Source organism: Ranitomeya imitator, chromosome 5 (assembly GCF_032444005.1).
Source record: "Ranitomeya imitator isolate aRanImi1 chromosome 5, aRanImi1.pri, whole genome shotgun sequence".
Classification (NCBI taxonomy): domain Eukaryota; kingdom Metazoa; phylum Chordata; class Amphibia; order Anura; family Dendrobatidae; genus Ranitomeya; species Ranitomeya imitator.
Window position 1 is genome coordinate 162,435,661 of NC_091286.1, and position 144,179 is coordinate 162,579,839.

Consider the following 144,179-nt stretch of genomic DNA (forward strand, 5'->3'; position numbering starts at 1 on the left):
ATTTTCCTGAAGCCCCGTGCAGCAGAGCACTCCATCTGCGCACGCGTGGCCCCAGGAAGATGGCCGCCCCCACCGATGCAAGGGATTACAGCGCAGATCGCGCGCTGTGTCTTCACGTGGGCGCAGGGAAGTCGGAACTCTGGACATGCGCACACCACTACGCCACCAACGGAAAGCTGGGGAAGAAAAGAGCGCTGTGAACACGCCCACCTGACCAGACCAGCCTGATTGACAGACGAAAACGGCGACTTTGGTAATGTATTTCTCAGCATACATGGGGAATCAGGGTACACTACATACACTATAGTAACGCACAGCGCAGGCCCTATTTAACAGTATTTATAGCTCAATCTGAAAAAACGGGGTGACAGGTTCCCTTTAACCACAGTACTTCATGACTCGCGTGTGCTGCTGCAACATATTCTGCTTCTGTTGAAGATAGTGTCACAATTGACTGTTTCTTACTTGTCCAACTTATTGGTCCACCTGAAAGGAAAAAAATATGTCCACTGGTAGATCTTCTGTCAGTTGGATCTCCAGCCCAATCTGCATCAACATATCCTGTTAAAATGCAATCATCGCTTGTGGGTAATTTCAGCTTAACATTGCTAGTTCCTTTCAAATAACGTATTACTCTCTTCACGGTATTCCAATCAGCTTTATTTGGTTTTGATACCTTTCTACTCAGGATTCCTACTGCTGCTGCGATGTCTGGTCTTGTAACGGTTGCTAGATACAGTAGTTTTCCTATTGCTGTTCTGTATTCTTCATTATTTGGTAGCATATTTTTTTCACTGTTCATCTCTTTGAGATAATTAGTTTCCATTGGAGACTTTACTGTTTTTGCATCTTTTAATCCAAATTTTTCTGTTATGTCTTGAATCATGTGATTTGATTCAGTAGGAAACTTCCATCTTCTTCTCTTTCTACTTGTATTCCTAGATATTGTTTTACATTTCCCAAGTCTTTGATTTCGAAATGTTGCTTCAGGATTTTTAGAATGTTTTCGTTATCCCTTTCTTGTTCAAAACAAATCAAAATGTCGTCTCCATATATGAGTATGTAAATCTATCTATTAATCAGCCTTTTTGTGTATAAGCATGGATCAGCTTTGCTTCTTTGAAATTTTTCATTTGTAAGTACTTCCATGATTTTGTCATTCCACACTTTAGCTGCTTTGTTATGTTTGCTAATGACAGGTGTTATGAAGGCAATCCAGAAACACAGTGTGCTTAGCGATCAGAGCGCACACAGTGATCTGACAAATACCCAAAAATACAAGAACGAGCTCTGAGACGTGGAAACTCTGTAGACTGCACACCTGATCCTATCCTAAACACAACTAAAAGCGGCTGTGGATTGCGCCTAACAACTACCTAGGCAACTCGGCACAGCCTAAGAAACTAGCTAGCCTGAAGATAGAAAAATAGGCCTGACTTGCCCCAGAGAAATTCCCCAAAGGAAAAGGCAGCCCCCCACATATAATGACTGTGAGTAAGATGAAAAGACAAAACGAAGGGATGAAATAGATTCAGCAAAGTGGGGCCCGATATTCTAGGACAGAGCGAGGACAGTAAAGCGAACTTTGCAGTCTACAAAAAACCCTAAAGCAAAACCACGCAAAGGGGGCAAAAAAAAACCACCGTGCCGAACTAACGGCACGGCGGTACACCCTTTGCGTCTCAGAGCTTCCAGCAAAACAAAAGACAAGCTGAACAGAAAAAAAAGCAACAAAAAAGCAAAAAGCACTTAGCTATACAGAGCAGCAGGTCACAGGAACAATCAGGAGAAGCTCAGATCCAACACTGAAACATTGACAAGGAGCAAGGATAGCAGCATCAGGCGGAGTTAAGTAATGGAGCAGTTAACGAGCTCACCAGAACACCTGAGGAAGGAAGCTCAGAAGCTGCAGTACCACTTGTGACCACAGGAGTGAATTCAGCCACAGAATTCACAACAGTACCCCCCCCTTGAGGAGGGGTCACCGAACCCTCACCAGAGCCCCCAGGCCGACCAGGATGAGCCGCATGAAAGGCACGAACAAGATCGGAAGCATGAACATCAGAGGCAAAAACCCAGGAATTATCTTCCTGAGCATAACCCTTCCATTTAACCAGATACGGGAGTTTCCGTCTAGAAACACGAGAATCCAAAATCTTCTCCACAATATACTCCAATTCCCCCTCCACCAAAACCGGGGCAGGAGGCTCAACAGATGGAACCATAGGTGCCACGTATCTCCGCAACAACGACCTATGGAATACATTATGTATGGAAAAGGAGTCTGGGAGGGTCAAACGAAAAGACACAGGATTGAGAACCTCAGAAATCCTGTACGGACCAATAAAACGAGGTTTAAATTTAGGAGAGGAAACCTTCATAGGAATATGACGAGAAGATAACCAAACCAGATCCCCAACACGAAGTCGGGGACCCACACGGCGTCTGCGATTAGCGAAAAGTTGAGCTTTCTCCTGGGACAAGATCAAATTGTCCACTACCTGAGTCCAGATCTGCTGCAACCTATCCACCACAGAATCCACACCAGGACAGTCCGAAGACTCAACCTGTCCTGAAGAGAAACGAGGATGGAACCCAGAATTGCAAAAAAATGGAGAAACCAAGGTAGCCGAGCTGGCCCGATTATTAAGGGCGAACTCAGCCAACGGCAAAAAGGACACCCAATCATCCTGGTCTGCAGAAACAAAACATCTCAGATATGTTTCCAAGGTCTGATTGGTTCGTTCGGTCTGGCCATTAGTCTGAGGATGGAAAGCCGAGGAAAAGGATAGGTCAATGCCCATCCTACCACAAAAGGTTCGCCAAAACCTTGAAACAAACTGGGAACCTCTGTCAGAAACAATATTCTCAGGAATGCCATGCAACCGAACCACATGCTGAAAGAACAAAGGTACCAAATCAGAGGAGGAAGGCAATTTAGCCAAGGGCACCAGATGGACCATTTTAGAAAAGCGATCACAGACCACCCAAATGACTGACATCTTTTGAGAAACGGGAAGGTCAGAAATGAAATCCATCGGAATATGTGTCCAAGGCCTCTTTGGGACCGGCAAGGGCAAAAGCAACCCACTGGCACGAGAACAGCAGGGCTTAGCCCTAGCACAAATCCCACAGGACTGCACAAAAGTACGTACATCCCGTGACAGAGATGGCCACCAGAAGGATCTAGCCACTAACTCTCTGGTACCAAAGATTCCAGGATGACCAGCCAACACCGAACAATGAAGTTCAGAGATAAGTTTATTAGTCCACCTATCAGGGACAAACAGTTTCTCTGCTGGACAACGATCAGGTTTATTCGCCTGAAATTTTTGCAGCACCCGCCGCAAATCAGGGGAGATGGCAGACACAATGACTCCTTCCTTGAGGATACCCGCTGGCTCAGATAAACCCGGAGAGTCGGGCACAAAACTCCTAGACAGAGCATCCACCTTCACATTTTTAGAGCCCGGAAGGTACGAAATCACAAAGTCGAAGCGGGCAAAAAATAACGACCAACGGGCCTGTCTAGGATTCAAGCGCTTGGCAGACTCGAGATAAGTCAAGTTCTTATGATCAGTCAATACCACCACGCGATGCTTAGCTCCTTCAAGCCAATGACGCCACTCCTCGAATGCCCACTTCATGGCCAGCAACTCTCGATTGCCCACGTCATAATTACGCTCAGCGGGCGAAAACTTCCTGGAAAAGAAAGCACATGGTTTCATCACTGAGCAATCAGAACCTCTCTGTGACAAAACCGCCCCTGCTCCAATCTCAGAAGCATCAACCTCGACCTGGAACGGAAGAGAAACATCTGGCTGACACAACACAGGGGCAGAACAAAAACGACGCTTCAACTCCTGAAAAGCTTCCACAGCAGCAGAAGACCAATTAACCAAATCAGCACCCTTCTTGGTCAAATCGGTCAATGGTTTGGCAATGCTAGAAAAATTACAGATGAAGCGACGATAAAAATTAGCAAAGCCCAGGAACTTTTGCAGACTTTTCAGAGATGTCGGCTGAATCCAATCCTGGATGGCTTGGACCTTAACTGGATCCATCTCGATAGTAGAAGGGGTAAAGATGAACCCCAAAAATGAAACTTTCTGCACACCGAAGAGACACTTTGATCCCTTCACAAACAAAGAGTTAGCACGCAGGACCTGAAAAACCATTCTGACCTGCTTCACATGAGACTCCCAATCATCTGAGAAGATCAAAATGTCATCCAAGTAAACAATCAGGAATTTATCCAGATACTCACGGAAGATGTCATGCATAAAAGACTGAAACACAGATGGAGCATTGGCAAGTCCGAACGGCATCACTAGATACTCAAAATGACCCTCGGGCGTATTGAATGCAGTTTTCCATTCATCTCCTTGCCTGATTCTCACCAGATTATACGCACCACGAAGATCTATCTTAGTGAACCAACTAGCCCCCTTAATCCGAGCAAACAAGTCAGATAACAATGGCAAGGGATACTGAAATTTAACAGTGATCTTATTAAGAAGGCGGTAATCAATACACGGTCTCAGCGAACCATCCTTCTTGGCTACAAAGAAGAACCCTGCTCCCAGTGGTGATGACGATGGGCGAATATGTCCCTTCTCCAGGGATTCCTTCACATAACTGCGCGTAGCGGCGTGTTCGGGCACGGATAAATTAAATAATCGACCTTTAGGGAATTTACTACCAGGAATCAAATTGATAGCACAATCACAATCCCTATGCGGAGGTAGAGCATCGGACTTGGGCTCTTCAAATACATCCTGATAATCAGACAAGAACTCTGGGACCTCAGAAGGGGTGGATGACGAAATCGACAAAAATGGAACATCACCATGTACCCCCTGACAACCCCAGCTGGATACCGACATGGAATTCCAATCCAATACTGGATTATGGGTTTGTAGCCATGGCAACCCCAACACGACCACATCATGCAGATTATGCAACACCAGAAAGCGAATAACTTCCTGATGTGCAGGAGCCATGCACATGGTCAGCTGGGCCCAGTATTGAGGTTTATTCTTGGCCAAAGGTGTAGCATCAATTCCTCTCAATGGAATAGGACACCGCAAAGGCTCCAAGAAAAACCCACAACGTTTAGCATAATCCAAATCCATCAGATTCAGGGCAGCGCCCGAATCCACAAACGCCATGACAGAAAACGACGACAAAGAGCATATCAAGGTAATGGACAAAAGGAATTTGGACTGCACAGTACCAATGACGGCAGACCTAGCGGACCGCTTAGTGCGCTTAGGACAATCAGAAATAGCATGAGTGGAATCACCACAGTAGAAACACAGACCATTCAGACGTCTGTATTCCTGCCGTTCAACTCTAGTCATAGTCCTATCGCACTGCATAGGCTCAGGTTTAACCTCAGGCAATACCGCCAAATGGTGCACAGATTTACGCTCGCGCAAGCGTCGACCGATCTGAATGGCCAAAGACAAAGACTCATTCAAACCAGCAGGCATAGGAAATCCCACCATGACATCCTTAAGAGCCTCAGAGAGACCCTTTCTGAACAAAGCTGCCAGCGCAGATTCATTCCACTGAGTGAGTACTGACCATTTCCTAAATTTCTGACAATATACTTCTATATCATCCTGACCCTGGCACAAAGCCAGCAAATTTTTCTCAGCCTGATCCACTGAATTAGGCTCATCGTACAGCAATCCGAGCGCCAGGAAAAACGCATCGACACTACTCAATGCAGGGTCTCCTGGCACAAGAGAAAATGCCCAGTCTTGAGGGTCGCCGCGCAAAAAAGAAATAATAATCAAAACCTGTTGAATAGGATTACCAGAAGAATGAGGTTTCAAGGCCAGAAATAGCTTACAATTATTTTTGAAACTTAGAAACTTAGTTCTATCTCCAAAAAACAAATCAGGAATAGGAATTCTTGGTTCTAACATAGATTTCTGATCAATAGTATCTTGAATTTTTTGTACATTTATAACGAGATTATCCATTGAAGAGCACAGACCCTGAATATCCATGTCCACACCTGTGTCCAGAATCACCCAAATGTCTAGGGGAAAAAAAAAAGTGAACACAGAGCAGAAAAAAAAAAAAAAAAATGATGTCAGAACTTTTTCTTTCCCTCTATTGAGAATCATTAGTTTGGCTCCTTGTACTGTTATGTTTGCTAATGACAGGTGTTATGAAGGCAATCCAGAAACACAGTGTGCTTAGCGATCAGAGCGCACACAGTGATCTGACAAATACCCAAAAATACAAGAACGAGCTCTGAGACGTGGAAACTCTGTAGACTGCACACCTGATCCTATCCTAAACACAACTAAAAGCGGCTGTGGATTGCGCCTAACAACTACCTAGGCAACTCGGCACAGCCTAAGAAACTAGCTAGCCTGAAGATAGAAAAATAGGCCTGACTTGCCCCAGAGAAATTCCCCAAAGGAAAAGGCAGCCCCCCACATATAATGACTGTGAGTAAGATGAAAAGACAAAACGAAGGGATGAAATAGATTCAGCAAAGTGGGGCCCGATATTCTAGGACAGAGCGAGGACAGTAAAGCGAACTTTGCAGTCTACAAAAAACCCTAAAGCAAAACCACGCAAAGGGGGCAAAAAAAACCCACCGTGCCGAACTAACGGCACGGCGTACACCCTTTGCGTCTCAGAGCTTCCAGCAAAACAAAAGACAAGCTGGACAGAAAAAAAAGCAACAAAAAAGCAAAAAGCACTTAGCTATACAGAGCAGCAGGTCACAGGAACAATCAGGAGAAGCTCAGATCCAACACTGAAACATTGACAAGGAGCAAGGATAGCAGCATCAGGCGGAGTTAAGTAATGAAGCAGTTAACGAGCTCACCAGAACACCTGAGGAAGGAAGCTCAGAAGCTGCAGTACCACTTGTGACCACAGGAGTGAATTCAGCCACAGATTTCACAACACTGCTTGCTTTAAACCATATATGCTTTTCTGTAGTTTACAAACTTTGTTTGGATTTCTTTCATCTTTGAATCCTGGAGGTTGTTCCATATAAATGTCTTCTGTTAAATCTCCATTCAGAAAAGCTGTCTTTACATCCAGATGTCTCAGTTGCATCTGTTTCATTGCTGCAACTGTAAGTAAAGTTCTTATTGTAGTGTGTTTGACAACTGGAGCAAATGTCTCATCATAGTCTTCTCCAACAGGCAGTTTAGATATTTCTTCCCAAGAAGTAGGCTCATAGATTTTTCTTGTGCTTGTCTTGTATGAGAGACGTTTTGGTGGTTTTGCTTTGTTCTCTCTCATTGAACGTCTTGGTTCTGTGTCTGTTTGTAGTTGTGATTCTTCACTTTCAGTATTTTGTTCTTCATTAACTTCTACTTCTTTCTCAGCAGATATTTCTTCAGTTGTGTCATTATTGGTTTTCTCATTTTTTGTTTCAACTGAAATCATAATGTCTTCATTTAAATCTTCAATGAATGTCACACTGTTACTCACCGTAACTCTGTCTGTTTTGGGATCTAGGATTCTGTATCCTTTGCAATTTTCACTATATCCAACAAATATTCCTTCCATGGATCTGTTTTGAAGTTTGGAACGTTTTTCTGTTGGAATGAATATGAAAACTTTACATCCAAAAACTTTTAAATGATTGACACTTGGTTTCATACCTTGCCACAGTTCATATGGAGTTTTCGTCAGTTTTCTGGAAAAAAGTCTGTTCTGTAGATAAGTAGCTGTCATTGCTGCCTCACCCCAATATTTCTCTGGTAGTTTGGAATCAGTCAGCATACATCTTATCATCTCTGTTAGAGTTCTGTTTTTTCTTTCTGCTACTCCATTTTGTTCAGGTGTGTATGGAACAGTTTTCTGGTGTTCTATCCCATTTTGTCTTAAGTAGTCTTCTATTCTGTGACCTGTAAATTCACCTCCATTATCACTTCTGATGACAATTGGCTTCCTTTGAAATTTGTTACTTGATCTTGTTACATAGTCTACAAGTTTATCAAAAACTTCACTTTTGTTTTTAATTAAGTATGTGACTGTGTATCTTGAGTAATCGTCTATAAAAGTCAACATGTATCTATTGCCTCCTGATGTAGTCACTTTCATGGGTCCACATACGTCAGTATGCACCAAATCAAGTGGTCTTTCGCTTTTCATCTCACTTTCTTTTGGAATAGATATCCTTGTGGCTTTGGATTTTATACAACAATCACATCTTATGGTAATTGAGCAATCTGATATCTTTAAATCTTTTGTCAATTCTTTTCTCTGTAGTTCCCTTATACTGTCAGGGTGTCTATGTCCTAGACGTCTATGCCACATGTGAATACAGTTTTTGTGATCATGTGTACATACCTTCATCTGTTCCTTTGATGTGTCAAAATGATATAATTGTTCATCTGCCTTGACTTTGGTTATCACCTTGTTTCCTGCAATAATTGCACACTCATTGTCTTTGAATTTCACTGTAAGTCCTTTTGCTGTTAAACGTTTCACAGATAATAATCCGCCTTCCAATTTTGGAACATACAACACATCTTGTACAAGTATCTTTGAATCTTGCCCGAACTTGTTTGAACAATTTAGCATACCTTGTCCGATACCTTCTGCGGTTATTTTGCTTCCATCTGCAAGATAAATGGCTTCTTTCTTATCTAAATCAAGATCAGTAAAGAAATTCTTGTCACTTGTCATATGACTCGTTGCTCCTGAATCAATAAACCAACCAAGTGATGATTTCTTGTCTGTTACTTTAAATGTGCCATTCCAATTATTCTCACATGAATCGGAAATTGTGTTTTTTACTTTCTCTGTATGCTTATTATGTTGTAATTTTTGTTGTTCTGCTTTCCATATGGTACAGTCTTTCTTTAAATGACCTTTTTTCTTACATCTGAAGCATTCTCTTGTCTCTTTATTATAGGGTTTTTGGAATTCTGTAGCTTTAAGAGCGTTTTCACTGTCCTTTTCAGTAGAAGAATCATTTCTTTGTTCTTTTCTTCTCTGATATTCATCTATTAGTCTTGTTTTCACAAAATCTAATGTAATGTCAGTTTCTGGTCTCGTCTCAAGGGCATTTATCAAGGCTGTATACGAATCTGGTAAACTGCACAACAATATAGCTGCTACATGACTTTCTTTAACATCTTCACCAATAGATCTTAGCTGTGATATCACTTCCATCATTGAGAATATGTGCTTCTGCATATCGTCATTTGCACTCAATCTCATACAGTACAGCTTTCTTAATAAAAATAACTTATGATTCAAGCTAGGTCTTTCATACAGTTTTCTTAATGCTTCCCACATTCCCTTAGCTGTTTCTTCATTTCTTATATGTATTAATTGAGCATCATCCACTAATAAGCTAATGGTGGCTCTCGGTTTTATATCCTTCTTATCCCATGTCTGATTATCTTGATCTGGTCTTGCTGTAACAATTACTTCCCATTGATCATCCTTAGATAACAACATCTTTACTTTGAATTTCCATAACTGATAATTTTCACTATTCAGTTTAGCTACTGTAAATTTCAGTTCTGTGTTACTCATCATTAGTGTTGAGCATTCCGATACCGCAAGTATCGGGTATCGGCCGATATTTGCGGTATCGGAATTCCGATACTGAATTCCGATACTTCCCGCGTATCGGATACCGGAATCGGAAGTTCCCAGAATTCAAATTGAACGCAGCAGCCAATGAGGAATGAATGAAAGTGTGGGCACATCCTGTTTAGCATGGTGGGCATGTAAGTACTGGCAAGGCTTGGATTGGCTGCTGAAATGATGTCACTCTGCACTATAAAAAAGCGCTGCCGCCATTTTGCGCTCACTCTGCTGTGATTTCAGTTAGGGACAGGACGCTGTGTTCTAACTGAGGGCCAGTTGAGCTTGCTAATTGCTTTATTTTCCTTTCCAAAGGCTAATTTAGCAAAACGCTGTGTGTTCTTCACTGTTCACCTTGCTCTTGCCTTGCAGCGCTGTTTTAACAGCGTTCTGCAAGGTCTCTGTGTGTGTGTGTGTGTGCAGCTCACTCTGTAGTCTGTGTGCAGCCATATACCCGGTTGTATTCAGCTCAGGGGGTTTCACACTGCCTCACACAGTTGTTCTTTTTTGCTCTTAGTGCAGCCTGCTGCACATTTTTTCTCAAATTTCCTATTAGTGTTTTTCCACCAGTCTCCAGCTCTATTGTGGAAAAACACTACATAGGATAACCTAGAGGGGGGTTTTTGGGCCTTGCAGCGCCGTTTACGGCTGTCTGCACGGTCTCCGTGTGAGCCCAGCTCGCCCTGTAGTCTGTGTGCAGCCATAGCCGGTTGGATTCAGCTCAGGGTTCGTTACTGGCTCATACCTTGAGAAAAATTTTCCTTTTTTTCAAATAGTGCAGCCTGTTTAAAATTTGAAAAAAAAAATTCCTATTAGTGTCTTTCCACTCGTATCCAGCTAAATAGTGGAAAAACACTATATAGGATAACCTAGAGGAGGGTTTTTTGGCCTTGCAGCGCCGTTTACGGCTGTCTGCACGGTCTCCGTGTGAGCCCAGCTCGCCCTGTAGTCTGTGTGCAGCCATAGCCGGTTGGATTCAGCTCAGGGTTCGTTACTGGCTCATACCTTGCGAAAAATTTTCCTTTTTTTTCAAATAGTGCAGCCTGTTTAAAATTTGAAAAAAAAAATCCTATAAGTGTCTTTCCACTCGTATCCAGCTAAATAGTGGAAAAACACTATATAGGATAACCTAGAGGAGGGTTTTTTGGCCTTGCAGCGCCGTTTACGGCTGTCTGCACGGTCTCCGTGTGAGCCCAGCTCGCCCTGTAGTCTGTGTGCAGCCATAGCCGGTTGGATTCAGCTCAGGGTTCGTTACTGGCTCATACCTTGAGAAAAATTTTCCTTTTTTTGAAATAGTGCAGCCTGTTTAAAATTTGAAGAAAAAAAAATTCCTATTAGTGTCTTTCCACCAGTCTCCAGCTCAATTGTGGAAAAACACTACATAGGATAACCTAGAGGGTTTTTTTGGGGCCTTGCAGCGCCGTTTACGGCTGTCTGCACGGTCTCTGTGTGAGCGCAGCTCGCCCTGTAGTCTGTGTGCAGCCATAGCCGGTTGGATTCAGCTCAGGGTGCGTTACTGCCTCATACCTTGAAAAACAATTTCCTTTTTTTCAAATAGTGCAGCCAGTTTAAAATTTGAAAAAAAAAATTCTTATTAGTGTCTTTCCACTTGTATCCAGCTAAATAGTGGAAAAACACTATATAGGATAACCTAGAGGAGGGTTTTTTGGCCTTGCAGCGCCGTTTACGGCTGTCTGCACGGTCTCCGTGTGATTTAAACTAGCTCTGTAGCCCGATCTGCACCAAAAAAAAGGTTAAGTTCACCAAACACAACTTAACACTTGTGTAGGCCACATTTGAAAAATAATAAAGTTTAGTCCACAATTTACAACATTAGTGTTTCTTACACCTGTTAGGAGGAGCATTACAGGAATAAGCACACTAAGGCCTTAGTACTTTTCTGCTTATCTTTATCTGTCAACCAAGATGAAGAGGGCAGGGAGTAAGGCACGTGGGCGTGGGCGCGGAGCAGGGAGAGGAGCAGGGAGAGGACGTGGTGATTCTGTGCCTGCTGCGGGCGCCGGTGACTCGTCGTCACTCAGTTTCAGCAGGGAACAGTCCTTCATGCGCAGCTTTGTCGGAGAGCGCCGTGCACCGCTGCTGCGTGAAGACCAAATTGAACCCGTTGTCGGGTGGATGGCAGCTAATGCCTCGGCATCGACTTCAGTTAGTGCCACATCCTCTCAGGCACAGAGCACTGGAGAGCAGCCATCTGTCTCTTCACCACCTGCCAAATTGGCCAGGCAGTCAGAGAGCCCAGGACAGGAGCCGTCTCTACTTCTGTTCTCTGAATCTCTTGGCTTGGAAACAGGGGGCCAGCCAAGCAGCATTGGAGAAATGGAAGAAGAGGCAGTGTGCAGTGATGCCCAACACCTTTTTCTCTCTGACTCTGAAGAGGCAGGTGGGCCAGTGCCTCCGGTGACCACAGCGCAGTACGCATCTGATGATGAAACTCAGGTGCCGCTTTCTCGTGCGTACTGTGCTGCTGAGACTACCCAGGAGGAGCAGTTGGTGGCAGAGGGTAGTGGAGATGATGAGGTCCTTGACCCATCGTGGCGTGAGGAACAGGAAGGTGGTGGGAGCAGCTCAGAGGAAGAGCTTCCTCTTACGGGCCAAAGAGGGAGAGGGAGGGGGAAGACTGCGGAGCCTGTAGCCTCCACTTTGGCACCCGTTAGGAGCCTGTCTCTTTCCAAAGCCAAAAAGGGCGCTCCCAAGACTTGCAGTGCCTGGTCCTTTTTTGACACAGTTGCAGATGACATTTGTTTTGTCAAATGCAAGCTGTGTCATCATAAAGTAAAAAGAGGGAAAAATGTCAGCAACCTCAATACCACAAATATGTGGAAACATGTGCGGACCAGGCACGCGGTGGAGTTACAGAAACACACTGAAGATGTAGGCCAACCAACAGCGGCAGCTACCACCTCTTCAGCTCGTGTTGCCTCTTCCTCCAGCTCACGCACAGCTGGTTTGGCTTCCTCCCAGAGACCTTGTGTAATTCCACCCACAGCACCACCTTCCCAGTCATCCTCACACTCCCAGTCTACTCTACAGCCATCGGTAGTACAGGCATGGGAGAAAAGGCGGGCATTCTCGGCCAACCACCCCCGAGCACAGGCTCTGAATGCAGGCATTGCCAAACTGTTGTCCCTGGAAATGCTCTCGTTCAGGCTGGTGGAGACTGACAGCTTCCGTGACTTGATGGCATTGGCAGTCCCACAGTACAAGGTGCCCAGCCGCTTTTACTTCAGCAGGCAGGCTGTCCCTGCCCTGCACAGGCATGTTGAGGCAAACATAAAACATGCGCTACTGAACGCCGTCAGTAGCAAGGTCCACCTCACCACCGATGCGTGGACCAGTCAGCATGGACAGGGGCGATATGTTTCCCTCACTGCCCATTGGGTTAATGTTGTTGAGCCAGGTACAGATCGTGCGAGTGGCGCAGGACGTGTCCTGCCCACTCCAAGGATTGCAGGAATCCAGTCTGTACGCATCGACTCCTCCTCTTACACCAGTTCCTCTGATTCCTCTCTGCAGGATCCGTCACAGTCCACCCCCACATGGACCCGTGAACGTTTACCTATGACCGACATGAGCACAGCCGTGGCCAAACGTCAGCAGGCCGTCTTGAAACTAGTTTCATTGGGGCATCGAAGCCACACAGCGCAGGAGCTCTGGAATGCCATAAAGCAGGAGAGCGATGTGTGGTTACTGCCAGCGAATCTCCAGCCAGGCATGGTAGTGTGTGACAATGGCCGAAATCTGGTGGCAGCTTTGGCCCTTGGCAACCTCACTCACATCCCATGTCTGGCACATGTGCTCAATTTGGTTGTGCAGAGTTTTCTGAGGGACTATCCGGATCTTGATGCCCTGCTGCACAAGGTCCGCCTAGAGTGTGCTCACTTGCGGCGTTCCAGCTTGGCCAGATCCCGCATTGCTGCTCTGCAGCGCCGATTCCGCCTTCCGGAACACCGCATCATATGTGACCTACCTACCCGGTGGAATTCCACGTTACATATGTTGGAGCGGTTGTGTGAGCAGCAGCAAGCAGTTATGGAGTACCAGCTGCATCAGGCGCAAAGAAGTCGCAGTCAGCGCCGATCAGACTTCACAACCACAGAGTGGGCCACTATGAAGGACGTCTGCCAGGTTTTGCGTCCTTTTGATTATTCCACGCGGATGGCAAGTGCAGATGATGCACTAGTCAGCATGACTGTCCCCCTTATCTGCCTGCTTCAGCAAACTTTGCAAGGGTTAAGGGATGATGTGGTGGAAGAGGTGGAGGATGAGGAGTCACCTTTTCCATCAGCTTCTGGAGAGTCAGCGCCACGTGGTTCCTCACAAAGGGGTACGCAGGGGCCAATTTGTGAGGAGGATGAGGAGGAGTCAATGGAGGAGGAAGAGCTCCGTCCAGAGGAGGGAGCGACACAATTGTCCAGTGGTCAGTGTGTACAGCGAGGGTGGGGTGATGACGAGCGGGCAGAGATCATGTCTCAAGCAGGGGACAGCGTTTCTGGGCCAGTTGGCACTCTGCAGCACATGGTGGATTTCATGCTGCAGTGCCTGAGAAACGACCGCCGCATCGACCACATTCTCAACATGCCTGATTATTGGGTGTTCACCCTCCTCGATCCTCGCTACCGGGACAAGGTCCAAAACCTCATCCCTGCGTTGACCCGGGAGCGTAAATTGCGGGAGTACCACGACACACTGGTGAATTCCATCATCTTCTCCTGTCCAACTGAGAGGAGTGCTGCTAGTGCTTTACAAAGCAGCTCAGTGCGTCGAGGCAGTGGGGGAGGCTCTGCCCAAAGAGGGAGCAGAAGCAGTGCCTCTGCCCAAGGCAAGCCCAGTATGGCACAACTCTGGCACACTTTTGTGTGCCCGCCCCAAATGTCTACACCATCACCGGCGGCTCCAGTCAGCAGGAGGCAACGGTTCCGTCAGATGGTGACAGACTACATGGCTTGCCCTCTTACTGTACTCCCAGACGGCTCTTCCCCGTTCAAGTTTTGGGTCTCTAAGCTGGATACATGGCCAGAGCTAAGCCAGTATGCATTGGAGGTGCTGGCTTGCCCTGCGGCTAGTGTCTTATCGGAACGTGTCTTTAGTGCCGCAGGTGGTGTACTAACAGACCGTCGCATGCGACTATCCTCCGATAACGTTGACCGGCTTACTTTCCTGAAAATGAACCAGGCCTGGATCTCGCAGGAATTTGCCACTCCTCTGCCTGATTAAGTAATTGGGTGTCATCCAGGTCTCCTGCTGTGTTCATCTTTCTACCACCTGAACTGCTATTCCTGGGCTCCAACACCGCCAGTTGCGGCTCAGAAGTGCAGGCTGCACAGTAAAAACATACGACCCAGTGTTATTGGGTTTCAGTAACGTCAGCTGATCCCCAGCTGTGTAGCCGGCAATGTGTCCTGCGACCGCCACGCTGGCACAACAACCTAAATGTAAGGGAACCTGTCCCCCCCCCCCCGTCGTTTGTTACTGAAAGAGCCATCTTGTGCAGCAGTAATGCTGCACAAGGAAAAGGTAGCTCTTTTTTTTTAGCTCTTTGCACACGCAGAACTTAACACTTATAAAATGTGTTCACTGATACCGTTATACCGTCCCGGAGCTGGGACTTTCCTTCGTAATGTGACGCAGCACAGCCGTCATTCCTACCCCCTTGGTGCCATGCGCTGCCTCCTCAGCGTTGTTTTAAGCTGTCACGGAGCCTGCGCTGTTCTGTTATCCCTTGGGCATGCCCTATTTGCGCTGCCTGTCTTCTGACATAATTTGGTGTCAGGCTGGCTGCGCCTGTGCGGCCGCGGTGCCCGAGATCCCGCCTCGCAGTGTCTTCTGATTGAGTCACACTGCGGGCCTGGGATCCATGGGCATGCGCAGTGCATATCTTCCCCTCGGGCTCTCGCTCATTTCCCTCCGCCTTCTTTAGACTGTGCGCCGTCAGCTGATCCCTAGCATGCCACGGCCGTGACACCGCACAGTCTGAAGAAGAGGGAAGGAGGGGAGTGAGAGTCGAGGTTATGCACTGTGCATGCCCATGGTTCCAAGGCCCGCAGTGGGATTACGTTAGATGAGACTGCGAGGTGGGATCTGGAGCAGCGTGGACGCACAGGCACTGACAGCCTGACACCAAATTATGTCAGAAGACAGGCAGCGCTAATTGGGCATGGCCAAGGGCTAACAGAACAGCGCAGGCTCCGTGACAGCTTAAAACAACGCTGAGGAGGCAGCGCACGGCATCAAGGGGATAGGAATGACAGCTGTGCTGTGTCCCATTACGAAGGAAATTCGCACCTCCGGAACGGTTTAACGGTATAAAGGGACACATTTTTTGTGTTTACTTCGGGGTTTGCAAGGAGCATAATTAAAAGAGCAACCTTTTCCTTTTGCATCCTTAGTGCTGCACAACATGGCTCTTTCAGCTACAAACGTCTTGGGGGGGGGGGGTTAAAGGTTTCCTTTCAACTTGCTCCAATCAGGCTTCGGCCTACACTCTGTTCCTCTGCTCCTCCTGCTGTCCCTGGGCTCTAACACCGCCAGTTGGTGCCTGGAAGTGCTGTGTGCACAGTCAACAGTCGCTCCTCTGTTATTGGGGTTCAGTAACGTCAGCTGATCCCCAGCTGTGTGTGCGGCAATACCTCCAATCTGCTCCTCCTGCTGTCCCTGGGCTCTAACACCGCCAGTTGGTGCCTGGAAGTGCTGTGTGCACAGTCAACAGTCGCTCCTCTGTTATTGGGGTTCAGTAACGTCAGCTGATCCCCAGCTGTGTGTGCGGCAATACCTCCAATCTGCTCCTCCTGCTGTCCCTGGGCTCTAACACCGCCAGTTGGTGCCTGGAAGTGCTGTGTGCACAGTCAACAGTCGCTCCTCTGTTATTGGGGTTCAGTAACGTCAGCTGATCCCCAGCTGTGTATCCGGCAACGTGTCATGCGACCGCCACGCTGGCACAACTAAAATGTAAGGGGACCTGTCCCCCCCCCCCCCCTAGGCGTTTGTTACTGAAAGAGCCACCATGTGCAGCACTAATACTGCACAAGGGAAAGGTCGCTCTTGAAATTATGCTCCTTGCAAACGCTGAACTACACACTCATGTAATGTGTCCCCTCACACCGTCCAACCGTCCCGGAGGTGGGACTTTCCTTTGTAATGTGACGCAGCACAGCCGTCATTGCTACCCCCTTGGCACCGTGCGCTGCCTCCTTAGCGTTGTTTGATTCCGTCATGGACCCTGCGCTGTTATGTTATCCCTTGGCCATGCACAGTTTGCGCTGCCCGTCCTCTGACATCATTTGTTGTCGTCCTGGCTGCGCCTGTGCGTCCACGCTGCCCGAAATCACACCTTGCAGTGTCGTCTAATGTGATCCCACAGTGGGCCTGGTATCCATGGCCATGCGCAGTGCATATACTAGCCTCTCACTCCCCTTCTTCACGCTTCTTCAGACTAGGCGGCGTCAGCTGATCCCTAATAGCATGCCACGGCCGTGACGCCGCACAGTCTGCAGAAGCAGGAAGGAGGTGAGTGAGAGGCGATGATATGCACTGCGCATGCCCATGGATCCCTGGCCCGCAGTGGGACTACATTAGATGACACTGCAAGGTTGGATCTCGGGCAGCTTGGACGCACAGGCACTGCCAGCCTGACACCTACATGATGTCAGAAGACGCGCACCGCTAACTGTGCATGGCCAAGGGATAACATTACAGCGCGGGCTCCGTGACAGAACCAAACAACGTTGAGGAGGTGGCGCCCGGCACCAAGGGGGTTGGAATGACGGCTGTGGTGTGTCACATTACAAAGGAAAGTCCCACTTCCGGGATGGTTTGACGGTGTGAGGGGACACATTATATGAGTGTGTACTTCAGCGTTTGCAAGGAGCATAATTTTCGGAGCCACCATTTTCCATGTGCAGTATTACTGCTGTACAAGATGGCTCTTTCAGCAACAAATGCCTGGGGGGGGGGTTAAAGGTTCCCTTTCAACTTGCTCCACTGCAGGCTTCGGCCTACACTCTGCTCCTCTTTGATTCCCTGGGTTTCAACACTGTCAGTTGCCACCTGGAAGTGTTGTCTACACAGAAAAAACACTAGGTGATGTGTCAGTGGGGTTCAGCACCGCCAGCTGTTCCCCTGCTGTGTAGTCGGCAACGTGTCCAGCACAAGCCACGCTGGCACAACAGAACAAAAGCTGCCACCAGTGCAGGCTTCGGCCTACACTTTGCTCCTCTCCTCCTCCTGCTGACCCTGGGCTCAAACACCGCTAGTTTTTGCCCGGAAGTGCTAGCTGCACAGAGAAAAACACCAGCCAATGTGTTAGTGGGGTTCAGCAACGCCAGCTGTTCCCCTGCTGTGTAGCCGGCAACGTGACCTGCAAACGCCATGCAGGCACAGGAACTGAAATTAAAAGGGAACCTGGCCCCACCCCCCCAGGTGTTTCTATGTATAACAGCCACCTAGTACAGCAGTACTGCTGCATTTGTACAAGGTGGCTGACTTTTTCTCCTTGCCCACGTGGAACTCAACACGTACAAAATGTGTCTCATTGAGACCATTCCACTGTCCCTGAGGTGTGACTTTCCTTTGTAATGATACGCAGCACCCCCCTTGGTAGCGTTTCCCGTCTTTTGTCATCATGGTTAGCTGGCTGCGCCTGTGCATCCGCCCTGCTAGAAACAACGCCCCTCGTTGTCATATTTATTTTGTCAGCGAGGGTGTGGTTTATGGGCACGAGCAGTGCATATGTTCGCCTGTCTTAACTCATCTCCTTCCGCCTTCTTCAGACTGTGCGGCCTCCTGGCCGTGGTAGGCGATAAGGGATCAGCTGAGGCCGCCCAGTCTGGAGCAGGTGTAAGGACATGTGTAAGCGGCAAACCTATTTACTGCACAAGGCCACGAATCCCAGCCACGCAGTGTGATTTTTTGAAAACACACTGTGGGTCTGGGATTCATGTCCATCGCTAACCGCAACGGCCGACATGAAATGAGGTCAGAAGACAGGAAGCGCTCACAGCGCATGGCCAAGGGATCACAATAGCGCAGACTCCTGTACAGCAAATAACAACGCTCAGGAATCTGCGCCCAGTACCTAGGTGCAAATTTTGACACCTGTGCTGCGTCTCGTTAAAAAGACAAGTCACGCCTCCACAACTGTTTGACAGTATAATGGGCTAAATAGTGTACGTGTTTTAGTCAGCGTGTGCAAGGAGCAAAACAAATAGAGCAACCTTTTACTTGTGCAGCATTAATGCTGCACAAGGTGTGGCTCTTGTACCTTGCAACACCTGAGTGTGGTTAAAGGTAACCTTTGAAATTGGTTCAACTAGGCTTCGGCCTACACTCTGCTCCTCTACTCCTCCTGCTGACCCTGGGCTCAAACACCGCTAGTTTTTGCCCGGAAATGCTAGCTGCACAGAGAAAAACACCAGCCAATGTGTTAGTGGGGTTCAGCACCGCCAGCTGTTCCCCTGCTGTGTAGTCAGCAACGTGTCCAGCACAAGCCACGCTGGCACAACAGAACAAAAGCTGCCACCAGTGCAGGCTTCGGCCTACACTTTGCTCCTCTCCTCCTCCTGCTGACCCTGGGCTCAAACACCGCTAGTTTTTGCCCGGAAGTGCTAGCTGCACAGAGAAAAACACCAGCCAATGTGTTAGTGGGGTTCAGCAACGCCAGCTGTTCCCCTGCTGTGTAGCCGGCAACGTGACCTGCAAACGCCATGCAGGCACAGGAACTGAAATTAAAAGGGAACCTGGCCCCACCCCCCCAGGTGTTTCTATGTATATCAGCCACCTTGTACAGCAGTACTGCTGCATTTGTACAAGGTGGCTGACTTTTTCTCCTTGCCCACGTGGAACTCAACACGTACAAAATGTGTCTCATTAGAGACCATTACAATGTCCCTGAGGTGTGACTTTCCTTTGTAATGACACGCAGCACCACCCTTGTTAGCGCTGCCCGTCTTTTGACATCATTGGTTAGCTGGCTGCGCCTGTGCATCTCCCCTGCTCGAAACAACGCCCCTCGGTGTCTTATTTTTTTGGACAGCGAGGGTGTGATTGATGGGCATGTGCAGTGCATATGTTTGCCTGTGTTCACTCATCTCCTTCCGCCTTCTTCAGACTGGGTGTCCTCATGGCCGCGGCAGGCGATAAGGGATCAGATGAGGCCGCCCAGTCTGAAGCAGGTGTAAGGACATGTGTGAGCGGCAAACATATTTAGTGCACCAGGGCACGAATCCCAGCACCGCAGTGTGATTTTTTAAAAACACACTGTGGGTCTGGGATTCATGTCCATCGCTAACCGCAACGGCCAACATGAAATGAGGTCATAAGACAGGAAGCGCTCACAGCGCATGGCCAAAGGATCACAAGAGCGCAGACTCCTGTACAGCAACTAACAACGCTCAGGAAGCTGCGCCCATGCAAAAAGGTGTTGTTTTCGACACCTGTGCTGCTTTTCTTTAAAAAGACAAGTCACGCCTCCACTACTGATTAACAGTATAATGGGCTAAATAGTCTACGTGTTGCATTCAGCTTGTCCAAGTAGAAAAATTAATAGAGCAACCTTTTACTTGTGCAGCATTAATGCTGCAGAAGGAGTGGCTCTTGTACTTTGTAACACCTGAGGGGGGGTTAAAGGTAACCTTTGAAATTGGTTCAACTAGGCTTCGGCCTACACTCTGCTCCTCTCCTCCTCCTGCTGACCCTGGGCTCTAACAACGCTAGTTTTTGCCCGGAAATGCTAGCTGCACAGAGAAAAACACCAGCCAATGTGTTAGTGGGGTTCAGCACCGCCAGCTGTTCCCCCGCTGTGTAGCCGGCATCGTGTCCAGCACAAGCCACGCTGGCACAACCGACCAAAAGCTGCCACCAGTGCAGGCTTCGGCCTACACTTTGCTCCTCTCCTCCTCCTCCTGCTGACCCTGGGCTCAAACACCGCTAGTTTTTGCCCGGAAATGCTAGCTGCACAGAGAAAAACACCAGCCAATGTGTTAGTGGGGTTCAGCACCGCCAGCTGTTCCCCTGCTGTGCAGCTTGCAACGTGACCTGCAAACGCCACGCAGGCACATGAACTGAAATTGAAGGGAGCCTGGCCCCCACCCCCAGGTGTTTCTATGTATAACAGCCACCTTGTACAGCAGTACTGCTGCATTTGTACAAGGTGGCTGACTTTTTCTCCTTGCACACGTGGAACTCAACAAGTACAAAATGTGTCTCATTACAGACCATTCCACTGTCCCTGAGGTGTGACTTTCCTTTTTAATGACACGCAGCACCCCCATTGTTAGCGCTGCCCGTCTCCTGACATCATTGGTTGGCTGGCTGTGCCTGTGCGTCCCCCCTGCCCGACACAACGCCCCCCGTTGTCTCATATATTTTGACTGCGAGGGTGTGATTGATGGGCACGAGCAGTGCATATGTTCCCCTGTTTTCACTCCCCTCCTTCCGCCTTCTTCTGACTGTGCGGCCTCATGGCCGCGGCATGCGATAAGGGATCAGCTGAGGCCGCCCAGTCTGAAGCAGGTGTAAGGACATGTGTGAGCGGCGAACATATTTACTGCACAAGGCCACGAATCCCAGCACCGCAGTGTGACTTTAGGAAAAGCCACTGTGGGTCTGGGATTTATGGCCATCGTTAACCGCACCGGCCAACATGAAATGAGGTCATGAGACGGCCTGCACTAACAGGGTATTGCCAAGGGATAACACAAGAGCGCAGTTTCCTGTACTGCAAATAACAACGGTAAGGAATCTGCGCACAGCACCTAGGTGTAAATTTGTACACCTGTGCTGCGTCTCCTTAAAAAGACTAGTAGTCACGCCTCCACTACTGTTTGACAGTATAATGGGCTAAATAGTGTACGTGTTTAATTCAGCGTGTGCAAGGAGCAAAATTAAATAGAGCAACCTTTGACTTGTGCATCATTAATGCTGTTCAAGGTGTGGCTCTTGTACCTTGCAACACCTGAGGGGGGGGTTAAAGGTAACCTTTGAAATTGGTTCAACTAGGCATCGGCCAACACTCTGCTCCTCTACTCCTCCTGCTGACCCTGGGCTCAAACACCGCTAGTTTTTGCCCGGAAATGCTAGCTGCACAGAGAAAAACACCAGCCAATGTGTTAGTGGGGTTCAGCAACGCCAGCTGTTCCCCTGCTGTGTAGTCGGCAACGTGTCCAGCACAAGCCACGCTGGCACAACCGACCAAAAGCTGCCACCAGTGCTGGCTTCGGCCTACACTTTGCTCCTCTCCTCCTCCTGCTGACCCTGGGCTCAAACAACGCCAGTTTCTGCCCGGACATGCTAGCTGCACAGAGAAAAACACCAGCCAATGTGTTAGTGGGGTTCAGCACCGCCAGCTGTTCCCCCGCTGTGTAGCCGGCATCGTGTCCAGCACAAGCCACGCTGGCACAACCGACCAAAAGCTGCCACCAGTGCAGGCTTCGGCCTACACTTTGCTCCTCTCCTCCTCCTCCTGCTGACCCTGGGCTCTAACACCGCTAGTTTTTGCCCGGACATGCAATCTGCACAGAGAAAAACACCAGTCAATGTGTCAGTGGGGTTCAGCAACGCCAGCTGTTCCCCTGCTGTGTAGCTTGCAACGTGACCTGCAAACGCCACGCAGGCACATGAACTGAAATTGAAGGGAGCCTGCCCCCCACCCACAGGTGTTTCTATGTATAACAGCCACCTTGTACAGCAGTACTGCTGCATTTGTACAAGGTGGCTGACTTTTTCTCCTTGCACACGTGGAACTCAACAAGTACAAAATGTGTCTCATTAGAGACCATTACAATGTCCCTGAGGTGTGACTTTCCTTTTTAATGACACGCAGCACCCCCATTGTTAGCGCTGCCCGTCTCCTGACATCATTGGTTGGCTGGCTGTGCCTGTGCGTCCCCCCTGCCCGACACAACGCCCCCCGTTGTCTCATATATTTTGACTGCGAGGGTGTGATTGATGGGCACGAGCAGTGCATATGTTCCCCTGTTTTCACTCCCCTCCTTCCGCCTTCTTCTGACTGTGTGGCCTCATGGCCGCGGCATGCGATAAGGGATCAGCTGAGGCCGCCCAGTCTGAAGCAGGTGTAAGGACATGTGTGAGCGGCGAACATATTTACTGCACAAGGCCACGAATCACAGCACCGCAGTGTGACTTTAGGAAAAGCCACTGTGGGTCTGGGATTTATGGCCATCGTTAACCGCACCGGCCAACATGAAATGAGGTCATGAGACGGCCTGCACTAACAGGGTATTGCCAAGGGATAACACAAGAGCGCAGTTTCCTGTACTGCAAATAACAACGGTAAGGAATCTGCGCACAGCACCTAGGTGTAAATTTGTACACCTGTGCTGCGTCTCCTTAAAAAGACTAGTAGTCACGCCTCCACTACTGTTTGACAGTATAATGGGCTAAATAGTGTACGTGTTTAATTCAGCGTGTGCAAGGAGCAAAATTAAATAGAGCAACCTTTGACTTGTGCATCATTAATGCCGTTCAAGGTGTGGCTCTTGTACCTTGCAACACCTGAGGGGGGGTTAAAGGTAACCTTTGAAATTGGTTCAACTAGGCTTCGGCCTACACTCTGCTCCTCTACTCCTCCTGCTGACCCTGGGCTCAAACACCGCTAGTTTTTGCCCGGAAATGCTAGCTGCACAGAGAAAAACACCAGCCAATGTGTTAGTGGGGTTCAGCACCGCCAGCTGTTCCCCTGCTGTGTAGTCGGCAACGTGTCCAGCACAAGCCACGCTGGCACAACCGACCAAAAGCTGCCACCAGTGCAGGCTTCGGCCTACACTTTGCTCCTCTCCTCCTCCTCCTGCTGACCCTGGGCTCAAACAACGCCAGTTTCTGCCCGGACATGCTAGCTGCACAGAGAAAAACACCAGCCAATGTGTTAGTGGGGTTCAGCACCGCCAGCTGTTCCCCCGCTGTGTAGCCGGCATCGTGTCCAGCACAAGCCACGCTGGCACAACCGACCAAAAGCTGCCACCAGTGCAGGCTTCGGCCTACACTTTGCTCCTCTCCTCCTCCTCCTGCTGACCCTGGGCTCTAACACCGCTAGTTTTTGCCCGGACATGCAATCTGCACAGAGAAAAACACCAGTCAATGTGTCAGTGGGGTTCAGCAACGCCAGCTGTTCCCCTGCTGTGTAGCTTGCAACGTGACCTGCAAACGCCACGCAGGCACATGAACTGAAATTGAAGGGAGCCTGCCCCCCACCCACAGGTGTTTCTATGTATAACAGCCACCTTGTACAGCAGTACTGCTGCATTTGTACAAGGTGGCTGACTTTTTCTCCTTGCCCACGTGGAACTCAACACGTACAAAATGTGTCTCATTAGAGACCATTACAATGTCCCTGAGGTGTGACTTTCCTTTGTAATGACACGCAGCACCACCCTTGTTAGCGCTGCCCGTCTTTTGACATCATTGGTTAGCTGGCTGCGCCTGTGCATCTCCCCTGCTCGAAACAACGCCCCTCGGTGTCTTATTTTTTTGGACAGCGAGGGTGTGATTGATGGGCATGTGCAGTGCATATGTTTGCCTGTGTTCACTCATCTCCTTCCGCCTTCTTCAGACTGGGTGTCCTCATGGCCGCGGCAGGCGATAAGGGATCAGATGAGGCCGCCCAGTCTGAAGCAGGTGTAAGGACATGTGTGAGCGGCAAACATATTTAGTGCACCAGGGCACGAATCCCAGCACCGCAGTGTGATTTTTTAAAAACACACTGTGGGTCTGGGATTCATGTCCATCGCTAACCGCAACGGCCAACATGAAATGAGGTCATAAGACAGGAAGCGCTCACAGCGCATGGCCAAAGGATCACAAGAGCGCAGACTCCTGTACAACAACTAACAACGCTCAGGAAGCTGCGCCCATGCAAAAAGGTGTTGTTTTCGACACCTGTGCTGCTTTTCTTTAAAAAGACAAGTCACGCCTCCACTACTGATTAACAGTATAATGGGCTAAATAGTCTACGTGTTGCATTCAGCTTGTGCAAGTAGAAAAATTAATAGAGCAACCTTTTACTTGTGCAGCATTAATGCTGCAGAAGGAGTGGCTCTTGTACTTTGTAACACCTGAGGGGGGGTTAAAGGTAACCTTTGAAATTGGTTCAACTAGGCTTCGGCCTACACTCTGCTCCTCTCCTCCTCCTGCTGACCCTGGGCTCTAACAACGCTAGTTTTTGCCCGGAAATGCTAGCTGCACAGAGAAAAACACCAGCCAATGTGTTAGTGGGGTTCAGCACCGCCAGCTGTTCCCCCGCTGTGTAGCCGGCATCGTGTCCAGCACAAGCCACGCTGGCACAACCGACCAAAAGCTGCCACCAGTGCAGGCTTCGGCCTACACTTTGCTCCTCTCCTCCTCCTCCTGCTGACCCTGGGCTCAAACACCGCTAGTTTTTGCCCGGAAATGCTAGCTGCACAGAGAAAAACACCAGCCAATGTGTTAGTGGGGTTCAGCACCACCAGCTGTTCCCCTGCTGTGCAGCTTGCAACGTGACCTGCAAACGCCACGCAGGCACATGAACTGAAATTGAAGGGAGCCTGGCCCCCACCCCCAGGTGTTTCTATGTATAACAGCCACCTTGTACAGCAGTACTGCTGCATTTGTACAAGGTGGCTGATGTTTTCTCCTTGCCCACGTGGAACTCAACACGTACAAAATGTGTCTCTTTGAGACCATTCCACTGTCCCTGAGGTGTGACTTTCCTTTCTAATGATACGCAGCACCCCCCTTGGTAGCGCTTCCCGTCTTCTGACATCATTGGTTGGCTACTTGCGCCTGTTCGTCCGCCCTGCCTGAATAAAATGCTCCTCGTTGTCTTAATTATTTTGACTGCGAGGGTGTGATTGATGGGCACGAGCAGTGCATATCTTCGCCTGTCTTAACTCATCTCCTTCCGCCTTCTTCAGACTGTGCAGCCTCATGGCCGCGGCATGCGAGAAGGGATCAGCAGAGGCCGCCCAGTCTCAAGCAGGTGTAAGGACGTGTGTGAGCGGCCAAAATATTTACTGCTCAAGGCCACGAATCCCAGCACCGCAGTGTGGCTTTATGAAAAGACACTGTGGGTCTGGGATTTATGGCCATCGTTAACCGCACCGGCCAACATGAAATGATGTCATAAGATGGGCAGCGCTAACAGGGCATTGCCAAGGGATAACACAAGAGCGCAGACTCTTGTACAGCAAATAACAACGCTCAGGAAGCTGCGCCAAGCACCAAGGCGTTATTTTGGACACCTGTGCTGCGTCTCATCAAAAAACCAAGTCACGCATCCACTACAGTTTGACTGTAGAATGGGGTAAATTGTGTATGTCTTTCATTCAGCGTGTGCAAGTAGACAAATTAATAGAGCAACCTTTCACTTGTGCAGCATTAATACTGCACAAGGTGTGTCTCTTGTACTTTGTAACACCTGAGGGGGGGGGGTTAAAGGTTTCCTTTGAAATTGGTTCAACTAGGCTTCGGCCTACACTCTGCTCCTCTCCTCCTCCTCCTGCTTCAACACGGGCTCTAACATCGCTAGTTTTTGCCCGCAAGTGCTAGCTGCACAGAGAAAAACACACGCCATTGTGTTAGTGGGGTTCAGCAACGCCAGCTGTTCCCCCAGTGTGTAGCCGGCAAAGTGTCCTGCAAACGCAACGCAGACACAAAGCTGCCTCCAGTGCAGGCTTCGGCCTACACTCATCTCCCCCTGCTTACCCTTTGCTCCAACACCGCTAGTTGGGGCTCTAGGAAGACAATCTTTAATAGGCAAGGCAACGCATCTGGGTTCCAGCACCGCCAGCTGGTTCTCGGCAGTGTTCTTGTCACAGGTACTCCCTCGTGCCAAGCCTGGTTTCAGCACCGTCAGCTGTTTCCGGGTTGTGTCAAGCTCACTGAGACACCTATGCTTGCCTCGTCGTGGTGCGGTCGGGTTAGCCAACTCCAGGGTGCCTCCAGTTTAGGAGCTTCCTATGTGGGCTGCGTGAACTGGTAGTCAAGGCTGGTTCTGTAGTGCCAGTAGGCCCAGCTCCCCCTGTAGGACTGTTGGGGTTCGGTAACTGCGGCTGCCTCGCGGCCTAGCTGTTCTCTCCTCTCCTGTGGGCCTTGGGGTCCACCACCTGGTTCCAGCACCGTCAGCTGGTTCCGGGCCGAGCCTTTGGCTTAGGTGCCTCCTCCTGGGTATCCGAGTTCCGCCAACGCCAGGCGGTCCTTGGTAGTGCTTTTAAGCGCGGGCACCTACAGCTTAGTAACCGGGTTCCAGCACCGTCAGCTGGTCCTCGGTCGTGCCATTGGCTCTTGCACACTGGGGCAATGCATCCGGGTTCCAGCACCGCCAGCTGGTTCTCGGCAGTGTTCTTGTCACAGGTACTCCCTCGTGCCAAGCCTGGTTTCAGCACCGTCAGCTGTTTCCGGGTTGTGTCAACTTCACTGAGACGCCTATGCTTGCCCCGTCGTGGTGCGGTCGAGTTAGCCAACTCCAGGGTGCCTCCAGTTTAGGAGCTTCCTATGTGGGCTGCGTGAACTGGTAGTCAAGGCTGGTTCTGTAGTGCCAGTAGGCCCAGCTCCCCCTGTAGGACTGTTGGGGTTCGGTAACTGCGGCTGCCTCGCGGCCTAGCTGTTCTCTCCTCTCCTGTGGGCCTTGGGGTCCACCACCTGGTTCCAGCACCGTCAGCTGGTTCCGGGCCAAGCCTTTGGCTTAGGTGCCTCCTCCTGGGTATCCGAGTTCCGCCAACGCCAGGCGGTCCTTGGTAGTGCTTTTAAGCGCGGGCACCTACAGCTTAGTAACCGGGTTCCAGCACCGTCAGCTGGTCCTCGGTCGTGCCATTGGCTCTTGCACACTGGGGCAACGCATCCGGGTTCCAGCACCGCCAGCTGGTTCTCGGCAGTGTTCTTGTCACAGGTACTCCCTCGTGCCAAGCCTGGTTTCAGCACCGTCAGCTGTTTCCGGGTTGTGTCAACTTCACTGAGACGCCTATGCTTGCCCCGTCGTGGTGCGGTCGAGTTAGCCAACTCCAGGGTGCCTCCAGTTTAGGAGCTTCCTATGTGGGCTGCGTGAACTGGTAGTCAAGGCTGGTTCTGTAGTGCCAGTAGGCCCAGCTCCCCCTGTAGGACTGTTGGGGTTCGGTAACTGCGGCTGCCTCGCGGCCTAGCTGTTCTCTCCTCTCCTGTGGGCCTTGGGGTCCACCACCTGGTTCCAGCACCGTCAGCTGGTTCCGGGCCGAGCCTTTGGCTTAGGTGCCTCCTCCTGGGTATCCGAGTTCCGCCAACGCCAGGCGGTCCTTGGTAGTGCTTTTAAGCGCGGGCACCTACAGCTTAGTAACCGGGTTCCAGCACCGTCAGCTGGTCCTCGATCGTGCCATTGGCTCTTGCACACTGGGGCAACGCATCCGGGTTCCAGCACCGCCAGCTGGTTCTCGGCAGTGTTCTTGTCACAGGTACTCCCTCGTGCCAAGCCTGGTTTCAGCACCGTCAGCTGTTTCCGGGTTGTGTCAACTTCACTGAGACGCCTATGCTTGCCCCGTCGTGGTGCGGTCGGGTTAGCCAACTCCAGGGTGCCTCCAGTTTAGGAGCTTCCTATGTGGGCTGCGTGAACTGGTAGTCAAGGCTGGTTCTGTAGTGCCAGTAGGCCCAGCTCCCCCTGTAGGACTGTTGGGGTTCGGTAACTGCGGCTGCCTCGCGGCCTAGCTGTTCTCTCCTCTCCTGTGGGCCTTGGGGTCCACCACCTGGTTCCAGCACCGTCAGCTGGTTCCGGGCCGAGCCTTTGGCTTAGGTGCCTCCTTCTGGGTATCCGAGTTCCGCCAACGCCAGGCGGTCCTTGGTAGTGCTTTTAAGCGCGGGCACCTACAGCTTAGTAACCGGGTTCCAGCACCGTCAGCTAGTCCTCGGTCGTGCCATTGGCTCTTGCACACTGGGGCAACGCATCCGGGTTCCAGCACCGCCAGCTGGTTCTCGGCAGTGTTCTTGTCACAGGTACTCCCTCGTGCCAAGCCTGGTTTCAGCACCGTCAGCTGTTTCCGGGTTGTGTCAAGCTCACTGAGACACCTATGCTTGCCTCGTCGTGGTGCGGTCGGGTTAGCCAACTCCAGGGTGCCTCCAGTTTAGGAGCTTCCTATGTGGGCTGCGTGAACTGGTAGTCAAGGCTGGTTCTGTAGTGCCAGTAGGCCCAGCTCCCCCTGTAGGACTGTTGGGGTTCGGTAACTGCGGCTGCCTCGCGGCCTAGCTGTTCTCTCCTCTCCTGTGGGCCTTGGGGTCCACCACCTGGTTCCAGCACCGTCAGCTGGTTCCGGGCCGAGCCTTTGGCTTAGGTGCCTCCTCCTGGGTATCCGAGTTCCGCCAACGCCAGGCGGTCCTTGGTAGTGCTTTTAAGCGCGGGCACCTACAGCTTAGTAACCGGGTTCCAGCACCGTCAGCTGGTCCTCGGTCGTGCCATTGGCTCTTGCACACTGGGACAACGCATCCGGGTTCCAGCACCGCCAGCTGGTTCTCGGCAGTGTTCTTGTCACAGGTACTCCCTCGTGCCAAGCCTGGTTTCAGCACCGTCAGCTGTTTCCGGGTTGTGTCAACTTCACTGAGACGCCTATGCTTGCCCCGTCGTGGTGCGGTCGAGTTAGCCAACTCCAGGGTGCCTCCAGTTTAGGAGCTTCCTATGTGGGCTGCGTGAACTGGTAGTCAAGGCTGGTTCTGTAGTGCCAGTAGGCCCAGCTCCCCCTGTAGGACTGTTGGGGTTCGGTAACTGCGGCTGCCTCGCGGCCTAGCTGTTCTCTCCTCTCCTGTGGGCCTTGGGGTCCACCACCTGGTTCCAGCACCGTCAGCTGGTTCCGGGCCGAGCCTTTGGCTTAGGTGCCTCCTCCTGGGTATCCGAGTTCCGCCAACGCCAGGCGGTCCTTGGTAGTGCTTTTAAGCGCGGGCACCTACAGCTTAGTAACCGGGTTCCAGCACCGTCAGCTGGTCCTCGGTCGTGCCATTGGCTCTTGCACACTGGGGCAACGCATCCGGGTTCCAGCACCGCCAGCTGGTTCTCGGCAGTGTTCTTGTCACAGGTACTCCCTCGTGCCAAGCCTGGTTTCAGCACCGTCAGCTGTTTCCGGGTTGTGTCAACTTCACTGAGACGCCTATGCTTGCCCCGTCGTGGTGCGGTCGAGTTAGCCAACTCCAGGGTGCCTCCAGTTTAGGAGCTTCCTATGTGGGCTGCGTGAACTGGTAGTCAAGGCTGGTTCTGTAGTGCCAGTAGGCCCAGCTCCCCCTGTAGGACTGTTGGGGTTCGGTAACTGCGGCTGCCTCGCGGCCTAGCTGTTCTCTCCTCTCCTGTGGGCCTTGGGGTCCACCACCTGGTTCCAGCACCGTCAGCTGGTTCCGGGCCGAGCCTTTGGCTTAGGTGCCTCCTTCTGGGTATCCGAGTTCCGCCAACGCCAGGCGGTCCTTGGTAGTGCTTTTAAGCGCGGGCACCTACAGCTTAGTAACCGGGTTCCAGCACCGTCAGCTAGTCCTCGGTCGTGCCATTGGCTCTTGCACACTGGGGCAACGCATCCGGGTTCCAGCACCGCCAGCTGGTTCTCGGCAGTGTTCTTGTCACAGGTACTCCCTCGTGCCAAGGCTGGTTTCAGCACCGTCAGCTGTTTCCAGGTTGTGTCAAGCTCACTGAGACACCTATGCTTGCCTCGTCGTGGTGCGGTCGGGTTAGCCAACTCCAGGGTGCCTCCAGTTTAGGAGCTTCCTATGTGGGCTGCGTGAACTGGTAGTCAAGGCTGGTTCTGTAGTGCCAGTAGGCCCAGCTCCCCCTGTAGGACTGTTGGGGTTCGGTAACTGCGGCTGCCTCGCGGCCTAGCTGTTCTCTCCTCTCCTGTGGGCCTTGGGGTCCACCACCTGGTTCCAGCACCGTCAGCTGGTTCCGGGCCGAGCCTTTGGCTTAGGTGCCTCCTCCTGGGTATCCGAGTTCCGCCAACGCCAGGCGGTCCTTGGTAGTGCTTTTAAGCGCGGGCACCTACAGCTTAGTAACCGGGTTCCAGCACCGTCAGCTGGTCCTCGGTCGTGCCATTGGCTCTTGCACACTGGGGCAACGCATCCGGGTTCCAGCACCGCCAGCTGGTTCTCGGCAGTGTTCTTGTCACAGGTACTCCCTCGTGCCAAGCCTGGTTTCAGCACCGTCAGCTGTTTCCGGGTTGTGTCAACTTCACTGAGACGCCTATGCTTGCCCCGTCGTGGTGCGGTCGAGTTAGCCAACTCCAGGGTGCCTCCAGTTTAGGAGCTTCCTATGTGGGCTGCGTGAACTGGTAGTCAAGGCTGGTTCTGTAGTGCCAGTAGGCCCAGCTCCCCCTGTAGGACTGTTGGGGTTCGGTAACTGCGGCTGCCTCGCGGCCTAGCTGTTCTCTCCTCTCCTGTGGGCCTTGGGGTCCACCACCTGGTTCCAGCACCGTCAGCTGGTTCCGGGCCGAGCCTTTGGCTTAGGTGCCTCCTCCTGGGTATCCGAGTTCCGCCAACGCCAGGCAGTCCTTGGTAGTGCTTTTAAGCGCGGGCACCTACAGCTTAGTAACCGGGTTCCAGCACCGTCAGCTGGTCCTCGGTCGTGCCATTGGCTCTTGCACACTGGGGCAACGCATCCGGGTTCCAGCACCGCCAGCTGGTTCTCGGCAGTGTTCTTGTCACAGGTACTCCCTCGTGCCAAGCCTGGTTTCAGCACCGTCAGCTGTTTCCGGGTTGTGTCAACTTCACTGAGACGCCTATGCTTGCCCCGTCGTGGTGCGGTCGAGTTAGCCAACTCCAGGGTGCCTCCAGTTTAGGAGCTTCCTATGTGGGCTGCGTGAACTGGTAGTCAAGGCTGGTTCTGTAGTGCCAGTAGGCCCAGCTCCCCCTGTAGGACTGTTGGGGTTCGGTAACTGCGGCTGCCTCGCGGCCTAGCTGTTCTCTCCTCTCCTGTGGGCCTTGGGGTCCACCACCTGGTTCCAGCACCGTCAGCTGGTTCCGGGCCGAGCCTTTGGCTTAGGTGCCTCCTTCTGGGTATCTGAGTTCCGCCAACGCCAGGCGGTCCTTGGTAGTGCTTTTAAGCGCGGGCACCTACAGCTTAGTAACCGGGTTCCAGCACCGTCAGCTAGTCCTCGGTCGTGCCATTGGCTTTTGCACACTGGGGCAACGCATCCGGGTTCCAGCACCGCCAGCTGGTTCTCGGCAGTGTTCTTGTCACAGGTACTCCCTCGTGCCAAGCCTGGTTTCAGCACCGTCAGCTGTTTCCGGGTTGTGTCAAGCTCACTGAGACACCTATGCTTGCCTCGTCGTGGTGCGGTCGGGTTAGCCAACTCCAGGGTGCCTCCAGTTTAGGAGCTTCCTATGTGGGCTGCGTGAACTGGTAGTCAAGGCTGGTTCTGTAGTGCCAGTAGGCCCAGCTCCCCCTGTAGGACTGTTGGGGTTCGGTAACTGCGGCTGCCTCGCGGCCTAGCTGTTCTCTCCTCTCCTGTGGGCCTTCGGGTCCACCACCTGGTTCCAGCACCATCAGCTGGTTCTCGGCAGTGTCTTTTGCTCTTGTACCTTCTGCTCCCCATCCTGGTTCCAGTACCGTCAGCTGGTTCCGGGCAGAGCCTTTGGCTTAGGTGCCTCCTTCTGGGTATCCAAGTTCCACCAACGTCAGGTGGTCCTTGGTAGTGCTTTCAGGCACGGGTACCTCCTGCTTAGTAACCGGGTTCCAGTAACGTCAGCTGGTCCTTGGTAGTTCCATTGGCTCTTGGACCTTCGGCTACCCATCCGGGTTCCAGTACCGTCAGCTGGTTCTCGGCAGTGTCTTTTGCTCTTGTACCTTCTGCTCCCCATCCTGGTTCCAGTAACGTCAGCTGGTTCCGGGCAGAGCCTTTGGCTTAGGTGCCTCCTTCTGGGTATCCGAGTTCCGCCAACGTCAGGCGGTCCTTGGTAGTGCTTTTTAGCACGGGTACCTCCTGCTTAGTAACCGGGTTCCAGTAACGTCAGCTGGTCCTCGGTAGTTCCATAGGCTCTTGAACCTTCGGGTAGCCATTCGAGTTCCAGTTCCATCAGCTGGTTCTTGGCATTTTCTCAGCCTTCTTGTACCTTCTGCTACATTTCCAAGTTGAAGACCCTAACGTCGACGACCCGGAAGACCACCCCGATGACGACGACCCGGAAGACCACCCCGATGACGACGACGACGACGGCGGCGGAGACGACGACGGCGGAGACGACGACGGCTGAGACGACGACACTGGAGACGACGACCCTGGAGACGACAACATGGAAGACCGAGAAGCAGAAGAACAAGAGGCTGCAGAACAAAGAGCAGAAGAACATTAAGCATAAGACTTAATATCAGAGCAAAAGATATTATCTAAATTATTTGCAGAAGAAGACTAAGCAGTGTATGGGGGTGAGTCCGTTCCTCCTCGTGGTGCCCCTGGATAAAGCCTGATGCTGCAGGCCAAACTGAACGCGGACAAATGTAACTTTTGTGACTGGCAGAACGGAAGGTGTAATCTTCCAACTTTTATAGATAACAACTACGGGAATGCCTGTCACAAATGAGAATATGATGAAGAAGTAGAATAGGAAGAATAATAACAGTGGAATAAAAAGAATATGTAGAATAGGAAGAATAATAATAGTTGAAGAATATGAATATGAAGAATGTAATAAAAAAAAAAAAATAGGTAGAAGATGAAGAAGAAGATGAATAAGGTGAAGAAGTTGATGTCAAAGATGCTGATGATGATGAAGATGAAAGTGTGGGAAAAGGAAAAAAAAGAAGGGGAAGGTCGTGGAATAGTGAAACATCAATATCTGACAAAATAAAAAAAATTTACATAGTCAATATCTTTTTCAATCCGAACGTCTTTAAAAAAAAAAAAATCATGCTATTCTATTTGATTGGACTAATCCTCATTGCCTTTAATGTCTCCGCCACCTCCCCCATACATCCTACATTATTCTTAGTTGTTTTACTTCATGTAGAATGAACCTACAAGGAAAGAAAGGGTTTATTTTAATTCCGATATTTTGGTCCCATTGACTTGCATTGGGATCGGGTATCGGTATCGGCGATATCCGATATTTTTTGAATATCGGCCGATCCAAACCGATACCGATACTTTCCGATATCAGAAGGTATCGCTCAACACTACTCATCATCTTTATATAGTCTTACTTGTTTAGAGAGTTGTACTGAAGATATTCTCCTGTATGTCCTGTGAATTCTCTGCAATTATATCCAGCTCCTGGGATGCTGAATTCCTCTGTCACTCTGTATCTGGATTTAGTTCCTTCTGTTTACAGAGCTTATCTGTGTGCTCCGTTATCTGGGCTATAAACCAGGATCCTTCTGCCTGAGCTTGTAGTGCAGACCTGTAGTGTCAGGGGTGCCTGGGGTGATCTGGGATGTCTGGGGTGTCTGGGGTTATCTGGGGTGCTTGGGGTGCGTGGGCCCATAACCTGTTGCAGAGTGCGTCTTCTTGCAGTCACCGCTGTACTTAGGAGAGCTTCAATCAGAAAGATATCTTGAGTAAACAGTATTTACTTCATACTGGATAAACATGAGATACAATTCAGTGTCACACAGTCCGTGCACTGAAGACAACACATTCATGAAGAAAAGCAAAACCGAAAGTAAGAAAACAACCAACCACTGAGAGCTTCCCTCCCCACATTACAGCAAGTATATAACTTTACACACTATCGCCATCTGCTGTCTGGTTAGCATAAAGTCCTCCTTTTACTTATTATAAGTCCCAATCTGTTGCATATGCCAACAGCAGGTTGGTCTGGAGGCTTGGTCAGAAAGTAGTATGAAAACGATAAAGTGTGCCTTACAGGGGAGGCAGCTGCACTGTGACCTGTAAGTGGAGGGGGGCCCCTGCAGAGCGGCTTCTATTGAGGGCAATCTGGCCTGTTTCTCCAATCCTGAGTTCTGGGGGCCCCTGGCCAGATTGCCCTCATGTGCGGCGGGCAGCAACTCCCATACCTGCATGAGAAAATGTCAGTGGAGCGAAGCTGCAGGGATCTGTCCTCTTCTTACTGCCTGACACTTCGTCTCTGACAAAGGAGCACAGCTGGTTGACATCAGCATTCAGCGCGCACCTGTGTCAGAGAGAAAGCTGCCGGTGATGATGATGCTGAGGCTGCAGGGGAACTTGCAGAGAGGTGAGTGGTGGTGTATGTTTTTTTAATAATACATTGGTGTGACAATGATTGGAGTGGTAGAGAGGGCAATGATGGGGTGGTGGAGAGGGCAATGATGGCGGTGGTGTGGAAGAACAATGATTAGGGTGGTGGAGAAGGCAATGATGGAGGTGGTGGAGAGGGCAAGGATGGGGGTGCTGTGGAGAACAATGATTGGGGTACTGGGGAGAACAGTGATGAAGGTGGTGGTGAGGGAAATGATGGAGGTGGTGGGGAGGGCAATGATGGGGTGGTGGAGAGGGCAATGCTGTGGGTGGCAGAGAAAGCAATGATGGGGCAATGATGGGGTGGTGGCGAGGGCAATAATGTGGGTGGTGCAGAGAGCAATGATGGGGTGGTGGGGAGAGCAATGATGGAGGTGGTGAAGAGGGCAATGATGGAGGTGATGAAGAAGGCAATGATTGGGGTGGTGGAAAGGACAAGGGTGCAGGTGGTGGAGAGGGCAATAATGGAAATGACAGCGACAACAATGATGAGGGTGGTGGGGAGAACAATGATTTGAGTGCTGGAGAGAGCAATTATGGGGTGATGGAAAGGGCAATGATGGGTGTGGTGGAGAGGGCATTGATAGGGTAGTGGAGAGGGCAATGATATGGGTGGTGGAGAGAGCAATAATGGGGTGGTGGGGAGAGCAATGATGGAGGTAGCAAAGAGGGCTATGATGGGGTGGTGAAGAGGGCAATGATGAGGTGCTGGAGAAGGCAATATTGAGGTGGTGGAGAGGGCAATGATAGAGGTAGTGGAAAGGGCAATGATGGAAGTGGTGGAGAGGGTAATGATGGGAATGTTAGAGAGGGCAATGGTGGGAATGGTGGAGAGGGCAATGATGTGGATGGTGTAGAGGGTAATGATGGGAATGTGGAGAGAGCAATTATGATGTGGTGGGAACAGCAATGATGGAGGTCGTGAAGAGTGCAATGATTGAGGTGGTGGAGAGGGCAAGTGTGCAGGTGGTGGAGAGGGCAATGATGGGGGTGGTAGAGGGGGCAATGATTGAGGTGGTGTGGGTAAACAATAATTGGGGTGGTAGAGAAAGCAATGATGGAGGTGGAGGGGGAGAACAATGATTGAGGTGGTGGAGAGGGCAATGATGGGAGTGGTGGAGAGGGCAACGATGGGGCGGTGGATAGAGCAATGATGGAGGTGGTGGAGAAAGCAATGATGAGGTGGTGGACGGGCAGTGATGGAGGTGGTAGAGATGGCAATGATGGAGGTGGGGGGTGAACAATAATTGGGGTGGTGGAGAGAGCAACGATGGTGGTGGTGGAGGAAAACTATGATTGGGATGGTGGAGAGGGCAATGATGGAGGTCGTGAGGGAGAACAGTGATTGGGGTTGTGGAGAGGGCAATGATGGAAGTGGTGGAGAGGTCACAATGGAGGTGGCGGAGAGAGCAATAATGGAGATGGAGAAAAATGATTGGGGTGGTGGAGAGGGCAATGATGGGAGTGGTGGAGAGGGCAACGATGGGGCGGTGGATAGAGCAATGATGGAGGTGGTGGAGAAAGCAATGATGGAGGTGGTGTAGGGGTAGTGATGGAGGTGGTGGAGATAGCAATGATGGAGGTGGGGGGTGAACAATAATTGGGGTGGTGGAGAGAGCAACGATGGTGATGGTGGGGGAAAACTATGATTGGGATGATGGAGAGGGCAATGATGGAGGTGGTAGAGAGAGTAATGATGGAGGTCGTGAGGGAGAACAGTGATTGGGGTTGTGGAGAGGGCAATGATGGAAGTGGTGGAGAGGGCAAAATGGAGGGGGCGGAGAGAGTAATGATGGAGATGGAGGGGGAGAACAATGATTGGGGTGGTGGAGAGGGCAATGATGGGAGTGGTGGAGAGGGCAATGATGGGGCGGTGGATAGAGCAATGATGGAGGTGGTGGAGGGGGCAGTGATGGAGGTGGTGGAGATGGCAATGATGGAGGTGGGGGAAGTAATAATTGAGGTGGTAGAGAAAGCAATGATGGAGGTGGTGGGGAGAACAATGATTGGGGTGGTGGAGAGAGCAACGATGGTGGTGGTGGGGGAAAACTATGATTGGGATGATGGAGAGGGCAATGATGGAGGTGGTAGAGAGGGTAATGATGGAGGTCGTGAGGGAGAACAGTGATTGGGGTTGTGGAGAGGGCAATGATGGAGGTGGTGGAGAGGGCAAAATGGAGGTGATGGAGAGAGCAATGATGGAGGTGGAGGGGGAGAACAAAGATTGGGGTGGTGGAGAGGGCAATGATGGGAGTGGTGGAGAGGGCAATGATGGGTCGGTGGATAGAGCAATGATGGAGGTGCTGGAGGGGGCAGTGATGGAGGTGGTGGAGATGGCAATGATGGAGGTGGGGGAAGTAATAATTGAGGTGGTAGAGAGAGCAATGATGGAGGTTGTGGGGAGAACAATGATTGGGGTGGTGGAGAGAGCAACGATGGTGGTGGTGGGGGAAAACTATGATTGGGATGATGGAGAGGGCAATGATGGAGGTGGTAGAGAGGGTAATGATGGAGGTCGTGAGGGAGAACAGTGATTGGGGTTGTGGAGAGGGCAATGATGGAGGTGGTGGAGAGGGCAAAATGGAGGTGATGGAGAGAGCAATGATGGAGGTGGAGGGGGAGAACAAAGATTGGGGTGTTGGAGAGGGCAATGATGGGAGTGTTGGAGAAGGCAATGATGGGTTGGTGGATAGAGCAATGATGGAGGTGGTGGAGATGGCAATGATGGAGGTGGGGGTGAACGATAATTGGGGTGGTGGAGAGAGCAATGATGGTGGTGGTAGAGAGGGTAATGATGGAGGTTGTGAGGGAGAACAGTGATTGGGGTTGAGGAGAGGGCAATGAGGGAGGTGGTGGAGAGGGCAAAATGGAGGTGGTGGAGAGAGCAGTGATGGAGGTGGAGGGGGAGAACAATGATTGGGGTGGTGGAGAGGGCAAGCATGGAGGTGGTGGATAGGGCAATGATGAACATGGTGGGGGAGAACAATGATTGGGTTGGCAAAGAGGGCCAAGATGGAGGGTGGAGGAGGACAATGAGGAATGTGCTAGATTGCTATGGAAGTAATGGGGACTTATAATGGACTTATGAACAGGGGGAGGGGGAGGAGGACATTGAATATTTATGTAAAATGAATTGGGTGTTGGAGAAGGGTGCTAAGCCCCTGATAACATCCTCTTCCATCTCACATCTCTGCTATACGGGACTTAAAATTTATTGGGGAGAGGAGGGGGTAATGTGCATAGGACCCTTTACAATGAATTAAAACATGGGAGAAGACTCTCTCAGGGACTTGTAATGAGCTGGGAAGTGGCAGAGGATGCTCAGTACCTGATAATGTATTCTCCAACCCCAAAATTCATTATGATGCTATCAAGGACTTATAATGATGGCGGTGGCGGTGGTGTATCGTCCTCCCAGTCCCTCTCATCAGTTCCTGGATCACTTTGCCACCTGGCTTCCACACTTTCTCTCCTGTGACACCCCCACACTTATCATGGGTGATTTCAACATCCCCATTGCTTCTCCCCTCTCCCCATCTGCTTCTCACCTTTTATCTCTATCCTCCTCTTTCGGCCTCTCGCAGCATACTAACTCTCCAACGCATGAAGATGGAAACTCCCTTGACTTGGTCTTCTCCCGACTTTGCTCAGTGGATGATTTCACAAACTCCCCTCTCCCACTCTCTGACCACAACCTTCTTTCATTCTCTATCAAGAACTGCCATCCCGCTCAGGTCACCCCCACTCTCCACACTTATAGAAACATACAGGCCATTAACACCCAGAAACTTATGAAGAACTTGCAGTCCTCATTGGCCCCAATCTTCTCCATCTCATGTCCTGATTCTGCTCTGAAGCATTACAATGAAACCCTGCAAAGTGCCCTGGATGAAGCTGCACCTCCTATACATAGAACAACTCGGCACAGACGGCGACAACCGTGGCACACACTGCAAACACATTTCCTGCAGCGGTGCTCCAGGTGCACAGAACGTCTGTGGAGAAAATGTAATCTATCCGAAGATTTCATCCATTATAAGTTCATGCTAAAAACATACAATTCTGCCCTTCACCTCTCCAAACAAACCTATTTCAACACCCTCATCACCTCCCTGTTCAATAACCCTAAACGTCTCTTTGACACGTTCCAGTCCCTACTCAACCCAAGAGAGCAGGCCCCAACCACGGATCTCCGTGCTGACGATCTGGCCAATTACTTCAAAGAAAAAATTGATCACATTCGACAGGAAATCATCTCCCAATCTCTTCATACCATGCACTGTCCTCCCTCCCCCACTGCATCTAGTTCACTCTCTGACTTTGAACCAGTTACAGAAGAAGAAGTAAGCAGGCTCCTTGCATCTTCTCGCCGACCACTTGCATCAGTGACCCCATTCCGTCACATCTCCTCCAGTCCCTTTCCCCGGCTGTCACCTCTCACCTAACAAAAATATTCAACCTTTCCCTCACTTCCGGTATTTTTCCCTCCTCATTTAAGCATGCCATCATACATCCATTACTTAAAAAACCATCCCTCGATCAAAACTGTGCCGCTAATTATAGACCTGTCTCTAATCTTCCCTTCATCTCTAAACTCCTCGAACGCCTGGTCCACTCCCATCTTACCCGCTATCTCTCAGATAACTCTCTTCTTGACCCTCTTCAATCCGGTTTCCGCTCTTTACACTCTACTGAAACTGCCCTCACTAAAGTCTCTAATGATCTACTAACAGCTAAATCTAATGGTCACTACTCCATGCTAATTCTCTTGGATCTCTCTGCAGCATTCGAAACTGTGGATCATCAGCTCCTCCTCACTATGCTCCGCTCCATCGGCCTCAACGACACCGTTCTCTCTTGGTTCTCCTCCTATCTCTCTGACCGATCCTTCACTGTATGTTTTGCTGGTTCCTCCTCCTCTCACCTTCCCCTTACTGTTGGGGTTCCTCAAGGATCAGTCCTAGACAGTGGGGGGGGGGGCGGGCCGCCCCGGGCGGCACAATGCGGGGGGCGGCCGGCGCTGCAGGAGGAGGAAGGGAAAAAAAAAAAAAGACGCGGACCCTTTAAATCTTCAGGCGGCGCCGTCCGCCACCAAGACCAGGCTCCCCCCACCCCCGGCCCCCGCTCTAATACTCACCTCTCCTGGTTCCTGCGGCAGCTGCAGCGTCTTCAGCGCCCTCTGACTCTGCGACGTCTCAGGGCAGAGGGCGCGATGACGTCATCACTGTGCGCGCCGCTCAGCCTCTCTGTCCTGAGCGTTGCAGAGAAGGAGAGACGCTGACTGGCTGCACCGGACCTGCGCTAGGAACGGGAGAGGTGAGCATTTTTTTTTTTCTTTATGTCTGACTCTGGGGGCAATGGTGGAGACACTGGGGCAATACTGGAGACCATGGGGCAGATTGCTGGACACACCGGGGCAATACTGGAGACCATGGGGCAGATTGCTGGACACACTGGGGCAATACTGGAGACCATGGGGCAGAATGCTGGACACACTGGGGCAATACTGAAGACCATGGGGCAGAATGCTGGACACACTGGGGCAATACTGGAGACCATTGGGCAGAATGCTGGACACACTGGGGCAATACAGGAGACCATGGGGCAGATTGCTGGACACACTGGGGCAATACTGGAGACCCTGGGGCAGATTTCTGGACACATTGAGGCAATGCTGGAGACCCTGGGGCAGACTTCTGGACACACTGGGGCAGATTTCTGGACATACTGGGGCAATGCTGGAGACACTGGGGCAGATTTCTGGACACTGGGGAAGATTTCTGGACACGCTGGGGCAATGCTGTGCACGCTGGGGCAGATTGCTGTGCACGCTGGGGCAGATTGCTGTGCACGCTGGGGCAGATTGCTGTGCACGCTGGGGCAGATTGCTGTGCACGCTGGGGCAGATTGCTGTGCACGCTGGGGGCAATGCTGGACACACTGGGGGCAATGCTGGAGACCCTGGGGCAGATTTCTGGATATACTGGGGCAATGCTGGAGACCCTGGGGCAGATTTCTGGACACTGGGGCAATACTGGACACTGGGGCAGATTGCTGGACACGCTGGGGCAATGCTGGACACTGTGGCAGATTGCTGTGCACACTGTGGCAGATTGCTGTGCACACTGTGGCAGATTGCTGTGCACACTGGGGCAGATTGCTGTGCACACTGGGGCAATGCTGGAGACCCTGGGGCAGATTTCTGGACACACTGGGGCAATGCTGGACACTGGGGCAGATTGCTGGACACACTGGGGGTAATATGCTGGACACACTGGGGCAATGCTGGACAACATGGGGGTAATATGCTGGACACACTGGGGGCAGGACTTGAGGCATGGGCAGAATGTAGATACGGGGCATGATTGGAGACACGGGGCAGGATTGGATCATGGGGCAGGATTGGATCATGGGGCAGGACGGATACGATGGAGGCTGGTGGGGCAGGATGGGGAGATCATATGGGGTAGAATGGATACTCATGAGGGCAGGATGCGAGAACATATGGCTGGAGCCAGGAATGAGATAAACGGGGCCAGGGTGGGGAATATTATTATCATAGGGGGTAATTAAGGGATATTATTACTGCAGTGATGTATTTATTTAATTTTTTGAGTATACTGTTTTAAATGAGGGGGCGGTCCTGTTACTGTGCAGAGTGACACTATGTCACCTTTTTTTCTTCATGTGGTGTAATGTAGAAGTTGTGATAAATTAAGTAATGTGTTCTGCAAGCGGAGCTCGAGATAACTGTGTTATTTCCTGCAGAAACGAGTCCTGGCTGGAAGGAATGATGGCGGTCTGTGCTGGATGAAAGATGAAGGACTTCACCTAGAGACGTCACTGGTGAGTCAACGTTACCTATACACTGACACTATACACTGTATACTATATACAGCGGTCCTGTGTACAATGTCACCAGTGATCACTGTATTATCTATACATTATATACAGAGTTCCTGTGAATAATACCACCAGTGATCTCTGTATTACCTCTACACAGACACTGCATACTAAGTACAGATCTCCTGTGAATACTGGCACTTATGGTGATAGTATTGTGTTTTTTTTTTATTACTGATCAGTATTGCAGTATTCAGTCACTATGTGGTGGTAATATGTGGTCTGGAAATGGTGCGGTGGTATTTGTCCCTTGTATGTAGTATTATTCGGTCACTATGTGGTCTGGTCATGGTGTGGTGGTATTAAGTCACAGGTTTAGCATGTGGGGGTGACACCATTAGGCCCAGTTTAAGTTCTACAAAACAGGAAAACCATTTTTGGTAACCTTTGTGTGTATTGAGCCGGGGGAGGGAAGGCGCCAAACTCGGGAACAGCCCCGGGCAGCAAAAGCTCTAGCTACGCCTCTGGTCCTAGGCCCCCTCCTCTTCTCGTTGTATACTGCCCCTATCGGACAAACAATCAGTAGATCAGTACCATCTCTATGCTGACAACACCCAATTATACACCTCTTCTCCTGTTATCACGCCGACCTTTTTAGAAAACACCAGTGATTGTCTTACCGCTGTCTCTAACATCATGTCCTCCCTCTATCTGAAACTAAACCTGTCAAAAACTGAACTCCTCGTGTTCTCTCCCTCTACTAACCTACCTTTGCCTGACATTGCTATCTCCGTGTGCGGTTCCACCATTACTCCAAAGCAACATGCCCGCTGCCTTGGGGTCATCCTTGATTCCGACCTTTCATTCACCACCCACATCCGATCACTGGCTCGCTCTTCTTATCTGCATCTCAAAAACATTTCTAGAATTCGCCCTTTTCTTACTTTCGACTCTGCAAAAACTCTTACTGTCTTACTTATTCATTCTCGTCTGGACTATTGTAACTCTCTACTAATCGGCCTCCCTCTTACCAAACTCTCCCCGCTCTAATCTGTCCTGAATGCTGCTGCCAGGATCATATTCCTCACCAACCGTTACACCGATGCTTCTACCTTGTGCCAGTCATTACACTGGCTACCCATCCACTCCAGAATCCAGTACAAAACTACTACCCTCATCCACAAAGCACTCCATGGCTCAGTACCACCCTACATCTTCTCTCTGGTCTCAGTCTACCACCCTACCAGTGCCCTCCGCTCCGCTAGTGACCTCAGGTTAGCATCCTCAATAATCAGAACCTCCCGCTCCCGTCTCCAAGACTTTACACGTGCTGCGCCGATTCTTTGGAATGCACTACCTAGGTTAATACGATTAATCCCCAATCCCCACAGTTTTAAGCGTGCCCTAAAAACTCATTTGTTCAGACTGGCCTACTGCCTCAATGCATTAACCTAACGATCCCTGTGTGGCCTATTAAAAAAAAAAAATAAATAAAAAAATAAAAAAAACACAACATAATCAGGTTCCTCGCATCATGTTCTCATTCACTTTATGCAGTTAATAGCCCTCTGTGTCTGTACTGCTACATACTTAGGCAGTTAACTGGTTCATGCAACTTTACATGATAACCTGAGCCTTACACTATGGCTGGTCCGAATAACTATAGCAATTGTTACCATCCACCTCTCTTGTCTCCCCTTTTCCTCATAGTTTGTAAGCTTGAGAGCAGGGCCCTCATTCCTCCTGGTATCTGTTTTGAACTGTGATGTCTGTTATGCTGTAATGTCTATTGTCTGTACAAGTCCCCTCCATAATTTGTAAAGTGCTGCGGAATATGTTGGCGCTATAAAAATAAAAATTATTATTATTATTATTATTATATAATGATTGATAGAGACACAGGACATGGACTAAGGCTAAGTCTGCACGTTCAGGATTTGCAGGAGAAAAATCTGCTGCATGTCCTAATGTGTTGGCCAGAAGAAAGTTGCGTAAAATACATTTTTTCCCCACATTTTTGCCATGGTTTTGTTACATATTTCCCATAGCCATTAGCACGGGTGAAATATGCTGCAAAAAGTAACATTACGCAGATTTTATGTAGAAAAGCCGTGGAGACACCATCACGTGTTTCTCAACGCAAGCAATAAATAGCCAGGTCTTTCACCGGGAAGGAACAACCACGGGAAGGGCAGCATCCAAAGAGAAAAACCACCTATGCTAAAACATGGTATCCATCCACAGACAGCTGTTTTGGGATATTTATCCCTCATCAGTGTGGAGTAGGAAACTGGCTATTAGGAGCAGTGCCTAGTAAAAGGACTATAAACATAAGAATGAATGACCTCGGGGAGATCAAAACATCCAACACCGCGGAGACACCATCACGTGTTTCTCAACGCAGTGATCCAGAACACTGCCCCCATCCCTTATGGGAAATATGCAAATTCATGTAGAAAAGCCGCGGAGACACCATCATGTCTTTCTCAACGCAAGCAATAAATAGCCAGGTCTTTCAACGGGAAGGAACAACCACGGGAAGGGCAGCATCCAAAAAGGAAAAAAAACACCTATGTCAAAACATGGTATCCATCCACAGACAGCTGTTTCGGGGTATTTGCCCCTCAGCACAGGGAGGCCACACCCCGGCTTGCACAGAATGGAACAATACAGAGAAAAAAAAAACACAAAATTGAGCTTAACTTAAGTTGGTACACATGGAAAGGTTGAACGCATGGGGCAGAATGTCGATTCAGATGGGGCAGAATGTGGAGACAGATGGGGCAGAATGTGGAGTCAGGTGGGGCAGAATGTGGATTCAGATGGGGCAGAATGTGGAGACAGATGGGGCAGAATGTGGATTCAGATGGCGCAGAATGTGGAGTCAGATGGGGTAGAATATGGAGTCAGATGGGGCAGATTGTGGAGACAGATGGGGCAGAATGTGGATTCAGATGGGTCAGAATGTGGAGACAGATGGGGCAGAATGTGGAGTCAGATGGGGAAGGATGTGGATTCAGATGGGGCAGAATGTGGATTCAGATGGGGCATAATGTGGATTCAGATAGGGCAGAATGTGGATTCAGATGGGGCAGGATATGGATTCAGATGGGGCAGAATGTGAAGTCAGATGGGGCAGAATGTGGAGACAGATGGGGCAGAATGTGGAGACAGATGGGGCAGAATGTGGAGTCAGATGGGGCAGAATATGGATTCAGATGGGGCAGAATGTGGAGTCAGATGGGGCAGAATGTGGAGTCAGATGGGGCAGAATGTGGAGTCAGATGGGGCAGAATGTGGAGTCAGATGGGTCAGAATGTGGAGGTAGATGGGGCAGAATGTGGAGTCAGATGGGGCAGAATTTGAAGTCAGATGGGACAGAATGTGGAGACAAATGGGGCAGAATGTGGAGACAGATGGGGCAGAATGTGGAGGTAGATGGGGCAGGATCATGGGCAAGATGTGGATTTGGGTGGAAAATATTTTGGCAGGGGGGGCCCATTTGAAAGATTACACCAGGGCCCATAACTTTGTAGTTACGCCACTGCTTAAACCTTTAGTAATGGACTTAATTTTTAACTTAATGACTAAGCCATATTTTTTTAAATCTGACCAGTGTCTCTTTAAGGGGTAATAACTCGGGAACGGTTCAACGGATCCCGATGATTCTGAGACTGTTTTTCATTAAATATTGTACTTCTTGCTAGTGGTAAATTTTGAGTTGCGTATATTTATGAAAATATCAAATATTTGACACAAAATAGAACATTTTGCAATTTTCAAACTTTCAATTGTAATGCTCTTAAATCAAATAGTCATACCACAAAATAATTAATAAATAACATTTCCCATATATCTAGTATATCTCCACATGATTTTTTAAGCAATATATTTTTTAGGAAGTCAGAAGGGTTAAAAATTCATCAGCAATTTCTAATTTTTTCAACACAATTTACAAAACCATTTTTTCAGGGGCCACATCACATTTAAACTGACTTGGGGGGCCTATACGACAGAAAATGCCCAAAAGTGTCACCATTATAAAAACTACTATATTCTTCAAATTCCTCAAAAGCAATTTCAAGAAGTTTATTAACCCTTCAGGTGCTTCACAGGAATTAGTGATATGTGGAAGGAAAAAATGAACATGCTCGGGTGAGCATGTATGAACGAAGTATCGCTGGTGCTCAAGTGACATGCTCGAATCCCCGACCCTGTTAGACAGCCAACAAACATGAGTGGATTGACCATGTATGGCAGATGAAACTTGGTGCATACCCAAGCACCCGATGCAAAAGAGAGTAGAGAGTGCTTGCGCTCAATATTAGACGACATCCTCATCAATTTTTTTTACTTTTGAAAACACTCAATCAAATGAATGGCTATGGCAAGATGTTTGGAAACCTGTAATAATAAATCTTATAAGGTTTGTTTTGACAGGCCTTTGGTCTCAGCAAACATTTATTGCAACCATGCTTCAGATGAGGTTTGTATGTCTGCTAGTGATGGGCGAGCACTAAAATGCTTGGGTGCTCGTTGCTCAGGTCAGGCAAATTGGAATAGTAAGGTACTCAACCCGAGCAACGAGCAAAATATATGACTATGGGAAACCCGAGTTTTACCGCGATCCCCCGCGGGGGTTCTTTTAAGGTCTAAAAACATCTGGAAATAATAATATTAATAATCTTTATTTATATAGTGCCAACATATTCCGCAGCGCTTTACAGTTTAACCGTTTCAAACACAACAGTCATAGGTAACAACATTAACAATACAATAAAGCAAAATAAGACAACCCTGCTCGTGAGAGCTTACAATCTACAATGAGGTGGGGGAGGTACAAAGTACAGGTGTGTATTTACAATGATGTATTTACAATGATGGTCCGGCCATCTTCAGGGGGTGGGGGATAGATGGGGATAGTGAATGGGCTACACACACAAACATGAAATGACTTTGATTAGTTAACATGGTAGGCCGCTCTGAACAAATGTGTTTTGAGCGAGTGCCTAAAACTATGCAAGTTGTGGATGGTCCTAATATCTTGGGGTAGAGCATTCCAGAGGATAGGCGCTGCACGGGAGAAGTCTTGGAGTCGGGAGTGGGAGGTACGGATTAGTGCAGAGGTTAGCCGAAAGTCATTTGCAGAGCGCAGCGGTCAGCTAGGCTGATAGACCGAAATGAGGGAGGAGATGTATGGGGGTACCGCACTGTGGAGAGCTTTGTGGGTGAGAACAAGTACTTTGAATTGTATCCTGTAATGAATGGGCAGCCAGTGTAATGACTGGCGAAGAGCGGATGCATCTGAGTAACGATTAGCCAGATGGACAACCCTGGCTGCCGCATTAAGGATGGACTGGAGAGGGGAAAGTCGAGTGAGGCGGAGGCCAATTAATAGAGCGTTGCAGTAGTCCAGGCGGGAGTGGATCAGGGTGACAGTGAGGGTTTTTGCTGTCTCCATGCTGAGAAAAGGACGGATTCTAGAGATGTTCTTTAGGTGTAAGCGGCACGAGCGAGCAAGAGATTGTATGTGGGGGGTGAAGGAGAGATCGGAGTCAAACATTACACCCAGACAGCATGCCTGCTGCTGGGGTGTTATTATGGTGCCAACCACGGAGAGGGAAATCTCAGATTTAGGGAGGTTAGTAGAAGGCAGGAGCAGAAGTTCAGTTTTGGAGAGGTTGAGTTTCAGATAGAGAGCGGATATGATGTTGGAGACTGCAGACAGTCAGTGGCGTTCTGTAGTACAGCAGGGGTAAGGTCAGGGGATTACATGTATAGGTATGTGTCATCAGCATAAAGATGGTACTGAAAGCCAAATCTGCTGAAGGTCTGTCCAATTGGGGCTGTGTAGAGGGAGAAGAGAAGGGGGCCAAGTACTGAGCCCTGAGGTACTCCAACAGTGAGAGGAAGAGGAGATGAAGTGGAGCCAGAGAACAGAACACTGAAGGAGCGGTCAGAAAGGTAGGAGGAGAACCAGTAGAGAGCAGTGTCCTTAATGCCTAGTGACTGGAGCCTAGAGAGTAGGAGAGGGTGGGCAACAGTGTCGAAAGCTGCAGAACGGTCGAGGAGAATGAGCAGAGAGTGGTTACCGTTACATTTTGCTGTCAGAAGGTCATTGGTCACCTTGATGAGTGCAGTTTCTGTCAAATGTAGGGGGCGGCAACTGGACTGTGAAGGGTCTAGGAGGGAATGAGTGGAGAGGTAACGGGTAAGGCGGGAGTAGATCAGGTGCTCCAAGAGTTTTGAGATGAAGGGGAGATTGGAGGCCGGTCTGTAGTTGTTTGTGCAGGATGGGTCGAGGGTAGGTTTTTTTAGTAATGGAGTAATGATAGAGTGTTTGAAGGAGGAGGGGAAAATGACAGAGGAGAGGGAGTGATTAAAGATTGTAGTTAGGTGAGTTGTGACGACTGGATAGAGAGACTGGAGGAGGTGTGAGGGAATGGGGTCGGTGGTGCATGTAGTTGGACGAGAAGAGGAGAGGAGCTTGGAGACTTCTTCTTCTGTGATGGGATCGAATGTGGAGAGTGAGCCAGGGAAGATGCAGGGAGGGATGGGAGTCATTGCACTTGGTGTCTGGGAGCGGATTTCCTGATGGATATTATCTATTTTCTCTATAAAGTGGGAAGCCAGGTCATCAGCACAAATGTCTGTGATAGGGTCTTGTGCTTTTGGCCTGAGGAGGGAGTGAAAAGTGTTAAAAAGTTTCTTGGGGTTGTTGGATAGTGAGGAGATCAGGGGGGTGTAGTAGGTCTGTTTGGCGAGGTGAAGGGCAGAGCTATAGGTCCTTAACATAAATTTGAAGTGTATGAAGTCTTCTGGTGTGTGAGTTTTCCTCCATAAGCATTCAGCACTCCTAGAACATTGCTGGAGAAATCGGGTTTGCAATGTGAGCCAGGGCTGTTTTACTATGTGTTTGGAGGTTCTGAGGGTGAGGGGAGCTACTTGGTCAAGGGTGCTTCTAAGAGTGTCATTGTAGTGATGTACAGCCAGATCAGGACAGGACAAAGAAGAGATTGGGAACAATGATGAGTGTAAGGAGTCTGAAAGTGTATGAAGGTTAATGGCATGTAGATTTCTGAATGTGTGGTAGGTAGGAGAGTGCTGGGGTGGGCGAGGAATTGTGAGTGTGAAGGATAGAATGTTGTGGTCAGAGAGGGGAAGCGGTGAGTTATCTAGGTAGGAGATTGAACAGAGCCGGACAAAGACCAGGTCCAGGGTGTTACTGTCTTTGTGTGTTTCAGAGGTTGAGAGCTGTGAGAGGCCTAGAGAAGTGGTTAGTGATAGAAGCTGGGATGCAGATGTGGAAGTGGGGCTGTTAATGGGGATGTTGAAGTCTCCCAGGATAAGGGTTGGGAGTTCTGAGGACATGAAGTGCGGCAGCCAGGCAGAGAAATGGTCCAGGAAGTGTGTGGGTGAGCCTGGGGGCCGGTATATGACCACTACTCTGAGAAATGATGGAAACACTGCTCAAATGACACAGGAACATCATGGGGATCGCCCCTGGAAGTCTTTCTGTCTCCTAGATCACAGCTGTAAGCAATCTTGTCAGAGTTTTATCCCATTTTTATAGGTCCACCAAAAAACAAACAAAAACGAAACCAAAATGGATTTTGCTGGGGAATATGTTAAGTAACTTTGCCATGGTGTTTGGGTTGTCTCCTAGACAAATTAGCTTCAGCAAAACCTGTTTCCCCTTTGCTGAGGCAGTGCTGCATAGCTCCCAGCTTACATCTGATGTGGATGAATTGCTCTGAGATAGCACATCGGAGAAGGAGGATGAGGAGGATCAGGAGGTTATGCAGGAACTGATGTAGGAGGTGGGGGAACTCTAATACTGCTTCAGAAGTGGTGTACCGTGCCACCCTACAAAGTGGGACAGGATCCTATGTGTCACACCTGCCTTCCGTCCCTTAAAACACGCCTTACTGATTTTGTAATTGCTAGGTTTCTTGAAAGTTTATTTATATTAAAAGAAAAAAATTGGTCACTGGCAGCTATCAAAGAGGTTTTTGTGAGTTTACCGCACGGTAATGTAGCAGAAAAAAATGCAAAATTGTATGGACGACAATAAAATTCAATACAGAAAAATGTTTTAGAGACCACAAAAATGCTCACAGAACACATAATACTGTATATCTGACAAATGGAAGCATACAATTTTTTTAAAAGCTTCTGTTCACTTTTAGAGAGCATAAAAATGTTCACAGACCACGTATCACTATGTCTGAGAAATGGATGCCTACAAAATTTTTAAAAGCTTTTTAGCAGTTTCAGAGATCACATAAATGTTCACAGACCATGCAACACTGTATATCTGAGAAATGGAAGCTGTGGTAGATCGGCTCTCGGCTGCACATGGAGGTAATAAATGGAACAAGCATCTTTAAGGGTGCACTTTGTTTATTTAGTACAGAATAAACTAAGGTTTTAGGCACAAAAAAACCCACAGCCTTCTGGGCAAAACAAACAAAATGGTAGCACTTCGTGCAGTCCTTGATCTAGTGGGGAGGTCAGCCCACTCATACATAGTTTAATCTTTTCTGTGACATTCGGATGCAATTCTTGGACAATAAAGAAACAAGACAGAAGAAAAATCAATGCCTTCAAAATGTGGTACTGGAGAAGGATGTTATCAAGGCCATGGATAGCAAGAAGAGCAAATTTGGAACAAATCAAGCCAGACATGTCACTCGAAACAAGATTCACAAAGCTACGACTTGCCTACTTTAGACCTATCATATGAAGAGAGCAATCAGTGGAGAAAGACATAATGGTCCGAAGAATAGAAGGAAGAAGATGAAGAGGAAGACCAGCAATTAAATAGCTTGATACAATCAAAATAATGGCAGAGAAAGATCTATCTAGACTTGTATGAGATCGATCTTCCTGCAGATCTTTCGTCCTTCAAATCGTCATTGCTCAAGACCGAGCCAAAGGCCTTAGAGAAAAAAAAGTGCACTTCTGTATTTAGTGTTGCAGTGTGGATGATTTCTTATTCAGGAATCAAATGTATGTATATATCGGATCTTTTTTTATTTTTAGGGGCACATTGATGAGTGATCATTGCGGCTAAGTATGCAGGCTGCAGCGAGAGAGTTGTGGAGTTAGGACATTGACATGAAGGGCTGACAAGGTGAAGAAGAAAACAACATTAATCAGATAAGATGTGGGCAGTAAGATACTGAATGTAAATATTTATTTTACATCTACAGTGCCTACAAGTAGTATTCAACCCCCTGCAGATTTAGCAGGTTTAATAAGATGCAAATAAGTTAGAGCCTTCAAACTTCAAACAAGAGCAGGATTTATTAACAGATGCATAAATCTTACAAACCAAAAAGTTTTGTTGCTCAGTTAAATTTTTATAAATTTTAAACATAAAAGTGTGGGTCAATTATTATTCAACCCCTAGGTTTAATATTTTGTGGAATAACCTTTGTTTGCAATTACAGCTAATAATCGTCTTTTATAAGACCTGATCAGGCCGGCACAGGTCTCTGGAGTTATCTTGGCCCACTCCTCCATGCAGATCTTCTCCAATTTATCTAGGTTCTTTGGGTGTCTCATGTGGACTTTAATCTTGAGCTCCTTCCACAAGTTTTCAATTGGGTTAAGGTCAGGAGACTGACTAGGCCACTGCAACACCTTGATTTTTTGCCTCTTGAACCAGGCCTTGGTTATCTTGGCTGTGTGCTTTGGGTCGTTGTCTTGTTGGAAGATGAAATGACGACCCATCTTAAGATCCTTGATAGAGGAGCGGAGGTTCTTGGCCAAAATCTCCAGGTAGGCTGTGCTATCCATCTTCCCATGGATGCGGACCAGATTGCCAGGCCCCTTGGCTGAGAAACAGCCCCACAGCATGATGCTGCCACCACCATGCTTAACTGTAGGGATGGTATTCTTGGGGTCGTATGCAGTGCCATCCAGTCTCCAAACGTCACGTGTGTGGTTGGCACCAAAGATCTCGATCTTGGTCTCATCAGACCAGAGAACCTTGAACCAGTCAGTCTCAGAGTCCTCCAATTGATCATGAGCAAACTGTAGACGAGCCTTGACATGACGCTTTGAAAGTAAAGGTACCTTATGGGCTCGTCTGGAACGGAGACCATTGCGGTGGAGTACGTTACTTATGGTATTGACTGAAACCAATGTCCCCACTGCCATGAGATCTTCCCGGAGCTCCTTCCTTGTTGTCCTTGGGTTAGCCTTGACTCTTCGGACAAGCCTGGCCTCGGCACGGGAGGAAACTTTCAAAGGCTGTCCAGGCCGTGGAAGGCTAACAGTAGTTCCATAAGCCTTCCACTTCCGGATGATGCTCCCAACAGTGGAGACAGGTAGGCCCAACTCCTTGGAAAGGGTTTTGTACCCCTTGCCAGCCTTGTGACCCTCCACGATCTTGTCTCTGATGGCCTTGGAATGCTCCTTTGTCTTTCCCATGTTGACCATGTATGAGTGCTGTTCACAAGTTTGGGGAGGGTCTTAAATAGTCAGAAAAGGCTGGAAAAAGAGATAATTAATCTAAACATGTGAAGCTCATTGTTCTTTGTGCCTGAACTACTTCTTAATACTTTAGGGGAACCAAACAGCTGCCAGTGAGTGAAACAGGTGACACGATGAAATAACTCTCCGCGTGCACTGAGGAGTGTCAGTGCATCGGAGACAGGAGCAGAGCACCTGAGGAATGGGAGCCAGGTGAGTATGTGGTGCTCTTTATTTTCATGTGTATGGGATAGTTGGCTAGATATGGGGAGGTTATGCATGTCTCCTGCTGGACAAGAGGAGGCAAAAAACAAGCCCTCACATCACAGTCAGCAGAAATATAGAAAAAAATATAGCTCTCAAAATATGACAATGCCACATCTTGTTTTTGTTAAAAAAGCATCTTTTAGTGTGTGACAGCAGCCAAACATAAAAAAGATATAAATTTGATATCGCTGTTATCGCAACAACCCGAAGAATAAAGTCATCCAATCCCTTAAAACACACAATGAATGGTATAAAAAAAATAAAACCAATTCATGGCCTTCTATGACTTGTTCATTCTGCCTCCCAAAGATCGCGGTTAGGCTTGGCTGACATTTATCCTGCTCTCTGCACTGAGCGCTTACACCGGGGTTTCCATGTAAATGGTGTCACTTTGGACTCTTTCTGACCTACAGCAGTGTCCACCATTTAACAGACTTTTTAGGCATGCATGATAAAACATTAGATAGCACTCGGCTATGTTATACGGTCATGTGAGCAAGTCCTAATAGAAAGGTCTACATTCTGCACCTTTGAAGCTGGGCAAACTGAAAAGAGAAAACTCAAACTTAAGGTCTAAAAGAAAGGTACAGGGACTGATAGTTGTTTTAATAAAATTACCTTTATAGAACAGAAGTGGTAAACGGTAGCACTATGGCAAAAAATGTGCCCGTGCTTGGAATATAAAATCAATAAAAAAAAATAAAAACATGCAATGACGGAAAAAATAGTGGGCAAAAAAGGGAGATTAATGATGTTAAATATATAATGGTTACATAAGTAGAGCCTCAAATGGTACAAAAAGAACAACAATGTTAGATAATATTGTAGAAAACAACCATAAAAGGAATATACATAAGAAATATATACATGTATCAAAGGTTTTATTGAAAAGATATTTAGTGTAAAAAAATACTAATATATGTGTTTCTGATATATATATTTAATATTTACCCAGAATAGGGGCTCATACCCATTTAAAATTTACAAGAAAAAAAACTGTCTGATATCCGGACTGAAAAAACAGACGAGTGCTTAGCGAGTCTCATGCGAGTGTCATGCGAGTGTAATGCGAATGTCATAATCCGTATGACAAGTGTATGCAATTCGTATGCAATGCGATTTTACCATGAGGTCAGCTGGCATTTTCCCATGCTCAAGAAGCTCCTCTCTCAGCATTTAATTCATTCCTTAGTAGTTTACAACCGCGATGGTCGCATTAGCACCTCTCCCAGTTCTAAACTTTATATACCCCAAATATGCATTGCGGCGTGGGACTGAATGTACGCCGGACAGGTATGGGTATATTGTTAGTTTTTTATTTTATAATTTATTACAGGAGATAGAGGGCTTCATTTGGAATGGCAGACGAATAAAGATGACAAAACTGTGTGGTCTTTCACTTCATTAAAATACTTTATTCTGCATGTGTGTTTATCTAACCCTTTACAAACCTTAGGATTAGTAATGGATAGGTGTCTTATTGACATCTCTCCATTACTATTGGGCTTAATGTCACCTTACAATACAAAGATGACATTAACCCCTTATTACCCCATATGCCACCACTACAGGGCAGTGGGAAGAGAGAGGATAAGTGCAAGAATTGGTTCATCTTACAGATGCGCCTTTCCTGGGGTGGCTGGTGGCCGATGTTTTTAGCCAGGGGGGCCAATAACCATGGTCCCTCTCTAGGCTATTAATATCTGTCCTCAGTCGCTGGGTTTCCCTCTCTGGTGCAGAAAATTGCACGGGAGCCAACGCCAGTTTTTTCCGTAAATACATTATTTTATTAAATACATACAGGTCCCAAATTTTACACACAAATACTACGAACAGTATTAGTCACTGACATCTATAAATCTAACTGTTATGCTATGGTTTACCGTATGTAAACCATGTCTCCTATCCTGTCTGCTTCTGCAATGATTTTGCAGAAGCCGACTAATGAATTATAGGTTATTCTGCTATCTCTCTATGAAATGTAAAGATATATATATATATATATATATATATATATATATATATATATACATATATATGTCACTGATATATATATATATATAATTATTTATTATTATAGCGCCATTTATTCCATAGCTCTTTACATGTGAGAAGGGATATACATGATAAAAAACAAGTACAATAATCTTAACCAATATAAGTCCTGACTGGTACATGAGGAGAAAGGATCCTTTAGCGAGGGCTCACAATCTACAAGGGATGGGTGAGAATACAGTAGGCGAGGGTAGAGCTGGTTGTGCAGCGGTTTGGTCTATAGGTAATTACTGCAGGTTGTAGGCTTGTCGGTAGAGGTAGGTCTTCAGGTTCTTTTTGAAGGTTTCCACAGTAGGCGAGATTCTATGTTGGGGTAGAGAGTTCCAGAGTATGGGGGATGCACGGGAGAAATCTTGTATGTGATTGTGGGAAGAGGAGATAAGAGGGGAATATAGAAGAAGATCTTGTATCGGAGGTGCGTGCAGGTAAGTACCAGGACACGACTTCACAGATATATGGAGGAGACAGGTTGTGGATGGCTTTGTATGCCATGGTTAGGGTTTTGAACTGGAGTCTTTGGGCAATGGGGAGTCAGTGCAGGGATTTATAGTGGGGAAAGGCATGGGAATTAGGGGGGACAGGTGAATTAGTCAGGCAGCAGAGTTTAGAATAGATTGGAGGGGTACGAGAGAGTTAGAGGGGAGGCCACAGAGCAGGAGGTTGCAGTAGTCAAGGCGGGAGATGATGAGGGCATGGACTAGGGTTTTTGCAGATTCTTGGTGGAGGAATGTACGGATTCGGGAAATATTTTTGAGTTGAAGTCGGCAGGAAATGGAAAGGGCTTAGATATGTAGTTTGAAGGAGAGATCAGTGTCCAAGATTACACTGAGGCAGCGAGCTTGTGGGACATGGGAGAGTGGGCAGCCATTTACTTTAATGGATAGGTCTGTTGGGGGAGTCAAGTGAGATGGGGGAAAGATGATGAATTCTGTTTTGTCCATGTTAAGTTTTAGAAATCTAGAGGAGAAGAAGGATGAAATAGCAGACAGACATTGTGGGATTCTGGTTAGCAGGGTGGTGATATCTGGTCCAGAGATGTAGATCTTTGTGTCTTCGGCATAGAGACGATAGTGAAAGCCGTGAGATTCTATGAGCTAACCCAGGCCGAAGGTGTAAATGGAGAAGAGCAGGGACCCTAGGACTGAACCTTGCAGGACTCCGACAGATAGGGGACAAAGTGAGGAGGTGGTGTGTGAGTGGGAGATGTTGAGTATCCGGTCTGTTAGGTATGACAAGATCCAGGATAAGTCTGTGATGCCAAGGGATGAGAGGGCCTGTAATAATAGGGAATGGTCCACTGTGTCAAAGGCAGAGGACAGGTCCAGGAGGAGAAGGACAGAGTAGTGTCGCTTGGCCTTGGCAGTTAATAGGTCATTCGTGACCTTAATTAGGGCATTTTCAGTGGAGTGGTGTGACCGGAAGCCAGATTGTAAGCAGTCGAAGAAGGAGCAAGAAGAGAGGTGGGAGGACAGTTCAAAATGGACATGTTGTTCCAGTAGTTTTGAGGCATAGGGGAGAAGTGATATAGGGCGATAGCTAGATACAGAGGATGGGTCAAAAGAGGGTTTTTTGAGGAAAGGTGTGATTAAGGCATGCTTAAAGCTTGAGGGGAAGACACCAATTGTTAGTGATAGGTTGAAGAGATTGGTTAGGGTTGGGATGAAGACTGTGGTGAGGTTTGGGATGAAGTGGGATGGAATTGGGTCAAGTGCATAGGTGGTGAGATGCAATATTGAGAGTAGAGTGGAGAGTCGATCTTCTGTAGTGGTGGAGAAGTTGGTTTTGGAGGAGGAGGGCTAGGCATTTAGGAGAAAGGGCTCTGGGGGTTGTTGACCAAAACTGTCTCTGATGTTATCAATCTTCTGCTTGAAAAATAAGGCAAAGTCTTCAGCTGAGATGAGTGGAGAGGTGCTGGGGGACGGAGGGGAGAATTGAAACTGGTGAATAACTGTTTAGGGTTGTGAGACAGGGAGCATATGAGAGATGAGAAGTAGGTTCATTTCGCTGCAGCAAGTGAGGCCTTTAAAGTAGTGAGGGACTGTTTGAATGTGATGAAGTGTTCATTGGAGTGGGATCTTTTCCATCTCTGCTCAGCAGCCCTGGAAGCTCGCCTCAGTTCTTTGGTCAGGCTGGTGTGCCAGGGCTCTTTGTTGATTATGCACGCTACGGTATATGTGAGAGGGCCAATCAATTCCAGAGCTACAGCTGTTGTGGTGTTATACACAGCGGCAGCGGCATTCGCATAGTGTAGTGAACTTATGCCTGTAAGAAGCAGAAGGGATTCAGACAGTGAGTGTAGATTGAAGTGTTTAAGATTTCTGCGAGGGTGAGCAAGTTTGTGTGGTGGGGATTGTGGACAAGGAGTGGAAAGGGAAGAGAATGTGAGTAGGTTGTGATCCGAAAGAGTGTGAGGCAAGTTAGAGAGGTCAGATAGGGAGCAGAGGGGGGTGAAGATGAGGTCCAATGTGTGGCCATCTTTGCGAGTTGCTGCAGAAGACCATTGAGCGAGGCCGAAGGAGGAAGTGAGAGATAGAAGCTTAGTGGGAGCTGAGAGGGAAGTGTCATGTGGAATGTTGAAGTAGCCCATGATGATAGTGGGGATGTCCGCGGAAAGGAAATGAGGTAGCGATCTGGTAAAGTGGTCAAAGAAGGTGGTTGCTGGCCCTGGGGTGCAGTAAATGACAGCCAGTTGGAGGTTGGAGGGGGAATTGATGCCCACAGAGTGCATCTCAAAGGAAGGGAGGGTAATAGAAGGTGACAGTGGGATTGGGGTGAAGGAGCAGTTATCTGACAGGAGAAAACCAACTCTTCCACCATGCTTGCTGCTGGGGTGGGGTGTGTGGGAAAGGTGGCATCCACCATACGAGAGTGCAGCAGGAGATTCTGTGTCAGAAAGGGTGAGCCAGGTTTCGGTGATGGCGAGGAAGGAAAGTTTGTGAGTAATGAAAAGATCATGGATGTAGGAAAGTTTGTTGCAGACAGAGCGAGCGTTCCATAGTGCTCCTGTTAGTGGGACTGGGGAAGTGGGGGCTGGGAGAAAGGGTATAAGGTTAGGAAAGTTGTGATAGAGCATGGATGGGAGGTAGAAATGACTGTGGGAATGTGGTGAGGAGGACCAGGATTTGGAGCAATATCACCAGCAGTGAGGAGGAGCAGGGAAAGTATTAGCAGGTGGGACCAGGAGAGAGCATGAGGGGACTGTCTGTGTTTGGAGACAGAGGATTGTATGTTGAGGAACAGTTCAGAGGAGGAGGTGAGATGGATGGGGAGGATTGAAGAAGAGATGACCAGTTCCTTACTAGGTGTAGAGATTAAAGGGGTTAGTAGAAAGTGAAGGATTATAGGAGTGAGAGTGAAAACAAACAGAAACATTGTTTACAGTGACTATCCAGTTACCTTCAGTACCCTTCTAGTTCAATTCTGGAATTACTTGGAATTGATTCTGAGCATTAAACTTCTATGATACACTTATGTGATACACTGGGCAGACTGACGTCTTGGCAGACTTACGCTATACAATATACCTGCAACAAAGTGCATTCAGGTGTGAAGCAGAGGGGAGTGGTCTGTGCTCCTCTTGGTCACACAATTAAGAGAGCCAGATGTATATGTTCAAAGCAGAGTAAACAAGGTCATAAATAACATTGGGGATTTTGCAGGGTTCAGTTGAAAAGCATACCAAGTTTTGTTACAGACTGAGATATACAGTATATTTATATATCTAATCTATTCTTAACCTGTCAGTGTGATTTGACTGTACGCCGGACATGAATTACCGGCTTTTCAAAGGACACCGGTGTGCAAAAATCGGACAGCACTCGCATGGTGCGAGTGCTGTGCGATTTTTTTCTCACTTGTATTGGCAAGTCTTGTCTGAGATACGCAGCAAATCACAGCATGCTGCAATTTTTTTCTCAGTCCGATTTCAGCTAAGAAAAAAATTGCAAATGAGATGTCACCCATTGAATAACATTGGTCCGAGTGCAATCCGATTTTTTATGAGTTTTTAGTGAGTATGAGCCCTAAGATGTATACTCAGAATATAACTTTTAAGCTGGATCCACTCCTGATATTGGTATGCATATTTTGGGGCAAAATGCTAACGTCTGAAAATAGCCTAAATGTTTTACAATTTTAAGGGAAGTTATGCACCTACTGTTTCTTATAGCATACGAGGAAGGAATTGGCTAAATGTCAGAAAACAAAGAGTCACAATGAATGGTACATTCTCTAGATGGGATATATAAAGCAGTGGGTCACCACAGACATGTATGATAGGACCGATTCTTTTTAATCTTTTTATTAATGACCTAGTGGATGGGATTGAGAGTATTGTGTCAGTCTTTGCTAACGACACAAAACTATGTAGGGTATTAAAATCTGACCTTGACAATATTGCAAAACGATCTGGCTTAAACGACTGAATGGGCAAACACTTGGCAAATGAGGTTTAACCTAGATAAATTTCGAGTAATGCACCTGGGATGGAGTAATCCTATTGCTGCATTTACATTAAATGGGAGTGTACTCAGAACTACAGAACAGGAGAAGGACTTGGGTATTCTGGTTACAAGTAAGCTGAGCAGCAGTACTCAATGTCAAGTAGCAGCTACAAAAGCAAACAAGATTTTAGGGTGTATAAAAAGAGAAATAAAATCCCCTTATAAATCACTTAGAGGAGATCTCATTTACATGTATAAATATGTGTGTGGTCAGTAAAAAAAAACTGGCACATGACTTAATCCTTCAAAAGACTATACTAAAGATCGGGGGGCACTCATTACGGGTAGAAGAAAGGTGATTCCGGCAGCTAAATAGGAAAGGGTGCTTTACTGTTAGAGCAGTCAGAATGTGTAATGCCCTACCACAAGAGGTAGTAGTAAGATTTCCTCGATGCACATAACATTGTGGGTTATAGCTAAATTAGTGACAAAATGTACAACTGTTGGAGTAAGGTGGAACTTGATTGATTTAGGTCTTTTTTCAACCTATGGACTGTAACTATGCAGCTATGTTAGCATTTACATGAGCAGAACAGCTTATATTAAGAGTTGTTGTATTTGGCTACTCACATGGTGGAGACTTGTGTCAGATGAGCACAGATGGTGTTCCTCTTTCAGCTTCATCTTTGATTCATAGGGCATCTTTAGCCTAGACCACACATACTGTAGCATGCTCTCACCATACCAGGAAGGTTCAAGATGCTCTTGTAACTTACACATTGCGTGTAGTTAATAGTGACATCTGTATTTTCCAAATCAATATACTTCTTTACATTAAGTGCTCTTCTTATGCCCAGCATTAACACATTTTCTATTGTTTACAAGAGTACTATACATAGAGGTCAATCCAAAACACTACTATGCTTCGACATGTACTTGAAAGAAAAAAACAATAACAAATAAGTAAGATATATATTTAATTTTCTGAAAAAAAAAATATAAATAAAATACATAAACAAGCATACAAAAGATGAATTAACTTATTACTGGGTTCAGTGGCAATTTAATCCAAAGGTAAGCTTCATTCAAATGTCAGATTTTTTTTAACTATAAAATTATTTTGATCAGTAATTTTAATCTAAATTATTTTAAATTAATCTTAATTAATTAAATTAATTTAAGTCTCCAGAGTTGTGTCCCAGTGATCACATTAGAGAGGTTATTGGTCGGCAATTATATAGATAGCTCCAGTAGTGAATCTTAATTGCATGCCCAAGTGTATTCAACAGGAAGAACATTTCTTCGACTGCTACTAATAATCTCATTGATAACATGAAAAGGTATGTGAGAACATAGATTTCTGCACAAGACTCTCATATTTGGTTACTTGATACTTAATAAATTAAGATATTTTGATAATTCTGCTTCCACTGCTTGATCGTTTTCATGTCATTTCATTAAAATGACAATCAATTCAGTAACTTTTGTATATATATATATATATATATATATATATATATATATATATATATATATATACACAGTGGGTACAGAAAGTATTCAGACCCTCTTAAATTTTCCACTGTCTGTTTCATTGCAGCCATTTGGTAAATTCAAAAAAGTTCATTATTTTTCACATTAATGTACACTCAACAGTTACATTTTTACCGATTGCTATCATTCATTATCCTTTTTCTTTTTTATTTGGCCTAGACCGCCATGACCTCTTCTTCCATCCATAATTCATTCATACAACATGTAACACAACCCCCTCCTCACATCCCCCCACCTCTACACAAGCCAGTGCCCTAGACAGTAATAATTCCCCTTTGTGCAATGTACAGTAATATTACTCTCCTTGTGTGATTCACACAATAAAAGTGCCCCTTCTGTGTCCCTATACAGAAATAATAATCCCTCTGAAATTCCTCATAGTAACAGTGCCCCTCCTTACAGTTATACAGCACCCTATAGTAATAATGTTACTGTGTGCCTCCTTATAATAATTGTCCTTGACCCCTTATAGTACAAACACCTCGGTGCATTGTTATAATAATTATAATATTACCAACTGTGCTCTCCCTATAATGATATTGATTCCCCAGTGTGCCTCCCTAAAATATTGCCCCTGAGCAGGGGCGCACATAGAAATCACAGGAACCCTTTGCAAAAGTCCTATCACGGAACATAGGCTCAGTCACAAAAGGGCAGACTTTCCAACTTTAGGAGAAACAAATATATTGCAGACCTTACTCAGTTATTTTGCCCCCTACTGAATCCCCTTAGTGTTCTTGCCCACTGTGTATAGTGTTCCCACATTCCTCCACATATACCACACAATAAGATGGTCACCCCTGCCCCCTACATAATATGAGAGTTACCCCAGCCCCCCAACACAGTATGATGGTCCCTACGCAGCATGATGGTCTCCACAGCCCCCAACACAGTATGATGGTTCCCCACACATTATAACAGTTATCCCACAGCCCCTACCCCACACACAGTTTAATGGTCACTATATATGGTAATGGTCACCACACACATTATGGTGGTCCCCTCCACAGCCTTCCATTTATTATGATGATCGCCCACACAGTAAAATGGTCCCAGCACAGTTCTTCACATAGTACGAGGGTTCTTCAAAGCCCAATACAGTATGATGGTTCCCCAATACCTCTGTAAAGTATATTTGTCCCCCTACACCACTATAAAATATGAAGATCTCTCAAAAGGCCCCTATATAGTGTATGATTGTCTGCCCACAAGCCCAGTATAGTATGATCATCTGCCCGCAACCCCAGCATAGTATGATCGTCTGCCCACAACACCAATACAGTGTGATGAAATCCCCATACAGTATTATGTGTCCCCACAGCCTCAATACAGAATGATGGTCCCCCCCACATCCTACCATATAGTATATTGGTCCCCACAGCCCCAATACAGTTTGATGGTCTCCGCATATCCTTCCACATAGTATATTCATCCTCCACAGCTCAAATCCAGTATGATAGTCCCCCCATAGCCTTCCATATGGTATGATGGTCACTCCATAGTGTCCCCCAGATTGTATGATGGTCCCCCATACAAAATGATGGTGCCCCATATCCGCGAAACAATGATAATCACCACAGCCCCCTATATATTATTATAATCCCCCCTCAGGACTCTATATAGTATGATGGTCCCTCACAGCCACAATACTGTCATGATCCGGGTCGGAGTTTTCCATGTTTCTCTTGCTCCGGCCTGGTCATGGTGGGGTTAACTATTCCTGCCTCTCTTTGAATTGGGAGTGGTTATTTCTTGGTTCTCTTGCAGCTTGTGTCAGTGATAGTTTTGGGCTTACTGAGACTGCTACCTGTGAAACCTCTGTGTTCCTTTGCCTCTGACCTCCCTTACCTGTACCTGACCTGTCTCCTGTACCCGACCTAGTTTGACTCTGGTGTGTATCCCTTCTGTTTGTGACCCGGGTAAGACTCTGACTTTGTCTCCTGCTTCCCGTTTTTGTTACCACGGGTCTGTCTGGCTTTTTGACCTTTTGGCTTACTCTGACTCTGATCTCTGTCTCACGTCTCTGGTACCTTTGCTGCTGGCTGGTTTGGACCCTCGGCTTGTATATTGATCATGAGTTCTGTTTTTCCCCCTTTAAACTATACGCTTACCGACTGTTAAGGACTTGGCTTGTTTTGACCACTCTCTGTCGCCACCTGGTGGCGCAGTGCAGCTTGCACTGGGCTGCGGTGTGGCGAGTGTGACCTCTTTTCCTGTCACCCACTCTCCTTCAGGGAGTCTGCACATACCTGCATTGCTGCACCAAGACAAATACAGTATGAAGGTCCCCCATAGAAACCCATATAGTATGATGCCCCCCACAGGTCCCTATATAGTAAGATGGTTCCCCACAGCTTTCTCATATCTTCCCTGTCTCACAACCCTAAACAGCTTTGCATCACTTTCTCTACTCCGTCCCCCTGCACCCCCTCCCTCCCCTCTCATTTCTGCTGAAGACTTTGCCTCTATCTTTAAACAGAAGATCGATATGATCAGAGAAAGATTTGGCCCACAGCTCCCACTGCCCCTCTTAGCTGCTCACCCCTGCTCCTCCAAAACCAGCTTCTCCACCATGACAGAAGATCAGCTCTCCACCCTCCTGTCAATATCACACCTCACCACCTGCACGCTCGACCCGCTCCTGTCCCACCTCATCCCTAACCTTTCCACGGTCTTCATCCCAACCCTATTGCACCTCTTCAACCTCTCACTCACAACAGGTGTCTTCCCCTCAAGCATGCCAAGATCACACCCATCCTCAAAAGCCCTCCGTCGACCCATCCTCTGTGTCTAGCTATCGCCTGATATCTCTTCTCCCTTATGCCTCCAAATTGCTGGAGCATCACGTCCACCTTGAACTGTCCTACCACATCTCCTCCTGCTCCCTCTTTGATCGGTTACAATCTTGCTTCCGTCCCCATCACTCAACTGAAACTGCCCTAACCAAAGTCACCAATAATCTACTAACTGCCAGGAGCAAGCGACACTACTCTGTCCTCCTTCTCCAGGACCTGTCTTCTGCCTTCCACACTGTGGACCACTCCCTTCTGCTACAAATCCTCTCATCTCTTGGCATCACAAACTTGGCCCTTTCCTGGATCTCATCATATCTGACAGACCGAACATTCAGTGTCTCCCTCCCCCACACCACCTTCTCACTTCGCCCCTTGTCGGTGTTCCTCAAGGCTCTGTTCTAGGACCCCTACTCTTCTCCATCTACACTTTCGGCCTGGGACAGCTCATAGAATCCCACGGTATGCAGTACCATCTCTACGCCGATGACACGCAGATCTACCTATCTGGACCTGACCTCACCTCCTTACTTACCAAAATCACGCACTGTCTGTCTGCTATTTCAGCCTTCTTTTCTGCTCGCTTTCTACAACTGAACATGGACAAAGCAGAATTCATCATCTTTCCCCCATCTCACTCCATCCCTCCACCAGACCTAGCCATCAATGTCAATGCCTGCTCACTTTCCCCAGTCCCACACGCCCAGAGCCTTGGGTGATCTGTTATGACCTGGTGGTCAGGACAATAATGGACCTGGAGGTTAAGAGCACACGGAATAACCTGATAGTTAGTGATAATATAGGACAAGCTCTGGGACGTGGGAACTCTGCTGACCGCAATCCCTAATCCTATCAACCACACTAGAAATAGCCGTGGATTGCTCCTAACGCTCCCTATGCAACTCGGCACAGCCTAAGGAAGTAGCTATCCCTAAAGATAGAAAAATAAAGCCTACCTTGCCTCAGAGAAATTCCCCAAAGGAAAAGGCAGCCCCCCACATATAATGACTGTGAGTAAAGATGAAAATTCAAACACAGAGATGAAATAGATTTAGCAAAGTGAGGCCCGACTTACTGAACAGACTGAGGATAGGAAAGGTAGCTTTGCGGTCAGCACAAAAACCTACAAAAAGACCACGCAGAGTGCGCAAAAAGACCCTCCACACCGACTCACGGTGCGGAGGCGCTTCCTCTGCGTCCCAGAGCTTCCAGCAAGCAAGAAAAATCCAAATAGCAAGCTGGACAGAAAAATAGCAGACCAGAGAAAAACAAGCAGTCACTTAGCTTCTGCTGGGAAGACAGGTAACAAGAACGATCCAGGAGTGAACTAGACCAATACTGGAACATTAACAGGTGGCCTGGAGCAAAGATCTAAGTGGAGTTAAATAGAGGAGCAAGCTAACGAATTAACCTTGTCACCTGTGAAAGGAAACTCAGAAACACCCACAGCCACCAGAGAAAGTCCATGGACAGAACCAGCCGAAGTACCATTCATGACCACAGGAGGGAGCCCGACAACAGAATTCACAACAGTACCCCCCCTTGAGGAGGGGTCACCGAACCCTCACCAGAGCCCCCAGGCCGACCACGACGAGCCAAATGAAAGGCACGAACCAGATCGGCAGCATAAACATCAGAGGCAAAAACCCAGGAATTATCTTCCTGACTATAACCCTTCCACTTGACCAGGTACTGGAGTTTCCGTCTCGAAATACGAGAATACAAAATCTTCTCCACCACATACTCCAACTCCCCCCAACCAACACCGGGGCAGGAGGATCAACGGATGGAACCACAGGCGCCACGTATCTCCGCAACAACGACCTATGGAACACATTATGGATGGCAAAAGAAGCAGGAAGGGCCAAACAAAATGACACAGGATTGATAACCTCAGAAATCTTATACGGACCAATGAAACGAGGCTTAAACTTAGGAGAGGAAACCTTCATAGGAACATAACGAGATGACAACCAAACCAAATCCCCAACTCGAAGTCGGGGACCCACACAACGCCGGCGGTTAGCGAAACATTGAGCCTTCTCCTGGGACAATGTCAAATTGTCCACCACATGAGCTGGCCCGATTATTAAGGGCGAACTCAGCCAACGGCAAAAAGGACACCCAATCATCCTGATCAGCAGAAACAAAGCATCTCAGATATGTTTCCAAAGTCTGATTAGTTCGTTCGGTTTGGCCATTTGTCTGAGGATGGAAAGCCGAGGAAAAAGACAAATCAATGCCCATCCTGTTGTGAATTCTGTGGCAGAGCTCCCTCCTGTGGTCACAAGTGGTACTTCGGCTGATTCTCTCTGGGAGCTTCCATTTGTGGAGGAAACTGGTACTGCTGCTTCTGAGTTTCCTTCCTCAGGTGATCTGGTGAGGTCGTTAGGTGCTTCTCTACTTAACCCCACCTAATGCTTTGATTCATGCTTCCTGTCAATGTTCCAGTGTTGGACTTGTGTTTCTCTGGATCATTCCTGTGGCCTGCTGCTCTGCATAGCTAAGTGCTTCTTTGCTATTTGTTGCTATTTTTTCTGTCCAGCTTGTCTATTTGTTTTGCTGGAAGCTCTGGGACGCAAAGGGTGTACCTCCGTGCCGTTAGTTCGGTACGGAGGGTCTTTTTGCCCCTTTGCGTGGTTTTCTTTAGGGTTTTGTGTAGACCACAAAGTTATCTTTCCTATCCTCGTTCTGTCTAGAATATCGGGCCTCACTTTGCTGAATCTATTTCATCCCTACGTTTGTCTTTTCATCTTACTCACAGTCATTATATGTGGGGGGCTGCCTTTTCCTTTGGGGTATTTCTCTGAGGCAAGGTAGGCTTATTTTTTCTATCTTCAGGCTAGTTAGTTTCTCAGGCTGTGCCGAGTTGCATAGGGAGCGTTAGGCGCAATCCACGGCTGCCTCTAGTTGTGTTTGGAGAGGATCAGGGATTGCGGTCTGCAGAGTTCCCACGTCTCAGAGCTCGTTCTATTATTTTGGGTTATTGTCAGATCACTGTATGTGCTCTGACCTCCATGTCCATTGTGATACTGAATTGCCTTTCATAACAGTACAGGAAGCCTAAAGTACTAATGATTCTCAATAGAGGGAAAAAAGAAGTTCTGAGACCATTTTTTTTTCTTGGCTTTGTGTTTTGTCTTTTTTTCCCCTAGACATTTGGGTGGTTCAGTACACAGGTGTAGCGATGGAAATTAGAAGTCTGTCTTCATTTGTCGATCAGCTCTCGGCAAGAGTACAAAAGATTCAAGACACTATTGATCAGAAATCTATGTTAGAACCAAGAATTCCTATTCCTGATTTGTTTTTTGGAGATAGAACTAAGTTTCTGAGTTTCAAAAATAATTGTAAGTTATTTCTGGCCTTGAAACCTCGTTCCTCTGGTGATCCAGTTCAACAGGTTTTGATTATTATTTCTTTTTTGCGCGGCGACCCTCAGGACTGGGCATTTTCTCTTGCGCCAGGAGATCCTGCATTAAGTAATATCAATGCGTTTTTCCTGGTGCTCGGATTGCTGTACGATGAGCCTAATTCAGTGGATCAGGCAGAAAAGAATTTGCTGGCTCTTTGTCAGGGTCAGGATGAGATAGAGGTATATTGCCAGAAATTTAGAAAATGATAGGACTTTGACCAGAGTTGAACGGCAAGAACACAGACGTCTGAATGGGCTGTGTTTCTACTGTGGTGATTCCACTCATGCTATCTCTGATTGTCCTAAGCGCACTAAGCGGTTCGCTAGGTCTGCCACCATTGGTACGGTACAGTCAAAATTTCTTCTGTCCGTTACCTTGATCTGCTCTTTGTCATCATATTCTGTCATGGCGTTTGTGGATTCAGGCGCTGCTCTGAATTTGATGGACTTGGAATATGCTAAGCGTTGTGGGTTTTTCTTGGAGCCCTTGCAGTGTCCTATACCATTGAGAGGTATTGATGCTACGCCTTTGGCCAAGAATAAGCCTCAATACTGGACCCAGCTGACCATGTGCATGGCTCCTGCACATCAGGAGGATATTCGCTTTCTGGTGTTGGATAATCTGCATGATGTGGTCGTGTTGGGGTTGCCATGGCTACAAGCCCATAATCCAGTATTGGATTGGAAATCCATGTCGGTGTCCAGCTGGGGTTGTCAGGGGGTACATGGTGATGTTCCATTTTTGTCAATTTCGTCATCCACCCCTTCTGAGGTTCCAGAGTTCTTGTCTGATTACCGGGATGTATTTGATGAGCCCAAGTCCGATGCCCTACCTCCGCATAGGGATTGTGATTGTGCTATCAATTTGATTCCTGGTGGTAAATTCCCAAAAGGTCGACTGTTTAATTTATCCGTGCCTGAGCACACCGCTATGCGCAGTTATGTGAAGGAATCCCTGGAGAAGGGGCATATTCGCCCGTCATCGTCGCCATTAGGAGCAGGGTTCTTTTTTGTAGCCAAAAAGGATGGTTCGCTGAGACCTTGTATAGATTATCGCCTTCTTAATAAGATCACTGTTAAATTTCAGTACCCCTTGCCTTTGTTATCTGATTTGTTTGCTCGGATTAAGGGGGCTAGTTGGTTCACCAAGATTGATCTTCGTGGTGCGTATAATCTGGTGCGAATCTGGTGCGAGGCGATGAATGGAAAACTGCATTTAATACGCCCGAGGGTCATTTTGAGTATCTAGTGATGCCATTCGGACTTGCCAATGCTCCATCAGTGTTTCAGTCCTTTATGCATGACATCTTCCGAGAGTACCTGGATAAATTCCTGATTGTGTACTTGGATGACATTTTGATCTTCTCGGATGATTGGGAGTCTCATGTGAAACAGGTCAGAACGGTTTTTCAGGTCCTGCGTGCTAATTCTTTGTTTGTGAAGGGATCAAAGTGTCTCTTTGGTGTGCAGAAGGTTTCATTTTTGGGGTTCATCTTTTCCCCTTCTACTATCGAGATGGATCCTGTTAAGGTCCAAGCCATCCATGATTGGACTCAGCCAACATCTCTGAAAAGTCTGCAAAAGTTCCTGGGCTTTGCTAATTTTTATTGTCGCTTCATCTGCAATTTTTCTAGTATTGCCAAACCATTGACCGATTTGACCAAGAAGGGTGCTGATTTGGTCAATTGGTCTTCTGCTGCTGTGGAAGCTTTTCAAGAGTTGAAGCGTCGTTTTTCTTCTGCCCCTGTGTTGTGTCAACCTGATGTTTCTCTTCCGTTCCAGGTCGAGGTTGATGCTTCTGAGATTGGAGCAGGGTCTGTTTTGTCGCAGAGAGGTTCTGATTGTTCAGTGATGAAACCATGCGCTTTTTTTTCCAGGAAGTTTTCGCCTGCTGAGCGGAATTATGATGTGGGCAACCGAGAGTTGCTGGCCATGAAGTGGGCATTCGAGGAGTGGCGTCATTGGCTTGAAGGAGCTAAGCATCGCGTGGTGGTATTGACTGATCATAAGAACCTGACTTATCTCGAGTCTGCTAAGCGTTTGAATCCTAGACAGGCTCGTTGGTCGCTGTTTTTCGCCCGTTTTGACTTTGTGATTTCGTACCTTCCGGGCTCTAAAAATGTGAAGGCGGATCCTCTGTCTAGGAGTTTTGTGTCCGACTCTCCGGGTTTATCTGAGCCGGCGGGTATCCTCAAGGAAGGAGTAATTGTGTCTGCCATCTCCCCTGATTTGCGGCGGGTGCTGCAAAAATTTAAGGCTAATAAACCTGATCGTTGTCCAGCGGAGAAACTGTTTGTCCCGGATAGGTGGACAAATAAAGTGATCTCTGAGGTTCATTGTTCGGTGTTGGCTGGTCATCCTGGAATCTTTGGTACCAGAGAGTTAGTGGCTAGATCCTTTTGGTGGCCATCTCTGTCGCGGGATGTGCGTTCTTTTGTGCAGTCCTGTGGGATTTGTGCTCGGGCTAAGCCCTGCTGTTCTCGTGCCAGTGGGTTGTTTTTGCCCTTGCCGGTCCCGAAGAGACCTTGGACACATATCTCTATGGATTTTATTTCAGATCTTCCCGTCTCTCAAAAGATGTCAGTCATTTGGGTGGTCTGTGATCGCTTTTCTAAGATGGTCCATCTGGTACCCTTGTCCAAGTTGCCTTCCTCCTCTGATTTGGTGCCATTGTTCTTCCAGCATGTGGTTCGTTTGCATGGCATTCCAGAGAATATCGTTTCTGACAGAGGTTCCCAGTTTGTTTCGAGGTTTTGGCGAGCCTTTTGTGGTAGGATGGGCATTGACTTGTCTTTTTCCTCGGCTTTTCATCCTCAGACTAATGGCCAGACCGAACGAACCAATCAGACCTTGGAAACCTATCTGAGATGCTTTGTTTCTGCCGATCAGGATGACTGGGTGTCCTTTTTGCCTTTGGCTGAGTTCGCCCTTAATAATCGGGCCAGCTCGGCTACCTTGGTTTCGCCATTTTTCTGCAATTCTGGTTTCCATCCTCGTTTCTCTTCAGGGCAGGTTGAGTCTTCGGACTGTCCTGGTGTGGATACTGTGGTGGACAGGTTGCAGCAGATTTGGACTCATGTAATGGACAATTTGACCTTGTCCCAGGAGAAGGCTCAACGTTTCGCTAATCGCAGACGCCGTGTGGGTCCCCGACTTCGTGTTGGGGATCTGGTTTGGTTATCTTCTCGTCATATTCCTATGAAGGTTTCCTCTCCGAAGTTTAAACCTCGTTTCATTGGTCCTTATAGGCTTTCTGAGGTTATTAATCCTGTGTCTTTTCGTCTGACCCTCCCAGATTCTTTTTTCATACATAACGTCTTCCATAGGTCATTGTTTCGGAGATACGTGGCACCTATGGTTCCATCTGTTGACCCTCCTGCCCCGATTTTGGTGGAGGGGGAATTGGAGTATATTGTGGAGAAGATTTTGGATTCTCGTGTTTCAAGACGGAAACTCCAGTATCTGGTTAAATGGAAGGGTTATGCTCAGGAGGATAATTCCTGGGTTTTTGCCTCTGATGTCCATGCTCCCGATCTTGTTCGTGCCTTTCATGTGGCTCATCCTGGTCGGCCTGGGGGCTCTGGTGAGGGTTCGGTGACCCCTCCTCAAGGGGGGGGGGTACTGTTGTGAATTCTGTGGCAGAGCTCCCTCCTGTGGTCACAAGTGGTACTTCGGCTGATTCTCTCTGGGAGCTTTCGTTTGTGGAGGAAACTGGTACTGCTGCTTCTGAGTTTCCTTCCTCAGGTGATCTGGTGAGGTCGTTAGGTGCTTCTCTACTTAACCCCACCTAATGCTTTGATTCATGCTTCCTGTCAATGTTCCAGTGTTGGACTTGTGTTTCTCTGGATCATTCCTGTGGCCTGCTGCTCTGCATAGCTAAGTGCTTCTTTGCTATTTGTTGCTATTTTTTCTGTCCAGCTTGTCTATTTGTTTTGCTGGAAGCTCTGGGACGCAAAGGGTGTACCTCCGTGCCGTTAGTTCGGTACGGAGGGTCTTTTTGCCCCTTTGCGTGGTTTTCTTTAGGGTTTTGTGTAGACCGCAAAGTTATCTTTCCTATCCTCGTTCTGTCTAGAATATCGGGCCTCACTTTGCTGAATCTATTTCATCCCTACGTTTGTCTTTTCATCTTACTCACAGTCATTATATGTGGGGGGCTGCCTTTTCCTTTGGGGTATTTCTCTGAGGCAAGGTAGGCTTATTTTTTCTATCTTCAGGCTAGTTAGTTTCTCAGGCTGTGCCGAGTTGCATAGGGAGCGTTAGGCGCAATTCACGGCTGCCTCTAGTTGTGTTTGGAGAGGATCAGGGATTGCGGTCTGCAGAGTTCCCACGTCTCAGAGCTCGTTCTATTATTTTGGGTTATTGTCAGATCACTGTATGTGCTCTGACCTCCATGTCCATTGTGATACTGAATTGCCTTTCATAACACCATCCTAGCACAAAAAGATCGCCAAAACCTCGAAACAAACTGGGAACCTCTGTCAGAAACGATGTTCTCCGGGATACCATGTAAACGAACCACATGCTGGAAAAATAATGGCACCAAATCAGAGGAGGAAGGCAATTTAGACAAAGGTACCAAATGGACCATCTTAGAAAAGTGATCACAAACCACCCAAATGACCGACATCTTTTGAGAGACGGGGAGATCCGAAATAAAATCCATAGAAATATGAGTCCAGGGCCTCTTCGGGACCGACAAGGGCAAAAGCAACCCACTGGCACGAGAACAGCAGGGCTTAGCCGGAGCACAAGTCCCACAGGACTGCACAAAAGAACGCACATCCCGTGACAAAGACGGCCACCAAAAGGATCTAGCCACCAAATCTCTGGTACCAAAGATTCCAGGATGCCCAGCCAACACCAAACAATGAATCTCAGAGATAACTCTACTAGTCCATCTATCAGGGACAAAAAGTTTCTCTGCTGGGCAACGGTCAGGTCTATAAGCCTGAAATTTTTGCAGCACCCGCCGCAAATCAGGGGAGATGGCAGACAAAATTACTCCCTCTTTGAGAATACCCGCCGGCTCAGGAACACCCGGAGAGTCAGGCACAAAACTCCTTGACAGGGCATCAGCCTTCACATTCTTAGAGCCCGGAAGGTACGAAACCACAAAATCAAAACGGGAGAAAAATAACGACCATCAAGTCTGTCTCGGATTCAACCATTTGGCAGACTCAAGATAAGTCAAATTCTTGTGATCTGTCAAGACCACCACGCGATGCTTGGCTCCTTCAAGCCAATGACGCCACTCCTCGAATGCCCACTTCATGGCCAACAACTCTCGATTACCAACATCATAATTGCGCTCAGCAGGCGAAAACTTTCTAGAAAAGAAAGCACATGGCTTCATCACCGAGCCATCAGAACTTCTTTGTGACAAAACAGCCCCAGCTCCAATCTCAGAAGCATCAACCTCAACCTGAAACGGGAGCGAAACATCTGGCTGGCACAACACAGGGGCAGAAGAAAAACGACGCTTGAACTCCTGAAAAGACCAATTGACCACATCAGCACCCTTCTTGGTCAAATCAGTCAACGGTTTAGCAACAGTAGAAAAATTAGCGATGAAGCGCCGATAAAAATTAGCAAAGCCCAGGAACTTTTGCAGGCTCTTCACAGATGTCGGCTGAGTCCAATCGTAAATGGCTTGGACTTTAACAGGGTCCATCTCGATAGTAGAAGGGGAAAAAATGAACCCCAAAAATGAAACCTTCTGAACTCCAAAGAGACACTTTGACCCCTTCACAAACAAGGAATTCGCACGAAGGACCTGGAACACCATTCTGACCTGCTTCACATGAGACTCCCAATCATCCGAAAAGACCAAAATATCATCCAAATACACAATCAGGAATTTATCCAGGTACTCTCAGAAGATGTCATGCATAAAGGACTGAAATACTGATGGAGCATTGGAAAGCCCGAATGGCATAACCAGGTACTCAAAATGGCCCTCGGGCGTATTCAATGCTGTTTTCCATTCATCGCCTTGTTTAATACGCACAAGATTATACGCCCCTCGAAGATCTATCTTGGTGAACCAACTAGCCCCTTTAATACGAGTAAACAAATCAGACAGCAACGGAAAATGATACTGAAATTTGACTGTAATTTTATTGAGAAGGCGGTAATCAATACAAGGTCTCAAAGAACCATCCTTCTTGGCCACAAAAAAGAACCCTGCTCCTAACGGTGATGACGACGGGCGAATATGGCCTTTCTCCAAGGATTCCTTTATATAACTCCGCATAGCGGCGTGTTCTACCAGGAATCAAATTAATTGCACAATCGCAATCCCTATGAGGAGGTAGAGCACTGGCTTTGGGCTCATCAAATACATCCCGATAATCCGACAAAAACTCTGGAACTTCAGAAGGAGTGGAAGATGAAATAGACAAAAATGGAACATCACCATGTACCCCCTGGCAACCCCAGCTGGACACAGACATAGATTTCCAGTCCAATACTGGATTATGAACCTGTAGCCATGGCAACCCCAAAACAACCACATCATGCAGATTATGCAACACCAGAAAGCGGATATCCTCCTGATGTGCAGGAGCCATGCACATGGTCAATTGGGTCCAGTACTGAGACTTATTCTTGGCCAAAGGCGTAGCATCAATTCCTCTCAATGGAATAGGCTACTGCAAGGGCTCCAAGAAAAAACCACAGCGCCTAGCATACTCCAAGTCCATCAAATTCAGGGCAGCGCCTGAATCCACAAATGCCATAACAGAATTGGATGACAAAGAACAAATCAGAGTAACGGACAATAGAAATTTAGACTGTACCATACCAATGGTGTCAGACCTAGCGAACCGCTTAGTGCGCTTAGGACAATCGGAGATAGCATGAGTGGATTCACCACAGTAAAAACACAGCCCATTCCGACGTCTGTGTTCTTGCCGTTCAGCTCTGGTCAAAGTCCTATCACATTGCATAGGCTCAGGCCCATGCTCAGATAGTACCACCAAATGGTGCACAGCTTTACGCTCACGCAAGCGTCGATCGATCTGAATGGCCGAAGACATAGACTCATTCAGACCAGCAGGCATGGGAAATCCCACCATGACATCCTTAAGGGCTTCAGAGAGACCCTTTCTGAAGATTGCTGCCAGGGCACATTCATTCCACTGAGTGAGCACAGACCACTTTCTAAACTTCTGACAATATATCTCCGATTCATCCTGACCCTGACACAGAGCCAGCAAGATTTTCTCTGCCTGATCCACTGAATTAGGTTCGTCATAAAGCAATCCAAGCGCCAGGAAAAACGCATCAACATCACGCAATGGCGGATCTCCTGGCGCAAGGGAAAATGCCCAGTCTTGAGGGTCACCACGTAACAAAGAAATAATGATCTTTACTTGTTGAACAGGGTCACCTGAGGAGCGAGGTTTCAAGGCAAGAAACAATTTACAATTATTTTTGAAATTCAAGAACTTAGATCTATCACCAAAAATCAAATCAGGAATTGGAATCCTAGGCTCTGACATCGGATTCTGAACCACAAAATCTTGAATGTTTTGTACAGTTATAGTGAGATTATCCATCAAAGAGGACAGACCTTGAATGTCCATGTCTACACCTGTGTTCTGAACCACCCAGATGTAAAGGGGAAAAGAGAGACAAAACACACTGCAAAGAAAAAAAAAATGGTCTCAGAACTTCTCTTATCCCTCTATTGAGATGCATTAGTACTTTGGGCCACCTGTACTGTTATGACCTGGTGGTCAGGACAATAATGGACCTGGAGGTTAAGAGCACACGGAATGACCTGATAGTTAGTGAAAATATAGGACGAGCTCTGGGACGTGGGAACTCTGCTGACCGCAATCCCTAATCCTATCAACCACACTAGAAATAGCCGTGGATTGCTCCTAATGCTCCCTATGCAACTCGGCACAGCCTAAGGAACTAGCTAGCCCTAAAGATAGAAAAATAAAGCCTACCTTGCCTCAGAGAAATTCCCCAAAGGAAAAGGCAGCCCCCCACATATAATGACTGTGAGTAAAGATGAAAATACAAACACAGAGATGAAATAGATTAACCAAAGTGAGGCCCGACTTACTGAACAGACTGAGGATAGGAAAGGTAGCTTTGCGGTCAGCACAAAAACCTACAAAAAGACCACGCAGAGGGCGCAAAAAGACCCTCCACACCGACTCACGGTGCGGAGGCGCTTCCTCTGTGTCCCAGAGCTTCCAGCAAGCAAGAACAATCCAAATAGCAAGCTGGACAGAAAAATAGCAAACCAGAGAAAAACAAGCAGTCACTTAGCTTCTGCTGGGAAGACAGGTAACAAGAACGATCCAGGAGTGAACTAGACCAATACTGGAACATTGACAGGTGGCCTGGAGCAAAGATCTAAGTGGAGTCAAATAGAGGAGCAAGCTAACGAATTAACCTCGTCACCTGTGGAAGGAAACTCAGAAACACCCTCAGCCACCAGAGAAAGTCCATGGACAGAACCAGCCAAAGTACCATTCATGACCACAGGAGGGAGCCCGACAACAGAATTCACAACAGTAATCCTCAACTCTGCCCTCTCTTTCAAGCCACATATCCAAGCCCTTGCCTCCTCCTGCCGTCTCAAACTCAAAAATATTTCCCGGATCCACGCATTCCTTGACTGCGACACCGCAAAACACTAGTGCATGCCCTCATCATCTCTCGCCTCGACTACTGCAACCTCCTACTCTCTGGACTTCCCTCTAGCACTCTGGCACCACTCCAATCCATCCTACACTCTGCTGCCCGACTAATCTACCTGTCTCCCCTCTATTCTCCAGCCTCTCCCTTATGTCAAGCCCTTCACTGGCTTCCTATCGCCCAGAGACTCCAGTTCAAAACCCTTACAATGACATACAAAGCCATCCACAACCTATTTCCTCCATACATCTGTGACATGGTCTCCCGGTACCTACCTACACGCAACCTCCGATCCTCTCAAGACCTCCTTCTCTACTCCCCTCTCATCTCTTCTTCCCACAACCGCATCCACAACTTCTCACGTGCTTCCCCTATAATCTGGAATTCTCTACCCCAACACATCAGACTCTCGCCTACCATAGAAACCTTCAAAAAGAACCTGAAGACTCACCTCTTCCGACAAGCCTACAGCCTGCAGTGATCCTGAACCTACTGAACCGCCACACAACCTGCCCTACCCTCTCCTAGTGTTTCATCACCCATCCCCTGCAGACTGTGAGCCCTCATGGGTAGGGTCCTCCCTCCTTTTGTACCCATGTGTCTTGTTTTTTTGCTCTTGTTTAATGTATTTGTCTATATTTGCCCCGTATTCACATGTAAAGTGCCATGGAATAAATGGCGCTATAAAATGTATAATAATAATGTATAATAATAATAGTATGATTTTCCCCACACAGGCCCCTATATAGTATAATGGGTACCCAACAGACCCCTATATGGTATGATCCCCACAGCCCACAAAAAATAAATAAATAAAAACTTCCAGCAGGCAGGAAGAAACTTCAGGATTTCGGAGTAAGTGATAGAGTATGGAGCCGGCATCTCCGTGCTCCACCACAGCTGCAAAAAGTATCTAAGTAACTAAGTCAAAATTCCTGCAGCCCACACCTGGACCAGCCCATCTGGCATTTGCCAGAATTTCCAGATGGCCAGTCCGGCCCTGGCTGCAATGAAACAAAGAGTGAAAAATTTAAAGGGGTATGAATACTTTCTGTACCCACTGTATATATGTATATATATGTATATATATATATATATATATACATATATATATATATATACGTAAGTATATTCTCTATATATTATGTGTGTCCGTATGTATCTGCATCTATATATACTGTATGTATAGCTGTATGTATCATAGAATCATAGCATCAAAGAATGGTAGAGTTGGAAGGGACCTCCTGGGTCATATGATTCAACCCCCTGTTCAAAGCAGGATTCACTAAATCATCCCAGACAGATGTCTCTCCAGCCTCTGTTTGCTACATTGTTCCGGCTGCTCCCTACAAAGACTGTGAACAGAGAACTGGTTTCTGCCCATGGACCTCTACTGCTCAAGTAACTACTTGTCTCGGGCCACCGTATAATGCGTGCGTGCCGCCTAAAAGAAACCAGATGACTTATCGAGAACTTTACCTTTACTTACCCACTTACTTCAGCTGGGATCTGTCCAGCCCCAGCATTGCACAATACTTCTTCTCTCCCTGCTATTCAGAGCCCCTGGCAGAGATCGAGGACTCTCTATCATCGCCAAGAACCGATCCACCAACACCTACAAGCCTGCATCTTTTCAATCACGTGCTGACCGTGTCGGCACCACCGTGCACATATGAGACTCCTCACTCTGAAGCCGCCAGACCGATAAGTTTACTACTGTGGAACATTGCTTATACCCTTTGCCCTCACTCCCTCTGTCGGTGTAACAAAAGCGTTAATACCACCTGTCTATACCTTTCCTTCTTCCTGCGTGGAGTATACCCCTGTTATAGTAAAGATAATTTTAACACTTGCTCTGCCTCCTATCCGTTACTGCATCCGGCAACCTGCTCACATCAGGGCAATGGAGGTACTTGCAATGGCAGTAGCATAGCATCGGACGAGATGCATTCCCTGGTGGGAGCACGGAACCACAATTCCTAACATCATTTTATTTTTATCAATTAAAAAAAAAAGCAAAATGAAAGAACTAAAGAGAAGACTAAATTAAATCAATATTTGAAGTGACCACCCTTTTCCTTCAAAACAGCATAAAATATAAATTCTTCTATGTATTTTTGCCAAAAGTTTCTAAAGGAACTCAGCAAGAAGGTTGTGCCAAATGTCTTGGAAATCTAACCATAAATCTACTTGTAGGGGTAGCTTTGAGCACATCCTTTTGCGTTTTCATGCAAACCCAGACGGATTAATTTATCCTGACATCAGATCTCTGTGAGGGCCATATCATCACTTTCCATCTTCTTGTTCCTCTTTATGCTGACATTGGCGTAATGGGGTGTTATCTTGCTGCAGAGTAAATTTATAGCCAATCAGATGCCTTCATGATGGTATTACATGATGGATAAGTTTTTGCCTGTATTTCCCAACATTGAGAACAAGAACAAATCCCCAAACTCCATGTGCTGAAAGGAAAGAACCTCGACTATGCTTCAATTGCTTCACGGTCACCTGCAGACACTCATTATTCTATTGCTCTCTAGCTCTTCAGCAAACAAATTACTTTCCATTGTAAGAATGGAAAGACTAAGCACAGCAGCAAACACAAGAAAGTCATACTACATACTACAGTCATTAGGAAGTTCTCTCTCAGGAAAAGATTTCAAAGCAGTGTGTCCTGTCCTTAAGATGTCCTGTTCAAGCTCTTTTGAAGAAGTTCCAATAAATGGGCAACATTGAGGACTGTAATGCAGTGATGGGCCAACAAACCTTAAGGTACGGTCACATTAAGCGACGCTGCAGCGATATAGGCAACGATGCCGATCGCTGCAGCGTCGCTGTTTCGTCGCTGTGTGGTCGCTGGAGAGCTGTCACACAGACAGTTCTCCAGCGACCAACGATGCCGAAGTCCCCTGGTAACCAGGGTAAACATCGGGTTACTAAGCACAGGGCCGCACTTAGTAACGCGATGTTTACCCTGGTTACCATTGTAAATGTAAAAAAAAAAAACAGTACATACTTACATTCCGGTGTCTGTCCCCCGGCGTCAGCTTCCCTGCACTGTGTCAGCGCCGGCCGGCCGTAAAGCAGAGCGGTGACGTCACCGCTGTGCTTTACGGCCGACCGGCGCTCACAGTCAGTGTGGGAAGCTGATGGTGAGGGGACAGACACCGGAATGTAAGTATGTAGTGTTTGTTTTTGTTTACATTTACAATGGTAACCAGAGTAAACATCGGGTTACTAAGCGCGGCCCTGTGCTTAGTAACCCAATGTTTACCCTGGTTACCAGTGAAGACATCGCTGAATCGGCGTCACACACGCCGATTCAGTGATGTCTGCGGGAGATCCAGCGACGAAATAAAGTTCTGGCCTTTCTGCTCCGACCAGTGATGTCACAGCAGGATCCAGATCGCTGCTGCGTGTCAAACACAACGATATCGCTATCCAAGACGCTGCAACGTCACGGATCGCTAGCGATATCGTTGTTAAGTTGTTCAGTGTGAAGGTACCTTTAGTGCAGCAGATAAAAAACACATCCTGCTTACTTGCCTTCAAAATGTCCAGGAGAACTATCAGCTCAGAACCGAGGGCAACCAGTAGTACCAAGCTACACACCTACTATTTGACCAGAATGCCATACATTCACTTTGCATTCTGTAAATTAAAAAAATAAACTATATAAACATACTTGTTTAGTGATTCTTACTGGGGTATATTCCATGAGATATCTGAAACTGTCCCCAGGCAGTCTTTAGACAGGCTAAAGTAGGCAGCTGTGTAGAGCAGAAACAAAGATAAGGGAAATCTTGAAAGAGAGACTAGAACGTGCACCCTTGCAGTACTGAATCATATAATTCACAAAGCTAGAGCCTGATTGATGGAATTTTTTTTATCGTGTTTCTAAAGGCCTGAAGCTAGCCTTGATCATCCACACTGAACATATGTCCACATATTCCCTTGGGCAGTGTTCCTAATGTGTGCATCCATGTGGCTGTATTTGTTTAGAGTGTGCTCCCACTGATCTAATTGGACCTTTCCCATGACCCTTTGCTTCCTTAAGTTTGCCACTTGCTGCTACCAAATGAGGGGGGCTATAACCAAGGGTGCCTACATGCAAATGAATGGGGATATTTGCTCAGCCTGATGGTTACTCTAAATGCAATGTTGCTGAGAACCTCACTCTAGGACAGTTATAAAGGAGTTGCAAACATGTCCCATCTGTTAGAATCCTGCGCTGATTTATGTGCGCATTGAATTTGCTATAACACTGTTTCTGTTAATAAACTTGATATATTAGACTTAATATATTGTACGCATTAATGTAAAGTACTTTATTAAATCAGGGATACTACAAGTACAATATAGAAGGCATAATAATGTAACAATAACCAGTCTGACCTCAGTAAAATTTGCACAGTATTATTTCCCATGAATACGATCACACAAAGAAGACTTTATGTTTTCTGAAAAAAGTCAAAACTTCATAAAATATATTGCGTTGTTTTTTAGCATTATTGTATTTTTTTAAAAGTAGTAAGCAATAATAGTTTTTTTTAGAATTTTTTTATAGTAAAGTTCTAACATGCTTAATGTATTACATGATTAATTCTTGCGTTTGAGCAAAAAAATAATATTACTTAATAAAACTTACCGTAGCTTTCACTATCACTACTACTGATGATGTTTACTATTATTATTATTATTAGCTTTTTATGGATAAATTTAACACATAATTTGCAGGATGATGAGCACAGTGAGTACACAACACAATAGGTTCACCCACTATTATGCTATCTGGAATGTTTTTAGACAATGTAAAGCACTTAAGGCGTCCAGCAGATGTCCTCACAACAACAGATGTGTGGCTTGTTCCCTTTGGACTTTTGTGCAACCTGCTTGGAAAAAAAAAGCAAAGTGTGCTGCGTGTTTACACGTTCTGTAAAGACCGACCTTCAGGCACATTTGACATACAATCTTGAAAGAAGTGAACTTATTGATTTGCAAAATAATGTGTTTCAGATCTCTAAAATAGGTGATAAATATTTTGGTTCAGCACCTGACGCGTTACTGTTTTTTTTTCAAAGCGCGTATAAAATTACATCTATGTTTGTTATTCTTGTTGTTTCGCTTCATTAAGAACAAAAGACTCAGATGTAAGCTAAGAGAAATCTTCCCAGTCCCGAGAGATTTCAGTAAGTCAGCTTGTCATGCTGGATTCCCGACCAACAGTTTTGAGATGTCTGTTAACTTGTTTTTAAGATAATATAAATATTTCATAACAAATGGATGAAAGATGTCAAATTTCCACAATGAACAAGATGTTGAGCAGAGTTCGACGAGGGGCATCTATTGCTTATATATAATAAACTAGCTATTGAACCCGTTCTACGCCCGGGTGGCGAGCATTTATATTGGTATATGGTCTCTATCCTGGTATGTGCTGCTCCCTCCTGTGTCCCCATCCTGTCATGAGCTGCTCCATCCTGCGTCCCCATCCTGTTATGCGCTGCTCCCATCCTGCGTCCCCAACCTGTCATGCGCTGCTCCCATCCTGCGTCCCCATCCTGTCATGCGCTGCTCCCATCCTGCATCCCCATCCTGTCATGCGCTGCTCCCATCCTGCGTCCCCATCCTGTCATGCGCTGCTCCCATCCTGCGTCCCCATCCTGTCATGCGCTGCTCCCATCCTGCGTCCCCATCCTGTCATGCGCTGCTCCCATCCTGCGTCCCCATCCTGTCATGCACTGCTCCCATCCTGCGTCCCCATCCTGTCATGCCCTGCTCCCATCCTGCGTCCCCATCCTGTCATGCGCTGCTCCCATCCTGCGTCCCCATCCTGTCATGCGCTGCACCCATCCTGCATCCCCATCCTGTCATGCTCTGCTCCCATCCTGCGTCCCCATCCTGTCCTGCGCTGCACCCATCCTGCGTCCCCATCCTGTCATGCGCTGCTCCCATCCTGCGTCCCCATCCTGTCATGCGCTGCTCCCATCCTGCGTCCCCATCCTGTCATGTGCTGCTCCATCCTGCGTCCCCATCCTGTCATGTGCTGATCCCATCCTGCGTCCCCATCCTGTCATGCGTTGCACCCATCCTGCATCCCCATCCTGTCATGCGCTGCTCCCATCCTGCATCCCCATCCTGTCATGCGCTGCTCCCATCCTGCGTCCCCATCCTGTCATGCGCTGCTCCCATCCTGCGTCCCCATCCTGTCATGCGCTGCACCCATCCTGCGTCCCCATCCTGTCATGTGCTGCACCCATCCTGCGTCCCCATCCTGTCATGTGCTGCTCCATCCTGCGTCCCCATCCTGTCATGTGCTGCACCCATCCTGCGTCCCCATCCTGTCATGTGCTGCTCCATCCTGCGTCCCCATACTGCCTCTGACCCGCTCGGCGCCGAGTGCTGGGGGACCTGAGCAGGCGGGGACACCGGCGCGCTGTGGGGGTCAGGTGCCGGTATCGCCGCCAGCTCAGGCCCCCCAGCACTTACTATATTCAACTGTCCTCCATTCCGCCGGTGTGCGCCGCCATCTTCCCGGTCATCTGGCTGTGACTGGTCAGTCAGAGGGCGGCGCCGGCGTGCATTAAGTGCGTCATCGCGCCCTCTGAACTGAAGGTCACAGGCCGAGGGGCGGGAAGATGGCGGCGCACAGCGGTGGAACGGAGGACAGGTGAATATAGCCGATACTCACCCTCCTGGCGGTCCCTGCTTCTCTGTTGGAGATCGCGGTGTGCGTTCAGTGTTAACGCATACCGCGATCTCCCGGGAGCGTCACTCTGTGAGGCCCAGACTGCGCCGGCGCTTGCGCTTGCGCAGTCTGTAAAGGCTTCGGACAGAGTGACGCTCCCAGCGTTATATTATAGATGTTCCCCTTTGACAGGCCTCGCCTTTTATGAGTTGCCCTCATCTCTGCAGTCATCAGGTGATTTTAACCCATTATTGCATAAGTCAGGTGCAGAAGATACCCATGGCAGTTGGTCACCTGCTGAAGGTCCCTGTTTTAGCACTCTTACGAAGCCTGGCTGGGCTGGGAGACAGGACAATACACTGCCATATAAGCGATCAAATAATAACTACCGTATATACTCGAGTATAAGCCGACCCGAGTATAAGCCGACCCCCCTAATTTTGCAACAAAAAACTGGGAAAACTTATTGACTCGAGTATAAGCCTAGGGTGGAAAATGCAGCAGCTACCGTTAAATGTCAAAAATAAAAATAGATACCAATAAAAGTAAAATTAATTGAGACATCAGTAGGTTAAGTGTTTTTGAATATCCATATTGAATCCAGAGCTCCATATAATACTCCATACAGTTCATTATGGCCCCTGTTGTGAATTCTGTGGCCAAGCTCCCTCCTGTGGTCGTGAGTGGTACTTCGGCTGGTTCTGTCTATGAGCTTCCTTTGGTGGATGAGAGTGGTACTGCGGCTTCTGAGTTTCCTTCCTCAGGTGATGAGGTTAAGTCGTTAGGTGCTGCTCTATTTAACTCCACCTAGTGCTTTGATCCTGGCCTCCAGTCAATGTTCTAGTATTGGTCTTGCTTTCTCCTGGATCGTTCCTGTGGCCTGTCTATCCTGCATAAGCTAAGTTTTGCTTGTGTTATTTTTTTGTTTGCTATTTTTTCTGTCCAGCTTGCTATATTGGTTTTTCTTGCTTGCTGGAAGCTTTGGGACGCAGAGGGAGCACCTCCGTACCGTTAGTCGGTGCGGAGGGTCTTTTTGCCCCCTCTGCATGGTTGTTTGTAGGGTTTTGTGTTGACCGCAAAGCAATCTTTCCTATCCTCGGTCTGTTCAGTAAGTTGGGCCTCACTTTGCTAAATCTATTTCATCTCTGCGTTTGTATTTTCATCTCAACTCACAGTCATTATATGTGGGGGGCTGTGTTATGGCTGGCAATCAGGCAACACAGCGTGCAGTAATCAGCGCACATACAGAGATCTGGCAATAACCAAAAACAATAGGACGAGCTCTGAGATGTGGAATCTCTGTAGACTGCAGTACCTGATCTATCCTCACACAACTATAAGCAGCAGTGGATTGCGCCTAACACTACCTATGCAACTCGACACTGCCTGAGGAGCTGACTAGCCTGAAGATAGAAATACAAGCCTGACTTACCTCAGAGAAATACCCCAAAGGAATAGGCAGCCCCCCACATATAATGACTGTTAGCAAGATGAAAAGACAAACGTAGGAATGAAATAGATTCAGCAAAGTGAGGCCCGATATTCTAGACAGAGCGAGGATAGCAAAGAGAACTATGCAGTCTACAAAAAACCCTAAAACGAAAACCACGCAAAGGGGCAAAAAGACCCACCGTGCCGAACTAACAGCACGGCGGTGCACCCCTTTGCTTCTCAGAGCTTCCAGCAAAAGATAATAGCAAGCTGGACAGAAAAAACAGAAAACAAACTAGAAGCACTTATCTAGCAGAGCAGCAGGCCCAAGGAAAGATGCAGTAGCTCAGATCCAACACTGGAACATTGACAAGGAGCAAGGAAGACAGACTCAGGTGGAGCTAAATAGCAAGGCAGCCAACGAGCTCACCAAAACACCTGAGGGAGGAAGCCCAGAGACTGCAATACCACTTGTGACCACAGAAGTGAACTCAGCCACAGAATTCACAACAGTACCCCCCCCCTTGAGAAGGGGTCACCGAACCCTCACCAGAACCCCCAGGCCGACCAGGATGAGCCACATGAAAGGCACGAACAAGATCTGGGGCATGGACATCAGAGGCAAAAACCCAGGAATTATCTTCCTGAGCATAACCCTTCCATTTGACCAGATACTGGAGTTTCCGTCTAGAGACACGAGAATCCAAAATCTTCTCCACAATATACTCCAATTCCCCCTCCACCAAAACAGGGGCAGGAGGCTCCACAGATGGAACCATAGGTGCCACGTATCTCCTCAACAACGACCTATGGAATACATTATGTATGGAAAAGGAGTCTGGGAGGGTCAGACGAAAAGACACCGGATTGAGAATCTCAGAAATCCTATACGGACCAATAAAACGAGGTTTAAATTTAGGAGAGGAAACCTTCATAGGAATATGACGAGAAGATAACCAAACCAGATCCCCAACACGAAGTCGGGGTCCCACACGGCGTCTGCGATTAGCGAAAAGCTGAGCCTTCTCCTGGGACAAGGTCAAATTGTCCACTACCTGAGTCCAGATCTGCTGCAACCTATCCACCACAGAATCCACACCAGGACAGTCCGAAGACTCAACCTGTCCTGAAGAGAAACGAGGATGGAACCCAGAATTGCAGAAAAATGGAGAGACCAAGGTAGCCGAGCTGGCCCGATTATTAAGGGCGAACTCAGCCAACGGCAAAAATGACACCCAATCATCCTGGTCAGCGGAAACAAAACATCTCAGATATGTTTCCAAGGTCTGATTGGTTCGTTCGGTCTGGCCATTAGTCTGAGGATGGAAGGCCGAGGAGAAAGATAGGTCAATGCCCATCCTACCACAAAAGGCTCGCCAGAACCTCGAGACAAACTGGGAACCTCTGTCAGAAACAATATTCTCAGGAATGCCATGTAAACGAACCACATGCTGGAAGAACAAAGGCACCAAATCAGAGGAGGAAGGCAATTTAACCAAGGGCACCAGATGGACCATTTTAGAAAAGCGATCACAGACCACCCAAATGACCGACATTTTTTGAGAAACGGGAAGGTCAGAAATGAAATCCATCGAAATATGTGTCCAAGGCCTCTTCGGGACCGGCAAGGGCAAAAGCAACCCACTGGCACGTGAACAGCAGGGCTTAGCCCTAGCACAAATTCCACAGGACTGCACAAAAGCACGCACATCCCGTGACAGAGATGGCCACCAGAAGGATCTAGCAACCAACTCCCTGGTACCAAAGATTCCTGGATGACCGGCCAGCACCGAACAATGAAGTTCAGAGATAACTTTACTAGTCCACCTATCAGGGACGAACAGTTTCTCGGCCGGACAACGATCAGGTTTATTAGCCTGAAATTTCTGCAACACTCTCCGCAAATCAGGGGAGATGGCAGACACAATGACTCCTTCCTTGAGGATACTCGCCGGCTCAGATAACCCCGGAGAGTCGGGCACAAAACTCCTAGACAGAGCATCCGCCTTCACATTTTTAGAGCCCGGAAGGTATGAAATCACAAAATCAAAACGAGCAAAAAATAACGACCAACGGGCCTGTCTAGGATTCAAGCGCTTGGCAGACTCAAGATAAGTAAGGTTCTTATGATCAGTCAAAACCACCACGCGATGCTTAGCACCCTCAAGCCAATGACGCCACTCCTCGAATGCCCACTTCATGGCCAGCAACTCTCGGTTGCCCACATCATAATTACGCTCAGCAGCAGAAAATTTCCTGGAAAAGAAAGCACATGGTTTGAACACTGAGCAACCAGAACCTCTCTGTGACAAAACCGCCCCTGCACCAATCTCAGAAGCATCAACCTCGACCTGGAACGGAAGAGAAACATCAGGTTGACACAACACAGGGGCACAGCAAAAACGACGCTTCAACTCCTGAAAAGCTTCCACGGCAGCAGAAGACCAATTAACCAAATCAGCACCCTTCTTGGTCAAATCGGTCAATGGTCTGGCAATGCTAGAAAAATTACAGATGAAGCGACGATAAAAATTAGCAAAGCCCAGGAATTTCTGCAGACTTTTTAGAGATGTCGGCTGAGTCCAATCCTGGATGGCCTGAACCTTAACCGGATCCATCTCGATAGTAGAAGGGGAAAAGATGAACCCCAAAAATGAAACTTTCTGCACACCGAAGAGACACTTTGATCCCTTCACGAACAAGGAATTAGCACGCAGTACCTGGAAAACCATTCTGACTTGCTTCACATGAGACTCCCAATCATCTGAGAAGATCAAAATGTCATCCAAGTAAACAATCAAGAATTTATCCAGATACTCACGGAAAATGTCATGCATAAAAGACTGAAAAACAGATGGAGCATTGGCAAGTCCGAACGGCATCACCAGATACTCAAAATGACCCTCGGGCGTATTAAATGCCGTTTTCCATTCATCTCCCTGCCTGATTCTCACCAGATTATACGCACCACGAAGATCAATCTTAGTAAACCAACTAGCCCCCTTAATCCGAGCAAACAAGTCAGAAATCAATGGCAAGGGATACTGAAACTTAACAGTGATCTTATTAAGAAGGCGGTAATCAATACACGGTCTTAGCGAACCATCCTTCTTGGCTACAAAAAAGAACCCTGCTCCCAATGGTGACGACGATGGGCGAATATGTCCCTTCTCCAGGGACTCCTTCACATAACTGCGCATAGCGGTGTGTTCAGGTACGGACAAATTAAATAAACGACCCTTAGGGAATTTACTACCAGGAATCAAATCGATAGCACAATCACAATTCCTATGCGGAGGTAGGGCATCAGACTTGGACTCTTCAAATACATCCTGAAAGTCCGACAAGAACTCTGGGATGTCAGAAGGAATGGATGACGAAATTGACAAAAATGGAACATCACCATGTACTCCCTGACAACCCCAGCTGGTTACCGACATAGAGTTCCAATCCAATACTGGATTATGGGTTTGTAGCCATGGCAACCCCAACACGACCACATCATGCAAATTATGCAGTACCAGAAAGCGAATAACTTCCTGATGTGCAGGAGCCATGCACATGGTCAGCTGGGCCCAGTACTGAGGCTTATTCTTGGCCAAAGGTGTAGCATCAATTCCTCTCAACGGAATAGGACACCGCAAAGGCTCCAAGAAAAATCCACAACGTTTAGCATAATCCAAATCCATCAGATTCAGGGCAGCGCCTGAATCCACAAACGCCATGACAGAATACGATGACAAAGAGCACATTAAGGTAATGGACAAAAGGAATTTGGACTGTACAGTACCAATAACGGCAGAGCTATTGAACCGCCTAGTGCGTTTAGGACAATTAGAAATAGCATGAGTAGAATCACCACAATAGAAACACAGTCTGTTCAGACGTCTGTGTTCTTGCCGTTCTACTTTAGTCATAGTCCTGTCGCACTGCATAGGCTCAGGTTTACTCTCAGACAATACCGCCAGATGGTGCACAGATTTACGCTCGCGCAAGCGACGACCGATCTGAATGGCCAAGGACATAGACTCATTCAAACCAGCAGGCATAGGAAATCCCACCATTACATCCTTAAGAGCTTCAGAGAGACCCTTTCTGAACAAGGCCGCTAGTGCAGATTCATTCCACAGAGTGAGTACTGACCACCTCCTAAATCTCTGACAATATACTTCTACATCATCCTGACCCTGGCATAAAGCCAGCAGATTTTTTTCAGCCTGATCCACTGAATTGGGCTCATCGTAAAGCAATCCCAGCGCCTGGAAAAATGCATCAACATTACTCAATGCAGAATCTCCTGGTGCAAGAGAAAACGCCCAGTCCTGTGGGTCGCCACGCAAAAAAGAAATAATAATCAAAACCTGTTGAATAGGATTACCAGAAGAATGAGGTTTCAAGGCCAAAAATAGCTTACAATTATTTCTGAAGCTCAGGAACTTAGTTCTGTCACCAAAAAACAAATCAGGAATCGGAATTCTTGGTTCTAGCATCGATTTCTGATCAATAGTATCTTGAATCTTTTGTACATTTACAACGAGATTATCCATTGAGGAGCACAGAGCCTGAATATCCATGTCCACAGCTGTGTCCTGAAGCACTCTAATGTCTAGGGGAAAAAAAAGACTGAAGACAGAGCTAAGAAAAAAAAATGATGTCAGGATTTCTTTTTTCCCTCTATTGGGAATCATTGGTGTGGCTCCTTGTACTGTTATGGCTGGCAATCAGGCAACACAGCGTGCAGTAATCAGCGCACATACAGAGATCTGGCAATAACCAAAAACAATAGGACGAGCTCTGAGATGTGGAATCTCTGTAGACTGCAGTACCTGATCTATCCTCACACAACTATAAGCAGCAGTGGATTGCGCCTAACACTACCTATGCAACTCGACACTGCCTGAGGAGCTGACTAGCCTGAAGATAGAAATACAAGCCTGACTTACCTCAGAGAAATACCCCAAAGGAATAGGCAGCCCCCCACATATAATGACTGTTAGCAAGATGAAAAGACAAACGTAGGAATGAAATAGATTCAGCAAAGTGAGGCCCGATATTCTAGACAGAGCGAGGATAGCAAAGAGAACTATGCAGTCTACAAAAAACCCTAAAACGAAAACCACGCAAAGGGGCAAAAAGACCCACCGTGCCGAACTAACAGCACGGCGGTGCACCCCTTTGCTTCTCAGAGCTTCCAGCAAAAGATAATAGCAAGCTGGACAGAAAAAACAGAAAACAAACTAGAAGCACTTATCTAGCAGAGCAGCAGGCCCAAGGAAAGATGCAGTAGCTCAGATCCAACACTGGAACATTGACAAGGAGCAAGGAAGACAGACTCAGGTGGAGCTAAATAGCAAGGCAGCCAACGAGCTCACCAAAACACCTGAGGGAGGAAGCCCAGAGACTGCAATACCACTTGTGACCACAGAAGTGAACTCAGCCACAGAATTCACAACAGGGCTGCCTTTTCCTTTGGGGTATTTCTCTGAGGCAAGCTAGGCTTATTTTTCTTTCTTAGGGCTAGCTAGTTTCTCAGGCTGTGCTCGAGGCGCTTAGGTCTGGTCAGGATCGCTCCACGGCTACCTCAAGTGTGGTTGGATAGGATTAGGGATTGCGGTCAGCAGAGTTCCCACGTCTCAGAGCTCGTCCTATGTTTTTGGTAATTGTCAGGTCACTTTGTGTGCTCTGAACTTCAATGTCCATTGTGGTTCTGAATTACCTGTTCATAACAGGCCCCATAAGATGCTCCATATACAAATATGCCCCATATAATTCTCCATGCAGTTCTTTATGGCCCCATAAGATGCCCCATATAATGCTCCATTCAGTTCATTATGGCCCCATAGATGCCCCATATAATGCTCCATGCAGTACTTTATGGCCCCATAAATGCCCCATATAATGCTCCATGCAGTTCTTTATGGCCCCATAGATGCTCCATATAATGCTCCATGCAGTTCTTTATGGCCCCATAGATGTCCCATATAATGCTCCATGCAGTTCTTTATGGCCCTATGTAATGCTCCGTATATTGCTCCATGCAGTTAATTATGACCCCATAGATGCCCCATATAATGCTCCATGCAGTTCTTTATGGCCCCATAGATGCCCCATATAATGCTTCATGCAGTTATGTCCCCATAGATGCCCCATATGATGCTCCATGCAGTTATGTCCCCATATACGCTTCATAAAATGCTTCATGCAGTTCTTTAAGGCCCCATAGATGCTTCATATAATACCCCATATAATGCTCCATGCAGTTGAGGCCCCATAGATGCCCCATATAATGCTCCATGCAGTTCTTTATGGCCCCATAAACGATCCATATAGCATTGTGCCACATGTAATGCTGCTGCACTAAAATAAAAAAAAATGACATACTCACCTCTTGAAGCTCATCAAGAGAATGCCAAGAGTGTGCAAAGCAGTCATCAAAGCAAAAGGTGGCTACTTTGAAGAACCTAGAATGTAAGACATCATTTCAGTTGTTTCACACTTTTTTGTTAAGTATATAAATCCACATGTGTTAATTCATAGTTTTGATGCCTTCAGTGTGAATGTACAATTTTCATAGTCATGAAAATACAGAAAAATCTTTAAATGAGAAGGTGTGTCCAAGCTTTTGGTCTGTACTGTATGTAAAACGAAAAAAAAATTAAAATCAATGGTGGGTGTCACAATATTCTGAGACCCAATAAATAGTATATTCTTCCGTCAAATGAATCGTGTGAAAGTTTATTTTTTCGCAGCAAAGCTGATATTTTTATTGATACCTTTTTGGTTCACATACAACGTTTTGAATGCTTTTTACTGCATTTATATTGTTTTTTCTTTTTCGGCATTAAATGTAAGATTTAATAAATGTTAGATTTTGATAAATCACAATTGTACAGAGACCAATGTCAAATATGTTTATTTTTTCCTTAATTTTTGAAACGGGAAAAGGGAAGGGGGAATTTAACTTTAATTTAATTTTTAAATCTTTTTTTTTTCATTTTACTTGAACTTTTACTACAGTATTGCACAATACGGTATATGAAAATAACTGAACTCACACACCAAGATGACAGCAAGGGGGGCTTTTCATGGGGCGCGTCTGCTCGCACTCACCGCTCCATTCAGGTAAACCATGGTATCTATAGTCACATTCTGTGACTGATCTTCTATGCAGCTGCAGGTCACGATATGGTTAGGTCCTATATTAAGCAATTGATTCGGTCTTTCATTTAACCATTGATTCTACTGAGACATATGTGCACTGATCATTGCGGTTTTTTGGTTTCCTGATGTACCTCTATGTACATGTATTTGCCCCTCTAGTACATTCTACGGGTTATATATATATAATATTTAATATATGCCACTGTTTTAGTTATTCTTTGTAACATTATGTACATTTGAATATTATATATTTTGATTCAACGTATGCGGTGTTCGTGTGGGCTGATACACATTGTGTGTGGTTAGCGCCACTTTGCCATCCTTTTTCTTCTTTTTTTGTCCCTATGTATTACTAATAAAAATATCTTTTTGAACTACTCTATACATCTTTTTGTAGTCTTTTCCATTACTATATTGATCCTCGTAGTTCGGTTTTTTCTCCTTTGTTGTATTCCTCATTTACTGAATGGTCAGCCATTTTTGTTTTTTTATTTTTTCATTTATCAAGCTTTGCGATATCTTCTGGTTTTTACGTATTCTACTACATTGCTTGTGAAGTGTGCATTTCCTTACATATATACATGAGTATATGTGTATATATATACATGAGTATATATATATATATGTATATGTGTATATATACATATATACATATATATATATATATATATATATATATATATATATATATATATATACACTGCTCAAAAAATAAAGGGAACACTTAAATAACAGAATCTAACTCCAAGTATATCAAACTCCTGTGAAATCAAACTGTCCAGTTAGGAAGCAACACTGTTTGACAATCAATTTCACATGCTGTTGTGCAAATGGAATAGACAACAGATGGAAATTATTGGCAATTATCAAGACACACTCAATAAAGGAGTGGTTCTGCAGGTGGGGACCACAGACCACATCTCAGTACCAATGCTTTCTGGCTGATGTTTTGGTCACTTTTGAATGTTGATTGTGCTTTCACACTCATGGTAGCATGAGACGGACTCTACAACCCACACACGTGGCTCAGGTAGTGCAGCTCATCCAGGATGGCACATCAATGCGAGCTGTGGCAAGAAGGTTTGCTGTGTCTGTTAGCATAGTGTCCAGAGGCTGGAGGCGCTACAAGGAAACAGGCCAGTACACTAGGAGATGTGGAGGGGGCTGTAGGAAGGTAACAACCCCGCAGCAGGACCGCTACCTCAGCCTTTGTGCAAGGAGGAACAGGAGGAGCACTGCCAGAGCCCTGAAAAATGATATCCAGCGGGCCACAAATGTGCATGTGTCGGCACAAATGGTTAAAAACCGACTCTAGGAGGATGGACTGATGGCCTGACAGTTACAGATGGGGGTTGTGCTCACAGCCCAACACTGTGCTGGACGCTTGGCATTTGCCACAGAACACTAGGATTGGCAAATTTCGCCACTGGCACCCTTTGCTCTTCACAGATGAAAGCAGGTTCACACTGATCACATGTGACAGGTGTGACAGAGTCTGGAGACACCGTGGAGAGCGATCTGCTGCCTGCAACATCCTTCAGCATGATCGTTTGGGCAGTGGGTCAGTAATGGTATGAGGCGGCATTTCTTTGGAGGGCTGCACAGCCCTCCATGTGCTCACCAGAGATAACCTGACTGCCATCAGGTACCATGATGAGATCCTCAGACCCCTTGTGAGACCATATGCTGGTGCGGTTGGCCCTGGGTTCCTCTTAATGCAGGACAGTGCCAGACCTCATGTGGTTATAGTGTGTCAGCAGTTCCTGCACGATGAAGGCATTTAAGCTATGGACTGGCCCGCCCGTTCCCCAGACCTGAATCCTATTTAACACATCTAGTACATCATGTCTTGCACCATCCACCAACATCACGTTGCACCACAGACTGTCCAGGAGTTGGCCTCATCAGGAGCATGCCCAGGCATTGTATGGAGGTCATGCAGGCATGTGGAGGCCAGACACACACTACTTCCCTTAAAGGGGTATGCAGATATTATTTTTTTCACACACCGGTGCTCTATATCGATGTCACGTCCCCTACCTTTCATTCTCTAATAGATTCACCCTCATTTTTTTACAGCAATTAGCACTATAGTCTTTTAAACAGAGCTAACACTTACTTCACCAGCAATCACTTTACGGTATGTACTTCCGTTGTTTTCCTCTGACTTTTCATGTGACTGTGTCATGATGTATTTGTTTTCTCTGAACCATGTTTTTCCATAGTAATGCCATGAATTTTTGTATATACGATATTTAAATTTTTTACCTATTCATATATTATTTTCATAATTTGTAACCTACAGTAACTGATGAAGGTCATGTGTTTATGACCGAAACGTTTGCTGTTACTGCACCTCCACTTGGAATAATAAAATATCACCTATATAAAGTTGAGTGCCAGGTTTTTCTTATATGTACACACTACTGAGCATCATTTCCTTGTTTGGAGGCATTTCCACTGAAGTTGGATCAGCCTCTAATTTGATTTTCCATTTTGATTTTGAGTATCATTCCAAATCCAGGCTTCCATTGGTTAATAAATTTGATTTCCATTGATGATTTTTGTGTGATTTTGTTGTCAGCACATTCAACTTTGTACAGAACAAAGTATTCAATGAAAATATTTAATTCATTCAGATCATTTCGCCCCTTGTCAGTCGGTGTTCCTCAAGGCTCTGTTCTAGGACCCCTACTCTTCTCCATCTACACTTTTGGCCTGGGACAGCTCATAGAATCCCACGGTATGCAGTACCATCTCTACGCTGACGACACGCAGATCTACCTCTCCGGACCTGACCTCTCCTCCTTGCTTACCAAAATCCCGCACTGTCTGTCTGCCATTTCAGCCTTCTTTTCTGCTCGCTTTCTACAACTGAACATGGACAAAACAGAATTCATCATCTTTCCCCCATCTCACTCTACCCCTCCACCAGACCTATCCATCAATGTCAATGGCTGCTCACTATCCCCAGTCCCACACGCCCGGTGCCTCGGGGTGATCCTCGACTCTGCCCTCTCTTTCAAGCCACATATCCAAGCCCTTGCCTCCTCCTGTCGTCTCAAACTCAAAAATATTTCCCGGATCCGTGCTTTCCTTGACCGCAACACTGCAAAAACGCTAGTGCATGCCCTTATCATCTCCCGCCTCGACTACTGCAACCTCCTACTCTCTGGACTCCCCTCTAGCACTCTGGCACCACTCCAATCCATCCTACACTCTGCTGCCCGACTAATCCACCTGTCCCCCCGCTATTCCCCAGCCTCTCCCCTGTGTCAAGCCCTTCACTGGCTTCCTATCGCCCAGAGACTCCAGTTCAAAACCCTCACACTGACATACAAAGCCATCCACAACCTGTCTCCTCCATACATCTGTGACATGGTCTCCCGGTACCTACCTACACGCGACCTCCGATCCTCCCAAGACCTCCTTCTCTACTCCCCTCTCATCTCTTCTTCCCATAACCGCATCCAAGACTTCTCCCGTGCTTCCCCCATACTCTGGAACTCTCTACCCCAACACATCAGACTTGCGCCTACCATAGAAACCTTCAAAAAGAACCTGAAGACTCATCTCTTCCGACAAGCCTACAGCCTGCAGTGATCCTCAACCTACTGAACAGCCGTACAGCCAGCTCTTCCCTCTCCTAGTGTATCCTCACCCACCCCCTGCAGACTGTGAGCCCTCGCGGGCAGGGTCCTCCCTCCTTATGTACTCGTGTGCCTTGTTATCTGCTCATGTTTAATGTATTTGTCTATATTTGCCCCGTATTCACATGTAAAGCGCCATGGAATAAATGGAGCTATAAAAATGTATAATAATAATAATAATAATCTAGAATGTTTTATTTGAGTGTTCCCTTTATTTTTTTGAGCAGTGTATGTCAGTGAGACACACATGTATATATATTTATATTTAATACAGAACTAGATAGCAGAAAAGCCGGTAATTCAATTGTCGGCTTTTGCTATCTCCTTATCAAACTCGACAGGATGTGAGACATGGTTTACATACAGTAAACCATTTCATATCCATTATTTGTTAACATATTCCTCACTACTAATGTTAGAAGTGTCTGTGTGCACAATTTGGGAGCTCTAGGTGTTAAAATAAAGGGTTAAATTATGGAAAAAACTGGAGTGGGCTCCCGCGCAATTTTCTCCGCCAGAGTGGGAAAGCCAGTGACTGAGGGCAGATATTAATAGCCTAGAGAGGGACCATGGATATTGCTCCCCTCAGCTAAAAACATCTGCCCCCAGCCAGCCTAGAAAAGGCACATCTGTAAGATGCGCCTATTCTGGCACTTAGCCTTTCTCGTCCCACTCCTGAGTAGTGGTGGGATATGGGGTAATAAAGGGTTAATGTCACCTTGCTAATGTAATGTTACAGGAAGCCTGGTTAATAATGGAGAGGTGTCATTAAGACACCTATACATTATTAATCCAATAATAATAAAGGGTTAAAAAAACACACACACATTAGGAAAAAAGTATTTTAGTGAAATAAATACACATGGTGTTGTAATAGCTTTATTATACGCTCAGTGCAAATGATGACCCTTGTCATCTGAAAAAAAAGTTAAAGTAAAGAAACAACAATATCTCATACCTGTCCGCCGTACAGTCATGTTCCATGATGTAAATCCATCTGAAGGGGTTAAATAATTTTACAACCAGGAGCCTGCTAATGCAGCTGCCCCTGGCTGTAAAAACTGGGGAATGAATAGAATGCAGGGGAATGTAGCTTCGTAGACTTGCGGTGATGCTCCCCCTGGTTGCATAAACTCATATGAACTCTAGTGTGGAAATTTTTCGGAATATTACCTTGCCTACATTCCATTCATTCCCCAGTCGTTTACAGCCATGAGTTGCTGCATTAGGAGGCTCCTGGTTGTAAATGTATTTAACCCCTTCAGATGGATTTACAGCGTTGGACATGACTGTACGGTGGACAGGTATGGGATATTGTTGCTTTTTAATTTTCCTTTTTTTTTCAGAAGAAAGAGGGTCGTCAGTTGGCTTGAGCGTGCAATAATGATATTTAAACCCCATGTGTTTATTTATTTTATTAAATACTTTATTCATAATGTGTGTGTGTTTTTAACCCTTTACTGCTATTGGATTAATAATGGATAGGTCTCTTATTGACATCTCTCCATTATTAACCAGGCTTAATGTCACCTTACATTAGCAAGGTGACATTAACCCCTTATTACTCCATATCCCACCGCTACAGGGGAGTGGAAAGAGAGTGGCTAAGTGCCAGAATAGGCGTATTACAGATGTGCCTTTTCTGGGGTGGCTGGGGGCAGATGTTTTTAGCCAGGGGGAGGGAAGCTTGGACCCTCTCTAGGCTATTAATATCTGCCCTCAGTCACTACCTTTCCCACTCTGGCTGAGAAAATTGCATGGGAGCCCACGCCTGTTTCTTCTGTGATTTAACCCTTTATTTTAACACCTAGAGCTTCCAAATTTTGCACACACAAACTACTAACATTATTGGTGAGGAATATGTAAAAATATAATGAATATGAAATGGTTTACTGTATGTAAACCATGTCTTATATCCATATTTGGTAAGAAGTTAGCAAAAGCCGGCAATTGAATTAACGGCTTTATGCTATCTAGCTCTGTATTAAATATAAATATACTGTATATATATATATATATATATATATATATATATATATATGTGTCTCACTGACATATATATATATATATAAATATATATATATTTATATAGACTGTATATATGTTTTCACGAATATTTGAGCCCATGGATCCATTATAAGTCCATTTTGCAAGCCGGTGAGAAAATCTCGCCATATGGATGCCATATGGATGACACACGGATACTTTTTGGAGAAAAAAATCGCATCCTCGCATTGAATATAGATCAATGTTCAGGAACTTTTCTGAATATCTCGGCCATAAAAAATGGACCGTATTTTTATACGTTGTGTGTGACGCCGGCCTTACTATTAGACCGGTGTCACACTGGCCTATTGCATCCAATGCGAGATCATCGGATGCGATATGCTAATGACACTCAGCTCCTGCTCGCAGCAGAGCAGGAGCCTAGTGTCATGCATCTGTGCTCCGATTCTCTCGCACAGGGAGGATCGGAGCACAGCTGCGGAGGAGGCGGAGAAATGAATTTCTCCATCTCCTCCATTGCTGGGGTCCGATTATAACGCACATCACTTGGATGATATCCGAGTGGTGTGCGCTGTCTCACTCACACTCATAGGCTTATATGGGTGCGAGTGAGCCGAGAGTTTTCCTCGGTCCGAGACAATTGCAGCATGCTGCGATTGTCTCGGACCGAGGAAAACGTCCGACAAAAAGTCGGCTGCTGGGAGCTGCCCCATAGCTTAACATTGGTCCGAGTGCAATGCGATTTTTTATCGCATTGCTCTCGGCCGTTTAAAACGCCAGTGTGATGCCGGCCTTAGGGATGAGAAAAAAACTAAAATGTTCATATGCTCTTAAAGGGACACTGTCACCTGAATTTGGAGGGAACAATCTTCAGCCATGGAGGCGGGGTTTTGGGGTTTTTGATTCACCCTTTCCTTACCCGCTGGCTGCATGCTGGCTGCAATATTGGATTGAAGTTCATTCTCTGTCCTCCATAGTACACGCCTGCACAAGGCAAGATTGCACCTTGTGCAGGCATGTACTACGGAGGACAGAGAATGAACTTCAATCCAATATTGCAGCCAGCATGCAGCCAGCGGGTAAGGAAAGGGTGAATCAAAAACCCCAAAACTCCGCCTCCATGGCTGAAGATTGTTCCCTCCAAATTCAGGTGACAGTGTCCCTTTAACTCAAACTGAGCAATTTCTCATTTTGAATAATGAATATAATGGGACTCAGTGGGAAATCCAAGCAATTCTCTCGCATACCCTACAAGGAAGCCTGGGTGGGGTGGAAAGGTAGAAATGGATGGAAAAGTGCTGAATGGAAAGAGAATAGCATGGGGAAGACCCCTTGAAGAATTTCTAGCTCCAAAATTGCTGCTGAGAACAATGGTGTCACACTTTTACTCCACTTTAAGGACTGATAATAAAACATTCAAAATTGAAGAGAAATTGGAGTTTACAGGAAAAAATCTTAAACATTTTTTCTTGTATAGTGACTTGTATATAAGGAAAAATGTAAAAAAGATTTAAAAAAATAATCATTTAAGTAAACAAAAATTGAAGTTTTTATTAAAAAATTGGAAATTTCAGTGTAATTTATGAAGGAAGCAAGAACTACCAAGCATTTGATGGAAGAGGGACTCACATATAACCTGTATAAGACATAAAGGAGGGCCTTATACACATTCTGTTCAAGTGGTAGTGTAGTGGTTTTCTTAGACTCAGTGCACACAGTGCAAAGCTTGACAAAAAATACAAGCTGAGTCTTCAACACACCCTTGAAAGTACCAACAGTAGTGTCTCATTCAAATATTATGAACAAAGTGTAGGTGTGGTACTTCCACACACATAAAAGGTATGTGCTAAGTGTAAAGCATGCCAAAAAATAGAAGCTGGGTCATCCATACTCCTTTGAAAGTATCACCTGTAGTGTCTCACTCAAATATTGTGAGCAAAGTGTGGTTGTGGTACTCCCACACTCATAGAAGGTCTGCACAGAGTGCAAAACCTGACAAAAATTGCAAACAGGGTCATCTATACACCCTTCAAGGCACCAACTGTAGTCTCTCATTCAAATATTAAAAAATGTAGTTGCAGTACTCACACACTCATAAAGGCACCTCACACAGAGGAAAGTCATTAAAAAATTATAAAAAAGTAATCCATACACTCTTGAAGGCATCAACTTGAGTGCCTCATAAAAAAATGAGAAAGTGTAATAGTTTTACTCCAACACTCATAAAAGGTCTGCACTAAGTGCAAAGCCTTTCCAAACTGTACAAGCTTGGTCACGCATACACCCTTGAAGGTACCAACTGAAGTTTCTCATTCACATATTGTGAACAAAGTGTAGTAGTGGTAGTCCAATATTCATAAACAGTTTTCACAAAGTGCAAAGCCTGCATAAAATATTACAGTCAGGGTCATCATTACAACATTGAAGGCACCAATTGTAGTCCCTCATCCAAATATTAAGAAAGTGTTAAAGGCACCAACTGGAGTGTCTCATAAAAGAATTAAGAAAGTGTAATTGTAGAACTTCTACATTCATAAAGGCTTTGCACGCACTGCAAAGCCCGGAAAACCTTTAAGGAGGGAAATACAGTCACACATAGACCCTTGAAGACAACAACTGGCAGGCATCATTTAAGTATTTTGAAAGTGTAGTTGACGTACTACTATACTCATAAGGGCTTTGTGTGAAGTGAAAAGCCAGAAAAAAATATAAGGAGTGTCATCCAGTCATCCATAGACCCTTGAAAGCATCAACTGGCAGGCCTCATTAAAATATGGAAATTAAAAACACATTATGTGCTACTGTCATTTGGTGGTGTGGAAAATTCAGGACTAATCCAGGCTTTGTTCATATTATCAGAGTAAGCCTGTCAGTATTTTCTGTTGACGGCCAAAAACTCTTACAGTAGGGCAGCATGATACCTCCAAAGCATAAAGGAACAGCTCATCCCAGGTGTCCAGGTTTGAGACCCAAATATTGAAGGATGCAGCGGAACTAGGGAGTACGCTGGTTATGTCGGACAGCTATTGCTTGACTATCTTTAAAAATGTTTCCCTCCTTGTCAAAAATACCCAATCATCAGGGCATGGACGCAGGGAGGGTGTGATGAAATTGGTCTTGACCTTTGATGGTGTACCCCTGCCTCTGCTGTACCTGATGTGTGTCTCCCTCGCCCCTCCTCCTTGATTGGGCAAGGAAGCTTTCCCCCTGCTGCTAGCATTGTCTAATGGGAATTTTTTCAGCATATTTTCCGCAATGGCCTTCTGGTATAGCACCATTTTAGTAGACCTCTCCACCTAAGGAAAGCGAGATGCAAGGTTCTCCTTGTAGCATGGGTCTAGCAGGGTGAATAACCAGTCCTTTTTGTTTTAGCCAAGATGAATGTAATGTGAGGGTCATGGGAAAGGCAGCAATACATAAGGTCGGCCATATGTGCCAAGCTCCCTACAACTAACACTTCCCTGTCTCCATTATTATGACTAATTATGACTACTTTCCATTTCCTCCTCCTGCATCTCTTCCTCCTCATTCCCCTCCTCAGCTCATCCATGTAGGAGAGATGGGAAGAAGTTTGTGTGGGTACTAGCTAGCAATCAGCTCCTGTTCCTCCTCCTTCTCAGCCTTCTCCTCCTTATTGTTACACAATATGCGCTGGGCAGATGAGATGTGGCTGGGTTGGGTAGTATCTCCCTGTCTCATGTCTTCCTGGCGTAGGAGGTGGAGGAAACACTGATAGAAGTAGGGCCAGCAATCCTCGACGACAAAATATACTGATGCACACCCTGTCGCTCTCCATTCTGTCTCCTTTCTCCTCTCCTTTCTGGCTTCTTCGCGCCACACCGTCACTCATTTGGTCATCATTGCATCTTATAATTACTGTCTCTTGCACTGAAATCCCAGACCTCTTCACACTAGGGATGACTCTGACGAGGCCTGGGATGGTTCTGCACAATAAGGTGACCTTACACGTGCATGTGTAGAGCTGTGTTGGGCCTTGTCAAATCCATGCCGGGCCTCATCAGAGCTGAAAGTTCTAGTGAAGCATAAAAAAGGAACAGGGATTTCAGTGCAAGAGCCAGTGATAAGAACATGAGATGGGGACCTAACAGGTATCAGTGAGGCTTCTGTAACACTAGCAGTATTTGGTCAGTATTTTACATCAGTATTTGTAAGCCAAAACCAGGAGTGGGTGATAAATGCAGAAGTGGTGGATATGTTTCTATTATACTTTTCCTCTTGTTCCACTCCTGGTTTTGGCTTACAAATACTGATGTAAAATACTGACCAAATACTGAATGTGTGAAGGCAGCCTAAGGAACAAAGGGGCCAGAAAGGTAAGCATCAAGTTGAGTTTAGATTTTTTTTTTTTTTTTTTTTTTTTTTACACCTTATATTTGTTATGTTCTGGGGTATAAAGTGACTCTAGACCATAATAAAGGACATTCAATTTCAGGAGAATTACTTCTTTTTAAATCGAATTTCCCAGTACAATCCAGGTGAAAGGGCAAATTTAAATTTTGCCTGATCTACTAATTTCTAATAAATATGTTATGAAAAATATATTGTAGGAAACTAGTACCACCAATATAAATACTGACAATGTGAATATGGGACAATTAAATGGAAAATAAATAACCCTAAAAATATTCAAACTGATGAAAAGTATGCATATGAACTAAACACTCATGCTAAAATATTATACACCTCAAGGGTAAACTTTCATACCTATAACTGTCTTCTCCCACTGAAATGAGAGCCCACTCTGATGTGCGTTTTGGCAGTATGCCTTCATCTGGTTGTGATGCCATCCTAGTAGAGGGGCATTCTTATACTAGCAATGTCCAATGATTGCGCTATTGGGATGGAGGTGTATTGTTGTGATGCATGCGTCATACTAAAGATTTCCAAAACCCCTCCATAGTATTTGTCATGCCACATTTGACGTAATAGTCACAAGGTCCAACGGAAGAGCCTGGCATAAAGATACAGGCATCTGCCGGTGCCTGAAACTCCAGGAAATGCATGATTACTACAAAGACATAAACAACTAAGAAGATTAAATTAATGATCAATGGGCATACTAGAACAAATACTGTGCCTAAAACAATGCAAAAAAATTACGTATCCAAGCAGAAGATTTACACAATACTACTCATGTAGAAAAATAAGCAATAAATTCATATTGGACCTACAAACCTCATTAACGTTTGAGTCAATAAATGCTTTCCACAAGATATATATGGGTGGTGAAAAATATACATAGTATATATATCTATCCATATACTGTATATATACATATAAATACATTCATATATATATATATATATATATATATATATACATACATGCATATACAGTAGGTACGGAAAGTATTCAGACCCCTTTACATTTTCCACTCTGTTTCATTCCATTTGGTAAATTCAGAAAAGTTCATTTTTTTTCTCATTAGTGTACACTCTGCACCCCATCTTGACTGAAAAAAACAGAAATGTAGATGTCAAGTTCCCGCCTCTGCACAGGGGGAATCTTGAACCATCTCTGCTGCAGCTTCCCATTCTTCTCCAGCCGCAGTGGAACCTGCTCAGCGGAGATGTCGGTCCCAGCGTCTGGCTCAAGCTGATACTCTGCGACTGGTTACTGCTGCCCTTCCAGGCTCTGCCTTTGTAGCCAGCAATGATCAGCAAGTCTTTCTGGGACTAAGTCCTGCTTTTCCCATACTGAGCATGACCACGGGATGACCTCCCATTGGAGGTCGGGGGTCACATGCTCATGTACTGTTGTGGCTCCTGTTGGACCATCTGGAAGGTCCGGTAGCACTGCTGCTATAAAAGGTTTTCATGACCGCTCGGCCATGCGCTAGTGTATACTTGAAAACGTGTGTGTATATGTGTGACTGTCGCTCTTTAATCATCCCCCTTCCTAGTGTTGTTGACTACTCGCGAATGGTGGATGCTTACTATCTAGCGCCCGACAGTGCTACCTGCACCTAACACACGATACAGCGTCTGATTGCATTGACCGCCAGTGCGGCGCCGTGTGCTAATGCAAATGGAGCGCTTTCCTGACCCAGGTCTGGGTGGTTAGTGGCGTCCACCAGAGCAGCACTGCACGCACTCTTGTGCATTTAATTATTGTTTCTTTTTAACTCTGACACCCCAGTAGTGGTGTCGAGTTCAAGAGGTCTAGAGGAACTCTTTCCCTGAGTCTTGGGATAGAGTTCTGTGACTCCTTGCTTGCGCTCTTTGTGCAGTACTGTGGCCCTGTGATGCAACAGGGTTCGCTTCCTTCATACCGGGTGAAGCTAACCCGTGTGTGTATCCACATTATACCACCATATAGTCCGTCATTACTCAGCAGCAGGTTCCATGTCTGCACAGTGGACCCCGGGCTGCGAACGCACCTAATACCATCTTCCTAATTATTTGGTACATTCCGCTAGCCCTAACAGTAGAATTTTTTGAAAATGTAATAACAAAGAAAAACTGAAATATCATGTGGTCATAAGTATTCAGACCCTTTGCTCAATAGCACCCGTTTGAGCTTGTACAGCCATGAGTTTTCTTGAGAATGATGCAACAAGTTTTTCACACCTGGATTTGTGAGTCCTCTGCCATCTTCCTTGCAGATCCTCTCAAGTTCTGTCTGGTTGGATGGTGAATGTTGGTGAGCAGCCATTTTCAGGTCTCTCCAGAGATGCTCAATTGGGTTTAGGTCAGGGCTCTGGCTGGACCAGTTAAGAATGGTCACAGATTTGTTCTGAAGCCACTCCTTTGTTATTTTAGCTGTGTGCTTAGGGTCATTGTCTTGTTGGAAGGTGAACTTTAGGCCAAGTCTGAGGTGCAGAGCACTCTGGAACAGGTTTTCATCCAGGATATCTCTGTATTTGGCCGCATTCATGTTTCCTTCAATGACAACCTGCTGTCCTGTCCCTGCAGCTGAAAAACACCCCCACAGCATGATGCTGCCACCACCATGTTCCACTGCGATTGCATTGGGTAGGTGATGTGCAGTGCCTGGTTTTGTCCACACATACTGCTTAGAATTATCACCAAAAAAATCTATCTTTGCCTCATTAGATCACAGAATCCTATTTCTCATAGTCTGGGAGACCTTCATGTGTTTTTAGGAAACGCTATGCAGGCTTTCATATGTCTTGCACTGAGGAGAGGCTTCCATTGGGCCACTCTGCCATAAAGGTCTGACTGGTGGAGGGCTGCAGTGATAATTGACTTTGTGGAACTTTCTCCCATCTCCCTACTGCATCTCTGGAGCTCAGCAACAGTGATCTTGGGGTTCCTCTTTACCGCTCTCACCAGAGCACTTCTCCCATGATTGCTAAGTTTGTCTGGACGGCCAGGTCTAGGAAGACCCAAACTTCTTCTATTTAAGGCTTATGGAGGCCACTGTGCTCTTAGGAACACTGAGTACTGCAGAAATTCTGTTGGAGCCTTGGCCAGCTCTGTCCCTTGCCACAATTCTGTCTCTGAGCTCCTTGGCCAGTTCCTTTGACCTCATGATTCTCATTTGGTCTGACATGCACTGTGAGCTGTGAGGTCTTATATAGACAGGTGTGTGCCTTTGCAAATCAAGTCCTATCAGTTTAATTAAATACAGCTGGCCTTCAATGAAGGAGTAGGACCATCTCAAGGAGGATCACAAGGAAATGGACAGCATGTGACTTAAATATGAGTGTCTGAGAAAGGGGTCTGAATACTTATGACCATGTGATATTTCAGTTTTTCTTTTTTAGTAAATTTGCAAAAATTTCTACATTTGTGTTTTTTTCAGTCAAGATAGGGTGCAGAGAGTACATTAATGAGAAAAAATGAACTTTTTTGAATTTACCAAATGGCTGCAATGAAACAAAGAGTGAAAAATTTAAAGGGGTCTGAATACTTTCCGTATGCACTATATGTACATACACATATATACACATACATACAGTATATACAAACATATACATCTTACTGTATATATATATATATATATGTATATATATATATACATACATATATTTATATATACACACACAAAAAAAATAAATATATATATATATATATACAGTGGGGCAAAAAAGTATTTAGTCAGTCAGCAATAGTGCAAGTTCCACCACTTAAAAAGATGAGAGGCGTCTGTAATTTACATCATAGGTAGACCTCAACTATGGGAGACAAACTGAGAAAAAAAAATCCAGAAAATCACATTGTCTGTTTTTTTTAACATTTTATTTGCATATTATGGTGGAAAATAAGTATTTGGTCAGAAACAAACAATCAAGATTTCTGGCTCTCACAGACCTGTAACTTCTTCTTTAAGAGTCTCCTCTTTCCTCCACTCATTACCTGTAGTAATGGCACCTGTTTAAACTTGTTATCAGTATAAAAAGACACCTGTGCACACCCTCAAACAGTCTGACTCCAAACTCCACTATGGTGAAGACCAAAGAGCTGTCAAAGGACACCAGAAACAAAATTGTAGCCCTGCACCAGGCTGGGAAGACTGAATCTGCAATAGCCAACCAGCTTGGAGTGAAGAAATCAACAGTGGGAGCAATAATTAGAAAATGGAAGACATACAAGACCACTGATAATCTCCCTCGATCTGGGGCTCCACGCAAAATCCCACCCCGTGGGGTCAGAATGATCACAAGAACGGTGAGCAAAAATCCCAGAACCACGCGGGGGGACCTAGTGAATGAACTGCAGAGAGCTGGGACCAATGTAACAAGGCCTACCATAAGTAACACACTACGCCACCATGGACTCAGATCCTGCAGTGCCAGACGTGTCCCACTGCTTAAGCCAGTACATGTCCGGGCCTGTCTGAAGTTTGCTAGAGAGCATTTGGATGATCCAGAGGAGTTTTGGGAGAATGTCCTATGGTCTGATGAAACCAAACTGGAACTGTTTGGTAGAAACACAACTTGTCGTGTTTGGAGGAAAAAAGAATACTGAGTTGCATCTATCAAACACCATACCTACTGTAAAGCATGGTGGTGGAAACATCATGCTTTGGGGCTGTTTTTCTGCAAAGGGGCCAGGACGACTGATCCGGGTACATGAAAGAATGAATGGGGTCATGTATCGTGAGATTTTGAGTGCAAACCTCCTTCCATCAGCAAGGGCATTGAAGATGAAACGTGGCTGGGTCTTTCAACATGACAATGATCCAAAGCACACCGCCAGGGCAACGAAGGAGTGGCTTTGTAAGAAGCATGTCAAGGTCCTGGAGTGGCCTAGCCAGTCTCCAGATCTCAACCCTATAGAAAACCTTTGGAGGGAGTTGAAAGTCCGTGTTGCCAAGCGAAAAGCCAAAAACATCACTGCTCTAGAGGAGATTTGCATGGAGGAATGGGCCAACATACCAACAACAGTGTGTGGCAACCTTGTGAAGACTTACAGAAAACGTTTGACCTCTGTCATTGCCAACAAAGGATATATTACAAAGTATTGAGATGAAATTTTGTTTCTGACCAAATACTTATTTTCCACCATAATATGCAAATAAAAAGTTAAAAAAACAGACAATGTGATTTTCTGGATTTTTTTTTCTCAGTTTGTCTCCCATAGTTGAGGTCTACCTATGGTGTAAATTACAGACACCTCTCATCTTTTTAAGTGGTGGAACTTGCACTATTGCTGACTGACTAAATACTTTTTTGCCCCACTGTATTTATACACTGCTCAAAAAAGTGAAGGGAACACTAAAATCCCACATCCTAGATATCACTGAATGAAATATTCCAGTTGTAAATCTTCCTTCATTACATAGTGGAAAGTGTTGAAAACAATAAAACCTAAAAATTATCAATGTAAATCAAAACTAATATCCCGCAGAGGTCTGGAGTTGGAATGATTCTCAAAATCAAAGTGGAAAATGAAGTTACAGGCTGATCCAACTTCAGTGGAAATGCCTCAAGGCAAGGAAATGATGCTCAGTAGTGTGTGTGGCCTCCACATGCCTGTATGACCTCCCTACAATGCCTGGGCATGATCCTGATGTGGTGGTGGATGGTCTCCTGGGGGATCTCCTCCAAGACCTGGACTAAAGCATCCACCAACTCATGGACAGTCTGTGGTGCAACATGACGTTGATGGATGATGCGAGACATGATGTCCCAGATGTGTTCAATCAGATTCATGTCTGGAGAATGGGTGGGCCACTCCATAGCTTCAATGCCTTCATCTTGCAGGAACTGCTGACAAACCCCAGCCACATGAGGTCTGGCATTGCCCTGCATTAGGAGGAACCCAGGGCCAACCGCACCAGCATATGATCTCACAAGGGGTCTGAGGATCTCATCTCGGTGCCTAATTGCAGTCAGGCTATCTCTGGCAAGCACATGGAGGGCTGTGCGGCCCTCCAAAGAAATGCCACCCCACACCATTACTGACCCACTGCCAAACTGGTTATGCTGAAGGATTTTGCAGGCAGCAGATCACTCTCCATGGCATCTACAGACTCTGTCACGTCTGTCCCATGTGCTTATTGTGAACCCACTTTCATCTGTGAAGAGCAGAGGGCTCCAGTGGTGAATTTGCCAATCCTAGTGTTCTGTGGCAAATACCAAGCATCCTGCACGGTATTGGGCTGATAGAATAACCCCCACCTGTGGACGTCCGGCACTCAGACCATCCTCATGGAGTCGATTTCTAACCGTTTGTGCAGACACATGCACATTTGTGGCCTGCTGGAGGTCATTTTTCAGGGCTCTGGCAGTGCTTCTCCTGTTCCTCCTTGCACAAAGGCTGAGGTAGCAGTCCTGCTGCTGGGTTGTTGCCCTCCTACAGCCCCTCCACGTCTCCTGGTGTACTGGCCTGTCTCCTGGTAGTGCCTCCAGCCTCTGGAAACCTTCTTGCCACAGCTCGCATTGATCTGCCATCATGGATGAGCTGCACTATCTGAGCCACTTGTGTGGGTTGTAGAGTCCATCTTATGCTGTAACAAGAGTTGTGGGGGCACCACAGGAAATATGTACTGGGATCCAACCTCGACCTAAATTTGTACTCAACCAACTAATCCAGGAAGAAAGTATAGGTCATAGAGAGGGGATCACCAAGAGACATGGACACTTAACTGAAATTTATTGGATACAAAAAGAACACGTACAAAACATTAAAAATATTAAATAGTCACACGTGCGACATACCAAAGCAGAACATGAGCTCATTAGAAAGCTTTATGCTACAAACCCAACTTTCAGTGTGTGCAAACATATAAGTTAATAAACAGCATACCAGCACATATTTTATGGCACATCCTTAACATAATCAAAGATGTACATATAGTAAGCACCTGTACATTATCCCAAACAACCCCAAGTCCACCTGTTATATATACAAAAACTATGAACAGCTTTACCAAATGTAAGCTGCAGATATACAAGTGTTAATAGCAAAAATACTGGGCCCAAATAGAAAAAGTAATACATTTGAATAAAAAAGTATTGAAAGGTAAAAAATGAGTAATTGAAGCCAGGTAGTTGAGAGAAAAGTGCCCATAAGGGATATTCACCTATGAGATTTCCATAGAAAATATCATGGAACCACCAAAGCGCCAGTAAGCTTAGCACACATGGAGTCAGATTGAGCGGTAGAGACCAGACGCGTGTCGCCACCCACGGCGGCTTCGTCAGGGGTGATGACAAATGCTCTACACTATACGGCAAGTATTCTTCTGGTTACCCTATGTAGAAGAGACTTTACCAACCGCTCATTTGATTATTCTATAAACACCGTACATCTGTTTTAGAAACTAACCGCTTAAAAGGCAATATTGTGATCAAGGCCACTGGTTGGCCGAAACGTCAATTGCCTGTTGTTTTACCTTCCTCACCATATTCCAATAAATTTTTCACCTGAATCAATTCCATTGAACTGTACTAGTGCAGTGTTTGTTTATTCTACTATTGATGGGACTACTGGCTCCATTCCCTTTCCTCGTCAGCCTCCACGATAGTCGAGTGCTAGCTTTTTTGTCTCCTCTAAATTGTCATATAGTGATGCTCGTAGACTCTAAGACTATGCACTAAGTGCAAAGCCTGCCAAAAATGACATGCAGTGTCATTCATACATCCTTGAAGGCACCAAATGTAGTGACACATTCAAATATTATGAACAAAGTGTAGTTGTGGTACTCCCACACTTATAAAGACTCTGTACACAGTGCAACACCAAAAAAAGATATAAGGAGGGTCATCCATACACCCTTGAAGCCACCAAATGGAGTGCCTCATAGAAATTGAGAAATTGTAGTTGAGGCACTTTTACACTCATAAAGGCTCTGCACATATTACAGAAAAGATGCAGTAAAGAGAGTAATACAGTAATCCATAGACCCTTGAAGGTAACAACTGGCAAGTGTCATGGTTTGGACAAGGTTAATGCCCTGCCCTCTCAGGGTTAATTGTTGTGGCCTCCTTTTGGATCTGGGAGGGATATTTATACCCATGCTGGACTAGGATTCTCTGTCAGTTATACTTTCATTTTGTCTGTGTGCCTGACCCCCTGGTGTGCGTGCGCATACTGAGTTGTCTGTTTGCTCTCCGTGCTTTATCTGGTCTGTTTGATCCTCTTGCCTCCCCTCTTTGTGTTTCTATTAACTTGCTTACTCAGCTTTCTGACCTCTGGCTTCCACCTGACTATCCTTCTGTCTCACCCTCCAGTACCTTGCTTGTCCCCTAGTTATTGACCTTGGCACGTTTGACTCCTCTCCGGCGCCGTTCGCCTCCTTTGCACCCCGCGGTGCCTGGCTACGCCCCTGGCCACTCTCCCTCTGTCACATGGTTAAGGCCCTGCTTGCTACCCAGTGAGTTTTCTGCCGTTCTTCTCTGGGCTCCATTACTGCGGTGAGTAGCCTCCCGGCAGTAGTTACACCCGGGAGCCTTGACACTATAACTGACCGTACAGTCTCTTCCAGGTGGTTAGGTGAGAGTTTATTATGGATCCGGTACGGGCTTTCACAGGGCAGGTTAATGAGCTCTCCCAATTTATGCAAAAGCTGTCCATGTAGCAGCAAGCCTTGGTTTACTCTCACCAGCAATTGCAGAGAGATATGACGGGCACTCTACAGGGTCCTGATCCGTTGGGGACTTGGGATGGGGGCCCCACTGATGTATTCATAGTGGACCCCGAACCACCGGTAAAGCTACCTGACACTTTTTCTGGGGATAAAAAATTGTTTAGGGTTTTTAAAGAGGGGTGCAAGTTGTTTCTTGAGCTATGTCCCCGATCTTCTGGTAATGATAAGCAGAAGGTGGGGATCGTTATGTCCTTGTTAAGGTGGGCTCCACAGGCCTGAGCTTTTTCTCTCTTTCCCTCTGCTCCTGAACGTATGTCAGTGAACCTGTTCTTTGAGGCTTTGGGGCACCTTTATGACAAGCCTGATAGAGGGCGTCAGGCATAGGATAACGTGATAAGTGTGATACAGGGGACGCACTCAGCCGAATGGTTCTGCTTAGAGTTTAGACGCTGGGCCGCTGAAGTATCCTGGAATGACGCTACCTTGAGGGGGTTTTTCTGCAGGGGCCTGTATGACCGTTTACAGGACGCTCTGGCATTACTGTTGTGAATTCTGTTGTCGAGCTCCCTCCTGTGGTCGTGAATAGTACTTCGGCGAGTTTTGTCTATGGACTCCCTCTGGTGGCTGTGAGTGGAGCTGCTGCTTCTGAGGTTCCTTACACAGGTGACGTGGTTTATCCTGTGGTTGGCTGCTCTATTTAACTCCACTCAGATCGTTACTCCATGCCAGCTGTCAATGTTCCTGCATTTGTTCAGTTCGCTCTTGGATCTTTCTGACGACCTGTCTATTCCAGCAGAAGCTAAGTTCCTGATAGTTATTATTTGTTCATTGTTTCCTTGTCCAGCTGGTTATCATGATTTTGTCTTGCTAGCTGGAAGCTCTGGGATGCAGAGTGGCACCTCCGCACCGTTAGTCGGTGCGGAGGTCTTTTTGCACACTCTGCGTGGTCTTTTGTAGTTTTTTGTGCTGACCGCAAAGATACCTTTCCTATCCTCTGTCTGTTTAGTAAGTCTGGCCTCCCTTTGCTGAAATCTGTTTCATTTCTATGTTTGTGACTTTATCTTAACTCACAGTCAATATATGTGGGGGGCTTCCTTTAACTTTGGGGAATTTCTCTGAGGCAAGGTAGGCTTTATTTTCTATCTCTAGGGCTAGCTAGCTCTTAGGCTGTGAAGAGGCGTCTAGGGAGAGTCAGGAACGCTCCACGGCTATTTCTAGTGTGTATGATAGGATTAGGGGTTGCGGACAGCAGAGCTCCCACATCCCAGAGCTTGTCTCGTGTCAGTTTAACTATCAGGTCGTGCCGGGTGCTCCTAACCACCAGGTCATAACATTACAGCTGGCCCAAAGTATTAATGCATCTCAATAGAGGGATAAGAGAAGTTCTGAGACCATTTTTTTTTCTTTGCACTGTGTTTTGTCTATCTTTTCCCCTAGACCTTTGGGTGGTTCAGGACACAGGTGTAGATATGGACATTCAAGGTCTGTCCTCTTGTGTGGATCATCTCACTGCAAGGGTACAAAACATTCAAGATTTTGTGGTTCAGAATCCGATGTTAGAGCCTAGAATTCCTATTCCTGATTTATTTTCTGGGGATAGATCTAAGTTCTTGAATTTCAAAAATAATTGTAAACTGTTTCTAGCTTTGAAACCCCGCTCCTCTGGTGACCCCGTCCAACAAGTAAAAATCATTATTTCTTTGTTGCGTGGTGACCCTCAAGACTGGGCATTTTCCCTTGCGCCAGGAGATCCTGCATTGCGTGATGTTGATGCGTTTTTTCTGGCGCTTGGATTGCTTTATGATGAACCAAATTCAGTGGATCAGGCAGAGAAAATCTTGCTGGCTTTGTGTCAGGGTCAGGATGAAGCGGAGGTGTACTGTCAGAAGTTTAGAAAGTGGTCTGTGCTTACTCAGTGGAATGACTGTCCCCTGGCGGCAATTTTCAGAAAGGGTCTTTCTGAAGCCCTTAAGGATGTCATGTAGGGATTTCCCACGCCTGCTGGTCTGAATGAGTCTATGTCCTTGGCCATTCAGATCGATCGGCGCTTGCGTGAGCGCAAAGCTGTGCACCATTTGGCGGTATTACCTGAGCTTAAACCTGAGCCTATGCAGTGTGGTAGGACTTTGACCAGAGCTGAACGGCAAGAACACAGACGTTGGAATGGGCTGTGTTTTTACTGTGGTGAATCCACTCATGCTATCTCCGATTGTCCTAAGCGCACTAAGCGGTTCGCTAGGTCTGCCACCATTGGTACGGTACAGTCTAAATTTCTATTGTCCGTTACTCTGATTTGCTCTCTGTCGTCCTATTCTGTTATGGCATTTGTGGATTCAGGCGCTGCCCTGAATTTGATGGACTTGGAGTTTGCCAGGCGCTGTGGTTTTTTCTTGGAGCCCTTGCAGTATCCTATTCCATTGAGAGGAATTGATGCTACGCCTTTGGCCAAGAATAAGCCTCAGTACTGGACTCAATTGACCATGTGCATTACTCCTGCACATCAGGAGGATATTCGCTTTTTTTGTTGCATAATCTGCATGATGAGGTCGTTTTGGGGTTGCCATGGCTACAGGTCCATAATCCAGTGTTGGATTGGAAATCTATGTCTGTGTCCGGCTGGGGTTGTCAGGGGGTACATGGTGATGTTCCATTGTTGTCAATTTCGCCTTCCACTTCTTCTGAAGTCCCTGAGTTTTTATCAGATTACCGGGATGTATTTGAAGAGCCCAAATCCGGTGCCCTACCTCCTCATAGGGATTGCGATTGTGCTATTAATTTGATTCCTGGTAGTAAGTTTCCTAAGGGCCGACTGTATAATTTATCTGTGCCAGAGCACACCGCTATGCGGAGTTATATAAAGGAATCCTTGGAGAAGGGTCATATTCGCCCGTCGTCACCATTGGGAGCAGGTTTCTTTTTTGTGGCCAAGAAGGATGGCTCTTTGAGACCTTGTATTGATTACCGCCTTCTTAATAAGATCACAGTCAAATTTCAGTATCCTTTGCCGCTGCTGTCTGATTTGTTTCCTCGGATTAAGGGGGCTAGTTGGTTCACCAAGATAGATCTTCGAGGGGCATATAAAGACCGTTTGTCTTTACTGGTGAATCACTACCTGGTGTTTTTTCTCTTTTTTTGGTCCCGAGTTTGGTTAGGCCATGTATTGGGTGTTGTTTGTGGTATAGTATCTTTATACATGTAGAGGGACTTATAGGGCCTTAAGGGTGAGTCGACGGTGAGCGGGGGCGCCATATTGCGTCCAAGAGGGTGCCAACCTCCGGAGGCAGGCAGGGAATATTTGTAGGGACGTGTAGGGTTTTTGCTATCGGCCCCGTTGTCCCTCCCACCCTTTGCCCTTTATAAACTTTTTTGGGCCAGGTTTTTTAATTGACCCACCCCCATTTAGAGGGGTCTGGGTGTTGTGTCAGTCTTTTATCCTTATTTTGTTTAATAAAGTTTATTGGATAGATTAGTTTTCTTTGTTTTTCTTGGTTTAATACTAATTTGGATTATCAGATATTATACTTTCTACTGTTTTTTGACTACTATGGCTGGTTTTCTATCAGGGCCTATCTGTTCTGAATCATGGGTGAGTGAGGCGGATCGGGTGTTTTCAGTTGACTCAGGCTACACGGGTACCGACTCGAGCCCATCCATATACTCCACATTTAAAGAACTTACTGGATGCTATAAAAAATATTTGAAATCTTTATGGGAAACAAAAGCTTTGGAGAATTATATTAAGAACAACATTGTACCAAAGGGATTGCGTGTAAATATATCTCCATCACCAAGAGTAAGCAACCCCGTCCTTTTGAAGGCCTGGCGGGAAGAGTCCATAGCCTCATCTGTTAGGTTCATGAAATTACTGCTAGAGGAAGAAAAAAAGATTCTAGAAACCACATCTAAACAACTGAATGAATTAATAGAGAAGACACTACTGTTTAAATCTGATCCTGAGTTTAATAAAAAGGAGAGTAATCTACAGATCTCAGTAGAACGTTATCAAAACCAACTTAAGAATCGTAAACATACACAATTCATACGAGACTCAGAAGAGTTTAAAACTAATAGTGCGTATAATTTCTCAGGAGGCGTAGATATCGCCTCTGAAATTTCTTCCTCTGAGGCAGAGGGCTCAGACACAGAGAGGCCGGGAGGATTTTGGAGACAAAGAGGTAGAGGTGGGCCTTCATCATATAGGGGAAAAGGAAAATGGCAGAAACAAAGAGGATATACGGGCAGATATCAAGGAGGCAGAGGTCGGGAGCAGGGCTTCATGGGCCAAGGGAATGTAACCACGGGCTTTGGGGCACCTACGAGACCTTTAGTCCCAATGCCATCATCTTCCTCATTATCCACCTCTACACACTCTTCGTCTTTTTTAGAGCAGAGGGCCCCAACGGGGTACGAGTTGAGGAAACGAATGTAATGAATATATATGATGAGAACCAAATCATAAATCTCAGTAGCCATATGTTATCACCTGGTGAAATTAGTGTGCTAAGAAAGGGACTTACATTTGTTCCTACAACATGGTACAATACATTAACATAGTAACATAGTTAGTAAGGCCGAAAAAAGACATTTGTCCATCCAGTTCAGCCTATATTCCATCATAATAAATACCCAGATCTACGTCCTTCTACAGAACCTAATAATTGTATGATACAATATTGTTCTGCTCCAGGAAGACATCCAGGCCTCTCTTGAACCCCTCGACTGAGTTCATTTAGTAACATAGTTAGTAAGGCCGAACTATGGGTGAAGGATTTAAATCTCTACTGTCGTAAATTAAAATGGAAGAAGTTTTTTTCTTTGCATAACAAACAACAATGTTTAGAATTGGGTATATCAGAAGAGGACCTGGAGGGGCTTAATGTTCTGACGGGCCTTCTGGAGGACAGTGAGAGGGAGAGAGGACTAGGTCCACAGACTGACCTAAAATTAAAAAGCAATCGTATGCCTCCCCCAGGTGATTACACGAATATTGACATTTTTTTGAGAGTGGTCGAGGATGACCTTAAAAAAATAGGCCGACTGAATGGGGATACATCACCAAATTTGAATAGTGAGGAATGGGAGGCCTTGGAGAAACTAGAGAAGAATGACCAGATCATTGTCAAATCATCTGATAAAGGTGGCAATTTGGTCATCCTCGACCACCAGAGATATGTGGGAATGTGTAGATCTATCCTTGATGACAGGGAGACATATGGTGTACTTGAGAATGACCCTACGGATAGGTTTATTGGGTCATTAATGACTATCTTAGACATTGGTCTACGTGACAAATTGATTTCCTACAACGAGTATAAGTTTTTGGTTCCTCGTACCCCGACAATCCCTACTTTTTATGCCCTCCCAAAGGTCCATAAGGGTCTCTCCCCCTTAAAAGGCCGCCCCATAGTTTCAGGTGTTGGTTCATTGAGCCAGAATGTTGGTATTTATATCGATAACATCTTACGTCCATTTGTAACATCATTACCCTCATACGTGCGTGATACATCGGACCTGCTCCAAAAAGTAGACGGTGTGGTGGTCGAACAGGGGACCATTTTGGGTTCAATAGATGTCGAGGCTTTATATAGCAGCATTCCTCACAGTATGGGCCTGAAGGCATTGGAGTACTATCTAAGGACAAGAGCCGTCTTTTTTGAGAAACACAGTAAATTTGTAGTAGAGTTGATGGAGTTTGTCCTAACCCACAACTACTTCCTGTTTAACGGTAAGTACTTCCACCAGCTCAGGGGGACCGCGATGGGTTGCTCTTGTGCACCCTCGTATGCAAATCTCCTCCTGGGCTGGTGGGAGGAAACCGTAGTGTTCTCTGGGGTAGAAGAATGGTGGACTGACAAGATATCGGCTTGGTATCGATACATAGACGATGTCTTGGTCATGTGGAATGGTACAGCAAATGAGTTTAACAGCTTTGTACAAGGGTTGAATGATAATTGCTTTGGGTTAAAGTTTACATCTGAGAATGATGAACATGAATTAGCGTTCTTGGATGTTAAAATTACCATTAATGCCAGTGGTACATTGGATACAAGGCTATTTCGTAAACCGACATCTAGTAACGCCCTGCTTCGGTGGGAGAGTCATCACCCAGTTCCCCTGAAAAGGGGGATCCCTCGGGGACAATATTTAAGAGTAAGAAGGAACTGCTCTGACCCTGCTATCTTTAGGACACAAGCATACGATCTGAGGGAGAGGTTCCGTGAGCGTGGGTATCCGGATGAGGTCTTAGACCCGGCCTTTAGGAATGCTATGAGTAGAGAGAGACATACGCTCCTACAGACACATAGAGAACTAGAGGCAGAGAATACCCCTAGGATTATTGGAACCTATGACAACCAAACGAACCGGGTATTTAGTGTCCTTAAAAAGCATTGGGGGATCTTACAGCTGGATGAAACCCTGGCGGATATCATCCCAAATAGACCCCAGATTACCTTCCGCAGAGGACAGTCTTTGAAAGATCGGCTCGTACACAGCCACTATAAGAGACCGAAACAAGAGGGAACTTGGCTTGATAGACGCATCAATGGTACGTTCAGATGTGGTAACTGTTCGTTCTGTGATTATGTAACACCATGTAAGAGCTTTAAGAGTGCACAGAATGGGAGAAACTTCTTCTGTAGAGACTTTGCTAATTGCAAAACCATTGGTGTGGTCTATATGGCTACGTGTACATGCCCGAAGAATTATATAGGGAAGACCAAAAGGGAGTTGAGAAGGAGGATCGGGGAACACTTGGGAGATATCAAAAATAACAGAGATACCCCCGTAGCACGGCATGTTTGGGAGGTACACCAGGGTGACAGCAAGACTCTCTCATTCTGTGTTCTGGAAGTAATAAAACAGAATGGTAGGAGAGGTGATTGGGATAGGGTCATCCTGCAAAAGGAAACACAATGGATATTTAGGATGGATTCAGTAGCCCCAGGAGGACTTAACGAGCGGCTTACTTTTGGTTGTTTTGTGTGAATTGTTTTCGTCAGGTTTGTCTTCGCTCCCCTTTTCCCCTGATTTAAAATAATACAGCGCTGCAGACCTAGTAGATGGCCTGCAGGAATGTTCATAAGAGTATAGGAATGTGGTGCACAATGTGCATACTCTTTATCATCTACGTTTAATGGACTTAGGGTAGTGTGGTTGCGGGTTTTTGGTCTCTGCTGACTATAGTTCACCGCATACTTATACATGTACACTATATATTGAGTGTATTTTTCAGAATTTAAATATCATATGGAGGTGATATATGCATAAAAATACATCTATATGTATTGTTATTTTTATACAATTAGTGTACATGGTTAACAAACTATTTGTATGTGGTGCTTTTATAAGTTATACATGGAAACCACGTGTTGTGTGGTGGGTAGTACAGCATCACATGCCAATATTTTTTGTAAACGCCATATCTTCTTTTTTTTTTTTTTTTTTTTTTTTTCTTAAGTACATGTAAGGGCCGCCAGGTTTTAAGGGATTGCCAATAGGTGTCCATAATATTATACTTGGGCCATGTGTATGTGACGGTGCAGCTGTGATTACATGTAAGGGGTCCTTTAAATATAACCAATGGCGCAATCACTACGCTTCTAGGGCGCAAAATGTGCCAGCTATAATGTTTAACATGTGTGGTTTAATGTCCCTGTGTAACCCCGGTATAGTTGTCCTCCGTTGCTGTGGCTCCAGTATGGGTGTCCCTTATACAGCTGGGTGGGTATGAATATCGCACCCAGCTGTATGCAAAGGTGTTTATGGCATTATTTACATTAGCCTTAAGTCGGCGTCGATGCGCTTTTGCTGTTTGTCCAGGGATGAGATGCCGGACAGAAACATTGCGCCCAGGCACATGCGCTGTTGGAGCGGGGTGGACATGAATATGAACATGAATATTTTTTTTTTTTTTTTTAAGCGGCGAACACAGGTGGTAATTAGCCCCTTAACCCTTTGTCCCTATTGGGGAGGGGGGGAGGAGACTATTTAATGGCGTTTTAGTCAGTGTTTCCTTGACCTGCAACCAGGCACAACATGTATCTCTGATGTGATCTATTCACACAGTATCTCTTTTTCCCATATGCCTCCTGAGGAACCACATCATGGGGGGGAAACGCGTAGAGGCGAGACCTGAACACAGATAAGTGTTTCAGGCCTTTTAAGTTTATATGTTTTTCACCAGTTGTGTGTTTTTTTTTTTTTTGTTTTTTTTTTTGTTTTTCTCCCCGCAACCATTGTATTTGCATACGAGTACTTTACCAATTGCGATCATAATATAGTTGTATTCGTTAAGCTGTTATATACATCTTTCCTATTGCCGTGCAAGCATTGGTTTAAGTATTGTTGCTATTTGCTTTATCTTTAGGGTCTGACCGAGCTATAGGGACCTATTTATCTGGGTCACTAGTATAGCCCCTAAGGCACCACCCGTATTTAGTATCCCGATATATCTTCTTTTAGGGATTCAGCCAGGGTTAATAGGGGCAGCCGCCGAGGAGCGGGGGCGCCATGTGCGTTCAAGAGGGTGCCAACCTCCGCTGACAGGTAGGGAGACTCGGTTAGGGACTCCTTAGGGTGTATTAGCCTTAGTTTCAGGCGTTATACTTTAGCATTAGGGATTGGTACGGTCAGACCGTTTGTCTTTACTGGTGAATCACTACCTGGTGTTTTTTCTCTTTTTTTGGTCCCGAGTTTGGTTAGGCCATGTATTGGGTGTTGTTTGTGGTATAGTATCTTTATACATGTAGAGGGACTTATAGGGCCTTAAGGGTGAGTCGACGGTGAGCGGGGGCGCCATATTGCGTCCAAGAGGGTGCCAACCTCCACAGGCAGGCAGGGAATATTTGTAGGGACGTGTAGGGTTTTTGCTATCGGCCCCGTTGTCCCTCCCACCCTTTGCCCTTTATAAACTTTTTTGGGCCAGGTTTTTTAATTGACCCACCCCCATTTAGAGGGGTCTGGGTGTTGTGTCAGTCTTTTATCCTTATTTTGTTTAATAAAGTTTATTGGATAGATTAGTTTTCTTTGTTTTTCTTGCATATAATCTTGTGCGAATTAAACAGGGCGATGAATGGAAAACAGCATTTAATACGCCCGAGGGCCATTTTGAGTACCTGGTTATGCCATTCGGACTTTCTAATGCTCCATCTGTGTTTCAGTCCTTTATGCATGACATCTTCTGAGAGTACCTGGATAGATTCATGATTGTATATTTGGATGACATTTTGGTCTTTTCGGATGATTGGGAGTCTCATGTGAAGCAGGTCAGAATGGTGTTCCAGGTCCTTCGTGCGAATTCCTTGTTTGTGAAGGGGTCAAAGTGTCTCTTTGGAGTTCAGAAGGTTTCATTTTTGGGTTTCATTTTTTCCCCTTCTACTATCGAGATGGACCCTGTTAAAGTTCAGGCCATTTATGATTGGACTCAGCCGACATCTGTGAAGAGCCTGCAGAAGTTCCTGGGCTTTGCTAATTTTTACCGTCGCTTCATCGCTAATTTTTCTAGTATTGCTAAACCGTTGACTGATTTGACCAAGAAAGGTGCTGATGTGGTCAATTGGTCCTCTGCGGCTGTAGAGGCTTTTCAGGAGTTGAAGTGTCGTTTTTCTTCTGCCCCTGTGTTGTGCCAGCCAGATGTTTCGCTCCCGTTTCAGGTTGAGGTTGATGCTTCTGAGATTGGAGCAGGGGCTGTTTTGTCGCAAAGAAGTTCTGATGGTTCGGTGATGAAACCATGTGCCTTCTTTTCTAGAAAATTCTCGCCTGCTGAGCGCAATTATGATGTTGGCAATCGAGAGCTGTTGGCCATGAAGTGGGCATTCGAGGAGTGGCAACATTGGCTTGAAGAAGCTAAACATCGCATGGTGGTCTTGACGGATCACAAGAATTTGACTTATCTCGAGCCTGCCAAACGGTTGAATCCTAGACAGGCTCGATGGTCGCTCTTTTTCTCCCGTTTTGATTTTGTGGTTTCATACCTTCCGGGATCTAAGAATGTGAAGGCTGATGCCCTGTCAAGGAGTTTTGTGCCTGACTCTCCGGGTGTTCCGGAGCTGGCGGGTATTCTTAAAGAGGGGGTAATTTTGTCTGCCATTTCCCCTGGTTTGCGGCGCGTGCTGCAGAAGTTTCAGGCTGATAGACCTGACCGTTGTCCAATGGAGAAACGGTTTGTTCCTGATAGATGGACTAGTAGAGTTATCTCTGAGGTTCATTGTTCGGTGTTGGCTGGTCATCCTGGAATCTTTGGTACCAGAGATTTGGTGGCTAGATCCTTTTGGTGGCTATCTTTGTCACGGGATGTGCGTTCTTTTGTGCAGTCCTGTGGGACTTGTGCTCGGGCTAAGCCCTGCTGTTCTCGTGCCAGTGGGTTGCTTTTGCCCTTGCCGGTCCCGAAGAGGCCCTGGACGCATATTTCCATGGATTTTATTTCTGATCTCCCTGTTTCTCAAAGGATGTCGGTCATTTGGGTGGTTTGTGATCGCTTCTCTAAGATGGTCCATTTGGTACCCTTGTCTAAATTGCCTTCCTCCTCTGATTTGGTGCCATTGTTTTTCCAGCATGTGTTTCGTTTGCATGGCATTCCGGAGAACATCGTCTCGGACAGAGGTTCCCAGTTCGTTTCGAGGTTTTGGCGGTCCTTTTGTGCTAAGGTGGGCATTGATTTGTCTTTTTCTTCGGCTATCCATCCTCAGACAAATGGCCAAACCGAACGAACTAATCAGACTTTGGAAACATATCTGAGATGCTTTGTTTCTGCTGATCAGGATGATTGGGTGTCCTTCTTGCCGTTGGCTGAGTTCGCCCTTAATAATCGGGCCAGCTCGGCTACTTTGGTTTCTCCTTTTTTCTGTAATTCTGGTTTCCATCCTCGTTTCTCTTCTGGGCAGGTTGAGCCTTCGGACTGTCCTGGTGTGGATAATGTGGTGGACAGGTTGCAGCAAATTTGGACTCATGTGGTGGACAATTTGACATTGTCCCATGAGAAGGCTCAACGTTTTGCTAACCGCCGGAGCTGTGTTGGTCCCCGACTTCGTGTTGGGGATTTGATTTGGTTGTCATCTCGTCATGTTCCTATGAAGGTTTCCTCTCCTATGTTTAAGCCTCGTTTCATTGGGCCATATAAGATTTCTGAAGTTCTTAATCCTGTGTCATTTCGTTTGGACCTTCCAGCTTCTTTTGCCATCCATAATGTGTTCCATAGGTCGTTGTTGCGGAGATACGTAGCGCCTATGGTTCCCTCCGTTGATCCTCCTGCCCCGGTGTTGGTCGAGGGGGAGTTGGAGTATGTGGTGGAGAAGATTTTGGATTCTCGTGTTTCGAGACGGAAACTCCAGTACCTGGTCAAGTGGAAGGGTTATGGTCAGGAAGATAATTCCTGGGTTTTTGCCTCTGATGTTCATGCTGCCGATCTAGTTCGTGCCTTTCATTTGGCTCATCCTGATCGGCCTGGGGGCTCTGGTGAGGGTTCGGTGACCCCTCCTCAAGGGGGGGCACTGTTGTGAATTCTGTTGTCGAGCTCCCTCCTGTGGTCGTGAATGGTACTTCGGCGAGTTCTGTCTATGGACTCCCTCTGGTGGCTGTGAGTGGAGCTGCTGCTTCTGAGGTTCCTTACACAGGTGACGTGGTTTATCCTGTGGTTGGCTGCTCTATTTAACTCCACTCAGATCGTTACTCCATGCCAGCTGTCAATGTTCCTGCTTTTGTTCAGTTCGCTCTTGGATCTTTCTGATGACCTGTCTATTCCAGCAGAAGCTAAGTTCCTGATAGTATTTATTTGTTCATTGTTTCCTTGTCCAGCTGGTTATCATGATTTTGTCTTGCTAGCTGGAAGCTCTGGGATGCAGAGTGGCACCTCCGCACCGTTAGTCGGTGCGGAGGTCTTTTTGCACACTCTGCGTGGTCTTTTGTAGTTTTTTGTGCTGACCGCAAAGATACCTTTCCTATCCTCTGTCTGTTTAGTAAGTCTGGCCTCCCTTTGCTGAAATCTGTTTCATTTCTATGTTTGTGACTTCATCTTAACTCACAGTCAATATATGTGTGGGGCTTCCTTTACCTTTGGGGAATTTCTCTGAGGCAAGGTAGGCATTATTTTCTATCTCTAGGGCTAGCTAGCTCTTAGGCTGTGAAGAGGCGTCTAGGGAGAGTCAGGAACGCTCCACGGCTATTTCTAGTGTGTGTGATAGGATTAGGGGTTGCGGTCAGCAGAGCTCCCACATCCCAGAGCTTGTCTCGTGTCAGTTTAACTATCAGGTCGTGCCTGGTGCTCCTAACCACCAGGTCATAACACATTACACTCTCCCGCGATACCCTGGAGGATGCCATGACACAGGTCGTCTGTATGGACTGGAGGCTTCATGCTGGAGGAGTGATGCAGCAGGAGACCTCATTATACTCCAACCTGTGTGACACTGCCTCCATCCCTGAGGCCAGGGAGGTTGGGGCTATTTCGATGATGGAGAGAGAGAGAGAAAACACCGCAGAGACAACCAACTATGCTTCTACTGTGGAGCCTATGGATATTGGAAAAGGGACTGTCCCTATTGTCCTTCTTCTGCTAAGCCATCGGGAAGCGCCTAAGTCTGGGTAACGATCGAGGAAGTTACCCAGACTACCAGGTACATTTTCCCTCACTTGCTAAAATTTTGCTTCAGGTGGAATTGGAACTTGCTGGTGGTCCTGTCATGACCACCGCCTTTGTTGACTGCGATTCTACCATTAACCTGATCAATGCCCGGGTGGTGACTCTTAATAAGATAGGGACAGTCAGGCTTAAGAATCCTGTTAAAATTGTGGCTATTGACTCATCTCCTCTCACCTGGGATGAAATTTGTTTCATGTCTGAAGTTTTTTCTCAGAAAGTGTGTTCTACTCATGTGGAAAAATTAAGTTGTTTTCTTCTAGAACATTTGCCTGCTGGAGTGGTACTAGGAATGCATTGGCTTCAACGCCATAATCTTATTATTGATTGGGTAATGAGGGAGATCACTCAGTGGGGATGTAAGGAAAACTGTATAAGTTATAACCTGGTTCGTCTTGTCACCCCTGTAAAATCTGTATCTGTGCCATCTGTCGGTCCGGAATACCTGAAGGACTGTGAAGATGTGTTTTACGAAAGCGAGGCCAAGGTACTTCCACCATATAGACCTTTTGATTGTGCCATTGATTTAGTCCTGGGGGCCAAGTTACCCAAGGCTCGCCTGTTTAATTTGTCCGGACCTGAGCATCAAGCCATGAAGGAGTACATAGCAGAGAATCTCTGCAAGGGGCATATTCAGCCTTCTGTTTCACCCGTGGCAGCGGGGTTCTTTTTCGTAAAAAAGAAAGATGGTGGTTTGCGGCCGTGCCTCGACTTTCGGGAGCTGAACAAGATTATGGTAAAAAACACATACCCTCTTGACCGATTTATGTAACCAACTCATGGGGGCCAAATGGTGCTCTAGGCTCAATTTACAAGGGGCTTATAACCTTATAAGGGTCCGGGAAGGGGATGAATGAAAAACAGCATTCCTGATGACTAAGGAGAAAACTTAGTTATGCCCTTTGGTCTCACTAACGCTCCATCCATTTTTCAAAATGTCATGAATGTTATTTTCTCTGACCTGATTGGGCATTATGTGTCATCTACCTGGATTACATTTTAATGTACTCATTTGACAGCCAAACCCACTTGTACCATCTGAATATGATTCTTAGGAGACTCAGGGAGAATCATTTATATGCTAAACTGGAAAAATGTTAATTTTTTTGTGCAAGAACTGTCTTTTCTGGGTTTAATTGTGTCAGGGGAGGGATTCCGCATGGATCCTGAAAAGGTCTTGGCCATCACAGTTTGGGTGCAGCGTCATGACTTGCAGGGGTTGCAGCGATTTTTGGGCTTTGCTAACTTCAAAAGGAAGTTCATTAAGGGTTTTCCACAGGTGGTAAAGCATTTGATGGACCTCATCCTCAAAGGGGCCGATGTGAAAAATTGGTCCATGGCTGCAAAAAATTCTTTCATGACACTAAAAAAATGTTTTACTTCAGCTTCTGTGTTGGTACAACCCGATCCATCACGACCCTTTATTATGGAGGTTGACCCTTCTGAGGTGGGGGTGGGGGCAGTTTTGTCTCAGGGTCCTTCCACACTCACTAATCTGAAGCCATGCACCTTCTTTTCTAAAAAATTCACTCCGGCCGAGAGAAATTATGATGTCGGCAACAGGGAATTGTTGGCAGTTAAGTTGGCTTTTGGAGAATGGAGGCATTTCCTGGAGGGGGCTGTCCACCCCATTACAGTCATCAATGATCATAAAAATATGGCCTATATTGAGTCTGCCAAGAGATTTGCCCCAGACAGTCTCGGTGGGCACTCTTTTTTCTCGATTTCAATTTGCCATCACATTCCTTCCGGTATCCAAAAATACTAAGGCTTATGCTTTATCCCACAGCTTTGTTTCTGTTTCCCCTCCAGAACCTCCTTCCTCCATTCTTTAGTCAGGAGTAGTGGTTGCTGAAATCTCATCCAATTTTCAGAGAGAGATTTTAGAGACACAAACCTTGGGTCCTGGTAGTAAACCTCCAGGTAAATTGTTTGTACCGGAACAGGAGTTTTATGATTCTGTGTGAAGTGCCCAACCAGGAATTGCAGCTACGCGGGGGGCAGATGCTAGAGGTTTCTGGTGGACCTCTATGGTATCAGATGTTAAAAGGTTTGTGACTGCATGTGGGGTGTGCACCCGTTCCAAGAGTTCTCATACCCAGCCAGGAAAATGGTGCATTTGCCAATTCCGGATAGGCAATGGACACATTTGGCCATGGACTTTATCACAAATCTCACTCCTTCCAGGGGCAACTCAGTGGTATGGCTGGTGGTGGATGGGTTCTCCAAACAAGCCCACTTTGTACTCTTACCCGCATTACCATCTGCTGAAACCTTGGCCCGCTTATTTATACAGCATGTTGTTCAATTGCATGGAGTGTCTGTGAATGTGGTGTCAGGCAGAGGAATGCAGCTTGTGGCCAGGTTTTGGAGGGCTTTTTGTAACAAGATGGGGATTACGCTGTCTTTCTTCTCTGCCTATCACCCGGAGACTAATGGACAGACTGAACGCAAGAACCAATCCTTAGAGCTAATTTTGAGAAGCCTGGCATCTTCCAGAAAGGAGGACAGGTGTGAGTTATTGCCCATGTCACAATTTGCGTTCAACTCTCGTGTGAGTCAGTCCACTGTAAAGTCTCCCTATCAGGTCAACTATGGGTTTGACCCACATTTTCGGGAATTTTCCCGCATGGATTTAGGTTGCCCTGGAGCTGAATACATGGTACAACATTTCAAAACTCTTTGGAGGGAGGTTCAGACGAACATCTCTAAAGCCCAGAAAAGGTGCAAACAATTTGCAGACAGGAGGAGGGAGCCAGGTCTGGCGTTTGTAGTAGAAGAGAAGGTGTGATTATCCACCTGTAATATTAAGCTTAAGATACCCTCTATGAAGCTGGGCCCCAAGTTTATTGGTCCATATAAAATTGTGGAGGCAGTTAATCCGGTCGCCTACAGACTACAGCTGCCCACCTTCTTCAAAATATCTGATGTCTTCCACAGGTCCCTGTTAAAGCCAGTGGGGACAGTTAGGGAAGATTTCCTCATCCGATACTCCACCAGTAATTGGTAGAGGGACAGCTGGAGTACGAGGTAGGGCGCATCATTGAATCTCGGGGGGTGCGCCGGAGCTCCAGTATCTGATACATTGAAAAGGGTATTCTCTTGAGGATTGGTCATGGGTCCCGGCCTGTTCGGTGCACGCCGATCGTCTGGTGCAGGCCTTCCATGCCAGATATCCAGAGAAGCCTGGGCCTCCTTTTGGATCTGGGAGGGATATTTATACCCACACTGGACTAGGATTCTCTGTCAGTTATACTTTCGCTTTGTCTGTGTGCCTGACCCCCTGGTGTACGTGTGCATAGTGAGTTCATTATTTGTTCTCTGTGCTTAATCTGGTCTGTTTGATCCTCTCAGCTTCCCTGCTTTGTGTTTCTATTCATTTGCTTACTCGACTTTCTGACCTCCAGCTTCCACCTGACTATCCTTCTCTCTCACCATCCAGTACCTCGCTTGTCCCCTAGTTATTGACCTCAGCATGTTTGACTACTCTCCGGCGCCATTCGCCTCCTTTGCACCACTGTGCCTGGCTCCGCCCATGGCCACTCCCCCTCTGTCACATGGTTAAGGTCCTGCTTGCTACCCGGTGAGTTCTCCGCCATTCTGCTCTGGGCTCCCTTACTGCAGCGAGTAGCCTTCCAGCAGTAATTACACCCAGGAGCCTTGACAGCAAGCCTCATTCAATTATTTTGAAAGTGTAGTTGATGTACTCCTACACTCAAAGGCTTTGCAAAAAGTGAATGAATGCCAGAAGAAAATGATAAGGAGGGTAAAACAGTAATCCTCTTCAGGTGTCCGCTTCTTCTCCTTCTTTGGAAGACTGTGGGGCTGCCTCGACCTCCTTCCTGGAGCCTGATTCTTAGGTGTCTGAACTGTAAGTGACCTGGCTTTGGGTAGTGCTGGATCCCCTGATATGTTGCTATGGGCGACAGCCCCCTTTGTCACTGCACCAACAACTGCTCCCACAAAGAATGTGGGATGACAGTCTGATAATTTTATAAGTGTTCATCCTGTTCCCTTCTTTCTCGGATCACACGCTCTGTACACCTGTGATGTGGCTCCTCCATTTTGAGGAAAATGACCCTGGTTCCAGTCATCAACTCTTGCAGATTTCGAGGCAAGTGTTCCATCTCTACTTCCTGCTGGTTTAACAAGATGTGATGACAGGTCACAAGTTCTTCTCGGACCCCCATCTCCACTATCGATTATAGCGACCTCCCCCTAGGATTACATTTTTCGGTACCTTGCTGCTAGTGGCCTGCTAGCATGTCTCCAGCTCTGGCCCTGGCTCACCTCCTTCTCTTTTCTAACCAGCCTAGATCCTGCAGTCTGCTCACCAGTTTCTGGATCCTGGCAGTCCGCAAGAACCCCAGCGGTGGTGGTTCTAGGAAATTGGCTGGTTCCGGACCACAGGCATCCTGCCACCTCTGCTGACTTGCCAGTTTGGTCTGGCTACCATATTCCTCCTGTCAATCCCATGGGAGTCTACCAGGATTCTGCCATCTTTGTCGCCTTGTCATCCACTAAGTACGTTAAACTGTATGTATTACTAATTCCATTCAGAAAAAAATTTGTAATGGTTTTTGGAGATCTGGAATGCTCTACCCCAAGATATTAGGACCATCCACAATTTGCATAGTTTTAGGCGCTCGCTCAAAACACATTTGTTCAGAGCGGCCTATCACGTTCACTAATCAAAGTCATTTTATGTTTGTGTGTGTGTAGCCCATTCACTATCCCTATCTATTCCCCAACCCCTGAAGATGGCTGGACCATCATTGTAAATACATCATTGTAAATACACACCTGTACTTTGTATCTCCCCATCCTCATTGTAGATTGTAAGCTCTCACAAGCAGGGTCGTCTTATTTCACTTTAATTATTGTATTGTTAACGTTGTTACTTATGACTTTTGTGTTTGAAACTGTTAAACTGTAAAGCGCTACGGAATATGTTGGCGCTATATAAATAAAGATTATTATTATTATTATTATTATTTGTATACCACTGTAATGTAACACTAACCACTTTAACTCCTTAACCCTCGAAAGTATTTTAATTTCTGCGTTTTCGTTTTTTCCTCCCCTTCTTCCCAGAGCCATAACTGTTTTATTTTTCAGTTAATATGGCCTTGTGAGGGCTTGTTTTTTTTGAGTGACAAGTTGTAATTTTGAAAGACACCATTGGTTTTAACATCATGTACTGGAAAACGGAAAAAAAATTCCAAGTGCGTTGAAATTGCAAAAAAAGTGCAATCTCACAGTGGTTTTTTTGTTGTTTTCTTTTACCATGTTCACTAAATGCTAAAACTGATCTACTATTATCATTCTCCATTACAAGTTCATAGACACCAAACATGTCAAAGTTCTTTTTTATTTAAGGGGTGAAAAAAAATTCCAAAGTTTGTTAAAAAAACAAACAAAAAAAATTGCCCCATATTCCGATGCCCATAGCGTCTCCATTTTTGTGATCTCAGGTTGAGTGAGGGCTTATTTTTTGTGCACCGAGCTGACTTTTTTAACCCCTTACCGGCATCGGACGTACTATACCGTCCGATGCCGGCTCCCCTGCTTTGATGCAGGGCTCCGCGGTGAGCCCGCACCAAAGCCGGGACATGTCAGCTGTTTTGAACAGCTGACATGTGCCCGTAATAGGCGCGGGCAGAATCGCGATCTGCCCGCACCTATTAACTAGTTAAATGCCGCTGTCAAACGCAGACAGCGGCATTTAACTACCGCTTCCGGCCGGGCGGCCGGAAATGACGTCATCGCCGACCCCCGTCACATGATCGGGGGTCGGCGATGCTTGTGAATGGTAACCATAGAGGTCCTTGAGACCTCTATGGTTACTGATTGCCCGTCGCTGTGAGCGCCACCCTGTGGTCGGCGCTCACAGCACACGTGCAATTCTGCTACATAGCAGCGATCACACAGCACACAGACAGCTCTCCAGCGACCAACGATGCCGAGGTCCCCGGGTAACCAGGGTAAACATCGGGTTACTAAGCGCAGGATTGCGCTTAGTAACCCGATGTTTACCCTGGTTACCAGCGTAAAAAAAAACCAAACAGTACATACTTACATTCCGGTGTCTGTCCCTTGCCGTCTGCTTCCCGCACTCACTGACTGCCGGCCGTAAAGTGAAAGCACAGCACAGCGGTGACGTCACTGCTGTGCTCTGCTTTCACTTTACAGCCGGCAGTCAGTGAGTGCGGGAAGCAGACGGCAAGGGACCTGACGGACACCGGAATGTAAGTATGTACTGTTTTTTTTTTTTTACATTTACGCTGGTAACCAGGGTAAACATCGGGTTACTAAGCGCGGCCCTGCGCTTAGTAACCCGATGTTTACCCTGGTTACAAGCGAACGCATCGCTAGATCGGTGTCACACACACCGATCTAGCGATAACAGTGGGAGATCCAGCGACGAAAGAATGTTCCAAACGATCTGCTACGACGTACGATTCTCAGCAGGATCCCTGATCGCTGCTGCATGTCAGACACAGCGATATCGTATGGATATCGCAGGAACGTCACGAATCGTACCGTCGTAGCGACAAAAGTGCCACTGTGTGACGGTACCCTTATATACGAAAAAGTAGGTGATTGATTCTCTTTAAGATAAAGGTGACAACTGAGAGCCTCCAATTGTTTAACCAGCAGATGAATAAACAGTAGTACATCAGGGTAAAAATGTTTGATGAGATTGAAATGAAATAATTTGCTTGAGATTATAAAGATCTACAATACAAGACAATATATCACTGATGGAAATTACCAGAATTTTGGATCAATATCAGCAGTTCATCATCAGTATTTTCAGTGATGTCATTGGGAGATCACTCTTATGCTTTCAGTTGCAGTATTTACACCCACTTTAGTGAACTGACAAAAAGCAAATGGGGATTCAAAGACAGCCTACCAGTAAATGGAAGCAGGAACATTCTCTGTACATGCATAAAACAATCCCAATGTAATTAGTTTATCGACATACAGTATATCACAAACTGAACTGTCTGTTCTAGAAAAAGGTCTTACATTTTTCCCGAGTGTCAATTTTGATGTTTTAACTGCTTTTAAAGATGTTAACATTTTTGCTAGATCATTAAATTCGAAAAAAAAAATTCATAACATGAAGTTGCATAATTTATTTTCTACAGCAACTGAACAAGAGGCATTATGAATGAAGCTGGTAAAGTTGGGAAAATTTACTTGAATTTTACTTGTATTTTCCAGAAAGTAATTTTTTTGTAATGCACTCACGTGAAATGTGACCTTATAACATGCAATGTCGGCCAGGACTTTGGGTTTTATTAAGCCTGACAAGTATTTACCTAAGACAGAACACCTGAGTAGGTTAGAAATCCCTCCTCTAACAGTGCATGCGCAGGATAATATCTCACAAAGTCATGACGCCTTCCCCTTACAATGAGTACTCTAGCATGAACAGGGACGTCCCATGCCTAATATGGGTGGAAATCCTAGCATAGCTTGAAGATGCCTGGGGTTTCAGCACTTGGCGAATGTAAGAAGAGGCCCTGAAGCCCGTTTGGGGAACACTGAGCTGTGGAGGTGAGTTTCTTTTTTTTATACTGCTTATTTTTATTATTCTCTTGGGTCTCAAATTGTGGGATATTCAATTTGAGAAGAATAAATGCAATGTGAACAAAATTTCCCTATACCCATCCAGTATAGGTAATATAGGCAAGATTCCTTCAACTATACTTCCATATTCTAAATAATTTCCTCCATTATCCACCTGCCCTATTGTTGAGCTTTTTGTACAATTGGTCACAAAAGAACTCGAGCAGATAATGCCAGGTGTCCTATATGACAACTTTACCCATTAAGAACGTCCTTGTCTTAACAAACTGAAAGGTCAGTAGAATGTAGTATACAAGCCTTATTATTTTTTGGCCCAGACAGATGCATGAATCATAAACCTATCATCAACTTAAAGTCAAAACACGTTATAAAAAAATGTATAACCCTTTATTATCTTTCAGTTCTGAATGGCTAAAGATCCTCCCAGCGGCCTACAGTAATGAAATCCTTATAAATGCTCTACTGGATGCATTGATCAGTACTGAACCAACAGACCCAACCTCATACCAACTTAAAGAAAATCCATAAGAATTCAAACGTGCCTCCAGTAAGACATATCATTTCACGTAGAGAAGCCTAATGGAGAATGTCAGTAAATACGTTGATGCTCAAACGTTTACTGGAAGGTTTATATCAAACATCCATAACACAAAGGACCAATTAGAAAAAATTGACAGTTTACATGTGAGGAGGATTCATATTTCTTAACATGCACCATTGAATTTCTTTACATGAGCATCAGACACTCAGATGGATTGCATGATGTTATCTTTTTCCTCCAAGCAAGTAATATTGACTATGTACTGTATATGTATATAAATTTTCAGTTTCTGGAATTCATATACAAAAACAAAACTTATTGTGCGCTCTCACCTGCAGATATATTCTTGGGACTATGAGAGAGGAATTTCTTTCTGCTGGCTCCTTTTCCAGAATTGGTACATTGTTTGATCTGTCACGTGTCATTCGCTGAACTATAGATCTGGATCAACATGTTAGGGCATGTTAAGGCCTCTTCCACACTTCCATCTTATAGCTCCCGTCGAAATCTGAAAAAACAGGATCCAGCAATTTTTTCTGCTGGATCCTGTTTTTCCCATAGACTTGCATTAGCGACGGATTGTGATGGATGGCCACACGTTTCATTCATCGTAAACTGGATCCGTCATAAAACTGCTGTCCGTCGGGCGGAAAATTGCTGAGCGACGGGTCCTGCGCTGCCCGTCATTGACTATAATGGACGCCTGTGGGCGCAGGATCTGTCGCTGACTGTGAAAAGCAGGAATCCAGCGACGGTTCCGTCTTTTGAAACTGAGCATGCGTGGAAGAATTTCTCTCGCTTGCTCTCTCTTTTTACTATTGATGCTGCCTATGCAGCATCAATAGTAACAAGATATAATGTTAAAAATAAAAAAAATAAAAAAAATCACAATATTCTTACCTTCTAGCATCCCGCCCAGCGTTACCGATGCTCCCATCAGCTAGAGTTCCCAGTAATGCATTGCAAAATGACTCGATGACATCGCAGTCTCGCGAGACCGCTACATCATCAGAGGTCATTGCACGCAAGGCATTACTGGGAACGCTAGCTACTGGGAGCATCGGTAACGCTGTGTTGGATGCCGGAAGGTAAGAATATTGTGATTTTTTATTTTTTTTATTATTTTTAAACCTGGGTTGTGTTGTGTATGCGTTGTCGCAGCGGAAAACTGCTGCGAAGACGCATAAACAACAGGTGCACATAGCCTCGATGGGTCCATCAGAAAAACGGGCCCAGTGCACCTGTTTTTTTACAATCTGCACAGGATCCGTCATTTCAACATTTTGACGGATCCTGTGTAGATTGTAAAAACGGAAGTGTGAAAGAAGCCTTAGGATATGGGTTGAACTAGATGGACTTAAAGTCTTCCTTCAACCTTAAAAGCTATGATACTATGTATAGGCCTAATGATTTTTACATGGAAGTCTGGGTTTCTGGATTGCCATTGAAACACCACTTTAACACAAACGAATTGGAGTAGCTAATTGCGCCTCTGCAACACTATGTTGTTAGGCCTAATGATTTTTAAGTTGAAATCTGGCCTTTTGATTTGCCACTGTAACAAAGTTTTAGCACAAATGATTTGGAGTAGCTAATGGGGCTTCGGGAGACTGCCACACAGTTTTTGCGCAATCTACATCCATGCTGGAAGATCAGTTTCACACAGGACAAGTACACTGTGAGCAAAACAAGAGGTCTGCTTTTTATATGGCCAGGAGCATGTGACTTTGGCAACTAATCACAGAAGACCTTGTGTCATGACATTTTGGATGGTTTTTATGCCCTGATTGGTTGCTGGAATCAACACACAAAGTTAAGCAGAAAAAAAAGGGTGCCCCACTCCTGTAATCTCTTCAGACCCTCCTTTATCATCTCCACATCATCTCCCCTCAAACATGTCCCCCGTCCACCCCGCTCATCAATACAGCACCACTATCCTAGCCAAAGTCATAGTGGAAATGCGATGATTTACCGAACTGTGACTGACTGTTGCCGACTTTGAGTAAAATTGCTTGTGCAGCGGTCGCGTGGGCTGGGGTACTCGGTAGCCAGGCAGGCAGTCTATCAGGGATTTCACAGTGGCGATTAACAAATGAAAGGGGAATATTTACAGGGAATAATATTTTATGATTGTATCATGATGCCAGCTGAGGTATCTGGCCAGGGATGGCCAGCGCAGCAAGTGGGGTCCCTAGGGGATAGATGGTAATGCAGCAAGATGAATCATGCCCCTCAGCAGGAGCATATCCCTGGGGTAGTGATGGAAGGTGTAGTGAGCAGTGCTGCAGAAAGAAGCAAGGAGGAAAAGGAATTCAGTCTTTACTAGTGATGAGCGAGTATACTCGTTGCTCGGGTTTTCCTGAGCTCGCTCTGGTCACCTACGAGTATTTATGACTGCTCAGAGATTTAGTTTTCATTGCGGCATCTGAGTGATTTACAGCTACTAGCCTGCTTGATTCCATGTGGGGATTCCCTAGCAACCAGGCAACACCCACATGTACTCAGCCTAGCTAGTAACTGTAAATCATTCAGCTGCCGCGATGAAAACTAAATCTCCGAGCAGTCAAAAATTCTGGGAGGTCACCCGAGCATGCTCGGGAAAACCCGAGCAACGAGTACACTCACTCATCACTAGTCTTTACCTTTACTGATGATGGATGCAGGTTGAATGGTTGAATCCAGGGGTTCTGGTCACTAGGCCTGGGGTCTGATTAGTCTAGAAGCAGCTGGAGTCCGCTCCACCCAGTGGGTAGAAAAAGCCTTCCATTCTATGTCAGTCTCTTTGGAGATTCAACAGGTTATCAGCTGATCTGTACTCCCTGCTTGTCTATTCTGCAGCAGCTCCAGCCAGCATACATTGTGGGCTCTGCAAGCTGTTCTCTGTCCCAGCTCTAGACCCTCTATAATGTGATGCTTCTAGTGCTGCAGGGGTGGCCAGAGAACCTGCAGTTGCCCGGTTTCCAGTTTCTGCTCTCAGAATTTGAAATCCCTGGTAGCCAAGGGCTCTGGTGCTCTGTTCTCTTTTTAATCCTGGGCCGAGCTCTCCATAGCTGCAATCCCTGGAAAACTCCACTTGCTTCTTCTTTCGTCTCTCACACTACACTCCACTCTCTTACCCCCAGCCAGAAGAGACAGTTACCCTACACACTAGGCGCTTGTGCCCCCCCTTCTGGTCAGGGATCAGGCTTGTGTGCATGCATGGTTTACTTAATGTAGGGAGCTCCATTTACTTCCAGACATGATACTACCACCAGTTATGGAGGTGATAGCATTGTGGCAGCCAGACCGCAGGGGCGCCACACTTGTTACAGTGAACACAAATCCAAATGTGCTACGTTCGTGCAAAATTTGAGATTGGTGAATGTTTTCTGAACATGTTCTCTCATCTCTAGTCGCTCCTTCCACAGTCGCTTTAACATGTGCAGAGTGGAACTCCACTGTTTCGACACAACACAAATCAAATGGTTAACCGGTAGTCTCAAAGACCTGAATACCGATGCAATGACCTGCTGGTTGCGATCTGCGGAAGTGAACACACAGCATACATGCTTTCTGCAACAGAGCATCCAGGATGGGATAGTGGTGGAGAAATTGCTGTACCACCAATTTGAGAATGTGAACCATGCAAGGTACATGTGAGAGATTGCCCCGGCATAAGGTCGCAACCAGGTTTGCTAATGGTGTTCCTTGGCTCAAGGTTTAGTGGAGATAGCCATTGCTCAAACTCTGCCTGGATAGCTATCCACAACTACTAACCTGTGACAGCGATCTCCATGGCATATTAATTTTAACACTGCCTGATTTTGGTGCACCCTGGTTGCGCAGTACAGAGATGGAGGGGATTTTATCTGCACTGTGGAAACCTGTCTCATTAAGGGAGAGGTTGAGGGTGCAGGTGGAGGCCCTAAAAAAGTGGAGGAGGCAGAAGCAGTGTAGAAAGTGTTAGATACATAGTCATGCAAGCCTTGGGGATCCCAAGACTTGTGGAGCAGCCCCTAGACAGCCTGCCCCCACAACCACCATAGTCACCCAGTGCCCAGTCAATGAGATGTAACTCCACTGCCCATGTTTGCTCGCCTATGTGTCATTGGTGAAATGCACCCTGGCAAACATACATTTTATCAGGTTTGACAGGGTCACTGGTGCCCTATGTGAGGGGAGATACTGTATGTGTCGAAAAGGTTATCCCGTGTGATGTGAAAGCCATAAGTTTTCCTCCAGCATGATATGTTCTGAGAATAAATCAGTCGCTTCAAGGCACTGGCTTTCATGGTGAGTAGGTCAAAGATGGGTGGGATACCTACTCACCATATCTCCACCTCAAGGGTGTGGTTGGAGGGAGTTAAATGTCCATCCAGTGGTTTTTTTTCCCATCTGTGCAGTCTTGGAGGAAGGAAGCTTCCAGACTGAAGCTCCAGTGAGAGCTGTGTTGTGTGTTTGTCCCAGAAGGCGGGAACCATACTAGGAATGACTATGACTTTTTATTTTCATTTGTGCCAGAAAAGCTGTTTTGTTATGATTTTGGGCTTTATGGTTTATGAAGCAATAAACCACCTAGATACTCTAACCTAAAATGGTGAACTGAGAAAGATGTGGTGTGCTTTGTGAAAGAAAAACAGCAGGCATCTCCACTTCCGTAACATCTGATGGGCTCTCACTAACCCCAACTGTAGAGGTAAACAAGTGGAGATTTTGAGGCTGGAGACCTGTGTGAGAACACTTGCACCAGTGACAGAGGAGGAAGAAGCAGCAGATGCGGTTGCTGGGATGGACAGTGGCCCGCTAGCCCACATTTTAGTGCAGTGTGATTTCCAGACTAAATAATATTGATCATGCATGTTCCGTTTCATGCTTTTAGTAGTCAAATTATTGCAATTTTTTGCTCTCTATTGAGCTGTTTTTTGCAAGTGTGGCAGATAAATTGAGTTGGGTCATCCATTTTGGTTTTGAAAAATGCCCAGGCAAGGCCACCCTGGCCGTCTCTGCGGACCGCAGACTCGCAATCGGTGCTGGCCACAGCCACAGTTGTGGATGAGGATGTAGTGCTTGCATCACTCTGTGTCTGTGTGGCAAGCCACAATGTAACCTACTCGTCTTCCTTCTCCTCCACCTCCTCTGCTGAGCTACTCTGCTGCATGCATTTGTTCTCCCACTTATAGCTTTCATAGTCACCCTCCTCCTCTTCATGCCCTGACAGCACAATACAGTTTGTGTGAGGCTCAGGTATCTGAGTCTCATCAGTATAATCTCTCACCTTGATGGTTAACATCTGCTGATGAAGGTCTGGATTCTGCTCAGACCTTGCTTCGTCCTGCCCCAGATCCAACAGGAAAAAATTTTGGGCATGCTTTCCTCCTCTGGATTTTGTGAATCTTTGGAGCCGACCTCTGATGCCCATGGAAAATAATGTATGAACAGCTCTGCAGACTGGCCCCTCTGTTGGTTCCCCACAGTAAGTTGGGCGGTTGGAAAGTTGTGATGCGGAGGGAAACAAAGGTGACTGGGGTGCTAATTCTGTAGATTGTACTGTGTGTGATGTAAAGGTGGAGGAAGAGGAGGAGAGGCCACTTGATGCAACTCTTGCCATCCACTGGAGCACATTCTGTTTCAGACCCTCATCTACAAGGCATAACACTGTGTGGCTGCCCCAGAAAGGTAGTCAAATAGCCCGTGCAGTAACAGATGTGGTCTGTTGTTTTTGGAAAGGATAAGATTGTGTTTGTTCAGTAGTGCATTCTGTAACATTACCATCTAACCCACATACACGTCAAACACCAAGCCAAATCTCTCTTCCACCACAACCTTGCTTTTTCCCAATCATGTTGCATGTACCCTTCCCCTTTTAACTAGCTGTTTGACAACCTTAGGCTCAGACCTGTCAGTCACCTGTTACTAAATTAACAACCAGTATTTATTTTCTGAGATAGTGTGCCTTCATAGCACTATTAGCCCTAACGATTTTGATTAGCAAATGGGGCCTCCTGTCTACACCTCAATATTAGCCATAATGATTCTGATTAGCAAATGGGCCTTCTGAGTCCTGAATGCAACACAATATTAGCCCAAACAATTTTGAGTAGGAAATGTGAACTACTGCCTGCACAACAATATTAGCACAAACTAGTTAGGTGATGGAAAGTCTATTTCACATGGGGCAGGATTCTATCTTACTATATGACAAGTAAATTTGCAGCAGCAGCAGTAGAGGCCTCTCTGCACTGTTACACTTAGAAAATGGCACCAGCAATATGGACAAGTGAATTTGGCAGCCCATGACAGAAGCCCTAGTGTCATGACGTCGTGGATGGTGTCTGCGCCCTGATTGGCTGTACACACGTTAATTTATTGAATAACAAAAAAAATTACACTTCGCCTCTCTCCTCTGACTTATACACACCCCCTCCCCTTATAAAACATCTCCACCCAGCTCATCATACAGACGCACTACTAACTACCTAACCAAAGTCATAACAAAAGCATTAGTGGAAGCGCGATCATTTACCATATTTTGCCGACTTTGAGGGAAAATGCTCAGGAAACTGAACATGAATCTAATTGTGCTACGTTCATGCCATATTTAAAATTGGCAACTGTTTTCTGAACAAGTTCACTCATCTCTGCTAAGAAGGAGGAGAATCCATTACCCAGTTTTATCACAACATTCTCTAACAAATCAGAGGAAGTGAAGAAAATCCTGGAAAAGCACTTGCCCATTCTTCTTATGAATGAGGATATCAGTGATAAGATCAAGGTTTTCCCACAAATAACTTACAGGAAGGGCAGATCTTTGTTGGTCCATAGCAGCTACTTCACAATGGCAGCCTCTACATGGCTGGATTCAAAAAGCTGTTATAGATATGGACCTGTAAAATGTGTGATTCAATCTGTACAAAGACAAAAGATTCATGGCTAATGATAGGCATCATTTATCCCAACCTGTCAGATGACAAATGCACTATCAGGATGCAGCAGACCCCCACTATAAATACATTAAATGAGGTATTGGTTGATATTTTGGCCAAAATAGATAAGCTTGCAACCCAACGTCAAGGGTCCTCATACCTGAGATTCCTAAAACTAATTTCAAAAGCAGCAACATAGAAAAATTAAGAAAAACATACCATAAGGAAACAGTCTTACCAAAACCAGTCAGATAACAAATGCACTAACAGGATGTAGCAGGCCCACACTGTAGAGGGGACACTTTGTATCACACATACCTGTATTACTGGCGTTCTACTCAAGCCTTATTTGTGTGCATTTTTTCTACTAGGCAGCCAACCTTTCCATATTTTGGTAGGTGTCTGGGTGGCAGTTTCTATCAGTAGTTTGCACCTTGCTGCCCCTTCCTTTATAGTGGAGGCCTGCTGCATCCTGCTAGTGCATTTGCCATCTGACAGGTTTTGGTAAGGCTGTTTCCTCATGGTATGTTATTTTTACTTTTTCTATGTTGCTGCTTTATCATTTACGCCATCAGACATTTTCCTAATTTCTGCTCCAAAGGAGTTATATATAAGAACACATGAAAGTAAAGTTGGGAATATGTGGGAAAAGCGAGTAGAGAGTTATGCAAGAGGGTGGGTGAGCACTTGAGGGACACCATTATCAAGAGAGATACACCAGTAGCTAAGCATGTAAATCTTGTGCATCAGGGGGGATATCAAAGCATTGAAATTCATGGGAATTGATAAGATTGAAAGCCAGTGTAGGAGGGGCAATTGGGACAAATAGATTTTACAGACAGAAGCCAAATGGATCTTCTGACTAAATACCCTGTATCCCATCGAACAGAAAGAACAATTGACCATTAGTTATTTCCTGTAGAGTAAAGTTATTTAAGGGATTACTAGATTTAGGGACAACCATCACGGAGTGGGGTCTCTATTTGTGCACGTTTCTTTAGGGCGCCATCCTTCACTGCTAGGTAAGCTAATGCTTCTAGCTAGGATGTGTAGCATTACCCAAAACACCCTCACACCACGTCTGAATTGGCTGCATCTCCAATGTGTCACATGTTTGTGCATTTAAGTCCGTCCAATGCCCTCAAAGATACTAATCTTCCTTCCACTTACCTGGGTCCTGCGTCCCCTATCTCATCCTCCCCAGATGTAACTTCCCTGAGTGTTCGATTATTAGCCTCTCTGTAATGTCCGTTGTACACTGCTCCAAAAAATAAAGGGAATACTAAAATACCACATCCTAGATGTCACTGAATAAAATATTCCAGTTGTAAATCTTTATTCACTACATAGTGGAAAGCGTTGAGAACAATAAAATATAAAAACAATCAATATAAATCAAAATTAATATCTTACGGAGGCCTGGATTTGGAACGATACTCAAAATCAAAGTGGAAAATCAAATTACGGGCTGATCCAACTTCAGTGGAAATGCCTCCAAACAAGGAAATGATCATCAGTTGTGTGTGTGGCCTCCACATGCCTGTATGACCTCCATACAATGCTTGGGCATGTTCCTGATGAGGCGGCGGATGGTCTCCTGAGGTATCTCTTCCCAGACCTGGAATAAAGCATCTGCCAAATCCTGGACAGTCTGTGGTGCAACGTGACATTGGTGGATGGTGCGAGACATGATGTCCCAGATGTGTTCAATTGGATTCAGGTCTGGCGAACGGGGGAGCCAGTCCATAGCTTCAATGCCTTCATCTTGCAGGAACTGCTGACATACTCAAGCCACATGAGGTATGGCATTGTACTGCATTAGGAGGAACCCAGGGCCAATCGCACCAGCATATGGTCTCACAAGGGGTCTGAGGATCTCATCTCGGTACCTAATGGCAGTCAGGCTCTGGCGAGCACATGGAGGGCTGTGCGGCCCTCCAAAGAAATGCCACCCCACACCATTACTGACCCACTGCCAAACTGGTTATGCTGAAGGATGTTGCAGACAGCAGATCGCTCTCTACGGCGTCTCCAGACTCTATCACTTCTGGTACATGTGCTCAGTGTGAACCTGCTCTCATCTGTGAAGAGCACAGGGCACCAGTGGCAAATTTGCCAATCCTGGTGTTCTGTCACAAAAGCCAAGCATCTTGCATGGTGTTGGGCTGTGAGCACAACCCCCATCTGTGGACATTGGGCACTCAGACCATCATCATGGAGTCGGTTTCTAACCGTTTGTGCCGACACATGCACATTTGTGGCCTACTGGAGGTCATTTTGCAGGGCTCTGGCATTGCTCCTCCTGTTCCTCCTTGAACAAAGGCTGAGGTAGCGGTCTGGCTGCTGGGTTGTTGCCCTCCAATGGCCCCCTCCATGTCTCCTGGTGTACTGGCCTGACTCCTGGTAGCATCTCCAGCCTCTGGACACTATGCTAACAGACTGAGAAAACTTACTTGCCACAGCTCACATTGATGTGCCATACTGGATGAGCCACTTGTGTGGGTTGTAGAGTCCGTCTCATGCTACCACGAGTGTGAAAGCACAGCCAACATTCAAAAGTGACCAAAACATCAGCCAGAAAGCATTGGTACTGAGATGTGGTCTGTGGTCCCCACCTGCAGAACCACTCCTTTATTGAGTGTGTCTTGATAATTGCCAATAATTTCCATCTGTTGTCTATAACATTTGCACAACAGCACATGAAATTGATTGTCAAACAGTGTTGCTTCCTAAGTGGACAGTTTGATTTCACAGAAGTTTGATTTATTTGGAGTTATATTCTGTTGTTTAAGGCTACTTTCACACATCAGGCTTTTTCCTTCCGGCCCATTCCGGCTCTTTTTTGAAAAACCGGAACTGGCGAAAAAAACCCGGATCCTGTTTTTTCCCTTTAACTTGCATTGGCGCCGGATTGCACCGCATGGCCCTCTGCTCTTTCCATTTTTTTCCAGATCCAGCAGAAATTTACTTTCTGGGATCTGGAAAAAACGTCTACAGTAACGTTTTTTTGTCAGCTGCGAAAAAGCCGGAAGGGCCGGATCTGGCACTTCCAGCTTTTTGCTGCAATGCAAGTCTATGGGCGCCAGAATGCACCGGATCCGGAAAAAGACGGATCCAGTGACCTGATCTGGTTTTTTAATTAGAGCATGCTCAGAAACAATTGCCCGGCCCACAGAACACATATATAAATAATCCCAGTGAGGCCCTCACTCATTACCAGCCATCAAGAGAGCCAGGCAGCAAGAGATCCTGCCTGCCAGCAAGAGAGTCTGCCTGCCACAGACTCTGCCAGCCAGCCACAGACTCTACCAGCAAGTCACAGACTCTGCCAGCCAGGCTGCCAGCCACAGACTCTGACAGCCAGCAACAGACTCTGCAAGCAAGCCACAGACTCTGCCAGCAAGCCACAGACTCTGTCAGCCAGCCTGCCAGCCAGCCATGTCTTCTGGGAGCCCTCCCCCGCGTCGGCAGTGCATTGAGGTAAATAAATATTTTTTTTGCCCTATCTATCCATCTATCCATCTATCTATCTATCTATCTATCTATCTATCTATCTATCTATCTATCTATCTATCTATCTATCTATCTATCCCATATCTATCTATCTATCTATCTATCTATCTATCTATCTATCTATCTATCTATCTATCTATCCCATATCTATCTATATATATATATTTTATTAATTAATGTATTTATCAATCTATCATTTTTTTAAAACAGGAAGCTGCAGCAGAAGAAGACCAAAGGGGTGGAGAGAGACCTGGAGTGGGATCGCAATTGTTAAGTTTCATGCATACATCACAGAACCACAACCTCACACCACACTCAACACATAAAAACCAAAGTTCATTACAGAAATAACGCTGCACACAACACATACAAACTGATCATTACAGACATCACACAACATATAACACATGCAAACTGATCATTACAGGCATCACACAACATACAACACATACAAACTGATCATTATAGACATCACAGTGCACACAACACCTAAAAAGCCAACATACAAGCACATACCGTATATACTCGAGTATAAGCCGAGATTTTCAGCCCAAATTTTTGGGCTGAAAGTGCCCCTCTCGGCTTATACTCGAGTCACGGTAGCGGTGGGGTCGGCGGGTGAGGGGGTGAGGGCGCTGAGGCATACTTACCTAGTCCCAGCGATCCTCGCGCTGTCCCTGCCGTCCCACGGTCTTCTATGCTGCAGCTTCTTCCCCTCTTCAGCGGTCACGTGGGACCGCTCATTAGAAAAATGAATAGGCGGCTCCACCTCCCATAGGGGTGGAGCCGCCTATTCATTTCTCTAATCAGCGGTGCCGGTGACCGCTGATAGAGAAAGAATCTGCGGCACCGAAGACCGTGTGACAGGCAGAGGGAGCCGGACGTCGGGACCAGGTAAGTATGTAATATTCACCTGTCCGCGTTCCAGGCGCCGGGCGCCGCTCCATCTTCCCTGCGTCGCTCCGCTCTGAATGTTCAGGTCAGAGGGCGCGATGACGCATATAGTGTGCGCGGCACCCTCTGCCTGATCAGTCAGTGCGGAGAGACACCGGGACCGGACGCTGGGAGCTGCAATCAGCGAGGTGAGTATGGCTTTTTTTTTTTTTATTGCAGCAGCAGCGGCCATGGCACAGATTTATGTGGAGCATCTATGGGGAAATAATGAACGGTGCAGAGCACTATATGGGGCACAGCCAAGGGGGAATAAGGACAGTGCAGAGCACTATATGGGGCACAGCCAAGGGGGAATATGAACGCTGCAGAGCACTATATGGGGCACAGCCAAGGGGGAATATGGACAGTGCAGAGCACTATATGGGGCACAGCCTAGGGGGAATATGAACAGTGCAGAGCACTATATGGGGCACAGCCAAGGGGGAATATGAATGGTGCAGAGCACTGTATGGGGCACAGCCAAAGGGAAATATGAACGGTGCAGAGCACTATATGGGGCACAGCCAAGGGGGAATATGAACAGTGCAGAGCACTGTATGGGGCACAGCCAAGGGGGAATATGAACAGTGCAGAGCACTGTATGGGACACAGCCAAGGGGGAATATGAACAGTGCAGAGCACTATATGGGGCACAGCCAAGGGGGAATATGAATGGTGCAGAGCACTGTATGGGGCACAGCCAAAGGGAAATATGAACGGTGCAGAGCACTATATGGGGCACAGCCAAGGGGGAATATGAACAGTGCAAAGCACTGTATGGGGCACAGCCAAGGGGGAATATGAACAGTGCAGAGCACTGTATGGGACACAGCCAAGGGGGAATATGAACGGTGCAGAGCACTATATGGGGCACAGCCAAGGGGGAATATGAACAGTGCAGAGCACTATATGGCACAGCTATGGGGCAATATGAACAGTGCAGAGCACTATATGGCACAGCTATGGGGAAATAATGAACGGTGCAGAGCACTATATGGCACAGCTATGGGGAAATAATGATCTATTTTTGTTTTTGAAATTCACCGGTAAATGCTGCATTTCCACCCTAGGCTTATACTCGAGTCAATAGGTTTTCCCAGTTTTTTGTGGCAAAATTAGGGGGGTCGGCTTATACTCGGGTCGGCTTATACTCGAGTATATACGGTAATTTTATTTTGTTTTTCTTATAGTCTTCTGATTCTGGTGCTCGATCCGGAGGTCCTCAGAGCGGCTCCCAGGGTTGTCGGCATGCGAATAAGTGGGGTCATCATTGTGTAAGCACTTTTTTTTTTTTTTTTTTAAACTTTATCTCATTTTGAATCTAACGTTTTGTTTTTTCTTTATTGACAGGCTTCACAGCATGCTCCTGAGACAGACGGTGAGGAGTCGGGCTAAACATCGACCTCCTCATCGATCTGATCCGAGAGAGGGAGCCGCTGTTGAACATGGGTGACCGCCGCCACGCTAATATAATTGTGACCCGTCAGCTCTGGGAGCAAGTGTGCCAACAGCTTGTAGACAACTGGGAGGACCTCGATGCTCGGGCCCAGAATCAAGCACGCAAGTGTTCACAGTTCAGTTATGTTGCTGGATTTAAAGTGTTGTATACTAACCAATTTGTGCTTTCACTTTTCAGGCAAGAGGATTGTCGAGCAGTGTCAGTCGATCATGGATCGCTTCAAGAAGGAGTTCAACAAAGAGATGCGGGCCCCGAGTGGATCTGGAGGACGCAGGAGCAAATATAAATATGCAAGGGCCCTGTCGTTCCTCAGGTCAACGATAGTGAGCCTAAGGTAAAAATTACCCACCCCATTTAATAACCAATGTTTACATGTCTAACCCTTTTTTGGTGTTTCAGCCAGGGCCATGCAATATCAATATATTAATTATATATTTTTTTCTCTTTGTTCCACAGCACTGTCGGCAGTAGGGTTGAGCGACTTTTCTTTTCATAGGATCGGGTCGGGTTTCACGAAAGAGTCGGGTCGAGTGAAATCGAGTGAAATCAACCGATCCTATAGAAAAGTTGGGGTCGGTGTCGGCCGAAACACGAAACTCAATGCAGTGCATTGGGTTTCTAATGGTTCCCAGGGTCTGAAGGAGAGGAAACTCACCTTCAGGCCCTGGGATCCATATTTAAGTGTAAAATAAAGAATTAAAATAAAAAATATTGATATACTTACCCTCGGACGCGCCCTAGTACTAACCGGCAGCCTTCCTTCCTAAGAATGACGTCGCGGCTTGTGATTGGTCGCGTGAGCGGTCAAATGGGCGTCACGCGACCAATCACAAGCCACGATGTCATCTAAGGTCCTTCAGGTGCTGATTCTTAGGAAGGAAGGCTACGGGTTAGAACCAGGGCGCGTCCGAGGGTGAGTATATACCTATTAGGAATATACTCACCCTCAGACGCTTCCTTCCTAAGAATTAGCGCCTGAAGGACCTTAGATGATGTCGCGGCTTGTGATTTGTCGCGTGACCGCCCATGTGACCGCTCACACGACCAATCACAAGCCGTGACGTCATCGAAGGCCCTTCAGGCGCTCATTCTTAGGAAGGAAGGCTGCCGGTGAGAACCAGGGCGCGTCCGAGGGTGAGTATATCAATATTTTTTTATTTTTATTCTTTATTTTACACTTAAATATGAATTCTGATACCGATTCCCGATATCTTAAACATATCGGAACTCGGTATCGGAATTCCGATTCCAGATCAGAAGATCGCCGACCTCATGGCCGACCCCACACAGGGGTCGGTCGGGTTTCATGAAACCCGACTTTGCCAAAAGTCGGCGACTTCTGAATCTGGCCGACCCGTTTCGCTCAACCCTAGTCGGCAGTACTCGGTAACCTGCAGCAG